Source organism: Rattus norvegicus, chromosome 14 (assembly GCF_036323735.1).
Source record: "Rattus norvegicus strain BN/NHsdMcwi chromosome 14, GRCr8, whole genome shotgun sequence".
Classification (NCBI taxonomy): Eukaryota; Metazoa; Chordata; class Mammalia; order Rodentia; family Muridae; genus Rattus; species Rattus norvegicus.
This window is the reverse complement of record NC_086032.1, coordinates 5,777,409-5,921,587: the sequence shown is the minus strand read 5'-3', so window position 1 is coordinate 5,921,587 and position 144,179 is coordinate 5,777,409. Positions and strand designations below refer to the sequence as shown.

General features: G+C 43.6%; 2 protein-coding genes and 2 long non-coding RNA genes across 6 annotated transcripts; 3 read left to right on the top strand and 1 right to left on the bottom strand.

The window, feature by feature from the left end:
• Positions 1 to 45,248: 45,248 nt before the first annotated feature.
• Positions 45,249 to 51,356, top strand: Dspp (dentin sialophosphoprotein). Its single transcript, NM_012790.3, has 4 exons — positions 45,249 to 45,314; positions 46,154 to 46,240; positions 46,394 to 47,332; positions 48,051 to 51,356. Exons 1-4 carry the CDS (start codon positions 45,258 to 45,260, stop codon positions 49,824 to 49,826), a joined length of 2,859 nt encoding a protein of 952 aa, NP_036922.3. The 5' UTR covers positions 45,249 to 45,257; the 3' UTR covers positions 49,827 to 51,356.
• LOC108352697 (uncharacterized) lies at positions 47,511 to 70,316 on the bottom strand. The gene is made up of 3 exons (XR_001841057.3): positions 69,810 to 70,316; positions 50,101 to 50,278; positions 47,511 to 47,679 (listed from the first exon to the last, which is right to left on the bottom strand). It is a non-coding gene; the product is annotated as an uncharacterized LOC108352697 (long non-coding RNA).
• On the top strand, positions 54,434 to 88,477 carry Dmp1 (dentin matrix acidic phosphoprotein 1). Of its 3 annotated transcripts, XM_063272869.1 has the most exons (9): positions 54,434 to 54,654; positions 65,649 to 65,840; positions 67,423 to 67,597; positions 75,807 to 77,689; positions 81,494 to 81,568; positions 82,037 to 82,084; positions 84,131 to 84,163; positions 84,326 to 84,370; positions 86,000 to 88,477. In XM_063272869.1, exons 5-9 carry the CDS (start codon positions 81,515 to 81,517, stop codon positions 87,332 to 87,334), a joined length of 1,515 nt encoding a protein of 504 aa, XP_063128939.1. In that variant the 5' UTR covers positions 54,434 to 54,654; positions 65,649 to 65,840; positions 67,423 to 67,597; positions 75,807 to 77,689; positions 81,494 to 81,514; the 3' UTR covers positions 87,335 to 88,477. The 3 variants fall into 3 exon arrangements, with proteins under 3 accessions (XP_063128939.1, XP_006250684.1, NP_987089.2); XM_006250622.5 differs by lacking the exons at positions 54,434 to 54,654; positions 65,649 to 65,840; positions 67,423 to 67,597 and having other exon boundaries at positions 74,695 to 77,689; NM_203493.4 differs by lacking the exons at positions 54,434 to 54,654; positions 65,649 to 65,840; positions 67,423 to 67,597; positions 75,807 to 77,689; positions 84,326 to 84,370 and having other exon boundaries at positions 81,504 to 81,568.
• Positions 88,478 to 100,743: 12,266 nt separating this feature from the next.
• On the top strand, positions 100,744 to 102,922 carry LOC120096547 (uncharacterized). Its single transcript, XR_005493056.2, has 3 exons — positions 100,744 to 100,829; positions 101,407 to 101,466; positions 102,808 to 102,922. It is a non-coding gene; the product is annotated as an uncharacterized LOC120096547 (long non-coding RNA).
• Positions 102,923 to 144,179: the final 41,257 nt, after the last annotated feature.

Sequence of the window (144,179 nt, the reverse complement as noted above, 5' to 3'; positions counted from 1 at the left end):
GGTGGAGGTAGATGGAGGGGACAGTTGGCACAAAATTGTCCTCCACAATCCACTCATACCATTGCGCATGTATACACACACATGTGCACATGCACATACACATGCATGCACACACATGTGCACACACAAGTGCACACGCACACACACGACCATGTGTGATATATATATATATATATACACACACACACACACACACATGCATGCACACAAAGGTGCCCACATAAGTGTACATGCACACACACGACCATGTATATATATATATATGTATATATATGTATATATATATACACATACATGCATGCACACACATGTGCACATACATGCTCACACATGCTCACACACATGGAGGATGACTGGCATCCAGCACTGGCCTTTGCATCAGGAGGACAAGAAGGAGCTCATAGGACTCAGGATCTAAAAGATGTAATCTTTCTGAAGTTAACAGCTGCCATCAACTCTCATAGTCTGTCATGGAGAAATCAGTCTGAGGCCGCCACATAGTTTTCCTGTTTTAAAGAGAAGTCAGAATCTACAAGTTCATCTGTTAGACAAGGACAGATCCTCTGTGGGCTGGAGAAGACAGACCTAAGAGCTGGGTTTGGGTCACCATACACTGAATTTTGACCTCCATTCGAGGTTCTCTTCCCTGATCCAGATCTAACCCATGTGTGTCACCTGCTTTTCTCATTTGTGAGACAGGATGCCTGACAAAAGGCACTTGAAGGAAGGAAGGTTCATCTGGGCTGATAGTTGAATGTAGGCTGTCATGACCGGGGAGGTCATGCCAGAGGACTGTAAGGCAGGGTTAGGAACTGGACCCAGGGCTTCACATACACTAAGCCACAGCTTCTTAAATCAAATGTGAGGGTCCCTGAACTTTTGGAGCTGTACGAGGTTTCTGAATGGGGAGGACTAAACATTAGTTCCAAATCAAACATGTAATGAAGGTGGTACATCATCCAGCTTGCTTCACCTTAGCCTTGGCTCTGGAACACGAGAGAAGGTGAGTTCACCCTGCATGCTCTCACCACACACAGCATCAAGAACAAAACCTCAGCTCGGTCTCCAAGCTCAGGTGGTTTTGGACAGCAGAATTTTACCTGTACATGTAGGGCTTCCTGCTCTGGCTTAATTAAGAATAAATAAATAAATAAAAATAAAAATAAAAAAATCTAAGTTTTCCTGCCTTTATTCCTCAGTATGCGAGGGGTCGTTGCTGCTACAGTTGCTGACTTGAGTTTCATTAAAAAATAAAAATCTCATTTAATTAGTGTATAAATTATCTTTAGCACATGGTAAAATATCTGTGTTAGAAATTACTTTCTCTTATGATTTAATATTAAATGTTCGACTAATACAGCCATTTTACTTTTTGCACAGTTTGTGTGTATGTTTGTAGGTTTGTGAGCATACATCCATCTGGTCAACCTCACGTCTTGATCCCCAGGAGCCACCTACCTTGTGTTGAAAGACAAAGCCTCTCACTGAGATCTGGGGCTCACCAGTTTAGGCTAGACTGGCTGGCCATCAAACCCCAGGGATCTTCCTGTCTCTGCCTGGCGCTTTATGTGGGGGAATGAATTCAGGTCTTAATGATTATTGGCAAATACTTTGCTGAATGATCCATCTCCCTATTTCTGAATACCTGTTGTATATACCTGGGGCAGGTAAAATTATCTCATGTTGAAAGCAGCCCTGAGGAAGTTCAAATCCCTGTTAGGGCTCTTCAACACAGCACACCTGCCAATACACTATTTCTATTAAAGAGTTAGGGATACCTGGCACAGAGTAGGGCTACACCCATACCTGTCCTGCACTTGATAGGTTGACTCAGAAGAAGCAGGTCACCCATTGCCCCCTTGGTGTCCCACCGCAGGCTGTGTCCTGTGTCATAGCAGAATGTCATTTTTCCTTTCCCCTGGTTTCCCCCATTCTGTCCTATATCGTGGTCATAGGTATAGGGGACCTCTCTGCCATACTAGGTGTTTTCAAACAGATATTGTTTCTTACAGAATTCTGACTCCCTGCATTGGCAAACACCTAAACCTATCAATTTCTTCTTCCCCTACATGATTCCTTCCTGGAGTCACCAAGACTCTCACACTTCCAGCCAGGTGAGACAGGGAACACAGAGGCCAGGACAATGTTCAGGAACAACCAGGCGCCTTGTGTAGTGACTTTTTCTACCTACTTAGGCCCAATCATGAACTTTTAAAAATATTTTATAACATTAACCGATGAAACTTTTAACACAAAGTCATAACTTCTGGTATAATGTGTTAAATATCACCAAAATTTTAAAAATGATCTGAAATCATAAAAGGGCAAAGAACGCCCAATTCCCCTGCCTCCCGACTTAGGTAAACATACTCACTTTCTCATGTGCCATGTTTGCAAGCAGCCACAAGAGGGGGTTGTGAGACTCTGTCAGCCCTGAGGAATGAGTGCGACGACTGTTGCGTTCTTTCACCAGAGTGAGTTGGAGAAGCCGCACCCTGAACCGAGGGAATGCAGTGCATTAATCACACCTTCTCCAGCTAAGGGTGAGCAGGGTCTGAACTCTCCACACTCACAGAGAATACGGCGGCCTTCCGCTCTTCACTCTCCAGCAAGCCTAATCTTGACTGGAAAATTCATTTACAAAGAGTTTGAAGGACGTGTTGTCCCAGTTCCTCTGTTACTATTTTCTGCTTGCATTGAGCCAAAATCACAGGGAAGATCTACTGTCCTTGGAACCTTAGAGTTCCCCATTCTGAACTTTGACTTGGCATTCCTCAATCCAGAAACTTGTGTGTGTGTGTGTGTGTGTGTGTGTGTGTGTGTGTGTGTGTGTGTGACAAGGCAGGGTGTTTTTAGTGAAGCCTCCTTAGTCCAGGTTGCATCACATGCAGACCGCACCTAGAACCAAATGAAGATACACTTCACACACCACCACCGTCACCACGATGCTCCCTCAGACCCATGGGTGTCATTCATGGCTGTAGGTATGTTGTTCCATGCTGCTCCACGGACCCCTGAGGTGGCCTGGGTTTGCTCTGATGGAGGCTCCGGTCATCATTTCTCCGAAGCATCCGAATCTTGAAAGCCTCTCTCTCTTTCTCTCTCTCTCTCTCTCTCTCTCTCTCTCTCTCTCTCTCTCTCTCTCTCTCATTGGGTATTTTTAATTTACATTTCAAATGTTATCCCCTTTCCCAGTTTCCCCTCTGGAATCCCCCTATCCCATCCTCTCTCCCCCTGCTTCTATGAGGATGCTCCCCCCCCCACTCCCTCCCTCCTGCCTCCCGGCCTCCCCATCTCACACCCCCCCCCCGCCCCACCCCCCCACCTCCGGCCCGCATTAGTTTACTGGTATTTAAAACTACAGCTCTGCCTTCTGTTTCTGTGATTGGCTCAAGCCATCAGCCTCTTTAAAAACCACATCAGGAATGAACAGGAAGCAGGGCCAGGGAGGCAGTACTTTGTGGTCGCTTCCTGGGTCACGAGGCTTTGTGCTGTGAGGTTTGCACGCGCTGGTAAAGGGCTGCGGCAGGTGTGTCTGGGTTTTGGGCCCTCATCTACCCTCTCTGCTCTTGGTATTGAGTTGAATCCAGGCTGTTAATGGATCAGCTCTCAGTGAGCTGATGCCTCTTACCTTCCGGAGGTCAGGAAAGCCCAGAGCCCAGAGCCCAGAGTCCTTACCCACACTGGCAACATAGTTTCTTTTACTAAAGGATGGAAACAGGACCAGAGCAGAACACGTGCTGGAGATGCCAGGTGGGAAGGGACCGGTAGAGTCGCTCATCCATTTCACTTCTGCCCTCCAGGTTTCTTGTAACACGGCAAACACACCAGACGTCTTTGCCGTAGGACTTTCCCTTTGAATTTCATCAGTACTTGGTATGAACTCAACCCTGATTTTTCCATCTTTTTCTTTTGTCTATGAGGCCCCAATAACCCTACAAATCCATGATTTCCTTGAGCCCATGGTTTTTCTTCTCTCACCTCATCTCAAGGGTGAGCGACTTGTGACCTAGAGCCAGCCTGTTTCTGTAATTAAAGGTTTCCTGGAACAAAGCCACACTTCTACTTTTACACCTTGGACACGACTGAGGAGTTGAAAGTCTATTTGGTCCACAAAGTGTAAAATATTTTCCAATCTCCGTTCCTAGTGAATTGCCAGTGCCTTTCTGTTCCATTTTTTTTTGTTTGTTTGTTTGTTTGTTTCACCCATCCTGTGCACTGGGAATCACGTCCATCCATTTATCTACATATTTATTTCTTGAGACAGGGTTTTTGTGTATCCCAGTCTAGCCTCAAACTTATTTTTACTAAAGATTTCTTCAAGGTCAGAGATTTTGTTCATCCATCAGGACTTTACGGGGGTGGCAATGCCGGCCCCTCTTAGGTATCCACTGACCAAATGAACAGCTAGAGTTCCACAACGCTGGAAATCATGGTCACCGCCATGTCAGCTAACACTTTCAGAAGGGGAAGAAAGTGCAGGACAGCAGCACAAGTCCTTGCCCTCACACGTGACTGCTCACGCCCCGCTCTCAGCAGGAAGTTCAGTCACAGATTGGTCTCCGAGCCTTATATACCTGCTTGCCCCTGCCGGACACCTACGTAATCCCAAAATTATCCCCAAAGGAAAGGACTTTCTCACAAAAGTAAACATCTTTTTAGCCGTGAAACCTTTTGCTTTTGTTAGGGAAGGTCTATTTTCATGTTCAGACACAAGGATACCTATTTATACAGTACAGCCAGACAAGACTTAATTATTGAGCCAAATAGGCAGGTGTGTTTCCACACTCTGTCTCTACTTCTCGAAAGACAGGAAGGGATGGCTTACCTATTGTCTAAGGCGGGGGGGAGAGAGAGGGGAGAGCATCCAGTCCCTTAGCACAGTTAGAATTGTCCCATAGAGGTTAGCACTCTTAATCACATTAGCGAGGCCTGATTAACACTAAGTGGCTGCTCGTCTTCGTAAAACGTTTATGTAGTCACTGAGAAGCACTGAAGGTGGAGAGTGTCTTGTCAGAATTCTGAGACTTAGCTTCTACCTTTTCACTAGATTTTATTGCCATTCTAGTTGCAGTTTCGAAAGCTCAGATATGGCACCCTCCACAGAGTTAGTACTTGAAAATTAATTATCATGGATTTATTTTTGTGTCTATGAATGTATAACTGTGGTGTAAGACCAGTCAGAATGGCTAAGATCAAAAACTCCAGCGACAGCAGATGCTGGCGAGGATGTGGAGAAAGAGGAACACTCCTCCATTGTTGGTGGGATTGCAGACTGGTACAACCATTCTGGAAATCAGTCTGGAGGTTCCTCAGAAAATTGGACATTGCACTACCTGAGGACTCAGCTATACCTCTCTTGGGCACATACCCAAAAGATGCCCCAACATATAACAAAGACACATGCTCCACTATGTTCATAGCAGCCTTATTTATAATAGCCAGAAACTGGAAAGTACCCAGATGCCCTTCAACAGAGGAATGGATACAGAAAATGTGGTACATCTACACAATGGAATATTACTCAGCTATCAAAAACAATGACTTTATGAAATTCATAGGCAAATGGATGAAACTGGAAAATATCATCCTGAGTGAGGTAACCCAATCACAGAAAAACACACATGGTGTGCACTCATTGATAAGTGGATATTAGCCCAAATGCTCGAATTACCCTAGATGTACAGGACACATGAAACTCAAGAAGGATGACCAAAATGCGAATGTTTCACTCCTTCTTTAAAAGGGGAACAAGAATACCCTTGGGAGGGAATAGGGAGGCAAAGTTTAGAACAGAGGCTGAAGGAACGCCCATTCAGAGCCTGCCCCACATGTGGCCCACACATATACAGCCACCAAACTAGATGAGATGGATGAAGCAAAGAAGTGCAGGCTGACAGGAACCGGATGTAGATCTCTCCTGAGAGACACAGCCAGAATATGGCAAATACATAGGCGAATGCCAGCAGCAAACCACTGAACTGAGAGCGGGACCCCTGTTGAAGGAATCAGAGAAAGGACTGGAAGAGCTTGAAGGGGCTCGAGACCCTATATGAACAACAATGCCAAGCAACCAGAGCTTCCAGGGACTAAGCCACTACCCAAAGACTATACATGGACTGACTCTAGGCTCCAACCTCATAGGTAGCAATGAATAGCCTAGTAAGGGCACCAGTGGAAGGGGAAGCCCTTGGTCCTGCCAAGACTGAACATCCCCCAGTAAACGTGATTGTTGGGGGGAGGGTGGTAGTGGGGGGAGGATGGGGAGGGGAACACTTATGTAGAAGGGGAGGGGGAGGGGTTAGGGGGATGTTGGCCTGGAAACCGGGAAAGGGAATAACATTTGAAATGTAAATAAGAAATACCCAATTTAATAAAGATGGAGAAAAAAATAAAATGTTTGAATTAATCTCAAAAAAAAACCTACAGTGTATGTGTGTATGTGGGTAAAGTATACACACACACACACACACACACATGCACACACACAGCCACACACACACACACACACACACACACACACACACACACACACACACACACACAGCCAGAGAAAGGTGTCCAGTGTCTTCCCCCATCACCCTTGGCCTGATCACTCTGAGGCAGAGTCTAGCTAACATGAAGCTTGCTGTTTTCAGCTAGATTGGCAGGCAGAAGGCCCCATGGGTCTTTCTGTCTGCGCTGGAGTTACAGGCATGCAGAGCCATAGCCGGTTGCTTATGTGGCTGCTGCCATCTGCACTCGGATCCTCGTGGTGCTTGTGCAGTGAACGCTCTTAACCACCGAGCCAGCTCCTCAGCCCCAGACTGCTGCTTCTGAGATAGAGAACTAAGGCAGTGTGTGTGTGTGTGTGTGTGTGTGTGTGTGTGTGTATACACTACCCCCAGACAGCAGCAGGGTCATCGTGATTATGGAGTCCCAGTGAGGGTGGCTTGTATTTACCAAAATCGGGAGAGATTTCTGGCTGGTTTGACTGGGAAGATCGGCTAGCATCTCTGTGGGTAGAGACGTTCATCGGATTGAGTTTCCCTCACACAGCTCCTGCCCCAGCCTGAAAAGCTTGGCCCCGTGACAGAGCCAGCACCTTCTGTTCCTTGTTCGCTCACTGCCTTGGTGATGTCATCACAGGTAACCCAGGATTCACAGGAAGACACAGTGACCACAGAGCCTTGTGAGACCCTGAAGCACCACTCAGACGGCGGAAGAGTCTCATCCCTGTTTGTCACTCAGAGCTGTGTCTACGAACTGCACAACTGGATTTCTAGGCTGTGCTTGTAAGTGACACACATGGCCCATGTCTCAGAGTGCAAGGCTGCGGGAATCCCACCGTGGCACGCTGGCTCTTCGTGGCCTCCTCTTGGCCATTTTTTTTTTAGAGTACCAGCTTTTCTATACGACTGTGATCACCTGGCATTCTTGGCTTCTTCTTAAAGAATCCCTGTTTTATCCTCTGATTTTTTTACCCCCGGAATTCATTCTATTTGATGTTCTATCAGCTACCTTTTAATTAACCAATTAAAATGACCTATATTTTGCCCCTGTAAGAGTATGATGTATGAATGAGCCCCTGTTTGCAAGTGCATGTATATATGTATACATACGACTGTTACATACACGGAAGCTATAACTTCCAAAGAGTTGGACATTCATCTTATTAGCATGTGTGGTGAACACCATCTCACCCTGGCTCTATCTTGTAGTGCGGTTTTATGCCCTTCCATACAGGAACTAGTGAGTAAGGGGAGGTAAGAAGTTAGGGCAGACTCTTTAGCTGTGGGGAAACCATTTTTGGGGAGACACACTCTGTGTGATGAAAACACTTTATATATCATTGGCCCTCCCTACAAAGTTATTGCTTAAACTGTATGTGCCTCTCAAGGTTGTATAAATGCCCCACACCAACATAACACACACACACACACACACACACACACTCACACACACTCACCCACACACTGACATACACTCACATAATCACACACTCACACACACTGACAGACACACACACAGTCACATACACACTCACACACTGACACATATACATTCAACACACTGATGCACACAAACTGACCCACCTAACATATACACTGACACACACTCACTCACACAGTGACACACACTGACACACACACACAGAGTGACACACTGACACACACCGGCATGCATACTGGCATGCACACTGACACACTGATACACACTGACACACACTGACACACTCACACAAACATACACACACTGACGCATACATATTGACACACTGACACACACACATTCACACATACTTATACACACAAACACTAATATATGCACTGACACACACTAATACGCACACTGACACACACAAACTGACACACATTGATACACACACTGACATACACTAACACACATTCACACATACTTATACACACAAACACTGATATATGCACTGACACACACTAAGACACACACACACACTGACACACACACTGACATATACACATACACTGGTGCACACACACACACACACACACACACACATATTTTCTACTGGCCTAAAGCACACTCTGGTCCAGGATCTTGCTGACCCCATCTTCCTCCATTCCTCGGGTCTCCAGCATTCATTCTTGTGCACATGCTCCTTCCTCACAGGGCCTCAAACCCTTGATGCCCCTCGACTAGGCCCTTTCAACATCTCTGCCCTTTGCCTCATCTCAGCCACATGGCACATGCTTATCAGCCTCCAGCCTTTCCCCCATATTTGTTTTTACTGACATTCCTTCTGATCGCACCATTAAAGCTGCAAGAGACACCCGTGTACGTTCCTTCTCTCCTCACCTCCTCCTTTTTTTAAAATTCTGTTCCTGACTCCACCCCATCTCTTTACATAGCTTCTAACAAACTAGACAATGTAATCATTTGTACTTTGTTGTTTATGTTCTGCCTGGCCCCACTAGAATGTAAACTTCTCAAGATGAGGGATTGTCCTCTGTCTTGTTCCTGATGTCTTAAGAACCTGACCTAGTGCCTAGGTCATCATGAGCATTCAGAATAAAGAAACGAGCTGCTTGAGCTTAAGCAGAGACCGAGACGTGGCATGACAACCATGAAGAGGAAAGCTTGAAATGCCACCAAGCTGGCTCAAAAGCACAGACATGGCAGGAAGAAAGGAAGGCATTGCGATAGTTTGGCTAAGAAACTTCCTGCTTCTCCTTTATTTCTTATTCCTCCACCTCCGTATGCTCTCCCTGTGTGCCCGTACCTGGTTTTATTTTTATAGTCAGACAAAGCTGACAGACTCAGGATATCTCTAGATACAACTTTAAATACCTCTCAGGGCCACATTGAGACAAAAACAACATTTTTTTTTACCAGACAGCGGACAAAGATGACTCACCAGACAGAACCAATGTAGTTCTGCAGCCTACCCCCCACCCCAAAGCCCTCCACCCTCATCCCATGGTTCACGGTGGTTGACTTGTTTTAATTTTATATTGCAGGGTGCTCTTGTTGAATTAGAAGGCAGAATAGAAAGATCGTTAGAAGATGAAACAGAATCTTGCTGGCTTATGCTGTTCCCCTCTGTCTGTAGTACTCTGTGTCTGTATAGGTCTGGGCCTTGGCTCTGTTTTAGGCTGTGGGAAAGGCTTAAGACTGCCTGAGCTAAAAACTGCTCTCTCCCCCTTACTCACTGACTGTTTGACTTAAGGAAAAGTTATTGAATTTTAAAAACCCAATTTCCTGTCTGTAAATGTACCGAAAGGTTGTTATGAGAAAGAAGCAAACTCATTCTCACGGAAAGCCTCTGTGGGAAGGGCTGTAATGACGTGTTCATCCCGTTCAGTTGGCCCAGGGAGACCGCATATACCAAAAGTGTGACCGTATGGCTTCCTTGCTGGACATCTTGGGATAAGACACTTCATTATCCTGTTGTTTGTTTTGTTTTTTGTTTGTTTGTTTTTTGAGGCAGGATCTCATCTTCCTTATTTTTCAGAGGCAAATGGCTTGCTTTGTAGAATTCTTACCAGTCTCTCATAGAATAGCTGAGATTTAAAACTTAGGAGAGACTTGGAGCCTGCAAGTGAGCAAAGAAGGGATCCCCATTATTTTTCTTTTCATCCTGGTAAAATGTGCCATCTTAACACCCCAATATTTTTTTTAAGTGTACAGTGAGTCGTGTTAACAGATTATAGTGTAGAACCCCCAGCAGCCGTGTTCAGGAGTTTTCCCCACATAGTAAGCAGTGACGCCTTCCCACATGCCAGTCCCTGGGGTGTTGACTATTCTATACACCAGAGTGTATCTTCCTGTGTGTGCTGCTTATTTCCTAACTCAGTGTCCTTAAGGTTAATCCAGGTCAGAGCGTTTCTCAGGTTCCCTCTCTTTTTAAGGCTGACTAAGAGTTCCATCGCGTGCATAGACCACATTTTGCTTGTCTGCTCATCTGTGGATGGATCCTCGGGCTGTTACCAAAGTTAAGATGTTGTGAATAATGCCACCATGTACAAATTTTAGGAACTCGTTTTCGATTATTTTGGTTATTTGTCTGGAAATGGAGTAGGTACACTACGCAATGATTCTATCTTAACGTTTCGAGCGGCTATCACTACGTTTGCCACAGTGGCTGTGCCTTTTCACACTCACACCAATGATGCTCAGAGATTCCAGTTCTTCTTAACGCTTGGCATTTCCTGCTTCAAACAAACAAACAAACAAACAAAAAAACAAACAGTACTATTAATGACTGTAACTCAGTAAGGTCAATCATGCCCAACCCCAACTGCAGATGCTACCTTACAGCAGTCATGGCCACTCCCCGATGCATCAATTAGGCAGTACGATTATCAAAAACACCAAGATCATGACGACTGCTTCCTTTTCTTTCGTCAGTTTTTAACTTCCTGTTCATGGCTGCACAATCTTTTATCCTGCCCGAGAGTATTTCCCAGGTTTGGTCGCAGCAAGCTGTGCTTTTATAACCAGCAGACGTCTTTGGAGCTATAGCCATGCCACGCCCTTAAAGGAAACGGGAATACTCACTTCTTTTCCTTAGAGCATGTTGTCTACCATGCAGATGAGGTGGAGGGTGCTGGAGCAGATATTTAAGACCCAGTCATGAAAGGGGCACGAAGTGGACAGCAGGGGCACCTCATTAACCTCGAATTGTCATTCCCAGGACTTCCTACTCAGGATTAAAATAAAGCTCTGCCTTTATTTGTCACTGAACTCAGATCACTTAGCCTATAACGTATGGGATCGAATCAATTCAATAAAGATGTCATTTTAGTCAGCCACGAAAATAAAGGAAGAGAACGTCACACACCCCAAGTGTAGTAAAGGCATTTTCAGGAAGGAACACTACATTCCCAGGCAGATCTCTGGCATCAGTAGCTGCTCAGGCTGGAACTTCTGAGCCCTTCCACTTCTTTGTGCCACAGAGCAGGGTGGCTCCCATGATCAGGAGTGGCTTGCAGCTATACACAAAGCTGTTAGTTGCTGGAGCTCTTTGGAGTTAGAGCTTTGGTACCATTTTTCCCACTGTGATAACTTTATTAAGTATCACTGTGACTATTGGCATATCTGTTCTCAGTTCACAGTGAGATCATGAAGACGTCAAAACATTAAAGACTCTAAAAAGGTTGGAGTGAAAGATACCTGTGTTAAAATGTTAGTAATGTGATCAGACTAGGAAGTGGCATGTGGCCCCCATATTGCTCCTTTATTTTTTTTTTACAGGTGATCTGTCTCTCTGTCTTTGTCTTCCCCCATCCCCTCCCAAACCTCCTCTTCCTTCAGGCTATGAGGCTATGGTAGTGGTTAGTTATTTCCAATTATCAGATGGTACCCAGCTCCATAGGAACGGATCTAAAGCGCCTTGTGCTGGTTTAAAACGCAGTTGATGGATATCAGTACATAGAAGTTGACGGACATAGGTTTGTGTTGTGATTCTATTTCCTAAGGGAAGGGAATTAAAGGTGAGTCTTTTTTTTTCTTCCCAGCAGTCACAGCCCAAGAATGATTTCATCATCTAGACGAAGACTTTGACTCATCCAGGGCTGTCTAAAGAGAAGGGTGCTCTCAGCAGACCAGCTTTGCTTCATAAAGAAAGACTGCTGTGAGAAAACCACACAGCCTACACTTTCCTTGGGTAAACATCCACCCTGCTGTTTGGGTTGCCGAGAAGACCCAGGAAGTCAGAGGAAACAGGTTCCCCCTCTGTGGGCAGCTTTGTACCATATTGTTATACTCGATGTTCTAGCTTAAAGAGCATTGGGAGTTTAGTGTAGTTAATACCAATGTACCCTTTGGTTCTTAGATCAATATATAAACTAGCTTATGAATTGTTCAAGCTGGAATCAGACCACTGACCACTGATCACAGTATAAGACACGAGGGAGTTTCAATTTGAAATATACTATCCCCGAGTTTACATGAATGCTTGTGAACCATGTTTTATAAGTATTGCTTTTAATGCCTATGTGTGCTCATGTATATGCATATTCAGGAGTACGTGTGTGCATGTGTATGCATGCATGTGTTTGTACATGTGCATAAGGACAGCTGGATGATGTCATCAGGAATTCCGTCCATCTTTTTTGAGATAGGGTCTTTTATTGATCTGGACCTGAAGAATTAGGCTAAGCTGGCTGGCCAGGGAGTCACCTGTTTGCATCTCTAGCACTAGGATGGCAGGCACACAGCACCATGTCTGGCTTTGTATGTGACTTCTGGGGTTATGTCTTCAAACTTGCAAGGCACGTGCTTTACTGACTGAACTAGCCCCTCAGCCCAGTTAGCACCAGGGAACAAAGGACTTCTAACAGCAGAGCTGAATGAAGTACAATGTGGGAGACTTGGATTTACAAATACCTTTTGATGCAAGGGATTTTGGAAGAGACATTTTGTTTCCAAGCTTGAAGTTTTTCTCAGAGCTGAAGTCAACATGTATCTCTCATGTAACTCTCCCCACTTCCATTGCTGCACCTGCAACAAGGTTGAGATGGGAATCTCTGTGTTTAGGAGAGAGTCCAGGTTCTCTTGAGGGGAGACTGGTTGCTGCTAGTTGGACCTACCAAGTTGGTGACCAGGAGGAAACTGAGTTCCCTGTCTAACATGACCCAGCATCAAGACGCTTCAGTAGTATCCTGTCACGAACCCAGTGCTCCCCAACCTCACAGACTAACCTTGCATTCCTCTGCATTGTCTTTTGTCTTCCTAGGGCTTCAACTCTCTCTAAACCTTCAGCTGCTGCTCCAGTGTCTCTGACTTTAAGACTGAGAGTTACATCCTACCAAGGGCAGCAGGTCCTACACTTGTGCTCTCTCCCATCAGCCAACTTTCTTCTTGAATATAAGCAACTTCTTGACATCTATGAAGACGATTCTTCCCTTTGCCTATTGGCACACCACTCCATCTCCTTTTATCTAAGCAAAAAAGACTTCATTGGAGGAAAAAAAAACCTCTCAGCTGGAATTCTGCGCTTCTTGCCCCCACAGAATGCTTTATTGTTCTAGACAATATTTGCACTGTAGCCCGCATTGAGTAATTCATATGTCATTCTCCTCCTAATTCCGCCAAGGGCACTGTGAAACTGGACCTTCCATAGCCATTGGGGAAAGTAAGAATGTAATGTTTGTCACTCTGACATAACTCTGTCCTATGATATACACCCCAGTGACATCCAAGGAATTTTGATTTAGTCCACATATGAGTGTTAAATACACTTTACAGTTAAATTGTATTTTTATTAGATTATATTTTTTAAATATTGTATTGTACTATTAAATGTTACATTGTATTTTCTTGCTAAAACACTGGGCAAATAGGAATGATGGTGGAAACCCGCTCAGTCAAAACACTACTGTTAGTGAGAACGCAGAGTCCCGGTCCTCCTGAGTCTTGCTGTGCATCTCTGTGTCATCTGGTGATGTCCCTTGACACTAAAAAGCACCACCTCTGGGGTTGGGGATTTAGCTCAGTGGTAGAGCACTTGCCTAGCAAGCGCAAGGCCTGGGGTTCGGTCCCCAGCTCCAAAAAAAAGAAAAGAAAAGAAAAAAAAAACACCACCCCTAAAAGGGACTCACTGATCCTTTCCTCCCTGAGGGACAGTCTGAGTGACAGTCTGAGGGGTACCCTTCACAGACTGAACTCTGACTCCGGTTGCTTCTGGTCACTGACGCCCTGAAAGAAAACAAAACGTGCAAAACATCTGCATGCCTTTCTACAAGAGCACTTTAAGAGAGAACGTGGAAGAACAACTATAGTGAGATTAATGCAGATTAATAGCCCATGACAAGAAGTTTGACCCATGAGAAGAACCCATGAGGAGCCTAACCATGTGCTTGTCTTCCTCCCTGACCCTGCCTCTCCATAGACTCTGCTGTCATGTGATTCACTTGCCTCATTGAACACAGATGATTCTGTGACTCTGTGCTATGTGGGTGACTTAGATTACTCTTAAGGCACTGTCTGTCGAGACCTAGAAGAGTCTAGTTAGCACATTAAGAATGAGCCGCATTGATAGAATTTGTCAGCATCATAGACGTCTTCCCCATGGGAGAGGGAGAATTCTGGGCCTGGATTTGGAGACAGACTGACAACTGAGGGAATGAGAGAGCTCCTGGGGTGAATGCCACTGTCTGAGCTGTTTGATGTTGGGGTCCACTGATGTCCTAAGGTAGTCATTGTGAGGTGGGGCAGCTGGTTGCTGGCAAGTGTATTTTAAGAGGTAGGGTAGTCAGGAAGGACACTGTGCTGACCCCACAGGTTCCAAGGGACCAAGCTGAAGAATCACATCTGCAGGATTAATAGAATTTACATTTGCATGTTTCCTGCCTTACTGTGGTTGTCAGCAGTGCAGTGTGGTACTTAATGGATTCTACTACTACGCCGTCTGTCTAAGAGGTTCAGTCCCCTCCCTTCTCCTCATATCCACAGTTTGGAAGCTTGTCATCAAGAAGCTTTATCTGTTCTATCAGTATTTGCAGGTAAATATCATTCTCCGTAAGGTGATTCTCAAGTCCTGTGCACTGGGAACCAATTCAGAATTCACATCGTGGAGGGCAGTGAGAGGGGGCAGGGAGAGTGAGACACTTGTTCTCCTGTGCAGCACTTACTGGGGAACTGAGGGCTGGGAGCTGGGGGCTCTCCCAGACCTTCAGCCTCCACCCCAAGCTCTTGCTCTCTGTGTCTTCTGGGGAGGACATAGGGGCAGCTTCAAAACATCCCTTCCCCCTCAACTACAGAGAAGACCTAGTTAGCACCTTTAAAATTATTTAAATGGTTCTCATCTTACACAGGACACACAAATGAAGGAAGATAGTATCTTAATCATAATTACCCCTCTAATGTGTGTTAGCATACTTAAAATACTGAGAATTTTAAATGCTGTCAAAGTACATCAGTGTTTCTGGGTGAGATGCAGTGGTGTCTTGTAAGGTAGTATCTGCTAAGGAAACCAATCGTGTAATTACCATAGAGTATAGCGAGAAAAGTTTTGAGCATTTACCCTGGAGAAATGAAAGCTTATGTTCAAAGAAAAATTGTACAGAAATGGCCCGTCAGCTTTATTGGTAACAACCTGATTCTTTCAAAAAGGGGACTAAAGAAACTGAGGTAAATTTATACAATGTAATATTAGTGAGTTATTTATTTTGATGAAGAGTGATAACATCCAAGGAAAGAGATTATAGTTACTTATTTAAAAATTATAATTATCTATCTATCTATCTATCTATCTATCTATCTATCTATCTATCTATCTATCTACTATCTATCATCTATCTATCTATCATCTATCTATCTATCATCTATCTATCTATGTATCTACTCTCTATCTATCATCTATCTATCTATCTACTATCTACCATCTATCTATCTATCTATCTATCTATCTATCTATCTATCTATCTATCTATCTACAGAATCTTAGTAAGTAACCCAGGCTGGCCTTAAATTCATAGTCCTCTTGTCTCGCTTTCCAAGTCCTGGGATCACAGAGTTCTGTCACCATGACAGGCTTAGTCACAGTGTAGACACGGCATCAGAACAGGTTTCTTTGTTGTGAGATTGCTAACACACAGCCTGCTCCACTGCAAGGGGAGGGAAGTGTTGGGTTTGTCTTAGAAGTCATGTAGAAGCGGCAGTTTGCTCTGGCAGCAGGGACTCTTTTCTCCATGGACCTTGGACATTCTGGGTTGTGCAGGAAATAGGGCTGCATGCTTGCCTAAGTATATTATTACTATCATCAGTGCTATTTCACCTGGACTCTGGAGGAAAAAGAGGTCATCCATGAAATGACATAGTTTATCTCAGCTCTGGATCAGTGCACCACTTTCTCTAAATACCCATGCCTCTTCCTGCTTCCCAGAGACTCCACTCTATTCTGATACTCTGAGCCATTGAATGTGTGTGTGTGTGTGTGTGTGTGTGTGTGTGTTTTTGGGGGGGGGGGTTGTCAGTCACCTGTATAGACACTTTCCTTTTGCAAACACTTTGGTGATGGGATCTGTGTTCATAGACAAGCAGTGTGACCAGCCCCCCTCCCCCTTTACTGCTTCTTAGCCTCTTTACTCAGAGCACAATAGGTCTCCTCTTCCGGTGACTGAGGCCCGAGCCACTGTGGTGTCTAGGCAGGGCCTCTGAGTAATTACAACGTTGAGCTGTGGTCTTCTTTCAGGAAATGCCAAGTACTACTTGCCCTAGTATGTTCCAGCTGACTTTGTTGTCAAGGGACAACAGGAAACAGAAGCCCAATAAGGACATCCGGGAGCAGCTGCTGCTAGTTTGGGACAATGTCAAGGTCAACAGGATTCCTTTGAGCACTTCCACTGCCCTCCATAAATCCTCTGGAAGATCAGCAGCAGGAGAGACATGTGTCTGCACTGCGATGGGGCCCTACCGAGTCCGGCCTGTACTGAGGGCACTGGACTCCTCTACTGACTGTCCTCTGACCCTGGGAGTGTTTCTTCAGCTCCTTTGCGTTACTGTCTTACTGCCAATTCCCCTGGGAAGTTCTTCGGAGAGAGTCTCCGCTTTTATAATTTATTTGAGAGAACAATAGCTCTACTAGCTTCTAGCCACGAATGGATTGCTGAAGCCATAACTCAATATCTAGAATTAAGTGTACCGGTGGCAGATACTCAACTCTTCTCTGAAGTGTTAAATTCTGATGTGTAAGCAGAGTGGGAAGAGAGGAAGACAGGGGGGCAGGCAGGGGGGACAGGATCTTCTCAGGTGTCATCACCAGCTATTTCTCTTGGCATCTCATCCCCTCTTCCTGTGACCAGAGGAATTTTGCTAAAATGTGACAGGAGCCGTAGCCACGGGGCATTAGGCCACCATTAAAAACCTCGAATTAGAGCTCATCCAAATGATTTTTAATAATTTTAATAAAGTAATGTCACATGAGGAAGAGAAAGGGAAGAGCGGGCGTTTGCTGAGCAAAGCATTCGAAGTCAGTTCCTTTCCTCGGCAAGGTGTCTTCAGCAGGCTTGTTAACTAAGTCAGCCTGGGTGGAAGGGAGCCCATGCTTCAGACATTTCCTCGGCCTGGCCCACGGCTACTCTATGGCCTTGCTGTGTGCCACTGAGGGCAAAGGCTGACTGATGTCAACTTTTAAGTCGGTTTGTCTAGCTGGTTGCTTGGCACCCCAGCTTTTCGATGCTTCTCGTGGCTGTTGACCTGTATTCCCAACGCTTCCTTCTTCCTGCTCATTCTCTAACTTCTTATTTCCCAAATGTCATTTTTTCCTTGACAGTGGAAACATTTCTTTTTATGCCAGCGCTCTGCCCTCACCTCAGTTACTGTGTCCCAGAACCTTAGAATGCGGTGTTTGGAGATGGTACCTTTTGCAGACACAGTGTTCCCAATATTTAGAGAAGTACTGGAACACTTTGAATATTGAAGAGGAGAGGACCCAGAAGTATGCTGGGAAGTTGTGTGATAGTAGAGGAAGAGATGAGTCCCCAAGTCAAGGTTCCCAAGAATTGCTGGACAGTCCTGGAATGTCTCCTTCTCAGGCTACAGTGAGAGCCAATCTGCTGCCCTCTCTGTGTCTGCCTTCTAGGCTCCTGGATATTAGGTTAGTACAATCCAGGCCACACACTGTTGGCTATCTATGGGGCAGCTCTTGGAAGTGAATGTGGTCTCTGCCCAGCTGGACAAGAGGCTGCTACTGTCCATGTGTCTGTGCGTATTCCAGACAATGACATTTCCCTTGTCACACAACGTGGATATCAGACATCCACCCAGAGGAGTTGCCCTCAATATTACTCTTAAAGGTTCCCCCCAAACTTTTGTGATAGCAGGCGGCTTTGATATATTTAAAAATAAAACCGACTCTCATTCAAATACCAACCAGGTCAACCCTACTGAGAGGAGGCGAGACTGAGCCGGTTCATCTGTAGACTAATAAGAAAAGTTTATAAAAACAAATGAAGACACAGACAAAAGCCATGGATAGCTGTGATGAGAATTTTTGCTTCTTTAAAAACAATACAGAAATAGGAATGTGCTTTTATTTTAATTCCACATGTGGGGACATGGGGCTGCTTCAGATTGTCCACAGCAGGTAACTATGATTTGCCTCATGCTCTAACAGGGGTGTGATTTTGCCTGCTGCAGATAGTTTCTGCAATTGTGTGGCATTCGGAATTCTGAGAACGTTTTAGAGGGTATGTAAATGCTGGGGCCTGGAGAGGAGGGTTGGTTGTTGTTGCGGTTGGTTGCTGATAGCTGTTGTTGGTCACAGTTTGTTCAGTAGTTGTGTGGAAAGAAAGAAGAAGGAAGAAAGGGAGGAGAGGAGGAGGAGGAGGAGGGAGGAGGAGGAGGGAGGAGGAGGAAGAGGAGGAGGAGGAGGAGGAGGAGGAGGAGGAGGAGGAGGAGGAGGAGGAGGAGGAGGAAAGAAATTAGATATCCTCATGGTGAAGCTTGAACTTGCCCCAAGGAACTTGATGCCCCTCATCGGCAGGAAGTAGCCTAATTACAGTGTCAGTCCCTTTTCTTTTTTAATCTTTCTTCCCTATCCTAGCTAGAGTTAGAGGGTTAAAGGGGTGGAAAAAGAAGGAAGGGTGGAAGAAAGGAGAACCCACAAAGTAGCAAAAGACTAGCCACAGATTGCTGTTTCACAGAAGAGGTAAAACATGGCCAGACAACTTGGAGAGACATTCAGTGTCTCCACTGAAGACAGCAATCAGGAGCACAGTGAAACATTGTTTCAAACCCAACCAAATGTTGCAAATGCCTAGTATGGCCAGCTGCAGAGGCGGCTCAGCACTTAAGAACACCTGTCACCTTTGTAGAGGACCCAGGGTTCAATTCCCAGCAACCACATGGTGCTCCCAGCCATCCATGACTCCAATTTTAGGGGATCCATTGCTCTCTTCTGACCTCCATGGGCTGCATGCACATATATGGCCCACAGACACACATGCAGGCAGATTACTTATACATTTAAAATAAATACATCTAAATATTTAAAGCATCGATTACCATGGAATATTGAAAAGGCTGTAGATTAATAAATTAACTTATACTTCTGGGAGGAAAGAAGGGTCTGGATGTGGAATGGAGAGAGACAGACTTGGCTCTGACAGAAGAGATGAGAATGCTAAGGGGTTACGGAAGTGGTCTGTGGAGACAAGCTTGTGAAAAGTTCCCTTAGTGGGGTGCAGGAGCCCAGGAGCTGAACTGTATCCTGTCCTGAGCTCTGATATAGACAGCTTCTGGCATCCAGAGATCCTACACTAAAACTTCACCCTGAGAATAACACAGTAGACTGCATAAATGCAAACAAACTGTCTGTCCACTCAGTCACAGGGCCATCACACACCTAATTACTGAGCATGTGCCTCGTGAAAGAGCAGTGTCAGAGGTAGGTTGGCAGGAAGAACCTAAAAAGACGGTGTGTGTGGAAATAGAATACAACCCTGAAGACCGGGCAGAAGACCGTGGCTGAAAGTCAAGCCAAGAAGAGACAGAGACAGCCACGCCATGTGGCCACCAGAGTGGCATTCTCCTCCCTTGGTTTGAGTTTGCAGTGGAGAGATGTGGTGTATGCTCAGGGGAGCCTACGCTCCATCTCCACCCTCTTCTGGGACAGAGACATTTGGGGCAGCACACTTTTGCGACTTGGAACAGTGGCAGTGACCTTTGTGGGGATGAGGATGAACAGCTGATTTTCTACACAGCACTATGTGCCCAGGATTCTTGAGACATAGTACATTATATGGGATGGGACAGCCTGGTCTTAGTCATTCCTACTCCTGCACTAACATCATGACCAAGAAGCAAGTTGGGGAGGAAAGGGTTTATTTAGCTTACATTTCCACATGGCTGTTCATCACCAAAGGAAGTCAGGACTGGAACTCAAGCAGGTCAGGAAGCAGGAGCTGATGCAGAGGCCATGGAGGGATGTCACTTACTGGCTTGCTTCCCCTGGCTTGCTCAGCTTGCTCTCTTATAGAACCCAGGACCACCAGCCTGGGTATGGCACTACCCACAAGGGAGAAAATGCCTTACATTCATGAAGGTATCTACTCAACGGAGGCTCCTTTCTGTATGATAACTCCAGCTTGTGTCAAGTTGACACACAAAACCAGCCAGTACGCTCATGAAATAGGCCTTCCTGATAGATGGTCCTGCACAACAGTAAGCTGAGGTACATTCTTTTAAAATTACTTAAAAATTTATTTTTTATACATATATTCATGTGTGTGTAGGGCAGGGAGTGATGTAGATGCCCATGGATGTCAGAGACATTGGAGCTCCCCTGGATCTGATATTGCAGCTGACTGTGAACCAACCAGTGTAGGTGCTGGGGACCAAACTCAGGTCCTGTAATGGCAGTGAGCTCTTTAACTGCTGAGCCACCTCTTCAGCCCTGAGGTATGCTCGGAGCTGTGATACTATTTCTATGGCAGTTCTTGAATATTTGTCTCAAGTGTTTTTCATGTATAACGCCTTAACTTGTGACAGTTTATTTATTAGAATCATGACGGACAAATAGGGTCCGTCATGGCCCTGGTAAGTCCACAGCTGGGCTATCATGCAGACAGCCTCATGAATGCCTAAGACCATGGCTTTCATCTATTCATAAAACCGTCTCCAGTAAATAAACACCAGAACTTTCAACAGAACGGTGTCCTCACCTCATACAAATGTTAATAGTAACAATGAGAGCAGAACCAGCTCCCCGGAGAATACGGACACTCCTCTTGGTCCATCATTGTAATGTTTCTGGTTAAAGTGCTTTGGACTTTCAAGGTCATCCGAATTCATGGTATTCGGGTCATGGGTGCTGGAAGGAAAGATGTTCCACTTAATTTCAGATGCAGCAGGTTCTGGACCAGCCTAGGCTTACTTATAGCGGAATCTAAATGCCACACAGAACACGTCCTTGTGTATTCAGAGGATCCAGGGAACAAAGACTTCCAGGTAGGGACTCAACCACTGTTGGAAGAGTTACCAGACAGCTGAACTCAAGCGTTTGTTCTGGGAAGGAAGAATTCGGGCCCCCGACACTTGTCCCCGAGACAGTCCCTTCTAAACTTTTGTGAACTCTGTTCTCAGCTATTTCCAGAGAAACAATGTATTTTTGGAATCTTAAGCTGCCTTTCCTCTCTCCCTCTAACTATTTTAGTATTTCCAGGATTTAACCCTTCCCCCAACATCATCTCTTGGAGGAGGGCGCTCATGAAGCATACGACTTCTCTATGGGGACATTTTCTCTTCAAGTACCACAACAACCTTAAGGGCATTAGCAAGGAGTCAGTTCACAAGAAACACTATTCATTCTCCTTCCACTCAGAATGGTTTGCCTGGTGTCCTCAGCTTTGACACTTGGAAGCTGCTCGCCACTACAGGGATGCCCAGGGACACCTAGCACGGTACCCAGGGATGCACGTTAACCTATTGTGTTCAATTAAAACAGTGCGCCCTGGGTCACTTAGTCAGTTTGATTCACTGCGAGTGATGGTCTAACCTTGGAATGTCTGTGGCCCCAGATGAGCATCTCTGGCTTCATAGGTGATGGCTCTCAGCATGGATCATGGAACTTTGCAACAGGAGGAGTGCCCTGCTCCCACACAGACATTCAGAATTGGAATACCCAGTGTTACAGGAATACTATCCTTCTGCCAAAGTAGCAGATGGACAAAAATGACTCCTAATGACATTCTGCCATACCCATAGATTGGTGTCTCACTCAGCCTTCCTCCAAGAAATGTCCATTTGCACTGTGTGGGAACTGACACGGAGACACGCGACTGGACAACGTGCAAAGCGTGAGAGACTTTGGATCACTCAGTTTTAAATAGGACGTCTCCACCCAACCCTGTCTGCAGAAGATGAGGCAAAAAGATTGTAAGAGCCAAAGGGGATGAATGACCCCAAGGAGACTGTCTTCCAGACACAATAAGACTGACTCACACGTGAGCTCACAGACTGTGGGAGCATGCACAGGCGGGAGCATGCACAGGGCCTGCACAGCAAGTCGGATGCAGTCCCAGTGCTGAGAGGGGGGAGTGGACACGGGCTCCCATCCCTAAAATGAAGCTATCCCCAGTTGATATCCAGTTGTAAAGAGGAGTCAGTGGTCTCCAGTGGAGCCTCACTGGGTATAGGGCTGACCGCATGACTACTCTGGGTACCGCTGGGTATCCCTGGCAGTAGATGGCTAACACGAAGCAAGCTCCATGATGCTTTTGTGGATGTTTTGTCTCGTATTGTCTTATCTGGGCATTCTTTGTCTTACTGATTGCTTGCCTGTGTATTATAGTTTCTGATGTTATAACTTCTGCTCTGTGTTTTATGGTTTTTTTGTGTGTGTTTCCTCCTCCTCCCCCTCCTCCTCCTTCTCCTCCCCCCTCTTCTTCCTCTTCCTCCTCCACCTCCACCTCCTTCTCCTCCCCCTCCTCTTCTTCCTCTTCCTCCTCCACCTCCTCCTCCTTCTCCTTTGCCCTCCTCCGCTTCCTCTTCCTCCTCCTCCTTCTCCTCCTCTCCTCGTCTTTCCCCCTCCTCCTCTCTTCCTCATCACTCTTTATCTTAGTCCTTGTCCTCGTCGTTTTTGGCCCGTTTGCTTTGTTGAGAAAGAAAGGGTGTGGAGTTGTGGATGGAAATGAGGGGAGGATTTGGGGGAAGAGAAACCGAATTTTCCAAATTCTAATTCTAAAAAACTGTGATATCTATCTATCTATCTATCTATCTATCTATCTATCTATCTATCTGTATAATGAATTTTTTTCATCATAAACATTAAAACAATAATAGAAAAATTGAGAACAAAAATTAAAAATGAAATAAAATCCCTCAACTATAAAACATACAATAATATTTTCTAAGTGACTCTGGGTTCAATGACTCTTCCTTTACATTTATTAAATTGGAACTCCAACTTATGCTAAGTGCCCTTTGGTTTGCCACTGATGATTGACGTTTGCTTTCAATGACTGATAACGGAGATAGCATGCTGTTAGAGATGCCATGTAAGGTTTTCAGGCAGTCGTTGACCTTGTCTGACATGGCTGCTACAGAGTAATACCACAGACTAAGTGACTTACACAGAAACTTCTCTGAAGTTGGTGCTTAGGGTGTGGGCACACCTCTGACCCCTCTTCCTGGCTCACAGGTGCTTCCTCTGGTTGTTGTCTTATGGTCTTCCCTCTGTCCCTCTGTCCTTTGTCGTTCTGTCCCTGCTGTTTGCCATGACCTGCTCTTCTCACAAGGACGACAGTCACGCTGGATCATGCCCTCCTCTCCCAATTCCATTTAAACCCAATTATCTATTTAAAATGTCTCCTTCCCAACGCAGGCCCTGGGGATTAGTGATGCGAGGGTTTGCACATGAGACGTGAAGAGGGACAAGTCAGTCGTGACGTCAGATTTGGAAAAGACATCTGCGATGTCTACAAGGTGCACTTTTCACTGTGTAGCAGTCAACCTTAGCTACTGTGAACCCTTTACATAATTACCTAATTCAGTTGCTGTCCTCGTTGTATCGGCTTATTGCAACATCTGAGATGTCTACAAGGCGCACCTTTCCCCTGTGTAGCAGTCAACCTTAACCACTGTGAACCCTTTACATAATTACCTAATTCAGTTGCTGTCCTCGTTGTATCGGCTTATTGCAACTGTTTCACTGATGTTAAATGAGTAAAAGGAGAAGAAGAGGGGACATTTTTAAATCACTCTTCCTCCTCATCGTTTACGGTTTCAGACATCGTTTACGTGTGTGTCGTGTGTTAGCTGTTCCCATGGGAAATGTGTCCCTGCCTCTCAGAGCACCGCTGCCTTTCCCCTGAGCAGAAAAGGATGGCACCGCTGCCCTCTCAACGTCAGCTTCATTCCAGTTCCTCTCAGTTGTACACGTTTGCTTTCATTTCATATTCGACTAATTTTAACTTGTTCTCGGGTAGCTAATGAAGTCTGAGTAACGAAGAAGCTGAGCTTTGTGTAAGGTAACCCACATATTTGTAAAATTTTATTGTCCTGAAAGTATTCCTGAGCTTCTTGTGAAATGTTGCTATTGGATTTTATTATGCAATTTTCATAAAGACAAAAACAAAATAAAAGATGCCTGATAGTCTAACAAAGTTCTGTATTGTTGAATATTTGCCTGACAGGGGACAACCTGAGTTTTGACACAATATGGAAGAGAATCCGATGCAGCGTGGCATTTTGGATGTCTGATGCCGGGAGCATTTTTTTACAGGGTAAATCTGCCTCCATAATCTTGCACCTTGTTTTCACTTATTACCGCATAGTTACATCATGAATACCACATGAAGAGCTCATTGGTTGAGCTGACTCTGTCCCTGCAACATCACGGTGGGTGGCCAGTGAGATTCGTCACTTGGAACTTGCAGTGCACTTGAGTTAGGATCCTTCTTAAGTGTTCTTGGAGTGATCATTTCATTAAAGCAGATACTTACTGGGTTATATGTTCAAACCTTTTGTATTAAAATGTATGCAAGACCAAGGAGTAATCATATGTGGTATACATATGATATGCATGTTACATATGGCTACAAATACCATCTCTCTCTCACATGCACACCACCACCATCATCATTGTCATCATCTTAAATAGAGTGAGGGGGGAAAACTTCACATGTGGGTTGACTATTTTGTGACAGTCACTGCCCAAGGGGTTTGCAGCCACAGTCCGTGTTCCTTGTTCAGAATCTTTTAGTTATCATTGCTACTTTACAGTTGGAGAAATTCAAGCTCGAGTCAAAGCACAAAATTAACCAGCGGTGGAGTGGGAGTCAAAGTCCTCTGTGCTATCCCAGCTTTCAGGATATCCTCACTTCTACCCTTTGCTCAGAATTAGTATTATACCCCAATCCCCAAACACACCCAGATTTAATTAAGCCTTTGAAAAATGCCCGTACTGTGTGTGATGCTCTGCTATATCCCCCAGTTCTATTTCATTCTTTCAATTCCTATTTTATTGAAAATAGATTTTTTCATGCAAGAAATTTGGACTACAGTGTCCCCTCCTCCAACTCTTTCCAGTTCTTTCCCACCTCTCCTTCCCTCCCTTCATGATCCACACCCTTTCTACCTCTCATTAGAAAACAAACAGGCATCTAAGGAATAATAAGAAAATAATATAACATAAAATAAGATATAGCAAAAACAGATTGCACCATGACTAAACAAACAGAAGAAAAAGAGCCAAAGAAAAAGTGTAAGAAACACATAGAGACACATATGGAAACACATATAGACATAGTAACATATAGACACATGTAGACACACATAAAAACATAGGCACATATGGAAACATATTGACACATATAGAAACACATAAAGACACATATAGAAACATACAGAGTAACTTGTTTCCCCAGTGAGACTCTCTTGGAAAAAGTAATTTTTCATTTGCAAGTGGCTATCCACTGGAGATAGCTTCTGGCTTAGAGTTGGGGCCTGTGTCCACTTCTCTCAACTCTAGGACCTTGTGGTGGTTTGAATATGCTTGGCACAGGCAGTAGCACCATTAGGAAGTATAGTCTTGTTGGAGTAGGTGTGGCCTTGTTGGAGGAAGTGTGTCACTGTGGGAGTGGGCTTTGAGACCCTCCTCTGAGCTGCCTAGGAGACAGTCTCTCCTGGCTGCAGTGATGCAGAGCTCTTAGCCCCTTCTCCAGCACCACGTCTGCCTGGATGCTGAAATGCTTCTGGCCATGATGTTAATGGACTGAACCTCTGAAACTATAAGCCAGCCCCAATTAAATGTCTGTGAGTTCATATGTGTGTCAGGCCTGTGTTTAGATGGCTTTGTTTCCTTGGTGTCCTATCTCCCGTTTGTCTCTTGCAGTCTTCCCACCCCATCTCCTGCAGAATTCCCTGAGCCCTGAGACAGACATTTGATGGAGACATCCCATTGAGGACTGAGTGTTCCAAGGTCTCTCATTCTCTGCATAATGTCCGGCTGTGTATTTGCTGCAGGAGGAAGCTTCTCTGATGATGGCTGGGCAGTGCATTAATCTATAAATGTGGTTCTGTTTTTCTGCCTCACCATGGGGTGTCAGGACATCACCTGCTCAGGGAGGCAAAACACAAAGGAGCTAGGCTACATTCTATTCTCCCTGTTGGGATGTTGGGCTTCTAAGAAAATAGGGGCCCCAACCCCTGTTTTTCTGGATGAGAAGCTTCAGAGGCCAGGGTGGAGTCTGTGATTCTCAAGCTCCTGGGTACCCAGAAGCCACTGGGAACCAGGAAGAGTTGAGAACGGCCCCCAGGCCTGAGATGAGCCTGGAACAGGGGGATTCTGCTTAGCTCAGGGTGAGCACTAGGAATGCAGAGGGGCCTTCTGCAGGAGACTTAGGCTTCCAGGCAGCTAGAGAGAGAGAGAGAGAGAGAGAGAGAGAGAGAGAGAGAGAGAGAGAGAGAGTCCCTGTTTGTCCAAACTGGTTATTCATGGCGGAAACGATACATACAACTTACTCAGGGTGAAATAACTCAGAGATTAAATACCTTTTGCCTGAAGGAATGTCCAGGAAGAGAAGCTTACCCCACCACCTCATTAGCATGGAGATCTCGAGGTTTCTGTGTTATGTCACCAGCTGTCATGGTCCTCTTAGTGGGGTTTCATGGTCACATGCTCCAGAACAGGAATTTGGTCAGGAGCTCGTGAACTCCTGCTGTTCTCAATTAAGAGTTTGAAATTAAGAGTTCAGAATTAAGGTTCTGAATTTTTGCTGCTACCTTACCAGTTCTTCTGTCTGGTGGCATGGTCCACTGCCCCACATAGAAGTATGGCAGGATTAAGAGTCATTTTACTGCTGTGTTCCTTTAGCAGAGCAGTAGTATTTTGTTTCCCCTAGGGTCCTAGGCTAGGTAGTTTCAGGTTCTTGGTCGCCCAGGCGGTTTCTGGTATGGGCTCTATCTTGTGGCATGAGCCTTAAGTCAAATCAGATGTTGGTTCCCCCCTCCCCCTTCCACCAGCATATCCTGCAGGCAGAATGCCATTGTAGAGAGTTTGTATGGCTGGGTTGGTGTTTGCCTTTCTCCTTTGTAGTGTGTAGATAGAGTGACTTGAATACTAACTTGAAGGGATTAGGCATCAGCTTGACTTCTCTATGTTCCATGAGTTGTATAAGTGTTGTCTTTGGCAATAGGGCCTTATCAGTTTGTGGAGAACAGCCAATGACCTTGGAATAGCCTGGGTGTTTGAGATTTCTTATGGAACCCCTTTGCCAACAACTTGATTAGACTTAATCCATTCCTTGAACCAGGAACTTCGTTTGGCAATGAGCAACGTCCAGTTGGGGTGCTGTTACCCCTGTTACTTGGTAAGTACACTTAGTAAACCTCATGTATGTCTATTTTAGGAAGCTTCTGCTGTATTAGATTTCCAAATGACCCCTCAAAATGGCTGCTAGTTTTGGCTAACCCTCTCTGTATCCTCTCTCCTATTTTATTCTTCCCCCTTCCTCCTTGTTTAATACTCCTGTTCCAGACTCTCCCTCTAATCAATCCATAACTATATATTCTATTTCCCCTTCCTTGAGAGATCCCTCCCCCTCCATTATATTCTGAAAAATCCACCGAAATTGATTTTATAGCTTTTTCATGGCTTGTGACTCCGTTTGACAACCTCCGGGATGTTATGTCCCCTTGACTTTGCTGCTTCTGGCTCACTGTGGAGGGAACTGTCTTTTCATTGCTGTCCTCCTTGCTCTGCCAAGACCTCCCATGCCAAATTCAAGGAGACTTTGTCTTGGTTAGCTCTGCTTATTTAAATTTATAATGGCTCAAACAGAAGTCCGTGACCTGATTTCTACCATGGTCTTAAGTCATTCAAGGTCCTCTTCCCCACCCTCTCCCCCTCTTTCTTCCTGACCGCATCCCCAGGAGTGGGGAGATAGACCTGTTAAATCGAAGCCTGTCATTTTCTGAGCTGATGGGTGGTTTGCTGTCTGACAAGACTCTAAGGCCTGGCCTATAAGGGGCGAATGTAGATCTACTGATTTGCATTTGGCTTAAAACCATCTCTGAGTGGGTGTGCTGTGCGGGAGAAGTGGTGGAGTTGGTCTCTGTATCATTTACCCTGGCAGTGCTCCACAAGACAGAGTGAGCCTGAGTGGGCTGCCATTCCTAACTCATTTCCTGGTGGTGTCATGGCATTCCCATAGGGACCATCTGTGTCACCCATCCACGGTCTTCCTTGGGTCGTGGTATATAAGTAGCTCACATTCCTAGCACACAGTGTTCTTACTTTTTGAGCACAGAAATCCCACGGGTCTGTTACGGGTGTTAGCTTTTGCTGGCTGTTGGCACTGATTTAGCCTTGTAGGTTAACGGTGTCACATGCATCCTCTCATTGCATCCGCACAGCAGCCCTGACAATGCTATTGACAGTTTTACCCTGGCTGGCTTACAGGCATCTTTTATTTAGTAGGTTCCTATAAGGGTATGAGAATTAGAGAACAGGAGAAGAAAGGAAGTGGTAGAGATGAAGTTCACAGACAGACAGACCCACATACTCAAACACACACCACACATACACACTCACACACACTCATACACAGACTGCAGACTCACAAATACACTCACACTTTACACACAGACACTCACACACACACGCTTAAACATACTCATATACACACTATACACACTCACATACATTTACATACACCACACACACTTGTACATATTCACACATTACACAAACACAGACACTCACATACACAGTCACACATATACCACACACACATACACACTTGCACATACACTCACACACCACTCACATACATACTTACACACACTTACACACACTTATACACACTCACACTTGCACATACACTTATAACACACTATATACACTCATATATACTTACACACACACACACTCATACATACACCACACACACTCACACAGGTGCACAGTACACAGACATTCAAACACACCACACACACACACACACACACACACACACACACACACACACACACACACACACGAGTTTCAGTGTCCAAGTCATGGTTGCCCTGCTTCTCTCTGTCTTCTCTCTGTCTTAGGATTTGATTGTCTTAGTGCTGTCATCTTCTGTTGTAGCCCAACTTATGACAACTTTACATTGTAGGCTCTTGTCTTTGCCTTTTTCCTTTCAAAAGATGATTGAGGGGGTTGGGGATTTAGCTTAGTGGTAGAGCGCTTGCCAAGCAAGCGCAAGGCCCTGGGTTCGGTCCCCAGCTACGAAAAAAAGAAAAAAGAAAAAAAAAAGATGATTGAGTTTGGGTTTCAGGTCTGAGCTTATCCTGTAATAACAAGATTCAGATTCCGGATAGGAAATACTTCTTTTCTTGCTGGGTACTGGGTCTTAAAATTAGTGCACACACAAACCAACTAGGTTGCATTTTAAAATAAAATTTCCTGGGCATCAGGCATAATGTATTTAATATGTCATCATACTGGTCAAGAACTTGTGACCTTCCTCCTTCAGTCTCCTTCCTGAGTGCCGATATTACAGGTGCGTGACACCATACCTTGCCCTGAAGTCGTATTTTTAACACATTTATATCTAGTGGTTTGAATAAAATAAATCATATCACAAAAAATGCTAACTAAAGGAATTATAAGGCATATGGAAAAGTAGCCCACAGATACAATGTTCACACTCAGGAGACCACTGGAGCAGGAGGATCATAGAAGACACCAGCCTGGGATAGATAATGGAAACTCTGTCTTGAAAAAGAAAGGCAACAGTATGATAACCTTAGGTGAAGAATCAAACAGGGTTGGAAAGCTATTTAAAGATATCCTTGGTCACACTGATGTAATCAAGATACAAGTGCTTTGCTCATGCGTGCTGACCATGTAGGCTTGGAGCTTTTGGGAGGACTTGTTCTCTCAGTTTAGGGCTCCCTCATGTTTCTTTACTTCCTGTGGCATGGGGTTGACAGGTAACTGGGTTCAGAGCAATGGGATTCTAGAATGATTGCTAGAGTTATTACTACAGTCTTTCATGAGCTGTGTCTCACTCTCACTTCTAGGCAGACAATGCCTGGTGCCCATGAAGCGGGAAGACTGTGAAACCAGGTGGAGACAGCCTGGGTGTTTGAACCACTGCCCGGAGGAGAGCTGCTTGGCTTGCACTGAACTGTGACAGGAGCAACAATGCTAAGCCTCTGAAAGCTGAGGGGTTATGACTTTGGTTACAAAGTCTACCCTATGTCCATAAATACAATGTTATGGTTGTGATGGGAACTTCTCCTTTGCTATAGCAGAAGGGATGAATTGTAACTTCAACCCACCTGTAGCCAATGATCTAACAGGATAGAATCTGGGACATCAGGCCCTTGACTCTTTAAACAAATAACCAAGGAGAATTTCCTAATCAAAAGTCTCTTGAAAAGTTTTTAAAATCTGTCTTAAGGAAGACATGTAAGGAATAACTACCTCCCCCAACACACACACTTTTTTTTTTCTAAATCTAGAAAAGTTTTCTGGCTTCACTGCCTCAAGCTGAATTATAAATCAATAGTTTTAATTTCTAGGACTTGAAGTCTCTCGAAAGTCAGGAAGCGGAACAATGTCCATGAACTGAACAATTTGAATATGCACAAGCTTTATGCATTCGATCGGAAAAACAAGGTTGAGAGATAATGAAAACCCTGAGAATCCACAATCCATAGCTGAGATTTATAAAATTTAAGAAGGGAACCACTAAGCTGTCCTCTGTCCTTCCCGTAAACATCAAGCTCTGCCTTTTTTTTTTTTTTTTTTTTTGCCACCATTATTAGAAAGCCTGATTTTCTATGTATAGTGGAATAGATTTTCCCAGGGTTTCCCAACCGCCTGCCACAACCTATTCATGGGTCACAAGCCCAGTGTCAGGAGGGGAAACCATTATGGCCAGAATCCAGGCGATGAAGCAGTCGTTGCCAACGAAAGCCAACACAGCAAGGCTCTCACATCTGGCGAGCATCCTTTCTGGCGTTCAAGCACCCAGCGTTTGTTCTTGCTGTTGAAATAACCATGTTCTGCAGAGCTCATTGGACACTGAGTCATTGCACCAAGAGGAAATACAGTCAGGTTCATGCTAGTTTTTGTTTGGGACAGTCTTCATTAACCAATCAAAACAGCACTTGTTCATGTGCATTTCGGTTTCTCATGAACTGTTGATCCATTAACACTGAACTCGCACCAAAAAACTCCATCACTCACTCAAGTCTGAATGGAGCTCACCTAGTACACCTACTTCTCTGTGATTACAGCATGGCCTTTGTATGTTTTTGAGTCAGTGGATCATACTCCAGCTCTGTGCGTGGGTCCTGCCGGACTCACCAGGTAAGTTCAAATCTCCACACCCACCGACCCACACACTTAAAAAGTGGTACTGAGTAGACACAACAAAGGAACAGCGGGCCCCAACCCCAAAGCTGAAGTACTATTTAGTATGGCCGTGAGTCCCATATTAGGTAAGATAAGTCTTCATGCAGGAGATCTGAGATAAGGCTGTGTTTTTCCTCTTTTAGGGTCATCGGTGTTGGGGGAAACCAGTGTCTGGCTGCTCTGTGCGTAAGCTCGTTCTCAATCAATAGTAAATCATGACATGTACTCTAAACTTTCACTGAGAATGTAGTGAGTATTCCAAACACAGTACCTCTGATAATGGGAGTATTAATGCGTATATGGCATGTCCGTATACGTGTAGTATCAGATTGTGGTATAAAACTCATTTCTTATTGAGGCTTTTGATTGGTGCAGGCTGGGAAAGTACTGGGTTAAGTCCCCAGCCCACTCAGGCTTATAATTTATTTAAAAAGGGAATTTTGAAAGACACTGCTGTAGTGTCTCTATATTTATTCTGGTTTTATAATCATTTTCTTCGTTTAAAAATTCGTTATCTATTACTATTGCCCGCCCCTCTTATGTGTGAGGCTGATAATAAAATATCTTTTCCTGGTTTTGGGAAGAGGATAAAAACAGGTTTTCTAATTGTTGCCTCAGACCTGATTTCATGCTTGTGTTTGGATCACATGCCTTGTTGATACCAGCTGAAAATTCAGCAAGAAAGTGCGATTATTTTCTTTCAATGTCTTTCCTATCAAACATGTCGGAGACTGAGATGTTGCCATAGTTAAAGTCAGAAAGGTTTGTGGCTTTTAGCAAATACGCCCAGTGATGCTTCTCTCTCAGTGACTATAATGGCTGTGTGCGTGTGCAGTGTAGAAATGATGGGGAGTCCCAGGACTCTTAGAGCAAAGACAAGGTGGACTTAACCTTAATCTTGGCCGTTTGCGGAGTCTAGCACTAATTTTGGCCATGTACTTGCTGATTAAATAATGCTTTACAAGGTGTGGTGTAACCAGGCTCATGAGAGTTCCACTATAACCTAGAGTAGCAGCTTACAAGATCCCAAGCGATGCTCACATTGAGGGCAAGACCATCGGCTATCTTCAGCTGTGTCACTGTCATTTCCACAAAGAAAATAAAAGTCACCCAATGAGCACCTAAATGCTGCCTCATATCTGCTGATTGAACCCAGCACCCAGCCACTGTGTTTAGCAAATAAAAACGCCAAATGGCCAGTTAAATGTGGGCGGCTTCTGATTGCCTACACTGATAAACACTGAAGTAAAAGAAAAACATTTCCTGAGATGCAGGTACGTGAAATAAACTACAAACACACACACACACACACACACACACACACACACACACACACACAATACATATACACATGCACATGCACACACTCATACACATACACACACAGATGCATATATTACAAATACTGGGTTAAGCAACTATTCCTTTAGCTCCATTTCCCTAATGATTTGGTTCTTGCATCTACTAGTTTTGCAGAATTCACTCAGAAAATCCGTGGCAGTCACATGTGTATTTAGCTTGCAGTACAGCATGCTTTGAACGGTGTAAGAGCCAATTCTTTTCCCCGTTGAGTACGTGCTAATGAAAACCAGCTCTCAGTTTTAGCATCCACACTGACCAGGCATGTGTACAAGGTCGGCGATTCTAAGGGCCCTGCCGATTTGGTTTGCTGGAGTACATCACGTCACAGTTCACAGCATGGCCTGCTCTCTCGCTCTGCATAACTGTTTCTCTTTGCTTGCTCAATGACTTCAGGGTGTATGCACCAACCAGGGCCTCGTTGTCACTGTTATTTCCAACACGATGGTCTTGGGTGTTTGTAGCATGAAGATAAAAGATCAATCTACCAAGAGCTGAAACAGCTCCACCAGGCATAGCTAGGTGTCTTAGTCAGGGATTCTTCTCCTGCACAAACATCAGGACCAAGAAGCAAGTTGGGGAGGAAAGGGTTTATTCAGCTTACACTTCCACATGGCTGTTCATCACCAAAGGAAGTCAGGACTGGAACTCAAGCAGGTCAGGAAGCAGGAGCTAATGCAGAGGCCATGGAGGGATGTTGCTTACTGGCTTGCTTCCCCTGGCTTGCTCAGCTTGCTCTCTTGTAGAACCCAAGATCACCAGCCCAGGGATGGCACCACCCACATGCACACCCCCCCTCCTTGATCACTAATTGAGAAAATACCTTAGCTGGGTCTCATGGAGGCATTTCCTCAACTGAGGCTCCTTTCTCTGTGTTAACTCCAGCTTGGGTCAAGTTGACACAAAACCAGCCAGTACATTAGGGCAGTAACAGTCCCTGTTGCAAGATAGAAGCTCCTTTCATGAGCCAGTGTGTCCACTAACAATATACTTGGCACTGAAAAAGATTTTTTTCCTCCCTACGTTTTTTTTTGTTTGTTTGTTTTTGTTTTTGTTAAAGGTTTTTGCCATTCTTGTTAAAGACTTGAATGCCTTTGCAGTGATTCTGATCTGGCTATTATAGCCCTGCTCTGAGTTACTCCATAGAAACAAAGGTGGTTTTCCAGGCCACGTCCTGCCCAGAGAGGCTACAGGTCACAATCAGCTTTTGACTATATTCTGAACATTATACAGAAGCAGGATGCTCTGCACGTTGCTAGACGTGTAAAGAATACCACGTGCCCAGGACTATCCGTGAGAAACATGCCGATCAATTCCCTCATTCCTAAAAGTAGAAAGGGTCTTGTCCTATAAATCGATCAGAGTAGATATCATATGAAGACACAGTCACATTAAAAATCACAACAAGAAAACCAGGCCCTAAAACTTACTGAACATTCAGACTGGGAAGGGTGCAACACCTAAGGCCACGAGCATACAGGGAGGGTGTAACAGTCTCAGGCTACGAACGTACAGGAAGTGTGCAAGGCTGTTACCTGGACACCACAAAGAGGGGATGCCTCACACTGCTGTGCGGACAGCTCCACTGCTCTGAAACCTGAATACCTGTTCTTACCTCAAGAGACTGAGCTGCAACTGCTCGGGGTCTTCAGCTTGGCTCTGTTCCCACTGACGTTTCGGCCATTTGAATAGCTGTCCATCAGCCCACCCATTTCCAGCCCTAGCTCTGCTCTTTGCCACTGCAACCTTAAGCATCCTGCACCTCACATGGCTGCTGTGCTTGACCCTGGAGCTCTGCTCGAGGATGACCCTGCAGTTCGAATCAGTAGCCTAGCCTCCAGCAGACCTCCAGCTGGGCTAATTCAAATCTATCAAGCTTTTTTTTTTTGTCGAATTTCCCTTTTATCTACATCAGCTTCCTGCTCCTGCCTTATAGTAAGTCCTCTTTGGAGACCCCTGAGCTCTACTGTGGGTCCTTAAGTCATTTTAATACCATTCTGTAACATTGATTGGATAGAGATTGACTGGACAGATAGGTAGCAACATAGAGGTAGAAGACAGACTTGATAGATGATAGATAGATAGGTAGATGATTGATAGATAGATAGATAGATAGATAGATAGATAGATAGATAGATGATTTTCTGCATGACATGTAATGTATTCTCTGAGAATAAATATCAGCAGTTAATATTTCAATAAAAGAACTTGTGTTTGATTTTCCAGATATCAAGGGAAAACTGAGACTAAGCAAATTTTAAACCCCAGAACCAACATAGCTTGTTAATTTACAGATATTCAATAAATTCGGACGCTGGGAAGACACAAATGTCTGTTTTTGGCAGTTTATTCAAGATGAAAGATCATTCTGATGCATGTAGTGTGGGAGGGAAGGAGTCAGAGACAAGTGAGTCTGCTGAGAAGCTCTGTACTCACTAGGGTGAGTGAAAGACATTAGTTACCCTTTCACCAGTGGTTAGAAATGTGCTCATACAGTCAAATCAAATAAGTCATCAATAAATAAGGACTCCCCTTAGCCAGTGATCCCAAGACAATTTGGGAAAAAGCAAGACTGGTTTGTAAACTTTCTGAATCTGTGCTTTCCAGAGAAACAAAGTGTGTGTGAGTGTGTGTGTGTGAATGTGTATGTGTATGTGAGTGTGTGTAAGAATGTTTGTGAGTGTGAGTGTGTGTAAGAATGTTTGTGAGCATGAGTGTCTGTATGAGTGTATGATGTGGGTGAGAGTGTGTCTCTGTGTGAATGTGTGTATGTGAGTTTGTGAATGTGTGTGTGAGTATGTGTGTGTCTGTAAGTGTTTGTGCATACCTGTGTGTGTACGGACTTAAGGAATTGCCAACCTTCATCATTGAGACCGGAAAGCCCTAAATCTGCAGATGAATGGCATGTTAGAGAGCCAGAGAGGAGCCGATGCTGAATTTTCTAGTGCTAGGCTGTCTGGTGAGGTCTTCTTCCTGGCTAGGGTAGGTCAGACTTTTTTTTTCTATTCATACCTTCAAACTGAAAGTTGAAGTTCAGTAATGCCATGGAAGGAAGTGTACTTTAAATTTGGATTTATGTTTCTTTTTAGCAATTTTTTCTAAAGCCTTAATTTTTGGCTTCTCAATTTTCAAGATTTGAAATGGCGGGGGCGGGGGCATGGATAAACAGTGTAATTATTTTCCTCCAGAAGCTTTATTGAAGGATAAACGAACACAGCAAAGTGTATAAGCTGATATGTCACAACACACAGACACACATACCCCCCAGCGTGCATTCACACATGCACATATGCACACACATACATAAACATACATGCGCACAGATATACATGTGCACACACATTAGCAAAATGAAGAAAATGATGAAACACTTCCTGTGGTTCTTACAATTCTTTTCTCCCCACTATGCTTGACACCAGACAACCACCGATCTACGTTCTGTGACCATCTACAGTGTGAATTTTTAAGATGGCATAATTTTTCAGACGTCTAGGTGAGCCTGAACCTTAGATAGCTCCACTTCTTCTGAGTATGAGAGGCACTTGTAAGAATGGTGATGCATCCTTTCCACATGTCATCATATTACATGGCAAATTCAGCAGATACAATTGAGCTTTAAATTAAAGAATTTATTTAAATTTAATTAAAGAATTAATTTAAAGAATTAATTGGGTGAGTTTCATTTATCCAAACAAACCACAAAATGCACTCCCCCTGTTTCTTCTGAAAAATTGCCTTGGCTTTTGTTATATTCCTTTAAAATTACAGGAATTACAGACAATTATGGAAAAATTTTGTAGTCAGTGTTTGCATATCTTCCTGGATTTTAATCACTGCTGTGTGGAACCTAGAGATAAATTTCAGGAGTCGACTTCACACTAGTAAGTCTTGTAGCTGATGATCATGTTTAGGCAGTCTTTAACGCACCTCAGCAGCATTTAAGTTCTCAGTTTTCTCACTCTATATTTTATCAGTTGGAATTAAAAATGTATTGAAAAGCAGGCAGCGGTGGCCCATTCCCTTAACCCCAACACTCAGGAGGCAGAGGCAAGTGGATCTCTGAATTTGAGGCCAGTCTGGTGTGCAGAGCAAGTTCCAGACAGCCAGGGCTACAGGGAACAATCCTATCTCAAAAAACAAGACAAAATAAAAGAGTATTTAACTTTTTTTGATTACTCATTGTTGCCACATAGCAATAAAATACTGTTTTCCTACAGAATTGCAGCCTGCAACATTTCATTATTGTTACTACATAGGGACTCTTGTAGATTCCACTATGTTTTCCTCATAGTTACTTTGTTGCCTCAGAGAAAAAGGCTGCTTCCCTGTCTTTCCAAGAGTAATCCTTTTTATTTTTCTTCTTGCCTCAGAAGCTGGAGAATTATTATTCAATGCCATTGAATAATATTGACTATTCAGATCCAATAACAGATACCCTTGTCCTGGGGAAAAGGCATCCCTTACTTGAGCATGAAGTGCGATGTTTGTGACCTAGTATTATTTGCTTGATTGTAACTGGCTCTTGCTACATATAAGCCAGGCTGTCCTCGAACTCACAATCTTCCTGTTTAGTCATCTCTGTGTTGGGATTATAGGCATGCATCACCACACTTGGCTTTATTGATTTATTTGAAAATTTCCCCCTGGGCCTGTTTATATAATGTTTTTGTTTTGTTTGTGTTTGCTCATTGAGTGTTCTCTTTTTGTTTACCACAGATTGCATTACTTATTTTCTAAATGTTAAGCTTACATTGCATGCTCAGAATAAGTTAATTTGCCCATTGTGAATTAAATTACTAAAAGTTTGTTTAAAGTTTGACATTTATGATGACATTGGTCACGAGTATTTTCTGGCAATGTCGTGGATCTGTGATGTTGCAGTCTGCAGTCGTAGAATGATTGGATTCTCTCCCTCTCTGTCTCCAGGAACTCTTTATGTAAGTCTGTGTTTGGAATTTTCAGAAGTGTGTTGCGGTTACAACAGGACATTTTCTCTGTGAGAAGCTTTGGGATGTTGAATTCAAGTCCTTTCACAGATATTGGCAGTGTGCAGCACCCATTTTTCTTGAGTGAACTTGGTGTTTCAGACACCAATCTGTTCCTTTTGTTAGCAGGAAGGTGTCTGCAGCCGTCCATCCTAGGCTCTGCCTTGATGCCTATGCCTCTCTCCTCTTGATGTCACTCATCCAAATCTTCTCTTCTTCCCCGAGTCTGTAAAACATCGTCTCCGTTTCCTTCAGCTTTTCAAAACACCATCCTTTGACTTCGTGATTTCCTGTTGAATTAATTCCAATCCTGGGGTTGTTACTTCCTTTCCTTTGCTTTTTCTTTTCTCCTTTCTTAGGCAAATATTGAACATAGGTGTCTTAGTCAACGTTCTTCAGCTGTGAAGCGTCACAACGACCACAGCAACTTCTCTAAAGGAAGACATATAACTGAGGCAGGCTTACAGTTCAGAGTTGAGTCCCTTATCATCATGGTCGGAGGCATTGTGGCATGCAGGCAGGCATGTGCTGGAGAGGTGGCTGAGAGCTCTTTGTACATCTGGAGCCTATGGCATCAGGAAGAGAGAGACACTGGGCCTGGCTTGGACATTTGAAACCTCACAGCCCAGCTCCAGGGACATGCTTCCTTCAACAAGACCACACCTCCTAATGTGGCACTTCTTGTGAGCCTATGGGGGGCCATTTCCAGCCAACAAACTTCCACAACAGGCAATTGTTTCACATCTATTTTTCTCTTCTTTTCTTTTCCTTTCTTTTCTTTTCTTTTCTTTTCTTTCTTTTCTTTCTTTCTTTCTTTCCTTCCTTCCTTCTCCTTCTCCTTCTCCTTCCTCTTCCTCTTCCTCTTCCTCCTTTTCCTCCTCCTCCTTCAAATTATTTTCCAGAATTCCTCTTGTCAAAAGAAAATTCAGGGACAAAGAGAGGAGCAGAAACTGAAAGAAAGGCCACCAGAGACTGCCCCACCTAGGGATCCATTCTGTCTGCAGACACCAAATCCAGACACTATTGCTGATGCTAAGAAGTGCTTACTGACAGGAGCCCGGTATAGCAGTTCCCTGAGAGGCTCTGCCAGAGCTGGACCAATACAGATGCAGATAGATGTACACAGCCAAACATTGGACTGAGCGTGGGGACCCCAATGGAGAAGTCAGGGCAAGGACTGTAGGAGCTGAAGGGGTTTGCAACCCCATAGGAAGAACAACCATATCAACCAACCAGACCTCCCAAAACTCCCAGGGACTAAACGACCAACCACAGAGTACACAGGGAATACCCATGGCACCAGCTGGATATGTAGCAGAGAATTGCTGTATCTGGCATCACTGAGAGGAACCCCTTGGTCATGTGGAGGCTTGATTACCTAGGGTAGGGGAATGCTATGTTGATGAGGCAGGAGTGGGTGGGTGGGGGAGCATCCTCATAGAAGCAGGGGAGCGGGGAGAGGATAGGGGGCTTGTGGAGGGGAAACTGGAAAGGGGGATAACATTTGAAATGTAAATAAATAAAATAACCAATAAAAATGAAAAAAATTATTTATCAGGTATAGTGTTCTGTCTGCATGTATACCTACCTGCAGGTCTGAAGAGGCACCAGGTCTCATTACAGATGGTTGTGGGCTACCACGTGGTTGCTGGGAGTTGAACTCAGGACCTCTGGAAGAACAACCAGTGCTCTTAACCGCTGAGCCATCTCTCCAGCCCCTATTTTTTTTTAAGCACAGTTATTTAGCACTCTAAATGTCTTGCTTTATTGACATCACAAAAATTGCTATGTAATGCTTTTTTTCATTCAATTCAATGCTTTTTGAGTTTTTTTTTAAAAAAAGATTTATGTACGTGATAGCTGTCTTCAGACACACCAGAAGAGAGCATCAGACCCCCATTACAGATGGTTGTGAGTCACCATGTATTTGCTGGGAGTTAAACTCAGGACCTCTGGAAGAACAACCAGTGATCTTAGCCGCTGAGCCATCTCTCCAGCCCTTGAGATTTTCTTTCCGTGAATTCTTTCCCCATTGTTTACTTAGAAGAATGCTACTTAGTTTCCAAGTACTTCCTTTTCCCCCCATTGGTTTCTAATTGAGTTGGATTCTGCTCAACAAAAGACTTTATACAACTTAACTTCTTTTATATTTACGAAGATTAATCAGTCTCAGCACTAGAAAGGCAGAATCAGGTAGGACTTTGTGAATTCCAGGCCAGCCTGATCTACATAGTGAATTCCAGGACAGGCAGAGCTATGCAAAGAGACCTTATGTCAAAATACAAAAAATTAAGTGTAAGCAGATTTAATTTTGAGCCTAAGTGTTAGTTTCAGTGAAGATCTGCATACTCTTAGCAACTGCTTCTTTGTCATTCGGAAGTGCTCTGTGCTAATACAGCCACCAGAGCTTCTGTTTAGACCCTGAAGATCTGCTTGACTCTCCATCAGCTCTAGAAGGAGAGCAGCTGAAATCTGCTACTACAATCAAGGTAGGAAAAGTAAGGCAACTCACTCCGGTCACTACCCTCTACTGGGGTCCTGTCTGCATGAGCCAAGGTGTTATCCAGGTAGTGACTTGGGCATGTGACCAGGCCCTTTAAGATGCTCAAAGAACCAAGAATGACACTGTGTTAATAAAAGCAAAGTGTTTACTATGGAAATGCAGCCTTGAGGAAACTCCCATTTCTATCAACTTAGACCCTGTCTAATCACCTGCTTTCCCCACGCACATGATGGATATGCGTTTAATTATCTCTGTTATGAAGTTCTCGAGATACTGTTGTTGGACAGTGGCTTAATAATTCTGATCTTGTGTGTTTTGCATCCTTCAATAGTATGACATAAAAACACGGGCACATCCCTAAACTGGTAAACAGGAGACTCCAACTGCCTAAGGTGGAGCTCATAACCCAGGAGAATGGCCTGGGGATTATCAGGTACATCAGGGCTCAAGGGAATGAAGAGTTCAGGCGCGTGCACCTTTTCCTTTCTGGAAATACATGCTATTTTTCTATTTTGCACTCTATAGTTTACACACATAGTGGAGCAAACACTAAAAGCTGTGTCTGCAGTGTGCGTATGTGTTTGCATGTGTTATGCATAGATACCTTACACCGTGTTTCACCTTTGGAACAGCTCCTTTTAAATTTAGTTTGCATTAAATTAATAGATTTTCCTTTAAAGGAACTTTATGTCAGTGTTTAGATCAGACAGGTTTCCTGAAGTTACTGTTTATAGATTCCTTTAAAGATCCCTTAGGCAATGTCAAGACTGTTGCTTCGGACAGCAGCTTGAATTACAGCGCATCAACTTTAATGGGTACCTCAGGAATGATAGGGGTCTGAAATAGCCAGCCAGTCCTATTTACTAGAGAAACCTAGAGTTTTCTTAGATTGCCGACCTTTGCAAGACGAGAAATGCAGGGTGACAGAGTCTAAGTGGCTCTTTTCAGATATATCACACTGATTATCTATATTTAAGATGCAAAACAGTCTTGCAGGAGCTATTTAATTAAGTGAAAGTAGGTCTAGTCCTTTTGGAACCAAATGTCTCAGTGAGCCAACATACCAGGGAGCGAGGGAGTGGGGCGTTATTACAGATTCAGAGGCACTGTGACTTTCAAAACCCCCACATCAGGGATCCTAAACAGTGATTGGTTGAGAAAATTATCAAACTGAATTTAAATTTCAGCAGGTACAAAATTGTCACGCAAAAGCCCAGGACAGTGTGGCCCTCTCAGCCTGGAAAGAGAGATAAGGAAATCTGGATTTTCAAAGTCCCCTTGAAGGCTTTGAAGGTAAGATGGACTCCCTCTTGGCCAGGAAGCCAGCTGCCTCCTGTGGAGAGAACCTCCAGCCACAGAGAGGAGAGTGACTTGGGTTAAAGTTTTCTGACTTTTAACTCTTCACGTCTGCAGTATATATTAAAGATAATGTGTGATTCGGGAAGGGATGCTAAGACGTCCGATAAGGTGAGGCTTCACGGGGGAGTAGGACTGATTTTTGCCACAGTGTAAATTGTTGAGATGCTATCGCTTATAAGAAAATAAACAAAGCTAAGGTGAAATAAACATTCTTAACTGTATTCATTTAAAAACCAGCACCTGGAGTGTTTTATGTATAGTTCCCTATAGTTCTATTATTATTTTTTTTTCAGGAAAATACATTTAAGAGCTTTACACCTAGTCAAAGGCATTTTCCAGCCGTATCCTTGGAAAGTTGGGAGCACTGGGATTCAACAAACAAGAGTCACACGCTGTCCTCCTCTTAGAGAAAGGGATGACGCAGTGTCCAAACACCAGATCTTCCTGGGTTTGGGGATTTGATTTAGCCACTGCTCTTCATGGTTTCAAGACTGCCTAATGCTCACAATTGAAGCTCTGGAGGGAGAAGGATTGTGGTTCTTTCCAGGGCTCAGCATCTGGCTGCCCTTAGCCTTCAGGATCTAATCAGTGAATCTCCATTTAAACTTAGTGTCTCGACTCAGAATAAACTTAAGGTCTGGGAAAGTGATTTTCTGACATTTGAAGCGAAGGTTCTAAAAGTAGACGCTCAAACAATTTTATGCAGAATACGCACAGATCTGATTTCTGTCACACTGATCTTTTTCTGCTTCAAACTTCATAATAGGTTCAGGAAAACAAAGACACATTACCACATGTTGGCAAAAATTCAGGTGGAAATTTGACAATTATGTGGTCACTTTGAATGGTTTTGAAAAAAAGATTTAGATAACTCCTGTTTTAAATGTCTTTAAAATATTTTTATTCATTCCTTGAGAAATTTGTGCGGAATGTTCTGATTGTATTCGTCCCTCCCCCAGCTCTCCCCAGATCCACCTCTCTTCTTTACTCACACAACTTTGTGCTCTTACAAGAACCATGCAGACCACTTTGTGCTCCCCAAATGTTCTCAGACGTGCGGCCATCTGCTAGGTTCTGGTTAACTAACCAGGGGCTACACTCTTAGAGGACATTGCCTGCCTGCCTTCCTTCCTTCCTTCCTTCCTTCCTTCCTTCCTTCCTTCCTTCCTTCCTTCCTTCCCTTCTTCCCTCCCTCTCTCCCCCTCCTCCTTCTCCTTCTTTCTCCTCCTCCTCCTCCTCCTCCTTCTTCTTCCTCTCTCTCTCTCTCTCTCTCTCTCTCTCTCTCTCTCTCTCTCTCTCTCTCTCTCTCTCTCTCCTTTCTTTCTTTCCCAGAACCAATTGCCAATTGCTCCTCCACTGGGGTAGAATGTTACTGTCAAAGTACTGTGAAGATAGCCTAGGTGGCAAAAGCCTACTTCAGTCATTCCAACAGGGCCCGGCAAGTAGGCCGTGCATTTCCCTGTCTTCTTAGCAATGTATTCACTCTAACTCGCTCATCATACATCTCGTCTAGCGTGTGACAATTAATGGGACAATTTAAAGGCGGCTCCTCAATCGTAATGCATTGGCCTTTTCCACCGGGGTCCTTGACATGGCCGACCTGTTTTGCCAACAGTATCACATACAGCAGTGCTGGAGTGGAAATGTGTGTGGGTGGGCGGTGGTGGCCAGGAAGCCTCAGATGTCAGACTTCCGTTTAGAAACGCGATGTTTGTATTGATGGACTTCGTTGCAACGTGATGGATATATTGATGGACTTTATTGCAGATTCCTTTCCAGGACCGGGGTCCCCAGGTCATGCTGGGTTTGGACTTGCTGAACTCTGAATAAACTTGGCTCGGTAGACAGATGGCCCCACCCCCAACCCCTGTCCCTAGGGCTCTTTCTCAAGGCACCTCATTTCAGTCTGTAGAATAACGGAGGGAACCCCAGCCTTTCTTAGCTTTCTCTCCACAGCTATAAGGGCGAAGCGTCTTTGACAGAGATCCTGGAATTGTGTTCTCACTCCTGTTGTGTAATAAGCCTTAATATATGCTCACTGATGTCTTTAACCTATTTCCCTATTAACCTCGAATTTTAATCAAGGCCGTTTTATGACACGCAAGGTTGTAACCACTAAATCTTGTGGAAGGTCACAAAATAGGATAAAACATTCCTTTCTACGGTAAAACACCATGACACAAATAAATTAGCTTTTGAAAAATAGGAACCTGCGTTTTCGATTCACATAGATTTTTATGGTTTTACAGGCTCTATTCCAATGTATGAGATATATATGCATCTGACTCTGTGAATTTGCATTGCAAAGGGGTGAAAGATTTCACTCTTGAAGCCCCCTCACTCAGCCCGAGACTGCAAAGGATTTAGTAAGGGCGGGGTGTCGTTTGTACCCAGAAATGCTTGATCAGCAGTCACCTCTGTAGGGTGATGTTTTTGCTCAGAAGACACTGATAATCAAGACGCTGGCTGGGTTCCAGGACCTGATGCCAGTGAGGAGGAACATGGGGGTAGCTAGGCACTTCAAAACAGTGGTGTGCTGCCAGCGAGTGGAGGGAGAAGAGCGCGGGGTGCACAAGCTGCCGCTGTGTGAAGAGGGGAGCTAACGATGCCTTTAGAAAGCTTCTCAGGGGCGAGTCTTCTGCCAACCCCTGCGATATTCTGAGCCACAGTTATTATTCCAGACTGAGGAAACAAAAGCCCAATAAAGCTATCGAAAGTGCCCAAGCTCAGAGAGCAGATAGTGGGGGAAGAATTTGAATTCAGGGATCTGAAATCCTGTGGTCTTCCTCCTACCCTAAGCTCCCTTAGCTCACAGATTTCTTCCTCTTACAGTGCTTAAAGCCAACCCTATAGACCAGGTGGGGAGTTACAAGTGCTTTATCATTTAAATCTGCTCTAGTTAACGTTACTTAAAGTTAACCCAGGAGAGATGCTAGCTACCCTCATGGATAACAAGCAAAGGGCCAGAGCCACTGTGGCCGCCTACTCTGGGACTCTGTACCTCCGCCGCTGTTGCTCTCACCAGCAGAAAAAGTCAGAAGCCATGCTCGCGCTGAGCATGCTGGGGTTTATTCTGGAACCTGAGAAGTCTTCCCACGTTAGTGCTTTTTCCTTGTCCTAGAAAAGGGCCAATATAAGACTAAAACACTGGATTACGGTGGCTACCAACTTTCATTTAATGGACCGTTTTGTGGAATTCTTTGTTCTAAACAGACGCTGATTATTATTCATAATGAAAACGAAGATAATTATATATATTTGCATTTGGGCAACCGCATGGGCCATTCCGGTAAGGACGTCTTCCCAATCAAGCCTTCTGACTGCTGCATCTTTCAACCTAATGTTGAAATGTACATATCTGCTTATTCTATTACAGAAAAGTTGAGAATAAACACTTATTGGAAATCTTCAATTGGCATTAAATCTATTATGTGATATATGGGGTCTCGATCAAAGGCAAACGCAGGAACCAGTGCATACTCCCTCTCTTCCCAATAAAACATCCTAATGAGAGGATGACCCACTTTTTAAAAAAAAAGTTTAATCAAATTAATTCAATGCCCCAAAGTCATGAGGCACGGCTGCTTCGTTCCACATGAATTTCACTGTAATGTCCACACAGCGTACACTGGGAAAAACTGAGGAAAGAACAGGAAGGCAAAGTTAGACTCCTCAATGTGTTTCATGTGTGTTATTTGTATGTTCACTGTGGAAAATCTGGAGCATTAAAACAAGTACAAATGCAGAAATATTAAGAAATTCGATCCATTTGTGATTTTATCAGCCAGCCTCCATGCCTAGCATTTTCATAGGATGTCACATAACTGGATGCTGCATTGTTCCTGTAGTTAAAATTTTTGTAGGCACTCTGAGCTTGCCCTTGCAGGGTCAGAAGTATCAATGACAGGGGGCTGTTTCTCCAGCAGCCCACACTCATTGCTTTAGGGGTTTGGGGCTGATTGATAATATGATAAAAACCCTCATTTGCTCAGCTTGAAATCCCACATAAGTACCCTGACAGGTTCCTTTTCTTCTCCATGTGACCAGACTGTGATCTGACCTTCATATTACATTTTTCTCCTTCCAATAACAAGAACCCGTGTAATATCCATGTTTCAACCTCTGCAGGTTCCTCAGTTAGTGCCGCTGGAGAGAGACATTGTTGAAAAATCTGCCGACGTACCCTTTCTAGCACATCCAGGAACCGCAGCACAGGTAAACGATAGAAATACGAATGTTCCTGTTGTTTTCCATTTTCAAGACACTTTTACGGTCTATGAGTTCCTCTGAAATTTCCACCCATTGTTTCTGTTGGCCTTATTCAAAAATGGTGGCCACAACTGACTTTCAATTGTGCCTCTTTTTCAGAATGAGTTGCATATCAACAAGGCCACTAACGACAGCGACAGCGACGATTCCCCAAAGGGCAGTGAGCTAGGAAGGCAGGTACACTCTAATGGGGGTTACGAAAGAGACAGGAATGGCTCCGAGTCGATAGCCGTAGGAGGGAAGAGTTCTCCTACTCAGCCCATTTTAGCAAACGCACAGGGGAACAGTGCTAAAGAACGCGAAGACGTAGAAACATACGGTCACGATGGGATACACGCAGGAGAGAACAGCACAGCAAACGGCATCAGGGGCCAATTAGGCATCGCTGAAAATGCCGAGGAAGCAAAGGAGAGTAAGGTACACGAGCAGCCTCATCAGGATACAAAAACTGGCCTTGCCAGTGACACGAGCCAGAATGGAGACGCCACCCTTGTCCAGGAAAATGAGCCTCAGGTAGCCGGAAGCAAGAATAGCACAAACCATGAGGTTGGAACACACGGGAGTGGAGTTGCTGCACAGGAAACGACGCCGCAGAGAGAAGGGGAGGGGAGTGAGAACCAGGGGGCTGAGGTGACACCAAGCATTGGGGAAGGTGCTGGTTTGGATAATACTGAAGGGAGTCCTAGCGGGAACGGGATAGAGGAGGATGAAGACACGGGTTCTGGTGATGGTGTGGGTGCAGACGCAGGAGATGGAAGGGAGAGTCACGATGGCACGGAGGGCCACGAGGGCCAGTCTAGTGGGGGAAACAATGACAACAGAGGTCAGGGTTCAGTTAGTACTGAAGACGATGACTCTAAAGAACAAGAAGGCTCCCCAAATGGACGTGGTGGGGACAACACCTCCAGCAGTGAGGAAACCGGTATTGAAGAAGGCGATGGTACCCAAACAACACAGGACAACCAGAATCTCAGTCCCACAGAGGGTGGGATTATCAGCCAGGCAGAAGCATGTCCTTCTGGGCAGAGCCAAAATCAGGTAAGTTTAGATGGCAACTTACATCCTTCCTTCCACACTCTGGTGGCTGTAGCAAAAACTCCAGACAAACACAAGATAAAACCCCAAACAGGCATAAAAGTCCACACTAAGCATCTGGGTTCCATTTTAGCTACCTTGAGTGTCTTATTGAAAAGGCTGGAGTCCTTATAGACTTTGATATAGGACAAAATTTTTAAAAGATTTTTATTTTATGTATATGAGTACACTGTAGCTGTCTTCAGACACACCAGGAGAGGGCATCGGATCCCATTACAGTTGACTGTGAGCTACTAGGTGGTTGCTGGGACTTGAACTCAGGACCTCTGAGTCACCTCTCCAATACGTCTCTGAAATAGGAAAAATTTAAAAAATTCAGAAATTTCTGCAAAATTAGTCAGAATGCTAGAAGTCAGGCTGAATAATGATTCAATGATGTTTTTGTGAGACATTTTATTAGTATTACATTCATTACACAGAGTGATGAGCTTCACTATGACACTTTCATTATCACGCACCTGTTGGTTCAAGTCTCTACGAGGTAGAAACCTGGGTGGTTTATTGGAGGATTCAAACCCTTTTACAGAGCTCACTCACATTCGAGTGCTAGATCAGAAGGCTGTCATCAACCACTACACTGACAGCCCAGAATCTCCTCCCACCACGGAGTTTTGCAGCAAATATTGACTAATTATCCATTCTTATTTTTATTGTTCCACAGGGATTAGAAACCGAAGGTTCCAGCACGGGCAACAAAAGTAGTATTACCAAAGAATCTGGGAAGCTCAGTGGAAGTAAAGACAGCAACGGACACCATGGAATGGAGCTGGACAAAAGGAATAGCCCAAAGCAAGGGGCTGCCGAGAAGTCAGACACCCATAATAACATGGGACACAGCAGGATAGGCAGCAGCAGCAATAGTGACGGGCATGACAGTTATGATTTTGACGATGAGTCCATGCAAGGAGACGATCCCAACAGCAGTGACGAGTCTAACGGAAGTGACGGAAGTGATGATGCTAACTCCGAAAGCGCCAATGAGAATGGCAACCATGGAGATGCTTCTTACACCTCTGATGAATCAAGCGATAATGGCGGCGACAGTGACTCATATGCTGGAGAGGATGACAGCAGTGATGACACATCTGATACCGATGACAGTGACAGTAACGGTGATGATGACAGTGAGAGTGAGGACAAGGACGAATCAGACAACAGTAACCACGACAATGACAGTGACAGTGAGAGCAAATCAGACAGCAGCGACAGTGACAGTGACAGCAGTGACAGCAGTGACAGCAGTGACAGCAGTGACAGCAGTGACAGTAGCGACAGCAGCGAAAGCAGTGACAGTAGCGACAGTAGCGACAGCAGCGACAGCAGTGACAGCAGTGACAGCAGTGACAGCAGTGACAGTAGCGACAGCAGCGACAGTGACAGCAATGACAGCAGTGACAGTAGTGACAGCAGTGACAGCAGTGACAGTAGTGACAGCAGTGAAAGCAGTGACAGTAGCGACAGCAGTGACAGCAGTGACAGCAGCGAAAGTAGCGAAAGCAGTGAAAGCAGTGACAGTAGTGACAGCAGTGACAGTAGCGACAGCAGTGACAGTAGTGAGAGCAGCGAAAGCAGTGACAGCAGTGACAGTAGCGACAGCAGCGACAGTGACAGCAGTGACAGCAGTGACAGTAGTGACAGCAGTGACAGCAGTGATAGCAGCGACAGTAGTGATAGCAGTGACAGCAGTGACAGCAGTGACAGCAGCGACAGTGACAGCAGCGACAGTGACAGCAGTGACAGTAGTGACAGCAGTGACAGTAGTGACAGCAGTGACAGCAGCGACAGTAGTGACAGTAGTGACAGCAGCAACAGTGACAGTAGCGACAGCAGTGACAGTAGCGACAGCAGTGACAGTAGTGACAGCAGTGACAGCAGTGACAGCAGTGACAGTAGCGACAGCAGTGACAGTAGTGACAGCAGTGACAGCAGCGACAGCAGTGATAGCAGTGACAGCAGTGACAGCAGTGACAGCAGTGACAGTAGTGACAGCAGTGACAGCAGTGACAGCAGTGATAGCAGTGACAGCAGTGACAGTAGCGACAGCAGCGATAGCAACAGCAGTGACAGCAGTGACAGCAGTGACAGTAGTGACAGCAGCGACAGCAGTGACAGTAGTGACAGTAGTGACAGCAGTGACAGTAGTGACAGCAGTGACAGCAGCAACAGCAGTGACAGCAGTGACAGCAGCGATGGTGACAGCAGTGACGGTGACAGCAGCGATAGTGACAGCAGTGATAGTGACAGTAGTAACAGCAGTGATAGTGACAGCAGTGACAGTAGTGACAGCAGCAGCAGTGACAGCAGCGATAGTGATAGTGACAGCAAGGACAGCACTTCTGACAGCAGTGATGACGACAGCAAGTCTGGTAATGGCAACAGTGACAGCGACAGTGACAGCGAAGGCAGTGACAGTAACCACTCAACCAGTGATGATTAGAGCAGAGAACCCCTTGAGATCCTCTGTGTGACCTCTGGTGAGTGATAGGAAGGCAGTGAAGGTTCCTAACTCAATGACAAGAGGAGAGACGAAAAGATTGTGTGAAACCCACGGAGCTCCCAGGGAATGGAGCCGAGCTCCAGCTCCCTCAGAGAGAATCTGGGTGCTCCACCTTTGGTACACATGTGTTAGAATATATTCATGTTCAGAAGATACTTTTAAAAAGGATAAATCTAAACATAATACTTAAACAGGAACTGAAGTAATCACTTACCCTGACACATAGCTTCGATTTGAATGGCGGGTGCTTTAGAGAGCAGAGCAGGCAACATCACAACCTTCTGCAGCCTCCTCCCTCAGTGCTCCAGGCCCCAGAGAGCTAGTCTTCATGTTGTGCAGTGAGCAACGCTGTTCTGTGACACTCTACTCATCTACTCTGTCATTTACTAATTCTGGGGAAAAATACATTTAAGACATGAGCAAAACACTGCAGCAACTACTGGTGCTGGGATAATCTTTGTGATGATAAAATAGCTATAATTTATGAAAATTCTGAAGAATGAATGAGAAAAGAGCTCGAGGATGGCCCGGACGAGATCTGACACATGCTGTTAAGTTTCTGTATAGGATGGAAATGTACTAAGCCCCCAACCCCTGCATTTTGAAGTGTCTCGCTTCCAGCAACGGCTCTCGAATCTTAAATAAATGAGCAACACGGATGGATGATTTCGGGAGTTTGGGATCATATTCTGAGCTCTCCACATACCACTGTGTTATTAGTTTTCTTCAAATCAGTTTCACAGGTCAAATAGGCTCACAGTTTAATCAAGAATTGTAAGGCTGTGCAGGAGAAGAGAGGGACCCTCTTTGGGCTCTAGGGCTCTTCTGAAAGCAAGAGAGGCGGTGAGAACAAACCACACCAAGACAGGAGGTGTGAACTGAGATTGTCGCAAGAAAACCTTAACCCCCAAGCCTTAAGAATATTTTTGAAGATTTAAGGTTTTCCCTTTGTCATTTCCCTATTTTCTCACGTCGGCGGTTATGCCAGATTTGGGTTAAAACGAAACCATCAACGACATTATAACGATAGTTGTCTCTCTTCTCACTTCAGGCTTATTTTACTCAGAGTTTCAGAAGAGATTCCTTTCCCCTGGGTGCTCACCTCCCATTCTGAGGGTTTCTGAGTTAAGGAATATTGCTGAGGCTTTCACACGCTGCTACCTGTAAACGCATCTGTAACCCCCGACACTGTAAAGCGCCAGGTTTCTGCACTGCCACAGGTGCGACCTGACCCCAGACCACTCACCAGAAAGCGATGGTTCAGGCTCTGCCTTCTCTTAGGTGGCAAACTCTCCTTCGTTTGCTTCAACTTGTGAAGCACCTGCCTGTAGCAACCCCCCCCCCCATCACACCCACTCATCAAAGTTGTGATCACCAAACCCTGGGTGGAAAACTCATTGTAAACTGTATGTGAAATCTAAAGGAAGAGATAATGAACTTCAGTATTATAATAAACATCTATTTATACAATTGCTCACTGGGAAAGGTCTTCGTTCATAGTGTGCAAACACTTGCGCCCCTTCCCCCCACGTTGTAAAATCTGGTGTCTTATTAAAATCAGTATTAGTGAACACAAAATACCAACTTCAGATACTATTTAAAAAACAGCATACACGTACATAACACTAAACCTTTGCCATCTAACCCACGATTTCTTTTCCCTAGAAGCAATCCCTCTTACTAATGCTTCACTGACTTTCCAGAAATGTTGTTTGACTGTGTTCACCTTTAAAAAGTCTGAGGTGTTGTACCACACCCGATGCACTCACCTTACATTCCAATTTAGCCATATGCCTTGGATATTGGCTCATAGCACATAGATCAACCTTGTTACTTTGTAGTTCTTCTCACTTCATGAACCAATATGAGATATTTATCCTGCGCTCATGTTATCATCTAGATAATAGCCCGAGTCAGTGTCATGGTCACTGTTTTAATTCTGTGAAGAGACACCATGACCACGGCAACTCTTATACAGGAAAGCATTTATTTAGGGCTCGTTTACAGGTTCAGATGTTTAGTCATGGTGGGGAGCATGGCAGCATGCAGGTAGGCATGGTCCTGGAGAAGTAGCTGAAAGTTCTACATCTGGATCTATAGACAGAGGAAAAGAAACTACCGTGTTGGGGTTGGTCTGGTGCTGCTCTGTATTCAATACTGGCCCCTGAGATCTGGTTGCCCCTGAACCTCACATATACCACGTGATGCTATGCAAACCTTGCTCCCCACGTTAATTGGTCAAAGAAAGGCTAACTTCTGAGATTGGGCAGTAGAGAGAGAAAGGTGAGAGATTTGAGGATCAAATCAAATGAGGGGTCTCAGGAGAGACCAGAGAAGGAGGAGAGAAGGAGGTGACAAAGAGGAGGAAGCTGCCATGAGGGGAGATGGACCATAAACACATGGCCAGGAGAAAGAGCCAGTAACAGGGACATATGGCTGGGATGTCAGTTACAATAGCTCAAAAGCTGCCCAATCTAGGCTTACAGCTTGTAAATAAAATACCAGGACTGTGTGTGTTTTATATGGGTTAGCTAGAATATATAATTCCTTTTCTAAACTGGCACCCAACATGGGACAATTAGAATCCAAGCTTACAGCCTGAGAAGGCCCTTGTGAAAGGAGGGGGTGGGTCGTCAGGCTAGCTGGACAAGATGCCTGGTCTCTTAGAAAAGAATGAAAGCAGACCAAAGGCTCAGGCACACTAGAGAGAATTAGGTCTGAAGCTTTGGTGAAGACCTGAAGTCCCATGCAGAAGCATGCGGCCAGCAGAAGACTGAAACCTGGACTTGAGCTGAGGGGCTGAAGCTGGCCCAATGAGCCCACAGACACACAGCAGTTTGTAAAGGAACATTTCTTCCTAACTTCAATAAGACTAAAAGGACCCAAACTTCTGAACTGGTAAGGTGTTACGTTTAAAATTGATAAATTGATGTCCTTAAGGAACGAGTTAGAGATTAAATGGAAAAATATTTTCCAGGTTAAAAATGGAAAGCAGGAAAGCAGAAGGCACTTGGATTTTGTAGAGTTTCATTTTAGTTGTCATGGAGCTAGTTACAATATGTTCACTAATGATCCCAGTTTTATGTCCCCTCCCTAAGAATGTTCAAAATAAAACGGACTTACATAAGGAGAGAACTGAGAGGTGGGATGCTAAATTACAAGCAATACAAATAGAGAAAGAAAAAAGGCCCTTCCCAATAGAAAAAGGGCCAGACGGAACTCAGAGTTCTCTGGCTGTGAGATATTTGTCAGCTCTTTCTGCCCAGGGCTCACCGATACAATGTTGCATCACCTAAATTCCAAGGACTAACGGTCAAGGTTTTGCTGCTACAGCATGCTATAACACAACTGACCCGGGAAACGTAGAATTTTCGTGTTTCTTTGTTTGCTTTTTGTTTGAATGTTCTCGTTTTTACCTAATAATGGGAAATAGAATATTTTTATTGTTTGGCCTTGCTAAAACATGGGAGGGATTTGAAGATTTTAAGTAAATTCAGAATGTCACTACAGTTCAGATTTGTTACAGTGATTTGGAATTGAGGTGACATATTTAAGCAGGGTAGTAGAGGTGCACACCTTTAATCCCAGCATACAAGTGACAGAGATGGCAGATATCTGTAAATTCTGGACTAGCATGACCTTTAAATGTAGTCAGGGTGGACCATGCTGATAAGATAAAGCCACTTGCAAACACCAAAAATGACATTTTTTCCATAAAGAAAAGGGTTTTGCTTAATAATAAACAATAATGTCCTTAATGATCTAAAAGGTAAATACTTACCAATCTTAAATTTATAGAAAGAAAAGGGGAAAATAGATATATTTGTTCACGTAAGGTATATCTATAATTTCAATTTGAGATAATGCTTTTTCTATTGCCAAAAGGCATTTTGCCCTAGGAAATGTATATTCTACTAGTCAATGTAAGGACCCAGAGTTAGGGTTGAGGCAGGGTTATTTTGCTTTTATCCAACAGGAAAAGAGAAATTATTGGAAATATGATTTGACCAGGGAAGACGCCCCCTGAAGATCTGGGCTATAGACAGGGGAGACTGGCAGGATCAACAAGACAAGTAATGTGTATGCTGATCCCTCTGTGGGAACAGCTCTGCATATATATATGTATATATGTATATATAGTATAATATATGCATATACAATATATGTAAATATAATGTCAATAATTTTATTGACAAAATCTTCAAAATTTATCATGCTATTCTCTCAAATGGCATAGATAAAATTTTATATAGAAGTTTGGTTAGAGTCCAAACTAGTTTAAGAAAGATGTCTTTCACCTGCTTGAAGAAAGAACAAAAATCTTCATTAACTGAGCTGTGCACCTTGAATAACCCATACATCGTTTGTACACAACGTTATATTACTTGTGAGAACTTACATGCTCACTTAAAATGACGACCAAGGCAACAACCCTAACAAGATCTGCCCTTGGGGATGCTGGGATGCCTGTTCCTGCCTCAGACTGCCTTGATGGTGTTTTCTTGGGAGACTTGCTTCCAGAACGGCTTCAGGGAAGGCTGATGACCCCAGATGACCTCAGTGTGTCCAGCCTTGCAGATAGATCCAGCCAGGACGTCAATTAAGCCCTGTACTTTCCTTTCCCACAGAAACTGGACAGCAATGATACAGCTAGCTCTCCCAGGGTGTGGCCAACATCCTGATTTTCTCAGAGTCCCCAAAAAGTGCTGACATCCCTAAACAGAAGAAAGCCTTAAGAGAACATGTTACCCCATCCCGAAGAGGTCAGGTATGTGACTTTTAGTTATTCTATTGGGTGATGGATTCTTGTTATAAAGAGGTTGGTTGCAAGTTTTTAAATGGTCCTGATCAGGGAAGAAATGAGGTATAGGAAGTTAGACTCAGGGATTGTTCCTTTTCCATTTTTCTGTCCTTCTTTCTTATGTAGGAGGAGAAGGATTGAAAACAAAAGGGGGGGAATCAAGGAAAATATAAAAGAATAGTAAATTATTAAATTTACTCTTAAATCCCAAGATCCACTGCTAGCCAAAAATCTTACATTGGTATAAATCTTTGTATATTGATACAAAATTGAGGCTATATTTTGTTACATTGGTGTGGATCTTTGAATATTAATACATATTAAAATTATATTTTGTTATATTGCTATAGGCCTTTACATATTGCTGCAAATTTTGGGGTACCCATATAGGGATTGGACATATGCAACTTGTTTAGAGATGTAACGTAAAGTTCTAGTCCCCTTTAAGGCTGGTGTTATAAATGGTTTAGGATAACTAAGAAAAATTACAAGTTGATTAGACAGTCAAATTCATGATCATATTAGATACCAGACTAGTTTATTACAATAAAATGCTTCTAGCTAAAAAACAAGTTAAATAGATGGTCTTTCAAAACCTCAGAGACCCGCAGAATATGAATTTTAAAATGATCTTTTTTATTAATTTAAGGCTTTTTTTTTACATTGAAATGTGTCAGCTCCTGGCAGCACCCCATTTGACCTGGAAAAAGATAGTGAACACTGAAGGACCTCTACCTGGAGATAGATTCTGTAGGAGGTCAGCTGTGAGTGAGAGTCAGGGCAGAAAGCAGGTGGATGCAAGGGCAGAGGGGGAGGAATCCGACATGGGGCACCCTTTAGTTTTGTTTCACGAGAGACTGGACAGAGAAGAAGCACATCTCGGTATGACTCGACCTATTATAATGATCTGTCTCTCTCGCAGGCTTTATTCATGCACAAAATCATTTCCTCAAAAACTTGAATCGCCGATTGCATAATTTCCGTGGCTACAGTCTTCCTTGATTACATAGGCAGGTAAAAGAAAACTAAAAATTAGCATTGTGATAAAATCAGTTTTCTTTTAACTCACTGTCTTTTCCCTTAAGATGGGTGTCTCAAAGCCTTGTGGTTACAGGAATGTTAGACAGGACTCTATTTAAGTTTGACTAAGTTAATAAATCGGAAGTTATTTCCTACTACCCATTGTGTCAAGCTTATCCTGTGTTGTTTTATTAACAGGAATATTTAATCTTCTGTGGAAACTCAATCTCTCAGCCCTGTGTTTAGTTCTTCCCCTTTCTCCTACGATTTTCTTTTATATTTGATATATGACCACCATCCATTCCTTTGAGTTTTAAAGTAGTTTGTGGCCCCTTGGGCTGCATATAAGCATTGCTCACACAAGGGCAATATTTTTTTTTTCTACAGTATCAGAAAAAGTCCTTGTTTGACAAGCCTGGTTAGGAAGCCAGGCATTTCATAAACACTGTTTCTGTGTCGTACACCCTTGTTTCACTATGATCCATATCTTTATTACAATCCTGTCAAGGACAGAAGAACACGAGGATTCCTATAACAGCTGGCTCTGTCTTCAGGAGGCCACCAAGAGCTTTCATTAATCGTGTAATCCAAATCTTGCCCTCTCAATACTAGTTCCGTGTTTCTGAGGCTGCGCATCCATATAAAGAGTGACACGAAAACCTAAGGACTCAGTTATGGTTTTTCAGCTCCTGAAAATTTCCCAAGTTTTTATTCTTTAATGTTTTTTCCCCTCAAATATTGTGCCTCATGTTTATTAAAACTACTTAAGTAATAGGTTCTATGGAAGACTCAATTTCTTGGGTAGCTGACTCTCCCAGGGAACTACCATTAACTTTATTCTTAACACCAGTTTTTAGAAGAATTTTTACATTATCCCAGCCCCAGCCATCCGCAAGGGGCCCTTAGCAGCAAGGAATTCAAATATTAACATGTCAGAAACGCAAGCAAAAGTAGCATAGCAAATTTCCACCAAGAACAGTAATGGGCCAGTTCAGGTTGTCTCATCACTGGAACCCTGTCATACAGCGCTTGTAAGATGCTTGGCATAGCCAGGCTCCTATTTTGGTAAGCTTGTCTCCGAGAGAATGCCCTACTTTCACCTGCAGACAGAATGCTGCTGCTGCTGCTTCTCTCTCTCTGTCTCTCTGTCTTTCTCTCTGTCTCTGTCTCTGTCTGTCTCTGTGTCTGTCTGTGTCTGTCTGTCTGTCTCTGTCTGTCTCTGTCTCTCTGTCTCTCTCTTTCTCTCATTAATTGGATTTTTTAAATTTGTATTTCCCGGTTTCCCATCCATAAACCCCCCTATCCCATCCCCCCTCCTGCTTCTATGAGGGTGCCCCCCCCCCGATTCCCCTCACCTCTTCCTGCCTCCCCGCGCTGACATTCCCCTATACTGGGGCACCGAGTCTTGGCAGGACCAAGGGCTTTTCCTCCCATTGATGCCCAACAAGGCCATCCTCTGCTACATATGCAGCTGGAGCCATGGCTCTGTCCATGTGTACTCTTTGGGTAGTGGTTTAGTCCTTGGGAGCTCTGGTTGGTTGGTATTGTTGTTCTTATGGGGTTGCAAACCCTTTCAGCTCCTTCAATCCTTTCTCTAACTCCTCCAATGGGGAACCTCAGTTCTCAGTTCAATGGTTGGCTACGAGCATCCACCTCTGTATTTGTCATGCTCTGGCAGAGCCTCTCAGAAGACAGCTATATCAGGCTCCTGTCAGCATGCAGTTCTTGGCTTCATCAATATTGTCAAGGTTTGATGGCTGTATATATATGGGCTGAATCCCCAGGTGGGATAGTCTCTGGATGGCCTTTCCTTCAATCTCTGCTCCAAACTTTGTCTTTATATTTCCTCCTATGAATATTTTTTGTCCCCCCTTCTAAGAAGGACTGAAGCATCTGCACTTTGGTTGCCTTTCTTCTTGAGCTTTATGTGTTCTGTGGATTGTATCTTGGGTTATTTGAACTTTTGGACTAATATCCACTTATCAGTGAGTGCATATCATGTGTCTTCTTTGTGATTGGGTTACCTCACTCAGGATGACATTTTCTAGTTTCATCCCTGTGCCTATGAATTTCATGAAATCATTGTTTTTAATAGCTGAGTAGTACTCCATTGTATAAATGTACCACATTTTCTGTATCCATTCCTCTGTTGAGGGACATCTGAGTTTTTTCCAGCTTCTGGCTATTATAAATCAGGCTGCTATGAACATAGTGGAGCATGTGTCCTTGTTGTATGTTGGAGCATCTTTTGGGTATATGCCTAGAAGTGGTATAGTTGGGTCCTCAGATAGTGCTATGTCCAGTTTTTTTGAGGAACCTCCAGACTGATTTCCAGAGTGGTTGTACCAGTTTGCAATCCCACCAACAATGGAGGAGTGTTTCCCTTTCTTCACATCCTTGCCAGCATCTGCTGTCGCCTGAGTTTTTGATCTTAGCCATTCTGACTGATGTGAGTTGGAATCTCAGGGTTGTTGTGATTTGCATTTCCCCAATGACTAAGGATGTTGAGCATTTCTTTAGGTGCTTCTCAGCCATTCGATATTCCTCAGCTGAGAATTCTTTGTTTAGCTCTGTACCCCATTTTTAATAGGGTTATTTGACTCTCTGGAGTCTAACTTCTTGAGTTCTTTGCATATGTTGGATACTAGCCCTCTACCAGATATAGGATTGGTAAAGATCTTTTTCCAATCTGTTGGTTGACGTTTTTGTCCTATTGACAGTGTCCTTTGCCTTATGGAAGCTTTGCAGTTTTATGAAGTCCCATTTGTCAATTCTTGATCTTAGAGCATAAACTATTGGTGTTCTGTTCAGGAAATTTTCCCCATGGCCCATATTTTCGAGGCTCTTCCCCATTTTTTCTTCTATTAGATTCGTGTATCTGGTTTTATGTGGAGGTTTTGATCCACTTGGACTTGAGTTTTGTACAGGGTGATAAGAATGGATTAATTTGCATTCTTTTACATGCTGACTGCCAGTTAAACAGCATTATTTGTTGAAAATGCTATCTTTTTTCCACTAGATGGTTTTAGCTCCTTTGTCAAGTGACCATAGGTGTCATTTTTGGGTCTTCAATTCTATTCCACTGATCTACCTGCCTGTCTCTGTACCAATACCATACGGTTTTTTTTTTTTTTTAGATCACTATTGCTCTGTAATAGTGATCTAAAAATAGTAATACAGCTTGAGGTCTGTGATGGTGATTCCCCCAGAAGTTCTCTTAGGGTTGAGGATATTTTTTGCTATCCTGGGTTTTTTGTTATTTGAAATGAATTTGCAAATTGCTCTTTCTAACTATATGAAGACTTGAGTTGGAATTTTGATGGGGATTGCATTGAATCTGTAGATTGCTTTTGGGAAGATGGCCATTTTCATACTATTAATCCTGCCAATCCATGGGCATGGGAGATCTTCCCATCTTCTGAGATCTTCTTCAATTTCTTTCTTCAGAGACTTGAAATTCTTGTCAAACAGATCTTTCACTTTGCTTGGTTAGAGTCACACCAAGGTACTTTATATTATTTGTGACTATTGTGAAGGGTGTCATTTCCCTAATTTCTTTCTCAGCTTCTTTCTCTTTTGTGTAGAGGAAGGCTACTGATTTATTTGAGTTAATTTTATACCCAGCCACTTTGTTGAAGTTGCTTATCTGGCTTAGTAGCTCTCTGGTGGAATTTTGGGGTCACTTAAGTACACTACCATATAGTCTGTAAATAGTGATATTTTGACTTCTTCCTTTCCAATTTGTATCCCTTTGATTTCCTCTTGTTGTCTGATTGCTCTGGCTAGGACTTCCAGTACTATATTGAATAGGTAAGGAGAGAGTGGGCAGGCTTGTCTAGTCCCTGATTTTACTGGGATTACATTGTTTCTCTCCATTTAGTTTGATGTTGGCTATTGGTTTGCTGTATATTGGTTTTACTATGTTTAGGTATGGGCCTTGAATTCCTGATCTTTTCAAAACTTTTAACACAAAGTGGTATTCAATTTTGTCAAATGCTTTCTCAGCATCTAATGAAATGATCATGTGTTTTTTTTTTTGAGTTTGTTTATGTAGTGGATTACGTTGATGAATTTCCATATATAGAACCATCCCTGAAGCCTACTTGATCATGATGGATGATCTTTTGATGTGGTCTTGGATTCCATTTGTGAGAATTTTATTGAGTATTTTTGCATTGATATGTGTAAGGGAAATTGGTCTGAAGTTTTCTTTTTTTGTTGGGTCTTTGTGTGATTTAGGTATAAGCCTAATTGTGGCTTCAGTGAAGAAATTGGATCGTGTTCCTTCTGTTTCTATCTTGTGGAATAGTTTGGACAGTATTGGTATTAGGTCTTCTACGAAGGTCTGATAGAATTTGGCACTAAATTCATCTGGTCCTGGGCTTTTTGTTGTTGTTGTTGTTGAGAGACTTTTTAAAAAGATTTATTCATTTATTATATATAAGTGCACTGTAGCTGTCTTCAGATACACCAGAAGAGGGCATCGGATCTCTTTATAGATGGTTGTGAGCCACCATATGGTTGCTGGGAACTGAACTCAGGACCTCTGGAAGAGCAGTCAGTGCTCTTAACCGCTGAGCCATCTCTCCAGCCCTGTTGAGAGACTTTTAATGACTGCTTTTATTTCTTTAGGAATCATGGGACTGTTTAGATGGTTTATCTGATCCTGATTTAAATTTGGTACCTAGAATCTGTCTAGAAAATTGTCCAGAAACCAGAAGGATCCTTTCCCATACCGCTCCTCAGTTGCTGTGTCCAGAGGGCTCCTGGCAGATTCATCTTAGGCCAGGAATGTGAGCAGAAGTGGTGGTCTCCTCTGTGCTCTCAGGATTGTCAGCCCTTCTGAGAGTCCTGCTTACTCCCCCCAGGGGATCTGTGTGCAGAGAGCTGTGGGACCAGGTCAGCTCTGGCTGCAGGTGGAAACTTGAAGCCAGAATGATCTTCAAAATGGAGAAAATTTGGATGCAGGCAAAGTTGACTGCCAAGCTCTGCCAAGACAGGGTAAGAAGTCCTCAATAATTCCTGCTTCACACAAGGTCTGTCAGATATTCTGGGCCAGAAAGCTCAAGATAGATGTTCCAATGTTATAGCGAATTTTGGGGACTGTCCAGTCTGCCAGCTGCCTGTCAATTCTACAGTTTTGGAAGCTGCTTTCCTACACTGTACAAACTTGGGTAACTATTCCTCCCCAAGTCTCTGATAGGGTTAAAGGTCAAATAGTAATAGTCTCACAGTGAGACAAAAGTTACAACGAATCTAGGAAAGTGTTTTAGGGTTCAAGGAGGTGTTTTAAGGTTGGTAAATGAAGGCCAAAGGGTGAAATGGTGTTTTATGAAGGTTGGAGGAAATTGTAAATGGTTGTTTTAAGGTTGGCAATTGCAAATTATGAAAGTTTAATGCTTAAGATGGCAATGGAAAAAAGTGGTATAAATACAGAACTCTGAACTCACCAAGATACAGTAGATAAAAATATTGTCTCCAAAGTAGCCAAATACAAATTGACTAGCTATTGTGAATGTAATTATTGCACTGTTGATTTCAAGATTATTCTTACTGGATATAGTTCATTACTTTAAGGGAAAGAGCCTTTTTTATTTAGAAAAAGGGGGAGAATGTTGGGGTTGGTACAATACTGCTATGTAATCAAAGGCTAAATACTGGCCCCCAAGATCTGGTCGCTTCCAATGAGCAGATCCTTACATATACCAAGTGATGCTGTGTAAGCCTTGCCTTCCAAGTTATTGGTCAATAAGAGGCTGAAGTCTGAAATTGGAAAGTAGAGAGAGAAAGATGGGAGACTTGAGGATCAAACTGAATGAGAGTATCTCAGGAGAGACCAGAGGAGGTGGTGAGGAGGAGGTGATGAAGAACAGAGGAGGCCGCCATGAGAGGAGATGGACCATGAAGCACATGGCCGGGGGAAACAGGAAGTAAACAAGGGACATATGACAGGGACGTAGGTTATAATAGCTCAAATCCTGCCTAAATGAGGCTTGCAGATTTTAAATAAAACACCAGGATTGTGTATCTTTTATATGGGGTAGCTAGAATATATAATTCCTTTATATCACTGGGCTTGGAGTGTCACCTCCAGTGACATACTTCCTCCAACAAGGCCACACCTCCTAATCCTTCTCAAGTAGTGCTATTTCCTGATGACTAAATATTAGTGTATTAGTGGATGAGGTGAGGGCATTCTTTTTTTTTTTTTTTTTTTTTTTATTTATTATATATAAGTACACTGTAGCTGTCTTCAGATACACCAGAAGAGGGCATCAGATCTCTTTACAGATGGTTGTGAGCCACCATGTGGTTGCTGGGAATTGAACTCATGACCTCTGGAAGAGCAGTCGGGTGCTCTTAACCACTGAGCCATCTCTCCAGCCCAGGGGGAGGGCATTCTTATCCAAACCACCACAATCAGACACACATCTAGCCAGGTCTCAGAAAGCTTTCTCCCTAAAGAGTATTTGTATGAGGTTAGATGCTTAGGACCTAGAATTATACTAGAACTCATGAAGGAAGACTATGACCTTAATTTTTTTATATACACATATCTTCATTTTGAATTTCAGGGCAAAAATGGAAGAGACACAATTAAAAATGTCTCAAGATTCAGTCCTTTGAATAACAGAAAACTATCATTAGGGAAAACCTTTCTTTACTTTCCAGAGTACAGATTAATAAGGAATTTCACCATACTGTTCATGAGGGCAATGCTCTTCAGGTTTTATTTCTAATAACAGGTATCTGTGTGTATCTCTGTTAGGGTATTCACATGTTCACGCAGGTGTCCATAGAGACCAGAAGAGGGTGTCAGATCTCTTGGAACTGGAGTGAAGCTATTTGTAAGCTACCTGATGTGGATGCTGGAAATTGAACTTAGGACCTTTATTAGAGCAGTGCATATTCTTAATTGCTGAGTCATCTCTCCAGACCCTGAGAGTAGTGTTTCCTAAATCCCATGTTGCTAATCGACTAGTCATTTATTATAATTACATCAATTTAATGAGTTACAGAAATGCTTAAGGTGAAAGAGTAAGGGGAAATCATAACACAATGTGTTGTGAAACTATATACACATACATATTGTCTTAGTTAGGGTTTTACTGCTCTGAACAGTTACCATGACCGATGCAAGTCTTATGAAGGACAACATTTAATTGGAGCTGACTTACAGGTTCAGAGGTTCAGTCCATTATCATCAAGGCAGGAATATAACAGCATCCAGACAGGCCTGGTGCAGGAGGAGCTGAGACTTCTACATCTGCACCTGAAGGCTCCTAGCAGAATACTGGCTTCCAGGAAGCTAGGATGAGGGTCGTAAAGCCCCACAGTGACACACTTACTCCAACAGGGCCACACTCTCTAATACTGCTACTCCTTGGGCTGAGCATATACAAACCATCACATACATACACACACACACACACACACACACACACACACACACTCATCAAAGTGCAAATATGCTAGAGATGTGTGCAAAGTCTTTATAACTATTGGTTGCAGCTAGGAAAAGTAGAGAACCATTGGTTTAGGAAGGCGTTATTGCCCTGGTAGTTTGATGCTGATTTTTACTATTCACTTTTCTCCTGACAAAACTCTAACTTTCTTGCCCAATTTTGAAGATGGATATTTAAAAGAGAGCACAAGGATGCTGGGGATGTAGCCGAGTAGGTGAAAGCATTCATGAGGCTACCATTTGGTCCCTAGCACCTCAAACAACCTCAAACCGGATAGAGTCCCACCCTTGTCATCTCAGCACTCTGGAGACAGAACTGGAAGTTCCAGGTTCTCAACAACACAGTGAACACAGTGTGGATAGCATAGTATCCTCAAGACTCTAAGGAGGGAAGGGGGCAGGAGGGGAAGGAGAGAGTGAAAGCTAGAGGGAGAGAGATGGGGCAGAAGAAATGGAGAGAGAGAAGGGGGAGGGATTGAGGAGGGAGGGATAGGAAAGGGAGAAAAGGAGAGAGGGGGAGGAGGGAGAGAGAGGGAGAGCGAAGGATGGAGGGAGGGAGGAGGAGAAAGAGATTGAGAGAGTGTGGAGGAATGGGGAAAGAGGGAGAAAAATGGGAGCAGAGAGAGAGAGAGAGGGAGAGAGGTGGGAAGTCAGGGAGAAAGGTGGAGGGAGGGGGAGTCATAGACAGAGATAGAATCAGAGTCAGGCAGAGAGACAGAGAAACAGAGAGTCAGAGAAATGGACACATTCCCTGGATTTACTGATATCGTGAAGAAAGGGCCAAAGTTAACATTGAGTCTCCTTTATATTCTCTGAAAATCGTTGGGAAATTAAGCTATCGTCTCAGTTGCATACACAGGCTGCTCCCTGTAAGACCAAAGAGAGAAGTCATAAAACAGTCTCTCATAGGTTGTCCTCCAACTAGACCTCTTAATTCCTTAAATACCCGATCAGAACACCAGTTAGGAAACAGCAAGGGTCTTCTGTTGTGGTAGTTGATACTTTTATTTCAAAGCCTCTTTCTCACACAGCAGGATAGCATTTAGAAAATCATGCTCCATCGTATAAATACGTTTACAATTATTAACCAGACTGGAATTTCCCAGAAGTCAACTCGCCGTACGGCCTGTCATGGAAGTTTTGAAAAGCCACGAGACCAAAATAACCAGGAACAATTTTTTCCTCTCCCTAAAAGGAGCAGGCACAGAATAGATTTGAACAGTCACGGAGGAAAGCACCATCGCAGACCGGTTGGTCTCCCAGGGATCTGTTCTCGGCTACTTGGGAGCAAATCCTCCAGGGAAGGAAATGAATCAGCTACACAATGTTCCCTCAGGCAGGGTTCTAAGCTTCTAATGCCAGAAGAGGGGAGGGAGGGAGAGGAGCAGGCAGTGTCCGAGCGCAGTCACACACCTGGCCCCTGGTTCGAAGTCTAAATGCTTTTCCTCCGAACGCTTTCCGTGAGGTTACACAGTCCTGGCTCCGCCAGAAAGTCTGGATTGACAGCCCGCCTCGTCATGGTTATGCTTCCCTCATTTCCAAGGCTAGTATTTTGGACTTGGCTGCTGGCTTTTCCCTGTCCTCACCTTAGATGGGTGGCCCTTCAAATTGCTGTAGACAGTGGAGAGAAAGCCCTTGACCTTAGTCGAACTGATTCCCTGTGGGAGTCCGCGACCACTCTGCTTTCCTATGCGCTGGCGGTCTGCTAGCAACCGGAAGGTCTGAGCTCCGAATTTTCGGTACCTTCCTCGTACCCACTAATACTGTCTCCACGTGGGAGAGTCAGTCTGACCTACCCGTGACAGACGTGCGGCAGTCTCAGACAATCACTTAGGTGTGGCACCAAGGCACACTGATTTTGGTCCAAATTCTTGATTGTAGAAATTAGATTCTTTTGTTCCTAAGAGAAAACCCCCACCTTGAGTGACTTAACCCTCCCAGCCTTCTTATCTTGCTGTAGCAAATGGAATTATAAATTTCTCTTCCCACCCAGCCTGGAGAGAACTGTTTTTTTTTTTTTAAGACTTAATTAATTAATTATATGTGAATACATTGTCATTCTCTTCATGTACACCAGAAGAGGGCATCAGATCCCATTACAGATGGTTGTGAACCACCATGTGGTTGGTGGGAATTGAACTCAGGACCTCTGGAAGAGCAGTCAGTGCTCTTAACCACTGAGCCATCCCTTCAGCCTGAGAACTTCTTGTCTGACAGGATAGAGTTTATCATCCCAGTGAATGAAGCCGAGCGACTGGGAGTGGGGGGTGGGAGTGTCTCAGCAAAGGAAAATACTGAGAGATGGTCGAACTCAGAAGGAAGCAGAGGTTACGTATTTAAAGGAAGCAGTGTGTGAGAGGTTCTGAGTAAAGCAGGAGTGTGTGGCAAAGAGACCAGCCATCAAACTCAGGCTGTGAAGCCCTTTATTCCTACCGACTTTAATTGCAATTATTTCCCTGGTAATATTCAATTTTAGGGAAGTCAGCGTCTGTGACCAATAAAGCAGAAGTCATTCAAAGATGGGTGTTGTCATGAACCTTCACAGCCTCAGCGTGCTCCAGAGATATGGCACCTCCCAGGAAGTCTGCCATTGACTTACATGCCAAGGTTCCGGTCTGGTAAATGGAGGCACACCCTTACTTCCGTGGTCTCCGATAGCTTCCTGGAGGTGCGCTTTGCTTAAACTCACGATCGATATTTATTTATTTATTTATTTATTTATTTATTTATTTATTTATGGTAGTTTTTTGTTTTTTGTGTTTGTTTCTGATGCTCACTGTTCTACTAGTTTTTTTTTTAATTTTTTTATTTGCATTTGAAATGTTATTCCCTTTCCTGGTTTCCCATCTATAAACCCCCATCCCATCCCCCATCCCCCTTCTTCTATAAGGGTGTTCCCCCATCCACCCACCCCTCCCCGCCTCCCCACCCTGACATTCCTCTACACTGGGGCATTGAGCCTTGGCAGGACCAAGGGCTTCTCCTCCCGTTGGTGCCCAACAAGGCCATCCTCTGCTACATATGCAGCTGAAGCCATGGGTCTGTCCATGTGTAAACTTTGGAAGGTGGTTTAGTCCCTGGGAGCTCTGGTTGGTTGGTATTGTTGTCTTTGGGGTTGCAAACCCCTTCAGCACCTTTAATCCTTTCTCTGACTCTTCCAATGGGTATCTCATTCTCAGTTTAATGGTTGGCTGCTAGTATTTGTCACGCTCTAGCAGAGCCTCTCAGGAGACAGCTATATGAGGCTCCTGTCAGCAAGCACTTCATGGCACCAGCAATCTTATCTAGGTTTGGTGGCTCTATGTATATGGGCTGGATCCCAGGTGGGGCAGACTCTGAATGGCTGTTCCTTCAGTCTCTGCTCCAAACTTTGTCTCCATATTTCCTCCTAGGAATATTTTTGTTCTCCCTTCTAAGAAGGACTGAAGCATCTGCATTTTGGTCATCCTTCTTGAGCTTCAAGTGGTCTGTGGATTGTATCTTGGGTAATTTGAGTTTTTGGGGCTAATATGCACTTATCAGTGAGTGCATATCATGTGTGTTCTTTTGTGCCTGGGTTACCTCACTCAGGATGATATTTTCTAGTTCCATCCATTTGCCTAAGAATTTCATTAAGTCGTTGTTTTTAATAGCTGAGTAGTAACTATAACCCCATCCCTACCACCGTCCCTAGGATGCTGGGTCACTCCCTCCTTTTCCTATTTTTGCTGATGACTATACCCCTACCCACACTGCTACCTTATCCAAGACCTTGTCTTTTGCCCGTATATTCCAATATTCCAGGCTCAGCTTCAGTTGTAGCTTCTCTACACCCCACCCCTGCCCTGCCCCATGCCTGCCCCCTGCGGACAGGGAGGCTGACTACAATCTTCATTGTTCTCTCTCCATCTGTTAGAGTCCCACCATAAATGATCAGGGCCTTGAGTCTAATCATTACCAGCTTTATACAGGATGGTAGAATTCAATTCTCCGGCAATAATTTTGTAGGTCTTTCTCTCTTTCTTTCTTTCTTTCTTTCTTTCTTTCTTTCTTTCTCTCTCTCTCTCTCTCTCTCTCTTTCTTTCTTTCTTCCTTCCTTTCTCTCTCTCTCTTCCTTTCTTTTCTTTCCTCTTCTTCTAAATTTGGGTGTTAGTTTTGACAGTTTTCTCTTTAGCTTTTTATCGTGCCTAAAGGATGGTTAAAATAATTGTTTGTTCATTTGTTTTTTTATCTTTCAATAAAATGGAGTCTTTCCTTGTCATTATCTGCAGGTGGAGGGCAGAACACGGTTTTCAAAATTGTAAAAGGAGAATGTAGTCATTTTGTTCAGCCAAGGAATCTCGTCCCAGTCTCTTTCCATTTTGACTAGACCCACGACAAACAAAATAGGGGGAAAAAATCCTACATTTTGGAAGGGCATGAGTGATCCAATCCTGGTTTCATCAGGTAAGGGAACCGCACCTCAGCAGTATTCCAGGTTTGTGTGCAGACAGTTTTAAACATATGTTAAATTACTTTGCTTTTGATGCCATTGCTTCATATGATGTCAGAGGTGTTTTTGAAGGACACATGGCCCTCAGTATAAGTGGCTATGTCTTTGGCAGTATCATCACCATGTCTAAGCTTTTAGAGCTCTTGAAATAATGTTATAATCGGACAGGGATGTACATGAACAGGCTGTATGTCCCTCAGCTGCAAACCTAAAGTTCTTTAAAAATTGAAATTCTATGACATGGTGTTTCAAGGGAAAATTTCACATCACAAACTTTTGTTTTACACACAAAACTAAGATTACTTTTGGGATATGTATATAAGGTACAATAAAGTATAAGTGGTTAGCCGCCAATCTCATCCCAAAGGTATCTTATTAAATACAATGCATTGTTCAAACTAAGGGATGACAAATTGATGTCGTAAGTCATTAAGTTTGGGATGCTGAGAGATAACCGTGCTTCTGCTGATTTTTTTGCTAATTGCTGCTGGGATGGGAGTGAGGGTGAGGATTTTAGAGATATAGGTTCTGGAAGCGAAGACTTTATAAATAGGAGTCCAGAGACTCCTATAATGTGTTTCTCCATTATGTAAAGACAACAGCCAATAATCTATAGCCTGGAAGAGGGCCCTCCTCAGACAACAGTGCTGTAGTGCCCAGATTTTCAGTGCTGAGCTTCCAGATCTGTGAGAAACCAATCTCTGTTGTATAAGCTACTCAGTCTATTATACTTTAATATAACAACCAAGGTTACTAGGATGGTTGGTCTGTCCAAAGCAATAAATACATGGAACACTTGGATCCGTTCTCCCCTTTCAATACCCAAAGTATCCCGAGGTCTGTGTGCTGTCATGGATGGCTACATCTTGTTATGATGAGCAGTTTATGTCTCTGCTTAACTTACCAATGAACAGACTACTTGGGTTTGTATTTCCACCATGGTGCCTGGAAACCAATCTGATCAATAAACATGGGCTACACGTGAATGAAGGCAGACAGTAGTTTTATGAGTTGTGAGCACAGATTTGAAGTGGAGCATTTAAAAGGGATGGGGGTTGCTGAGGCGACCAGTAGGCCGTTTCCAATATGGTGAGCCTCTGGTTAGAAGCAGAATCCACTGAGGGGTGAATGGCCAGCTAACATCTTGTACTCCTCATGCCTTGGTTGTTCTATTCATAACTTAAAAAACAAAAATGTCACCTAATATGTTGTAAAGTAATAACACAATCTGCGACAAACCTATTTGTTAAAATTTGCAAGGAATGTGTGACCTTTTTACAAAGAGCCCATAGGAGTGGGTCTGTCTTAGAAATGGACACACACCTAGGGAAGGGAAAGAAGGTGGGAGAGGAGACTCAAATACGGAGACCACGAGCATTCAGGGAAAAGGAAATTAGAGTAGGTTACTGGGAACAGGATTAGGGACTATATAAAATGAGTATGTTATTAGGTTACAATTCAAAGTTATGTATATAATTTTAGGTTCTAAGGAAATGAACCTAGCAGATATACAGAGATTGCATTGCCAAGAAAAGGAAAAGAAGTATTTTTTTGGCCTTGAGAATGCATGAGAACTTTGAAAAGATAATATAAATATGTGTGGTATGTGTGTGTTGTGTGTTGTGTGTGTGTGTGTTGTATGTGTATGTGTGTGTGATGTATGTGGTGTGGTGTGTGTGTGTGTTGTGTGTTGCATGTGTGTGTGATGTATGTGGTGTGGTGTGTGTGTGGTGTGTGTTGTATGTGTGTGTGTGTGGTGTGTGTGGTATATATGGTATGTGTGGTGTGTGTGGTATATATGGTGTGTGTGTGTATGTGTGTGGTGTGGTGTGTGTGGTGTGGTGTGTGTGGTGTATGTATGGTGTGTGTATGTGTGTGGTGTATATGGTGTACATGTGGTATATATATATTATACATATATATAATGTGTGTGTGCGTGTGTGTGTGTATGTATTTAAGGAAGGCAGCTCTAATTTAATTCACACAGACTCTCACACACAGAGATCAAACTAAGGATGACTAAGGACATAGTGATATCCATGGAAGTTGTGCGTGTGAATAAAGTGTGTGCTGTCTATACGTAATAATTACTGTTGACAGAGAAGAACTTGATAGTTATGCTTCCACTCATCCAGCTCAGTTACTCCACAGCAGCAAGCTACTCACCTGACGTAGCAGCGGGGTGAGGTAGAAACCCATCTTACCATCCCGTTTCTTACATTCGTCTGGCAAGCTGATGGTGCGGTTGATGAATATTTTTCATCGATATAAACTAGACTTATGGGAATATAGATATGTGCCTAATCTGTTTTCAAAATGACAAACTTTCATTAAAAGATAAATATAATTTGTTCTTAACAAAAGTTACATGGAAAAGGGTGAATAATTGAGATAGCACACCCCACAGAACTTGTGCGCAAACCAGCACCTGACACCCAATGGATTCTGAGGTGCTGCGATCAGCTTGTCCCTCTGTCTGTCTGCACCTCTCTGTTGTTGCCAGCATACACACTCAGGCTTAGATAGCTCTTCGCCTGGTTGATCTCACTCTTAAAACCCACTGATCAGCACAGAGAGGGGCAGGAGCCTCAAACCAGAATGTGGAAAGCTCTAGTGATCTGGTCTCGGCCCCATTTAAGGTTGCTATGGAAACACGTGGCTGGAATGGAAGCAACATCATTCATTTGTATTCTAGCAGCAATTTTACCAAGATCAGAACATTCTGAGGTCTCCAGGTTGGAAAAGAATCAATTTTTTGTGCTGGATTGAAGCTCAACTTTTTCAAATAACCAGGTTATGGCATCGTAAATTCTAGAATAGATTCTAGGTGGCTGTAATTTTCAAATGTTTAAAAAGAAAAATTGGAAAAGTTTTTATATACTCCCAAGGGTCAAAACCACCACCACCACAACAGCAAAGATCAATTTAAGTACAGTACGGAGAAAAGGGAGGGTTTCAGACGCTGAGATTTACGCCCCCACGCTATTGTGGGAGTGTCTTGCCGGGTAGCTCAGCGGTCAAGGTCTACAGTTGAGCATGATTGTTGGTGGCTTTCTCCCTAATAGCTCTCTTGTCGCCTTCTGACTGAGGACACCAGCCAGTGCAGAAGGCCTTTCCAGCTCTGGTCCAGTTTGGTTTCTCAGCAACATAATATTTTCATTAACATAGACTACCCTTTACCTCTAACTTGGTTAAGTTCAGACAGGAATGGCAGGTGCTTCGGTCTTCTATGCATCTGCAAGTCTTTAGAGGAATTAGCTGGCTGCACATCTTTACCCTAAGGTGACCAGTAACTCTCCATTTTATTTTTGTAAGGGCATTATAGATTCAAAGGTTGGCTTGTGTGCCAGCTTTCGGAAGCCTATCGAAGTTGCCTATTGCAATAGTCGCCAGATTATGAATTTTCTTCAGTCTTGAGATCAAGAGTCTCAAAAACACATTGGTCAAAAGAAAGGGAACGATTGGGGTTGGGGATTTAGCTCAGTGGTAGAGTGCTTGCCTAGGAAGCGTAAGGCCCTGGGTTCGGTCCCCAGCTCCGAAAAAAAAGAACCAAAAAAAAAAAAAGGGAACGATTCAAAATAACTAAATCTCTTTATCCTGCATTATATACAGAACAGTTTTGAGGTAACAATAATGTCATGGTCACTGGTATAATTAAGAATAGTCCAAATTACTTTTGTGTAAATATTCTTCATTTCCACCTTCTATGCTGTAAAGTAGGAAAAGTTTGTTTTAGTCAACTTATTTTACTCACTGAATTTTATTCCTCTAGGGGTGTATCTTGTACAACACCCTGTCTTTACATTTTCAGAGAGCTCTAAGCCTATAATAATAATTTTTAAAAGGCCTTGAATCTTTAACCTATTCTCCTGGCCAGTCAGAGTTTGTCAATTGTCTCTGTTTGCCCCACATCAGTTACACCGTTTGAACTTGCTCGAGGGCAGATACCCCAAGCAGATTCCTGGAGTAACCAGCTCTGTGCTTGTCTGTGCTTAATGATCTCCAGGGCACAAGGAAGACTTCCAAACAGTGGCCAGGTAAAGTTAAGTTTAGGATTTCCTAAAAAGGCTCAGATATAGTTTTCTCAGGAAAGGGATAGAATTAATCGCAATACAGAAAGTCTCCAAGATTGCAACACACAGAGACCAAAACCCGAACGTTAGAGAGAAAAGGACAGTGACTCCAGCAATCAGCTCCCCTTTGCTGGAACTGTGTCCGGCAGCTGTGCTGGCTTCATGACTCTCACTGTTTCCAGTGTATGGCTGCACCAGAGGGTGAAGGCCAAATAATACTGGTCTATGTAAAGGTCATAACAGTAAAATGATCACTAATGACGATCTTCTTTACTCATATATTATATAATATATACATATGTACACATATTACCTATATAAAAATATATACATCTATACATATATTACTTGTGTGTGTGTCTTCTTACCCTATAGATCCTTTGGGTATGTATATATTATGGCTTCCAGTTTATTGTTTTTATGGGATTCCTGAGTGTGCAAATGAATGGGTATTGCATCTGTATCTGATTCTTGTGTTTTTCCCTTTTTAGGCCCTTTCCCCCCTATTTGCTTGTTTTGTCCTATTCCAATGCATTACTTTTAGTTTAATTTAATTTTCTTGTATGCACTAGAAGTATGTTTAATTTTTAATGAGAGACAGAAAGGGGGTGGATCTGGATGGGAGAGGGGGCGGGGAGGAACTGGGGGTAGTAGAGGGAGGATAATGGTAACAGGGTATGGAAAAATCTATTTTCAATAAAAGCATGAAGAAGAAGAAGAAGAAGAAGAAGAAGAAGAAGAAGAAGAAGAAGAAGAAGAAGAAGAAGAAGAAGAAGAAGAAGAAGAGGAAAAAGGCGACGAGGAGGAGGAAGGGGGAGGAGGAGGAGGAAGAGGAGGAGGAAGAAGAAAGAAGGAAAAAAGAAAGAAAGAAAGAAAGAAAGAAAGAAAGAAAGAAAGAAGGAAATTTCACGAAGCTTGCAGTGCAAGTCCAGTAATCTTTCGATCAGGGAGGCAGAGACAGGATACATTTTCCAAGTCCAAGCAAGCCTGTGAGATGATGTACAGAAAACAAAATTAACAAGGAAGAAAAAGATGTTGTTGTACAGCCCCTGTGGGGAAATAAAGGCAGGAGGGCCAGGAAGCCCAACGTCATCCTCTGCTTCTATTAAGTTGATATCTAGCCTTGGGTACAGGTGACCTCCTTGGGGAAACAAAAGAGCCTGGTCAGCAAACAGGGAAGGCTTTCAGCAGAAGTGGTACAGCAGACAACAATAGGCTATGGGTATTTCTGAATCCACAGCCCGGGCTTCCTGTAGAACCAGAAAGGCCACCCCCCACAGGGCCGGGTAGGTGACTTCTGCCTCTGTCTGCATTGATCCCTCAGTCAGCTGGAGGAAGTGGTTCCAGAGTTTTTCTTTGCCATTAAAATCCAGTGACTTTGTTAGCTCCCGTGGACTGGGGAGATAACTCTGTATCAACTGTGTAAGTGTGAGGACAATTTGTACCTGCCTAATCCGTGTACGAAGAAGCCAGACATAGAGGTTCATGCTTTCAAACTCTGTGCTACGGAAGTGGAAACCGGAGTAGGCCTGCTTCATGGCCCATGGTCTGTGAAAGGTGTGTGTAAGGTGTGTGTGTGTGTGTGTGTGTGTGTGTGTGTGCGCGTGCATATGCATGTCCCAGCACTCATGGACAGGTCAGAGGACAACTTTGTGAAGTCACTTTCCCCTTTCTACCTTTGTGTGGGTTCCAGGACTGGGACTCAGGTTAACAGGCTTGTGTGACTGGGCCCTGAAGTGGAAATTGTGGCTTCTCTGGAAAGTCATTTGTGTCAGATAGTGTTTCACTAAGGCAGACACATGAAGGCATGTTTTGCTGAAGCTGACACAGGTGAGAGGATGCTTTGCTAAAGCAACCATGTGAAAGGGTGGGTAAGGAAGGATTGATTCTTCGCTAAGTGACAGGCATGTATTGGTTCACCTTACACTGTGTTACTGAGCTCTGTTTGTCATGACTCTATGGAGAGACTGGCACCAACGAGCTTCTGGTGGTGTTCTGGTGGCTTCTTGCTACTTTCACAGACTTAGGCTGATTGGTAATATGTCTACTGTCACTTATTAAAACTCTCGGGTTCCTATTATCTAATCATGTGTGTGTGTGTGTGTGCGTGTGTGTGTGTGTGTGCATGCGTATGTTTGTGCATATGTTTGTGTGCATGTGTATATGTGTGTGTGTATTCATGTATGTGCACATGGGTGTATGTGTATGCGTGTAAGCACGTGTGCATGTGTGTGCATGTGCGTGTGTGTGTTTGTGTGTGTACACATGTACATGCACAGATGTAGTCATTTGTGTGGAGGTCAGAGGTTGACTTAGGGTATTTTTCTTTATCAATTTCCATTTATTTATTTATTTATTTATTAATGTCTATGTGTGAATAGACATGTGTATGGGTGTACAAATAGTTGATGTTGGGTGTCTTCTGTCTTACTTTACTTATTTTGCTTGTTTCTTTCTCTCTTTCTTTCACTCTTTTTCTCTTCCTTTCTTTCTTTCTTCCTTCCTTCCTTCCTTTCTCTTTCTTTCTTTCTTTCTTTCTTTCTTTCTTTCTTTCTTTCTTTCTTTCTTTCTTCCTTTCTGTGAGGTATGTTTTCCAGGATCTTGCTTGTTCAACTAGGCTGGCTGGCTAGCAAGCCCCTAGCACCTGCTTCCTTCTCTCCCTCCTCAGTGTTAGAATTACAAATGAGCACCGCCATGCTTGGCTTTAATTTGGATTCTAAGGATTTTACCCCCTAAGCCAACTCTCCACTGTGGCCACCTTAAGTTTTGAAAGCTTTCTTTAGTAAACCCAGAACTCAGTTTCAGCTAAACTGACTTACTGATGAGACCCAGGATCCTCCTGTCTCTGCCTTTCAATGCAGAGATCACAGGTGTGTACCACATCTGCCCGTGTACGGGTGTTGAGGATCAAACGTAGGCCTGATATTTGCACATGAAGCAACTTGCGTACGGAGCCATTTACCTGTCTCTGTCCCATTGTCTTTTAAACCCCTTTCCACTTTTTATTTCTTTCATGTGTAAAGCATTTTCTTACTTTTTTCTATTTCTTTAAGGGATTTTTATAAATTTCCCCTTCTTGCTTTCATTCTAGATGTCTTAATTTCCAAAATATTTTTTCTTATTTTAGATATTTTCTTGATTCTTGTCACTTCGTTTCTAGGTAATTCAAACTTTAACTTCCTCTCATATGTGTGTTGAGGTTTGGACTGTCGATATATATTGTAGTGCTAAATCCTGGCCCCAGTTGCCTCCAGGGATGAGGTGATTCCCACATAGACCCAAGTGATGCTATGTAACCTTGTCCCCCAAGTTATCTCTGATTGGTGAATAAAGGTGCCTATACCCTATATCGGGGCAGAAGAGAGATAGGCAGAGTTTTGGTTCCTGGGCTTGGGGTCTGAGGCAGAGACCAAATGGAGAGAAGAGAAGATGGTAGAGAGAGAAGACACCATGGGGTAGGCGAATCATGAAAACATGGTCATGAGGGCTGGCCAATTGGACTTAAGAGCAGCCCAGATGAAACATGGCTACTCACATCTCAACGTTATTTATTGGCAGGGAAGTAGACATAATAGCACAGAGGGTAGATATTTGCCCAGCTCTAGTGCTCGAAGGCTTATTATAAATATAAAGGTCTTGTGTCTTTTATCTTGGAACTGAATGGTCAAAGGCAGGGTAGAAGCCCCCGACTGAAATTAAATATTTACTACAACAGTTGTGTTAGTTTATTTGTTAATTTAAAAATAGAGAATTATAGTAGTTTCCTCCTTAACCAGGTCATTTTAGCATCCTTTCCTTGTCCATCAGTTATAGGTTGCATCTATGGAGTTTAGCCTTAACCATATGTTTCTATTTTTCATGCTATGACAGTTTTGTATAAGAACATAATGAATTTTAGTCATTTTCTTTCTATTATTTGCGCTCATGGCCATCAGATGGCGCAGTGTTGCACACCCCTCACTGACGTGAGCCGAGGCAGTTTGTCCTCACTCAGTTTGTATCTTGTGAGAATAGCTTGTCCTGCCATGTTACAACACCTCAAAACCCGCGTCCTCATTTCCTGTTCTCTGCCTTCGGCTCTGACCTTCAGATCCTGAGGTAGGGTCTGAGTTCTCTTCTGAATCTGGGGTAGCTAGCTCTCTGACTGATGCGATGGATGGAAAGTGGAGAAAATGATATTCCGGGTAGCTCTTAGGGTCCTGCCATCATGTTGTGAGAATACCAAGCTACTCCACCAGGTGACAGCCAGAACCCAGTGACAGTTTCAGCTGAGCTCCCAGGCAACCATCTTGTGAAGGAGGACCCTGGAAGTCTACACAGTCAAATCTCCAGATGACGCTAACAGGTGGTGAACAGCATGTTGCTTTAAAGTTACAAAGTACAAACTACAAAGTATCGGCTGATGTTTTGACGAAGCAAAGGAGGATAAAACACCCGACTTCCTTTCAGCTGGTATCTCATTTTTACTTTGCTTGTGTGTGGGAATTTGAAGAGTCTAAGACAATGTCCTCCTCCCAACCCTTCCCAGAATCCACTCTCTCCTGAGATTATAAGGTTGATCTAGGATAGACCTCAGGCAGGGCCACGGAGCCACCAGGGGGTGTAATTCAGAACCAGAACAGCACGTATGCCATTTAGAGCTTCTCCCCATGAATGTTGGCCCTCTGACCAAACTCTGTATGAAAATAGACTCCTCCTCTTCATATCCTGCCCTGCCGCCCAAGTTTAAGCTCACGCTGTATAAATCTAATAATTTACATATTTGAAAATGTTTTCCAGGTTGTTGTATCTAAAAAAGTAAGTGAGTCATGCAAGCATTTCAGTCAAGGTAATTGTACACCTCAATCTATCCAGTCATACAAAAATATATTTACTCAGGACTTATGATGACCCAAGCATTGTCCCTGACATTAGGGGCATTGTGGTACTGTGTGTACTTCACTTATCAAAACAAGCATCCTTACCCTTGGGGAAATTAAAGCCTGGTGCTGTATATTATATCATTTAAGCGTTTATTTAGCGGTATGCGATTGTTACTTGAGTGTGCTCTTGAACACGTGCCAAACCCACTTCCAGAACCCTCAGCCAACTTTGGTACACTCCTCAGAAAGACTCCAGCTAACAGCGTTTTCATTTCATTTCATTGCTGGTGATGGAGTAGACGCTCTTGGCAATACTTCTCTGGATAAAATCCACCTAATCAGCATTCCTCTAATCCAGTTCTGATTTCAAAATTCACTAAAATGTGCTAAGTAGTTTCAGGGGATAGTGGAGCATTAATTTTTGTTGTTAAAATTAAAAGTTACCGAAGGGAGGTATTTTTCTATTCACGTGGAATCGTGGGAATGGCACTTGTTTAGATCAGTGTTTTTGTGTGTAGATGGGGGAGGGGTGTTGAGTAGAGACTGTTAAAAGTTTAAAGAGGAAGAGATGAAATTCAAGGCCATATTCTCAAGACTAACAGCTTAGGAAAACCTAGAGTTCTAGTAGCTTCCCTCATGTACCGCCTGGAAATAAGCTCCAACAGGAAGTTCTCTACCCACCTCTGACTCGCCTTTCCCATCCCTGGGTCTTCTGGGATCTGTTAGTGGGCGGGAGACACGGTCATTGTTTATAATGCTCACAAGCCTGCATGGACGCGAATGACATATATTTAGAAAGCAAAATAAAGCTTTAGGAAGATCTTCAATTTAATGGAAACTAGTCTAGTCATTTGAGAACCACAAGAGCTTTTTAGAGAAGGCCCACTTCTGCCAGCTGGAGGAAGTGTGGGTGTATGGGGTCCCGGTGACACCTGTGATGTCAGCCACCCCAAGCCTGAGGCTCATTGGCTCTGAGGAGCTGCAGCAGAGTTTAAATTCTGCACTGTCAGACTTCTGAGCAGCAGCTGGAGAGTGGCTTCTCTGAGAGCCCTCTGGGAGAACCTGACGGAGCTTTTGACCCAGTCGGAAGAGACCTTGGGAGCCAGAGAAGGTAAGGCCTTTCCATCATTTCATTCTTAAAATGACCTTTGCTTTGGTGTTTAAAAATGTGAACTATGAACACGATACAAGGCATTGATTTCCAGAGGAGGAAGGGGAGAGCTAAGCTTGAGTAAAACCAATTCTTATTTTTGTTTTTGGGGTCACTGTCACAGTAGAAAATGACACTGATATTAAAATGACATGTTAAGTCAAAGGAGCCAGATGCTTTCCTGGCGATGCCAAATTACTTTGAGAGAGAACATTTATTAAACAGGAGGCTGATGGGAAAGTCCCCTTGGAGTTTAGCTTTCATTAATAAAACACAGCGTTTATCTGTAGGTTTCTTAGAGGCGGAGATGCAAAAGGCTCTAAATCAGTGTAGCAAGTGTTTCAAAACGCAGTCAGGTAAATTGAACACCACTCGGCCTAGTTCACTTGGAGAACATGGTGGCCTCTATGAGTTGTGTATGCAACTGAAAGGCGGTCATGATGGTGTGTATTTGGGTAGCTGGATATTCACATTAGCACAATGCTTTGTATGCAGATAGACCCCAATAAACCCTGAGTGGGATTGCCTCTTAGGTAGGACACACACACACACACACACACACACACACACACTTTAGGTAGAAAATGCAAACATACACACATACCACACACACACACACACACACACACACACACACAGACACACCATATACCACCGTCTACACATACCACACACCACACACACACCACATATCACACACATATACCATACACACATATATATTAGGTAAGACACACACACTCACATTAGGTAGGAAACACATACATACACACACACCACATATCACACACACACACATGCACACACACACACACCATACACATACCACATACACATATATACACACCACATCTCACACACACACACACACACACCGTACACATACCACACACATACCACATACACACATACACATACCACATCACACATACACACACACCATACACATACCACACATATACCACATGCACACATACACATGCCACATCGCACACTCACACACACACACATACACACACACACACCTACATAGGTAGGAGACACATATATACACACACATACACATGCTCCCATCAGATATGACTTTACATCACTCCATGGCAGTGGTCAGGCCATGTATCCTCTGATGTTCAGAAGATGCTGCAGGGAGAAGGTGAGCTCTCCTCTTCAAGAGCAAAGGCCCCTGCTTTCCTCAGGCTTCTGGTTGACTGACTTTCTTATGCCCTGCCTTTTTTTTTTTTTTGTTAACCCTGTTGATTAAACACATGTGAACAAAGAATTTTCTAAAGATTCTGTAGTCTGTTTACTGTTCACCAAATGGAGATGTGGACCAGGGTGTCTCAGATGTTTATAGGTTTCCACAACCTGTATTTGGAGCACTTTGTGATGGTCCCACTATGGAGGAAGGCGTATAATACTGGGTTGATAGCAATTGTCCTAGACACACTCACAATTACTGGAAAGATTGGAAAACTTTATTTGTTCATTTAGTTCCCTGAATTCTAATCGAGTTTATATTCTGACCAAATTGCACTTTATTTTCAAAGAGTAGTGGCGAGGACATTAAAGCAGGGTCTGATTAGCTGATTGTGTGATAACCTTACTACCGCTTATTATCTTCTAAGGTAGATACCGATGTCAGCACCCAGAACAGACCCTAGCGTATTAGCCATTCAAGTGACTAGTAAATATAGTGTTCATTAGTATTCTCAAGGTTAGCAATAAGAAGAAAATAAATCTAAATTATTTTCCGAGTGTTTAAAAAAAGAGCCTATGGCTCTTTGATTTCCTGTGAAATTAGACATTGGATATTAGTTATTAGATAATAGAGAAATTAAACAAAATGCAAGAGAACTCAGGAATCACTGGTGTTTTCTGGGATATTTTGCAGAGTTATGAAGTTACAACTCTATTCAAACTGAGACGTCAGGAAATTGTAAAATGCAGGAAATCTATACAAGTTTCCTTTTGCCAGTGAAACCAAAGTGACTGATGTGTGGTTATTTTGAGAAAACTGCATCTGGGAAGTTTTTTTTAAAAACCTTTTGAAAAGAATGAATCTAAGAACTTAAAGAAATGTCTTGACTGTAAGAAGCAACGCGTGTTGAATTAGATTTCTTTTTGGTACAGCTGCACATCTTTTAATAAGTTCTTCCCAGTTGATACTAGGGGAAGAACGTAAGAATAAATCAGTATATTATGAAAACTATTGTAGCATTCCAAATTCCAATAAAGAAAATACGTTTAAAGATTCCCAAGTGGTGCTGATAGATAGCTCTTGTTGTAAACCTATGGCTTAAGTGCATTTTCACCGTCCGACATGCATTTATATATAAACAAGGAAACCGATGAGTATGGAGTCTGAAATGAACTTGCAGAATTTCTTAAAACACATGGAGTTCAATCAAGGATGCCTGTTTGAGCATCTGTGAGGCTTTACTATGGCAAGAAAATGATTTCCCTTCAGATCATTTTGATAGCTTTATTTTACATCAGCATTGGGTAGGTCTATGCTGAGATAAAGATCTAATTATTTTTGAAGCCACTGGCTCACAAAGTTTGGAATGAAACAACCTTCCAGAGTAGTGCAGCTTGATGTGACCTGTTTCTCTTGGTGTGACTTACAAGTGTTTTCCAAACCCCTAATCTTCTCTGGGTCCTCCGGTGCCGTGAATGACACCTGAGAGAATTTAGTGCAATCATGTATAATGTATGACTGAAGGCAGGACAGTAGGCATTTAAAGCTTTCAGAGGCTGTAATATGAAGCCTGCCACAGCACGTGGCTTGAAGATCAAAACGAAAAAGTGCAAAACCAAGTTATTTTTGTCTAGACTTTATTATACAGCTATAAGAATGACTGAAGACACACCACACCATACCACACACACACACACACACACACACACACACACACACACACACACACACGGAGGGGGTTAGTTTTAGGAGAACAAAATGTTGAGTTGCTCTGCAATACTGGCCATGATGTGTCTGTTCTCTTTTCTTTACCTTTCTTTTACGTCTGATGAGTTGGTGAAGAGATACCCGTAGGCCTCCTCTTTGAGATTTTGTTTCTCGGGAGTCAGGTTTCCAAGTTGAACTTTTGGACAGCTTTATGGAGTGTAATTTACAGAGCACTTTCCTATGCGAAGCACTCAGTAGAGTGGTTTTTGCACACCCATGGGTGCATGTATTTTGCACACTCACAGGTGTGAACAACATTTACCACAATCCCTAAGAGGACACCTTCATCACCTTCAAAAGACATCTGCACCTCCACCCTCACTTCTCAGCTCCCTGCCACTCCACAAGCCCTGAGAACTACAAACCTGCTTCCTGTCTCTTAAAGATTTGCACATCCTGGACAACTTATATCAATGGAACCGTACAACTGTGGTCTTCTATACCTGGCTTCTTTTTTTTTTTTTGTCTTTTCTTTTTTTCGGAGCTGGGGACTGAACCCAGGGCCTTGCGCTTGCTAGGCAAGTGCTCTAACACTGAGCCAAATCCCCAACCCCTATACCTGGCTTCTTTTAACCTGTATAATGCCACCAAGGCTCTCTACCTTGTGCACGCACGTATGGGCGCTTTGTTCTATTTTTATGGCTGAGTGCTATTACATACTACAGATGTGGACGGTACTCTTCGCCCTTTCACTCACATGTTCAGATGAACACATTTATGTTTTCTTTATTAAACACATAAAAATGAAAGCAGTCCGATTACTGTATCATAAAGTGAAACACCTATGGCTCTCATTACAGGTGGAGGAATCGCATCCCAATATGAAGACTGTTATCCTCCTTACGTTCCTCTGGGGGCTGTCCTGTGCTCTCCCTGTGAGTATAACGAAAGAGATGATGTCCCTCTTAAACCTCAGATACCGTCATCTTAATGACTATGGACCGGGTGTGTCTGTCCGTTTCAATAAGAGAATAATAGTCTCTTGCTTAGGAAGCTGTTTCCTTTGAACACAGCCAAGTTATTTCTTACTCTCTTCACCTCTGTTCACACAGCTACAATTCTCTTCTTCTTCATTGTAGCAATGTCTTCAAAGTGTCACCCCCAAGTTGCAAAAACCAGCATTAATTAGGACTCTGTTAGAAATATATATTCTTGAACCCTACCTCAGGCCCGCTGCCCAGATTCTCTAGGAATGGACACAGAAAGCTGAGTTGTTGCAAGGCTGCCCGTTGATCTTATTGTAGGATAAAGGTCGACTCTCATGCCCCCCAGTATGTGGGCTGTTGATAAGTGCTGCCTTCAGAAGCTCCCTGTGGGTTTATCATGTATGTTCTGTTTTCTAGGTCGCCAGATACCAAAATACTGAATCTGAAAGCTCCGAAGAGAGGACGGTGGGTAGAAATAAGACCTTCTGAAACATTTTAATTTTAGTATGTGATTAATATAACCTAGTAGGCACAATGGCAAATCATGAGTGGTGATAACTTAAGAGCATATAAATGCCTGAGCTGTAGGTAGTACGAACTATGATTTTTAGTTTATAGAAAATAATGCTTCAATTCCTACATGGTGTAGTTTGATGAGGAACCCTTCCTGGTTTTGTTCTTGCACTGATGAGTACTATGGTACAGGGGGATGACTAACAATGACCCAGCTGTTCTTGAGAGACCAGAATTTGAAGTCTGTGTAAACAAGAGGTGTCTATTAGGCAAGGATACATAATAGGGTACCTGCCAGGTGACAAGAGAAGAAGGATATGAAAAGATATGAGTGTCCTTGTCATGATGGTGCTGTTTGCTGAGTGCTGAACTCTTGGTTACTCCATAGCAACCAACTGCCAGTCATTCAAGGATCACCGCCAGATAGAGTTCTGAGTATTTTGTATGTATTCCATTTCTCATTTTCTATCAACACAATAGATTAGGCATATTTGATTCCTTTACTCAACAGAAATAAAGGCACAGAGATTAATGTAGTCTGTCCAGGGTATATGCTTGATAAATATTAGGGGCTGACTTTGAAATGTTAGGATGCTGTGGCTGAAAGGTAAAAATGTAGATTTTTACACAGTATAATGGATCCCTTTCAGAATGGAGCCAGGGCCAGACAGTCTTCAATTCTCAAGACTAGAGCTGGAAGTCAAGGTTAAGCCATGATGCCGTGTCCACCATCTTGTTTCCCGTTGGCTTTTCTATATGGTGCAGTGTTGGCCCATTTCTCTTGGTACTTACCAAACAAAGTCAGGAGCTGAGAATTGGGTCCTGCCCTGCCTTAGGTGACAATAGACCTTACAGGATATTGTCCTTTTGTCCTTGGGCTGGCTAATTTAAAAGCATTCACTGCAGACCGCGCTCATTTAAACAGAGATTTAGAGACACATCTTGCTCTCAAGCCTATCAAGTTATAAGAAAAACGCCAACATTTCCTGTCTTCCAACTGTTAAAATTCCAAGCGATGGCTGGCTGGAGTAGGTTTCCATTGTGTTTACTTGCTGTATCTTGGAGCAAAGACAGATGGTTGCAGCCCCTTTCTCTGAGATACCTCAGGCTAGCACCATTGACAGGCAGGTGGATGTCTTGCCAGTAGCAACTGTTCTCCTTTCTATTTAGTGAACTGAGCATGTCATGTCAGGCGCTATCTTGTTTAAGAAGAATGGAGATGGTGGGGAAGGGGGACAGGGCAGGATTTGCTCAGCGATTATGAGCAAATGCTCATAATTATCCTCACCATAGGACTAAGGAAAGTGAAAGAAATCACAATTATGATTGTAGTGGTTGCGTTTAACATCCACCTTTGATGTCTGCATCCCCTGCCGACTCCACAAAGGGTTTAATTCCTTTCTTGATTCAACTTTGTCTATCCTGGAGATTTTTATGGTGGAAATACCAAAAATGGATTATTTCTTTGATTTATATCACACTGAACAATACCAATGATATTCGCACGCCATCGGCTGAATCCATTCTCACAGCCACCTTGGATCATCACACAGCATGTGGTACTTAGTGTGTGAATAAGAAACTGGCGGTCAGTGGAAGCGAGTGGCCCACCCTTTCATATAGAAGCAGCCATTCCAGAATACCTAAGCCTTAAGGGTTTCATGGACATAGGACTGTCATTGCTAACACCAAAGGGCTGTTTTTAAGGTCAAAACTGGAAAGGAATGAGTTAGGTGAGACTTAACTCTGGATTCTGAGCCCCAGCGTTATATTTTCCTTTGGTTATAGGAGCAGCTAATGTCAGAGCACACACACACACACACACACACACACACACACACACACACGGTAAAGTGTTAGAAATATAGTAATCATCAGTGCCTACTTCAACATATTTCAGATTATTTTACCTTGGAAGTCACCTGAAGTTATTCTACACATTTTCAGTGACATAACTTACCCCCGAAGAATAACTCTCTTTCCTTCCTTCTACAACAGGGCAATTTGGCTCAGTCACCGCCACCGCCCATGGTAAGTATCGCATTTATTTTTGTCAAAAATGCCTCACGAGGTGACTTTAGTATTCTCACCACCCTGAAAGTAGTAAATATGAATGTTGAGTGAGTGGTGCATATCATGTTTTTCCTTGGGAATGGCAAGAAGGAAGACAAACATTTTTCTTTTCCCTTTCAGAACAGTGAGTCATCAGAAGAAAGTAAAGTTAGCCCAGAGGGACAGGTAATTAGACATGCTTCCTCAGCTTCTCCCACTGCTTAGGGACTGGAGGGAAGTGATGGGAGATTAAATTACTTGGCGGCAGTTCTAAATATAATATTTTCTAACCATTGGTTATGCAGGATAAACAGTCCCATAAAATAAAAAGGGAAAAGCGAGTAAAGAAAATTCAAATGTGGACGTCCTATTCATTCCAGTTTTATCATCTGAGACATTGTGTCCTGAAATGTCCCTCCTAGCTATAAAAAAAGACAAAACAAGGGGAAAAAAACCACACACACACACACGCATACACACACACAGATGTGTAATAACTTTACTAAAAACAGTCCTATCATCGTCCTAAGAGATAAGAAAAGAAGAAAGCTAATATATTTTATTTAAAAGTATCTTTGTATGTATGGTCTGGTGTGTGTGTGTGTGTGTGTGTGTGTGTGTGTGTATGTGTGTGTGTATGTGTGTGTGTGATGAGTGACATGTGATATGTGTGTATGTGTATATCATGTGTGATGTGTGTGGTGTGTGTGTGATATATGATGTGTGTGATATGTGTGGTATGTATGTTATATGTGTAATGTGTGTGATGTGTGATATGTGTGTATATGTGTGTGCTGTGTGCTTGATGTGTGATGTATGTGGTGTGTGTGGTGTGTTTGTGTGTGTGTGTGATATGTGATGTGTATGTATGTGTGTGATGCGTATGTATGTGTGTGATGTGTATGGTGTGTGTGTGTGATATGTGTGGTATGTGTATGTGTGTGATGTGTGTGTATGTGTGTGATATGTGTGGTATGTATGTTATATGTGTAATGTGTGTGATGTGTGATGTGTATGTATATGTGTGTGAGGTGTGCTTGATGTGTGATGTATGTGATGTATGTGGTGTGTGTGCTGTGTGTGTGTGTGTGTGTGTGTGTGTTGTATATTGGGGGGGGTCAAAGCCAGGGTCTCATACTTGCCACCTGAGATCTCTATTCCTGAGTAACCTCCCTGGCTCTGTCCTACCGTTATGCCCAGACAGTCCTGTGGGGACCCCAGAAAAGGCAGGCATGTGGTTCTTTCTGAAATGTAGACTTACTTTGCATCCTAACAGGGCCAGACCTGGGAGATGAGTCATTAGCCTACCTATTCTTACTAACTAATACTCATTGGAGAAGATCGTAGAACTTTAAACCGTAGCATTTGGGGAAATGACGGCTTAGGGGACAGTGTGATGTACTGACTCCGCTTTCATTTCTCAAGTCCGGATAGAACTGCTGCTTGAGAACAGTGTGATCTATGCATATCAATGCTTAGCGAGGCTGGGTCTGATGGCTCGTATGTGTAATTCCAGCACTCAAGTGGTTGAGGCCAGAGGAAGTCCAACCTGGGCTACATAGTAAGTTTAAGGTCAGCCTGAACTACAGGATAAGACACTGTCTCAAATAAAATAGAAAACATTAAAAGAGTAGAATAAAATAATAAAGAAGAAACAACTCACTTGAGTTTCAACCTTTTTTTTTTCTTCTCATTTAAGTTCTGGTAGAGAGTTAGGAACACAGGGAGAAAAAGCAGAAAGAGCTGGTATCATTCTAGATAGCTTCCTCTGCTTCGAGCCTTGGCACTGACCATAGCTGTTTACCCTGGCTTCAGGCAAATAGTGACCACACGGACAGCAGTGAGTCTGGAGAGGAGCTGGGCTCCGACAGAAGCCAGTATAGACCGGCTGGTGGTCTCTCTAAGAGTGCCGGGATGGACGCCGATAAGGAGGAGGATGAAGACGACAGTGGAGATGACACCTTTGGAGACGAAGACAATGGCCCAGGCCCGGAAGAAAGACAGTGGGGAGGACCCTCCAGACTGGACAGTGACGAGGACTCGGCAGACACCACACAGTCCAGTGAAGACAGCACGTCTCAAGAAAACAGTGCCCAAGATACCCCCAGTGACAGCAAGGACCACCACAGTGATGAGGCAGACAGCCGGCCTGAGGCAGGAGACTCCACTCAGGACAGTGAGAGTGAGGAATATCGGGTAGGAGGTGGCAGCGAGGGGGAGAGTAGCCACGGGGACGGCTCTGAGTTCGATGATGAGGGGATGCAGAGCGATGATCCCGGGAGCACCAGGAGCGATCGAGGCCATACCCGAATGAGCAGCGCTGGTATCAGGTCGGAAGAATCTAAAGGGGATCACGAGCCCACGAGCACTCAGGATTCAGATGACAGCCAGGATGTGGAATTTTCAAGCAGGAAATCCTTCAGAAGGTCCCGGGTCTCTGAGGAAGACGACAGAGGCGAGCTCGCTGACAGCAACAGCAGGGAAACCCAGAGCGACTCCACAGAGGATTTCCGCTCCAAGGAGGAAAGCAGGAGCGAGACTCAAGAGGACACAGCCGAGACCCAGTCCCAGGAAGATAGCCCAGAGGGACAAGACCCCAGCAGTGAGTCCAGCGAAGAGGCTGGTGAGCCATCCCAGGAAAGCAGCAGCGAGTCTCAGGAAGGGGTGGCCAGTGAGTCCAGGGGTGACAACCCAGATAACACAAGCCAGACAGGAGACCAAAGAGACAGTGAGTCCAGTGAGGAGGACAGACTGAACACGTTCTCCAGCTCAGAAAGTCAGTCCACCGAGGAGCAAGGTGACAGCGAGTCTAATGAGAGCCTCAGCCTCTCAGAGGAGAGTCAGGAGTCGGCCCAGGATGAGGACAGTTCCAGCCAGGAAGGCCTCCAGTCTCAGAGTGCATCAAGGGAGAGCAGGAGTCAGGAGAGCCAGTCTGAGCAGGACAGCCGTTCTGAGGAAAACAGGGACAGTGACTCTCAGGACAGTAGCCGATCCAAAGAAGAGAGCAACTCGACGGGGAGCACTTCCAGCAGCGAGGAGGACAACCACCCCAAAAACATTGAAGCTGACAATAGGAAACTAATAGTTGATGCTTACCACAACAAACCTATTGGGGACCAAGATGACAATGATTGCCAAGATGGCTACTAGCATTAGCTTGTCTAAGAAATGGCTCTCACAGGACGGAGTCTTGGGGGCCCCAAGAGTAGAGTTCACTACAAGTATAATTTATTGATGTTTTGGTCAGAAGTAAAACGGCTGGCGGGGGGGTGTTGTTTTGTTTGTTTGGCTTTTTTTTTTTAAATTTTGTTTTTTGTTTGTTTGTTTGTTTTTTTCTATGAGGAATTGTTGGACATGACACTCTTTTCTAGAGTGTCTCCCACTCCTTAGAGGCTTGTATGTGGGATGACGTCAGAGCACGCCCAGTGAGGAATCATGCGCATAGCAGCTTCACAGATGCCGTAGCCCCTGGCTCACCAACCTGACAGTTACTGAGATTCTGTTACATACCCGTCACAGCACTGGGGTGGGGTGGCTGCTTCAGGCTCAGTCTTGCTCCTGAGGAGCTTGCCCCAAGCAGACACTCAAATGTAACACATTAAACAGATACACACAATGGAGCCCCTGTAGCAGTGAGTTTGGGTTACAAGGCTTTGGCTCCCGGAGGGTAAGAAATTACTTCAACCAGCCCCTGCCACGGCTGAGGTGTGACCAGACAGGGAATGGGAGCGAGACAGGGAATGACCAGCTTCGCTTTGGAGAATCAGAGGTTCCACACGTAGCAAAGCCTGGAGATGGAGGGTCACATAGGCTTTCTCCATTGAAGACAATATAAATCTATTTATTCTTGAGATAAACAGTATTACACCTTATGCAATTAAATATTTAGTATGGAAAGGCATTCTCAAACGAGACGGCACAATGGGATAACTTGGATAACATTTTTTTTCCCCAATTAATTTGCCCTATTGAGTGCTTTTGTGGGCCTTCTGTAAACATTGCCTCAATGATGACAAGGAGGAGGAGGAAAATTTGGTGGGGAGATGGGAGAAAAAATAATTGAAAAAAGATGTATAGCTTTATTTTTTCCAGATTATTTATGTGCAGTGCAAGCACCATCCCTGAGTCCTTTCCATGTGTTGCACATAGCAGAATTCTGTACATAGAGCCTGGCCGCTTTGTTGTCGTTTCTTCTACTTTTATTACTTTCCTTTTCCTTTTGTCAAGTGCCATTGAAGTGTTACCTCATGAAAAATATTTGTTTTGTAATAAAGATAATAATTCCCAGAGAAATTGTGTGTTTATTTATTACAGCACCTTTAATTATCTGGATACATTCACGGTAGACAATTCTTTCTTTGAAACTTTTCAAGTAACTTTGTTTCTTGCTTTATTAAGATAAAAGTATTTTTTTAATTAATAAAAGTTCCTTTGTAATTAAGGCAGTAGCGTTTTGAAACTGTAGGCTGAAGAGGGCTGGAGAGATCATTTACTGATTAAGAGCTCATCCTGCTCATACAAACAGCCTGAGTTTGGTTCCCAGCACTCACCCCTGGCGACTCACAGATGCCCGTAACTCCATGTTCAGGACGTTCTGTGCCTCTCACCCCCAGGTGCATTTGCACTCATGTGCACACACCCCACCCACATAACTAAAAATAAAAACATATGTGCTCATGATAGTTTGTTAAATATACCTGTTATAGACAAGGAGGAGAGACTGGAGTAAATTATTAGCTTTGATGAGACCTCAGGAAAAACTTGTGATGTTTGAAATTGGTATTTGTTCTTCATATTCTGTCAAAGGCTCGTGTGCATATTCTAGAAGGCATGGGAAAGCAAAACCCTTCAGCTTTTGTTTCTGAGGGAAACTATTTTACCTCAGCACTTCTGTCTTACTAGCGTGTTTACCTTCAGATGCACACTACAGCACAGGTCAATTTCCCTACCAAGTATCCCTTACGTATCCCTACTGTTAGAGAATCCAGAGTTTGGTCTGATCCCCTTTATTCTTACTTCTCAAGGTCAAAACTATGTCCCCTTGAGGATTGTATCTGTGTGTGTGTTTGTGTTTGTTTGTTTGTGTATGTGTGTGTGTACATATATGAACATGTTTGCTCATTTAAACATGCATACATATTCTCTAATCCTTCCCTTTGAGATGCTAATTTGGTAGGTCTAGAGCAGGACCTGGAATTACTCTGCTATAGCCCAGCATACGTGTTCTGGGGTCTTTGTAGCAATTGCAGGGTTCCTGCAAACTCACAGCTCCTTCAATGATAACTGTCCTACCTTCGGGTCTCTTAGGAGCCCAAGGCATAGGTGACTTGTTCTCGCTACTCAATATCCCTCTGATCCTAAGTGGCTGGACAGGATGCATGTCTGACACCAGGCAGCCTGTCTATAGTGGCCTGCAGCCTCTCGGAAGTCAGAGGTAAGACGTTCTCTGAATGTAATGATGCTATCAGGTCTAAGTAGACCTTTCCTTCCAGGGGACCTGGATATATACAAAAATGAAGAAGTCCAAAAGGGGTCAGAACAAAACCAGGAAGGGATACACAGAGAAGCAGAAATAGAGGTGTTGTGGGTTGCCTTAGTACTACTTGTATTCTGATGTTCATTCTGCTTCCTCAAGAGGGGCTGCCCGCCCCCTCCACAAGCAGTCCATCACATACTTAGGTGACCTTTGTGACCCTTCTCCCCATTTTAACTGTCAGTAAAGGCCAGAGGCTGTGATTGGGCAGTGAAGGGGAAAGGTGGGACTGAGGGTTTGAGAGTGGGGACAGGTAGAGAAAGAGAAGAGGAGGAGTTCAGGAGAGAGGACGGAGGACTTGATGTACCCGAACCACGTGGCCAGGAGAAGCCACAAGTAGCAAGGGGTCTCGTAGCTGGGTAATAAGTTAGTGTAGTGTCAGATCTGCCCAATCTAAGCATGAAGCTTACAATTGTAATAATTGGATTGGATTGTGGGTTTTTGATATGGGTTTATTCGGGTTGGAAATGACAGCAACAGACAGGGGTACACATACCCCATTAATATAAATCATAAAGGAAAAGCATTGCACTCCCAATGAGTAGGGAAATGGCATCCTTCTGGTTGCACACGTGAACTACCTGTCTCCTGTTGCCTGCCAGGCTTCCTTAGATTCTTCTCAAGTTCCACTTCCCTCCTCACCACACATTTATAATCGATTTTGATTTATAGTGATGAGATGACTGAAAGGCCATGAAATCATTAATAACTTTGAACTTATGTAAGGTGACACCCACGTGACCCATGGGGACCCTTAAGATGGACTGAAGCACCAGGTTTCCTTTCTGGCTTGAAATGGCTCTAGAACGTTACGATTACCTCTACTGTCTCGGAGCTTGCTTTTCTAATTTCATCAGGGCGAAATCTCTCCTTCTTCCTCCTACTCTTTCTTTAAACAGTGATGCAGTCGAGTTCGCCTTGGTGGGAGGCAACCTGTTCTCATTGTTGACTTACGCATCTAGGAGGAGATCTTAAAGTTTCATCCCTTGACGAATACCTCACAGTAACTACAGCCGGAGCCCCCAGTGAGGTAGGCACCTCTTCGTAGCTATCAGATAAAAACACACTGCTGATCTCTCGATCCCATTATTTATAGCCCAAGGAATTCTGTTGGCAGCCCCCTCACCCCCAATAAATATCAGTGACTCAACCTGTGCTCTCACATCCCATCTGCAAGATGAGATAAAAATATACTTTTTTATATTGTCAAGGGATTCTAAAATTTATCCTCATGCAAAGACTGTTGTCCAAATCCTGACAACTGGGAAATTGTTGATACATGTGAGAGCAGAAAAACCTGTGGATTTCCATTAGATTCTCAAAAACAAACAAACAAACAAACAAAAAACCCATGAGTGCTTTACTGGAATCCATTCAGTGGAATAAAACAATAACATTGGAAATCTAAAGATCTGTAGAGCTGTTTAGACGGTGTCCTGTTGAACTGTCGTGCTTAGGGAGGACCCAAGTCAGTGCTGAGGGACAGATCTGGGAGTCTTGCATGGTTCGTATGCTAGAACAGGAAGCACTTGCTCTGTGTAATAGATCAAACTACCCCAAAGATGCCATCTTGATCAAATGGTGATAAAACTTAAAAGACACATAACCACTATTTTAAAAATAAAAATTCAGACAACATAGCTTCTTCTTTTTTTTTTTTTACAGTCCAAGTATAGATTGAGGTTGGATTAGACGGGAGACTGATTCTGGGTCAGATGGAGATGTCTCAGGACTGACAGTCTGCTCATCCACATAGGTTGGTCTGATGCTGCTTGTATTGTAATGCTAAATATTGGCCCCTAAGGTCTGTTGTCCCCAGAGACAAGAGAGTCCACACATGGACCCAAATGACACTCTGTGGCCTTGCCCCCAAAGTTATTCCTATTGGTGATAAAGATATATAATATATATATATATATAATGTGTGTCATATGCATACAATTTTAACATGTATTTATGTATATTAATTAACATATGAGTATATAATATGTATAGTCAGAGAGCATATGAATGTAATTATAGTTACATAATATTCTGGGTTTTCTTAGTTTTTTGTTTTTTTTTTAATTTAATTTTTTTTTTACTTATTCACTTTACATTCTGCTCACTGTCCCCTCTCTGTCCCCTCCTCCCACAATCTTTCATCCATCCCCTCCTATCCCCTTCTCCTCTGAGTGGCTAGGGACCCCCCTGGGTATTGCTCTCACCCTGGCACATCAAGTCTCTGCTGGGGTGGGCACCACTTCTTCTGGTACTGAGACCAGATGAGGCGGCTGAGCTTAAAAAGAAATTCCATATACAGCCAACAGCTTTTGGCATAGCCCCTGTTCCAGTTGTTTGGGACCCACATCTGAAGGCCCAACGAAATCTCCTACGTGAGCAGGGAGGCGTAGGTCCAGCCCACCCATGTATATTCCTTGGCTGTTGGTTAAAACTGTGAGAACCCCAAGAGTCCAGGTTGGTTGATTCTCTTGGTCTTCCTGTGGAGTTCCTCTCCCCTGAGAGGCCCACAACGCTTCCTCCTATTCTTCCCCAAGAGTCCCCAAGCTCCAGCAACTGTTTGTCTGTGGGTGTCTGTATCTGTCTGAGTCAGGTGCTGGGTGAAACTCCTTGGAGGACAATGTGCTCCTGTCAGCAAGCACAACAGCCTCTCATTAATAGTGTTAGGGATTGGTGCTTGCCCATGGAATGGTTCTCACGTTGGACCAGTTGTTGGCCATTTTCTGAGTCTCTCCTCCATTCCCAACACATGCATTCCTTGTCGAGAGGATACATTTTGGGTTGGCATTATGGAGGATGGGTTGGTCTCTCCATTGCACCACTGGGGTTCCTGTCTGGCTACAGAAGATATCTTATTCAGGTTCAATATCCCCAATGTAGTGAGTCACGGCTAAGGTCACCCACATTGGTTCTTGATAGCTTCAAGTATCCTAGGTTTCTCTCTCTCCTCACCCCTGTCAGTTGCAGTTCCCTAGTCATTTTCATGGCCATCTGCCTATTTCTCCTGTCCTTCTCCATACCTGATCCTGAGTCCCCCATTTATCTTCCCATCTCCTCTCCATTCCAAGCCCCCGCCCCTTCCGGCTGCCTCTTATGACTATTTTACCCCCCCCCCCCCATAAGTGAGATTCAGGCATCCATGCTTGGGCCCACTTTCACATTTAGCTTTTTTTGGGGTCTGTAGAATATATCATGGTACCTAAATTACATAGCTAGTGTTTCCTGATAAGTGAGTACAATACCATGCATGTCCTGTGGGGACCAGGTCACCTCACTCAGGATCATATTCTCAAGTTCCGTCCATTGGCCTGCAAAATTCACGATGTCTTTATTTTTCATAGCCGAATGATACTCCACTGTGTAGATGTAACACATTTTCTTTATCTATTCTTCAGTCAAGGGGTCTGTGGGTTGTTTCCAGTTTCTAGCTGTTATGAATAAAGCTGCTATGAATACAGTGGAGCATGTGTCTTTGTGGGATGTTGGAGCATCATGTAGGTATATGCCCAGGGGTGACATAGGTGGGTCTTTAAGTAGAGCTATTCCCAGTTTTCTGAGAAGCTGCCAATTTGATTTCCAGAGTGGTTGTACAAGTTTGCACTCCCACCAGCAATGGAGGAGCGTTCCCCTTGCTCCACGCCTTGCCAGCCTGTGCTGTCTCTCGAGTATTTGATCTTACCCATTCTGACTGGTGTCTGACTGATGGAAACTCAGAGTTGTTTTTGATTTGCATTTCCCTGATGACTAAGGACTTTGAACATTTGTCTAAGTGTTTCTCAGCCGTTCAAGATTCCTCTGTTGAGAATTCTGTTTAGCTCTGTACACCCCATTTTTAAAATCGGGTTATTTAGGCACATAATATTCTGTTTCTTAACTCAGATACTGAGACTCCATTTACTGGATGAAGAAAGAATTGTTTATCAGGCTTTAAAATTATTGATTCTTACTAGCTTTTAATTTTATGTATTTGTTATGTATTTTTAATATTACTCATATAAAATTAATTTTAGACCAAATTATCAACATAGCATAAATACACAAAATTTAGTTAAAAATCTGTGAAATGTTGGTCTTTGGAAATGTGGGCGGTACAGAGACTGCTCAGCATGTAATTCCCCGTAGGAAGTTACACCATTTCGTGACCTGATACCACTGGGTAAATTAATACATCTAGAACTGAAATTATCAGTCAGTACTTTAAGCTGAGATCTGGATAACTCACAAGGAGCCTGAAGATCTTGCTGTCAGGAGTGAATGCAGGGGGCGGGGGAAGGTGAGGACTCTTAACAATGGCGGTTCCTGGACCTCCCGGCCTGGTGCACCCGAGGGGCTTTTTAAAACTGCCTCTTCTGGTTTCATTCAAAAAGTTCTGATTTCATCAGCCTGGGGTTAGTTTTGGGTTTGATGGAGGTAATTGTAAGGTGCAGCCACTGTAGAGAGCTTGTCCTATCATATGATGGTCAATTCTAGAACCTTTTGACTGTTCTTGGGCTTCTGTAGGGTGAAGGGGAAACGGTAAGCAGGACTCTAACCCCAGCTCATTTGATGGATTGGACTCCACCCCTCCGCCTCAGGCTTGCTGGATTCCGCTGACAGGGAGTTAGCAGGTGCATCATTTGGGTCCCTGGCGCCACATGCAGCTCATTGGCTCGCAGATGGTAACAATTAAGACGCAACCAGTCATTAGAAGAAAATGCAAGGATGTTTTGCGTCTTGAAAAACCGCCCATCTGAGCGTTAGTTGCAGTAGCTGCTGCCCGAGTTCTCTCTGCAGTTTTTCTCTCTGCATTGGCTTCCTTGTCAGGATAAGCCACGATTTAAATAATAAAAGGTCTCCCTCTGCCTTTGTACCGCGGCTCAAGAGACTGAACACCTCACTTTCAGAGAATCATCTTCAGACTGGAGCACGCATGATCAGGAAGCTCGGCTCGCTCCCCTTTTTAATACAGATCAGAACTATTATTTTAAGCAACTGAATATACTTGGAGCAACTGCTCTGAGGCCTCTCTCTTGAGTAAACCAGTCTGGCCTGGAGACCTGCTGGAAGTTAGTTCCCGTGGGGAAGGAGGCCAGGGGAGCACAGGAGAAGCTGAACAATTCTTGCTATCCTTTTATCATTGCACCCTCGTGCCTTTCCTGCTGTGGGCTGCGCTTTGCCTCCGTACTAAGCAGGCTTGTATTTTCTGTGCTTTCAAAAGGCAATAATAGTACAAGTAAGGGCATACAGTTTTTCCTCAGAAGGTCACTCTGGTTCTCAAAGGACTATTTTCCTATCTCTATCCATGTAAGGCAGAAGGGCTGTGAATCTCTGACCCCAGCCTTATCAAGGGGAAGGCTTGAAGGAGACAAATGACCTGGAAGGATGAGAAAGCTCTAGAACTACAGAGAACGAAAAGAGTTGTGAGGGCAGAGGGAGGCACAAAAGAGATGCTTTGTCCCCCCCCTCCGCCCCCCCAAAACGGGATTCCATTTGGGTTGATAATTTGTCTTTTGAAGGGGAATAAACCGAAAAACTATTTCCACCATTTTCTAGAAACCGTGTGTGCGAACAGGTAAGAGAGTTTCCCTCTGGGAATTGAGCGTGCTTACTTTGCATTTCAAACATGGGAATAATCAGAGAGCCGCGGAGGGAAATGGCGCACTCACTGTGGTGCAGAAGGTTCCCGATGTCAGCAGACTCAGTTTGGCCTCTTGGCCATGCTCTGAAAACATGGGCATTTTCCACAGTCGCAGCCAGAGCCGTTTTTATGTTTTTATCCATATACATGTCTTCTGGTGTTTTATAGTTTCCACATGCCCACAAATCACCCAAGTTATCTTTGCATCTTTCTCCTTTTTCCTAAACAATGTTAGTGGTGAAGCTGCAAACATCTTTGTGCTAAGATCGTTTTGCTCTTAGCCATCCTTAGAGGCACGGCTCTGAATTAACAAGCAAGAGGAGCATCCCTGGACCAAAGTCTGTCAGGATACCTTACAGTGATTTTTCCAGCCCGTCTGGGTGGAGAAGCAATCCCACAGGATCTGTCTATTCCGCGCAATGCGGGTTTTACTACGCTAGGTTGCTTGACTCAGTGCTGGTACCATGTGAGATAAAAAACGCAACCCACTCAAAGACGACAACAGTTCCAAGATTGCAGCCTTTCCAGTGTAGAGTTGCAATTTGACAATATCATTATGATTTAAAAGATGAACGTTATCATTACACACAATTGGAACCAACCTCCCTCCCTCCCTCCCTCTCCCAGGCTTGCTTCAAGTTCACTGTGCAGCTCAGGATGGCCTCCAGCTCTTGACCATTCTCAGAATCCCAAGTAGTGGGATTACCTATGTACACAGCCATACCCAAATCTATATTTCTTTTAAAAAAAAATAGGGTTCTTTCATAAATCTTCAAATCCCGAAACTAACATTTGAATGAAAAAATGGTCCAGTGGTGTAATTTCTACACTTTCCAGAAGATGGCAGCATTGCCTTCCGTTATAGGCTCTCAATGCCTCCGCATTCCGCGTCCCTCCCTCCGCCAGGATCACAAGATCCAGAGCACTGGAGGTTCTTACACCGGAAGGTCCTGGTCCTTTATCTCCCACCAACCTTTCCTTTTTAATGTTAAAACAGCCCGATAGAGGACCTGTGCATGCTGATCACAGTTTCTGATGTTTCAGGAAGACACCATTTACCTCTGACTCTCACAACCTTTCTGCCTCTTCTACTGTACGAAACAAAAATCAATAAAAGACAAGTTAAACAAACAAACACCCCACATTACCTCAGCTTTTCAAGTGCCCGCTTTATTGTTGAAAAAGCTTCCACCCCTTAAAGCGAAGGTCAAGTGTTTTCATCCTCTGAGTCCTTTACCTGCCTGTGAGTAGATGAGGGGTTAGAACACACCGGCCCTACATTTGCCAATCGGATGCTGCCGCACTGACTGTCTGGGGATTACGGTCACTCTGTTCTCAACTGTCTCTTGAGAGCAGAAGATAAAGTTCACATGGAAAAGATGCCCTTGCCAGAAGGAAAGGATAGTGTTTTTCATCGAGGGGTGCGTGTAGGGGCCGAGGGAAATAGGAGGAAACGTCACTGATATTTTTATTGTCACTTCTCTACCTGGGTAACTCTGGCTCCCTTGCCTTGTTCTGTCTCCTTGAACTTTCTTCTCTGTGCAATTCAGGATTTGTGTCCAACTCCATACCTCGGGTCTTCCCTCCCCTGCAAGGTTCTCAGGGCTGGCTGAAAATCCCAAGCAGAGATAAAGTTTTGCTTCCCTCGCCGAGGCGCACGACATAGAAACAGGAAGCAAGAAGCACAATTAGACGGTTCCCATGAGGTGTTGTTAGTCTGGACTATTTAAATGATGGGAAGAGTTACAAACGGAAATTATCGTAAGGAAACATGAATGAAATTCAAGAGGCCCAAGGAGGAGATGACACTGACGCTCGGTCTTCTGCTCTCGTCTTTTCCTCTTCCTCTTCTCCTCTTCCTCTTCCTCTTCCTCAGCCACAGGTGTTTTCTACGTTTGTTGACACGTATGGAGAAAAGCCTGGCTACCCACACCCAGACCCATTTCCACCACCACAGATGATTTTTTTTTTTGGTTCTTTTTTTCGGAGCTGGGGACCGAACCCAGGGCCTTGCGCTTCCTAGGCAAGCGCTCTACCACTGAGCTAAATCCCCAACCCCGATGATTTTTTTTTTGGTTAAGTCTAGGGAAAGATTTTGCCTCGCCTAACTTGGACCAGTGTTATCAGTGGGACAAGATCCCGTCACTTAAAATGGATCTATTGAGCACGTGCTTAGAGGCAGGCAGTTTCCAGATGTGAGGTGGGGAGCATAGACCCAAGAATGCGTCTAATGCACATTGGGACCTAGACAGAAGTCACAGTGTGTGATGTCATTATGACATGGTGACATGGTGTGGCAGTGATATGGTGTATGGTGTCATGGTGACATGGTATCATGGTGTCATGGTAACATGCTGTCACGAGGACATGTTGTCATAGTGCCAATGGTGCCATGATGATACGTGTTTCAGTGATTTGATGGCATAGTATCATGGTGTCATGGTGTCATGGTGACATGGACATGGTTACATGGTGACATGGTGACATGGTGTCATGGTTTCACGGTGTCAGGTGACATGGTGTCATTGTGACATGGTGTCATGGTGACATGGTATTATGGTGACACGGTGACATGGTGTCATGGTGACACGGTGTCATGGTGACATGATGACATGGTATAATGATGACACGGTGACATAGTGTCATTGTGACATGGTGTCATGGTGACATGGTATTATGGTGACACGGTGACATGGTGTCATGGTGACATCATGACATGGTATCATGGTGTCATGACGATATGTGTCCCAGTGATTTGATGGCATGGTGATATGGAGGAAATAAATAAAAGGACGCATAGGTAAGATATATTTGAAAGACATAATTGCTGGAATGGGAAGGACTAGACAAAAGGTGAAGGACTAACCAGGCCACACCCTGCAGATACCACAACCAAAACTAGAAAAGTTTACACTTGGGATATGGGAAGAAGTTCTGTGACTTGGTGATGCTGATCATTTTAAACTGGTCCAAAAAGTCTACTTAGATTTCTGTGGCAGATCATAACATATTTTGGTAAGATTTAAATTTACTTTTTACAACCTCTAATTGAAAACTTAGAGGATTGCCTTACGCAGTTGGATCTTGTGATTTAGCAGAACGACGACACTGAACTGGACTTTTTTCCTCTCTCTTCGATTGCTTCTATGTAGAGTATTTTAGGACATGTTATTTGGAGTTGAATAAGCAGTTAGGGTGCTCATCTTTGGGGAAGGACGATTCTCAATGCCCTCCCCTCCAGAAGTTTTTTAATGGTTTGTAGCTCTTCATCTAGGGGTTAAAAATCTACTAACTCCATGTTCTATTCCACTGGGAAGGAACTGAACTACCTCGGACCCAATTCTGAAGCATAATTTGCAATGTTGTAATCTAAAAAATTAAATTATGCAGAAAGGAGCCTTGGTTGGTCTGGGGCAATGGTAACTCACTGCTGAACCCTTAAGTAAGCACCAGTCTTCTACTGCCCCCTGAACCTGAGCAAGGCTTGCCCTCCCTACATCTCCACTCTCACTGTTCAAAGCTCTTCTTGGTGACCTCAGTTGTGTCAGCAGGGTTAGGATGTTTCCTCGGCTGCCCCAGCACAGTAGTGGGCACTACAGTCAGCTAACAGTCCAGGCAGGATCTGCGTCCCTGCCGTGTCCATTCGAGGCCACCGTCAGCTTCCTCACAGGTGGGCCTCTTCATGGGCTACCAAGAGAGGACCCAGAGGATGGAAAAAGAGTCTTTATGATCTAACCTCAGGAGTGGCAGACATTTCCTCTCTTTAGCTGTCTAAATGTGTACCATGTGAGTGCTTAGTGCCCCAGAGGTGAGGAGAGACAGACAGATTGCCGAAACTGGAGGTATGGATAGCTTTCAGCTGGGGCATGGGTGTTGGGAGCCAAATCCTGGTCCTCTGCAAGAGTAACAAGTGTTCTTAACCACAAGGTTGTCTCTGCAGCCCCACAGAACAGTGTTTTTTAGTGGGTATATTTGGGGACAGTTGTATGTCATGGTGGTCACCACTCTCTACTACAGACAATGTTGTGGAGGTCATGACCTCTTTTTGCCTCTCTTAGGTTGGTCCACAGAGAAGTTTTTCTGAGCTCTCATTACCAGGAAGGGCTGTGTCTCACAAGAAACTGATTTATTCTACACTCACACGCCCTGAGAATTACAGATAATGTTTCTCTCTTTCCTCACCTAACACGGGGTTTAAACACATGCCTGCGGCCAGCTTGGTGTGTGAGTAGTAACTTGGATGTGCTATGCCCCGGGTGTACTGATACTCTAACTGTCCCCTTGACCTGACTTTATTTTCTTGTCCTTATTTCCCCTTGACTCAGGTTTTCTCATCTGTTTAGCTTCTCCGAGTATATGTGTTTTTGCAAGCTGCCTTGGACCCTTTATAGCAAAAGAGCTACATTTCTCAGAAGCTCTCACAAGACACACAGTTCCAGTCAAACTGCTGTGACACTAAGCATCCTGGTGGCGAATCCCAGCACACGTTAAGGACACTCTGCGTCACAACCTTGGATAGCCCTTTACATCTCACAGAAGCTCACCATTGCCACTGTGAGACACTTCCCAGCTGCCTGCTCTAGCTTTCGGATTGCAGTGATTTTACAGAAGAGTCCCAGCAAAGATTCCCTACACTGGATGCATTCTTCTAGCTCCCATCAACCCCAAGGCTAAGAATGTCAACAGAGACCTTCTGAAACTTAGAGCAGCATCCACTGCTTTGCTAGACCACGCCTGCCTGCGTCCTGACCAATTCATTGGGTAAATGCCTTGATGAACTCTTGTGTTCTATAAGTATAATAAGATCATGAAATCATTTTCACATTAGAGAATGTTAATCAGGACATTATAATAGGACATTATAACATTAGAGACTGTTACTATGGACCACCTAAATTTTTGTTCACAGGCTAAGATCACTTGAATTTGGCTCAGAAAAACAAAACAAAACAAAACAAAATAAAAAACAAAAACCAAAATCGTCTTATTTCCTTTGGGGTAAAAGCTGTGTTTTGTATCAATAATTCTGGATCTCACTTTGGGTCCCACTTTTACCACAGAAGCCATTTGAGTGAGCACCAGGTTTCAAGGGACCTCTGTGGGCAGCTGAATGGATTCTTTCTGGAGCCCACATTGCTCCTTCGGTTTGGGGAGGGTCTGTTGGTTTTCTGTGAGCTGGTTGTGGGATATCCTTTTGTTTGTAGGAGTGGTGGATCAGAGCGCTTTCCTGGGTTTGTTTTTCAAACATTTGTCTTTTGGCATTCAGTCTTTCCTCCAGTGTCCTAACTCTGCATCTTTTCCGAGGTCTTTCCCACTTCCTGTGAACTTGTCCCCCCTTCTTTGGAAATTCCATGAGTGTTTGATCATAAAGGCACAGAAGGTTAGAGGCACATGTTCCTTCCAGCCCATCCGAGTGGTGATTTAAATAATACAGATTCGTTTCCTGTTTGATAGATGACTGTGCTGAGGCACATTGCCAGTGACCTATATGCCAGGTGATTAGTGACCTGTCTGCCAGGAGCCTCCTGGTCTGGAGGGGGTTGAAAGGAGACAGAGTAGGACTCTGGTGTGGCTTTAAAGACTGACAGTCTCTGGATGTTCTAGCTCTCTATCTGTACTGACATGTTGATAATAACTTCTAAAAAGTCCTAAGAACTCTCTTGCTCATTCTGAGGGTTGAAAGATGCTGGTTTAGGCAATTAACACCTGTAGCCTATATACAACAGGGGCGAGGTGTGTATGTGTGTGTGTGTGTGTGTGTGTGTTAAGTAATGTAGCCTTTGTTCTACCTCTCCAGGAATTGTGTGGCTCTAATTTTCAGCCTGCTGGTTGAAGTCACAGGAAGAAAGGGGGACACTTTGAAAAGTGAATTTAGCATTTATTTTTTTTTCTTTTTTTTTTTTCTTTCGGAGCTGGGGACTGAACCCAGGGCCTTGTGCTTGCTAGGCAAGCGCTCTACCACTGAGCTAAGTCCCCAACCCCTAGCATTTATTTTTAAGTGGTAAAAAGTTTCCTATGAAAGCTCTTTAAGAAAAAGGGGGAAGCTGGAATGATGATCTCTTTTATCCTCAGCCCTCATACATCTTTCAGAATACGTGATCCCGTGGTAAAAAGTTTGTCACAAGTCTACATGTAAGTCAAATTATAAATCAAATAAGAAGTTTACAACAGAGAATGTTTACATGCATATCCATTAGGAGTAATTATTTGACTAAACGTCCATCACCTGGCTCAGCTCCACAGGTTCACGGATGGTTAAAAACCATAGCTAAGTGAACTTTCGTATAGATAAACCCAATCAATACTTTACCTTCTGTCTAGCACCTATAATAAATAAATCCTCACTTCCCTTTTATGACCTTCAGCTAATGGTTTTACAGTCTTTTGGAATGTGATCTGCGTATTAGAAAGTCTGCTTACCAGGTAGAAACAATTAACTGGTGATACAAGGGAGACTGGCAAAGTTCCCATTGCAGTTTTGACTGTCAGAAAAGACCTAAGAATGTGTGGGCTAATACCTAAGTATTACTATATATTTAACAAGAATAGGAAAAGCCTACTAATAGCAGGGATCTTTCCTAAAATGATTTTCTCCTGAACCTTGCCTATCAGAGAAAAATCTATAGCAGATTATTTATCAATCCAAAGCAGACTCATCTCGGGAAGATCACCTGCTGGTTATTAGCTGGTTGGCTCTTGACGCCTATCCTCTAGTAATGCCTGTCGCCACAGTCAGAGAGGTCAAACACCTATCCTTTGGTAATTCCTGTCACACACAGCAGAAGAGGCTGAGATAGAAGGTCAAACAGCAACCCACAGAGCAAAGGAAGTTCCTACTTCATAGGTCTCTGAGAATCACAGCTTAGTGAAGGCACTGGGCAGAATGCAGAGCTATAAGAAGGAGATCAACAGAAATAACCCCTTAAACGAAAAGGTAACAAGTTATCGCAAACACTCCAAGCATTAATAAAACATTCCATAGGATACAAGTAACTATGGACACCAGAAAAAAAGAAGGCATTGTGGTTAAGGAGCGTGACCCAGGGGCTGGAGAGATGGCTCTGAGGTTAAGAGCACTGACTGCTCTTCAGAGGTCCTGAGTTCAATTCCCAGCAACCACATGGTGGCTCACAACCATCTATAATGGGATCTGATGCCCTCTTCTGCTATGTCTGAAGACAGCTACAGTGTATTCAGATAAATAAAATAAATTAAAAAAAACCAAAATATTTCAAAAAGGAGAGTGACCCAGAGCGTGCTTGCTCAGTGAGATCGGCTGCTCCCCCATCGGCTACCGTAGTTCCCTCATTATCTTTACTGTAGACACAATACTTCATGTGTGTCACACATAGTGTGCTATGTCATGCCCAGAGGATGAAAGTGAATCACAACTGGATCATAATAGCTGCTAGCGCCAACAAGTCTTGGCGACTTCCTGCTTGGCTGTACCAATGTTTTTGCTTTTTTTTACAGACTGCTGCCCTGCCTACGTTTGCCAAGTTTCTCTTGAGCTTCTTCACCTCATGACTTTTACTGTGATCTTCATATTGTTAAATTGGAGGAACTTGCATATAAAATATGTTTAGCATGTAGTGCATCTCTGTCTTTTCAAAAAGCTGTCACAAGAATTTTTATGTCAGTCAGTCTTAAAGCGAGCTATTGAGAGATCACGGACTCTCTTGGGACAAGTCTAGATAGTTTGTACTTGTGTGTGGACTTTATTAACAGGTACAGGTCTCATGAGGGTGGCATCGCCTGTAGATTTCGGAAGGTTTGACTCCAGAATCTCACATCTGTGACATCTGCCTCTTTTAACCTATGAGCCCGTATTTTTAATTCCTTCTTTAATATATCTGAGTAGTATCTTCATAGTTTTTAGATAAGACATCTTCATATTTTTGTTTAGCTTTACTGCTAAGTGGTTTTTTGTTTTTTTGTTTTTTGTTTTTTGGTTTTTTTTTTTTTTTGGTTCTTTTTTTCGGAGCTGGGGACTGAACCCAGGGCCTTGCACTTCCTAGGCAAGCGCTCTACCACTGAGCTAAATCCCCAACCCCCTCCTAAGTGTTTTTTGTTTCTAATGTTGGTATTTTGGACTTGTCTTTGTAATCTGTAGATGTTTTTTCCTTTACCAGTCTATCGTGAGACTTGTCCAGTAGATTAACTGCTGTTTCCATCTATTTTTCCCTCTGTCTCCCTTTTCTTTGTTTTTCTTTTTTTTTTCTTTTTTTTTTTTTTTTTTTTGGTTCTTTTTTTCGGAGCTGGGGACTGAACCCAGGGCCCTGCGCTTCCTAGGTAAGCGCTCTACCACTGAGCTAAATCCCCAGCCCCTTCTTTGTTTTTCTAAGTTGATCACTAGTCTTTGTTATATTCACCCTCACCTCAGTTTAATTTGCTTCTGTTTTCTTGTTCAATGTACAAGCCATTAATTTAATTTTAATTGTCATCTCACAGTCTCCTACTCCCTGCATAAAAAGTGTAGAGATTTGGCCAAGTTGGGTGTCCGTATTCATAGTCATTCACTGCAAGAAGAAGCTTCTTTTCTGAGGATGGAGATGGGCAGCAATCCTTGGTAAAAGGACAAGTCAGTAGAAGTTGGTTCAATACTGACTCAATTAGCAGCAGTGTTAGTAGAGTAACAGCAGTATGTGCTTTAGGGCCATGACCTGTCTAGAAATAGGTTCTTGGCCCTAGTAATAGTCACTGGTATGTGGAGTGGTCCTTAAATCCAACCAGGAAGTGGTGTACCAGAGGGCATCACTGTTATACCAGAGGGCATGTCTTGCAGGCTACAGGGGTCTCAGCTTGGTAAGGCTGCCTGTTCCCTTTCTTCTCCTGTCACTATGAACAACGGCCAGTTGGTATGAACCTGTGTTACCGCTGCGTGTCCCATGATTCAACTGCTTTACGTCCTCAACAGAAGCGTCTTATCGTCAAGTTCTGGAGCGTAACCAAGAGTCAGGCAAGCTGTTGATTTTAAACCCTTTCACACGAGCATGCAGAGCCCTGAGTTTCACTGTGATTACTACATTGGCTGTTTCTTAGAACGTTTTCTAAAATTCCTTATTTGATTCTTGTATGATTTAGGACATATCATAAATGATCGAGAACCTACAGATGCAAAGGCTTCTTTTTGATATATTTTATTTATTCCCCTGTGTTCTTGACCAGATACTTTATTGTATTTCAGTCCTTAAATTTAATTGAACCTAAAAAAAAAAAAAGAAAAACCTCCACATGTGGTTTGCATTCTACAGACGGTGACTAGATTAGGCTGGTCAGTAGTGTGCCCACTTCCACACCCTGACATGTTTTCCCTTTACAGTTTTAACAGAACAGGGGAAGACTGTTCTGCTACCCAACTGGAGTGATAGATTTGCCCACCTCCTCGGGTTTCTGCTGGTTACTGCTGCATCTACTTTGAAGCTCTCTTACAGTGTGAATACTTTTAAACATGGCTGCACTTTCTAGAAGCACAACTCTTTGCCTCTGGTAACATTTCTTTTCGCTGAAGTGGCTACTTTGGCGTTAACAGCATTCTCTTCTTACAGCTCCTGTATGGTAATGAGTTTTATCATCTCCCCCTGCCCCATCCCCTCGGCTACAGCCTGCCTGTGCCTTTATACTCAGAGGCAATTTATTGAAAATGACCTGTCGGTCTTTTGGTTGGCTGCTCAGAGCTTTCATACTTTATGCACTTATTCAGATAGTTAGTTACTTCATTTCTGAACTGACCAATCCAGCCCATTCTGTCTTCCATCGCTTTCCACATTTTAAGTGTAAGTGTTCTTCTCCTCCTTTGACTGACACTACTGTTTTGCCTATTAGCAATTTCTGTAGAGGATACAATATACCTTCTTAAGACACCATCGTGTTCTACTTCATACACGATGTGGAATATTTCTATAGTCCCTCTCCTCTTCTTTCTGTGTCTGCTACCATACAGTGCAAATTCCACAACGTGCTTTATTATTTATGGATCAAACACTTATTCTTTCGGTTTTGAACATTCATATAATGACTCTGGCCATTTGAAGCCCCACCCCATTACCTTCGTTCAGCCCGTCTTGTTGAAGCCCTTCCTCCACACAAGCCCCCTCCTACTTCTAAGTCTTTTGAGTGTGTGCTTCCCGCCGAGGTTAGAGTTACCACGGTGAGCACGCACAGGAGGATATCCCTGGAGCATGGCTACACATCAGTGTCTACACCCTTGAAGACAGCAGGCTACTGAATTTGAAGGAATTACGTAAGTAGAAAAATGAATCACACACTTTATTTCACGCCTATTTGAGTGTCCACTTGCTATAATTAATTTTTAACTTGAAGAGATTTATTTAACCCTTCTTGGTGTGCCGGTCATCATATTAATCATGTGGAAATACCTTTACCTTTATTTATAAAGGGAAAATTCATTTCTTATAATTCTGATTTAATGGTGCAGTGAGGCCTAGTGGCACAGGCCTATAATTCCAGCTACTTGGAAGTTGAGAGACCAGGCCCAAGTCCAGGGTAAGAAAATGAGGCCATGTCTGAACCAGGGATTGTGAAGGGCCTGAGCATGTGGTTTTGTTTGGAAGTCTGCTAGAGCGTGCAGAACCCTGGGTTCAATTTTCATTATTTATTCCCCCACACAAAAAAGCTCATTTCTGGGCATTTTAAAGCTACTATGTTATTGTTTTCTGGCTTGCATTGTTCCTGATGAGAATTCTGTGGTTTTTCTGTTGCTACTTTGTTGTATGCAATGCGTCCCTTTCTTCTGGTCCTTTGAAGTTTTTATTTTTAACCTGGGGTAGAGCAGCTGTGCTGGGATCCACCCAGATGTGGTTCTCACCATTTTTTTTTTTTTTTTGGTGTGGCCCATTTCTCCACTGTGGTCCGGATCAGATGTTGGGATTTTCAAAGCCAAGTTTCACATGTCCTTTTTTTCTCCTCGTGAGGCAACAAGTGAGTGTGCTTGGGGGGCATTCGTTTATCTGATGCTGGGCGATGCTCTCTCTGTGTCGTTAATTTTTATTGTTCTTGGGGATTCTTTTTTAGAATATGAATTATTTCAGCTCATTATTTATTCTTCTGCCAGGATGTCTCTTCTCTATCTGGGACTTCTGGTCTACACATGTTGGGAGATTTCCTGACGCCCCACAGGCTGTCCAAGCTCTGCTCCCTTGTTTTCTGGGCCTTTTTTGCTGGATTTTTGTTCTGTTCGGTCAGTTTCTATTTATTTAGCTTCATCAAGATCTTCCATTTTTGCTCTATCCAAAATGCTATTGAGCCTCGATCGGCATCCCTCAGTTCCAGATGCCGTGCTTCTTAGTGATCTAGTTCTCTTCTGCTTTTTATTTGTTTGCTGAAATTCTCCGTCTATGCATTCACCTCTGGCTTTAAATCCCTGGACATGGGCTTTGCCGGAGTAATTGCCATGTGCATCTTCTGTTTCTATTGCTTATTTTATTCCTGGTTTGTCTAAACAGACAGAAGATACAGACACACAGACATAGACACAGACAGACACACAGACATACACAGAGACATACACGCAGACACAGACCCACACAGATATAGACACAGGCACAGACACATACTTACACACACACACACACACACACACACACACACACACATTACAATGCTACATTGCTGAGATTCTGTGTTTGTTTTCTGTCAAAACTGTTGGACTTTGTTCTGACAGAGAGTTAATTTATTGACAGCTCAGCTGAGGTTTGGTTTCCGGTTTTGTTAGCGTAAGTGTACAGAATTCTATATACCAGGGTTAGAATTGCCCTATTCCCAAATCAGGACTTCTCTGGGGCCCCAACTCTGGGTTGTTCTTACTCTACGAGCTATTTGTACCCTCTGCTGCTTCAGCTTAGGCACAGTTCTGAAACAGCTATTGCTCTCTGGACCTCTCAAAGTTTCCACACAAACATTCATGCAGGTCCCTTGCGCTCCTTCTCCACAAGTTGCCTTGGATCTGGCTACATGAGATACACATCTCTGCTGCTCCAAAGCTCCATTCTCTGCTTCATATGGCCAGCAAGCCTGCCACTTAGGTTTCTGGACCTGGGTGTTACGTCCTGTCAGTAAACAAGATTAACTATGCTAGTGGGCTCTGCTCTCTCTCTGTCTCTCAAGGACCACCTAGAGCTGCGAGTTGACCAGGGCCTGGAAACACTTGCTTTGCCCATTTTGTTCAACTTTAAAAGTAATTAACTCAGGAAGAAAAATCTAATGTTCACTCCTTTCATCATGGTCAGAGTGTGAAGCCGGGATTTCTTATTTGGTAAATGCTTTGGAAGACATTAGGTATTTGGTGATTGGCCTGTAACTTCTAATCAGAAAGCATATTTATTTGGTGGCTTACTTTTCCAAGCTTTTTACTAAACACTCGATATATATTTTATATTTTAATCTTGCAAATAAACTGCTAAAGTATGGCCGTTTCTTTAATTTCCATTATCTAAAGGAGGAAAACAAAATTTAAGTGTATCCAATCCCTGCCAGGAACTCATATCAGATAAATTTGGTAGGACAAGGACTCAGATAATCAGCTCCAGAGTCACAGACTTGAGGAACCATGCTACGGGCTGGAGAGGTGGGTGTAAGGGTAAAAGCCTACACTGCCTTGCAGAGGACCTCAGTTCTTGGCAACCACACAGCATGGCTAACAGGCACCTGTAACTCCAGCTCCACAGAACTGACACTTCTGGCTTCTGTGGGCACTCACACTCATGTGCACATACCCACACAGAGACCTGCACATGCATACGTAAGTAAAAGTAGAGATAAAAACAAACTATGACAGATTGATTATTCTGCACCTCAGAGAACTGCTTGTGCAATGAGTGTGTCCCTTCAATGGAATATGGTTTATTCATTTTCCACAATGAAAAATACAGCCACATGGATGGTCTTTGAAAGCCTTCTAGATGTAATGGCCCTGGAAGAGTCTTATTCTACCCAAGGGTAGGGAAGCAACATGTATCTTCTGGTTACTTTTAGAGATAAGATACCTTGATTCCTTAAGCTGGGGTAGGAAAGAAGGACGATCGTAGGTCCGTTTGTCCAAAAGAACACTCCTGCCTCTTTACATTAGCAGGGTCATCTGTTAGAGCAGTTTTGGGTTTACAGCACTGTCGAGTAGGAAATCAGAAAATTTTTACATATCCCTTTCACCCAATTCATGTGGCCTCCTCTGCCTTCACCATGACAGCTCCAAGGTGGTGCGTGTACTGCAGTTGGTGAGCCTTGATTGAAACACACCATTACCAGTCAGATCCATAGACTACATTAGGGTTCATGCGCTGTGTGCAGTTCCTATGAATTTTGAGAAACATATACCATGCTCACCACAACAGTATGAGCAAAGCAAACAAAACCAAGGACCACTGTGTCTGAGTTTGTCACGGATTCATGTTTTTCCTTTACAGCAAGAGCATCATGGGAAACTGATTATTGAATAAAATAGTCACACTGACAGTGGGATTTTTAATTAAGGCTATTTGAAGAAGGCTAAAGGAGTTTTATGGGAACAAGTTAAATATTGACCAGGTTCTAAGTGAGGGAGGCTATTGTTAGTAACATGTTCTCTGGCTTCCAGTAACGTTCCCACTTATGAAAGGCAGGAAGCTAACAGACAATAGTTTTTCCTTTTCTTCACTGTTCAGCCCAGTACTTTCTTGTTCTGTGATGCTATTTTAAGCACCTTCCCTGAGATTCGCGCTCCTTTTATTGTCCTTCCTGATAATGTTACTAGCCTCAAACTTCCATATAGAAACCTTAGAATTGGGGTTGGGGATTTGGCTCAGTGGTAGAGCGCTTGCCTAGCAAGTGCAAGGCCCTGGGTTCGGTCCCCAGCTCCGAAAAAAAGAATAGGAAAAAAAAAAGAAACCTTAGAATTAATTATGTTTCCTTTTACTCCTCTCCTTTCCTCTCTTCCTCCCCTTCTCCTCTTCATCTTCCTTCCCCTGTATGTCTCTCTCATCCTCTTCGAGATAAAGTCATGCTTTAAGCTGGCCCTGAACTCACAGGCATCCTCCTGACTCGGCCTCTCAAGTGCTAAGTTTGGAGGCATGATCTACCATTTCCAGCTCTCGTCCTTCACAAATGATTGCTAAGCAAGACCTGTAGGATTGGTCTCCAGTCAGCCTCTTATTTTCCTCTCATTTTCAGTGGCCTCACTTCAAGCCATCAAATACCGTCAAGGCCAGACAGTCAGCCATTTTTTTCTACCAGCGACCTTTTCCATTATGGTTCATCCTCCAAACTAATGTTAGTAGAAAGCAGTAAGAACATGATGAATGCTGATATGGCATTCCACATAAATTCCTTGCCCATATGGACTGCTAATGCCAAATTTCTAGAGGACTCAGGCCATTATTTTTGGGCTTGTTTTCTTCTGAATTATCATCATGTACACCACCTGAAGAGCTCTGCATCCTTACGTTTTGGGTACCTTATTGGGTTCTTATATCAACCTCCCTACTCACCCTTATCCCTTCCAACACACCAACAGAAAGGTTAGAGAGGAAAAGAGGCATAGATCTCTTTAGGAATACATCCTGCTGATAGGGACATTCAGTTCCATGGGGCAAGTTCAATCTTCATTGTCAGGATCTCTCCAGTTCATTCTCATCTCTTTGATCATGATCGCTTGACAAACCACAGTAACGGGAACCATCACATCAAGGGGGAGCAGCTGCTTCCCCAGCTTCTTGGGGCTCTGGCATTTTTATACCTTCTTAAGCATCCCCAGAATTCCACATGGAAACCGTCTTCAGCTGGAAGAATCACGCCCTTGCCAGAGCATGAGACAAATCACTGTCAGCTGCTGTGTGCAGTCTGAAGCAGCCCCACACCCCACTCCTGGGACTAAAACAAAAACATATTCACATAACATAACTGTTTTTTTTTTTTAAGAATCAGAATCCTTACTACATTTACCTTCCTTCCCACCACTCTCTAACCTGTTGGAAGGTACAACTCTGGAAGGGAAGGAAACACCCTTTCCCTCTACAGCATAAGGTATAAGTCCCACATATTGACTCTCAAATCCACCCCTGAATCTACAGGAGACTCTGGGAATCAAAATCTATAGAACTATAGTACCGTAGAACAATCATTCTAAGACTAAAAGAATAAGCAATGAGAAACATTACCAAATACAAATATTTTTCTACCATAACAGTCTGCTGCTAATGGATACCTGAGTTTTCAGACTTTTTAAAAATGTAAATTAGATGTAAATCATTCATCTTGTTGGGCTGGTAGAAAATTCAACTGTACTCACTCTTAGCTGCAACTTTCCTGACAGGACTGTGAGACGTTTCTAGGGCTTACACGTGACTAATGTCTGGAGAGCTTGCTTGATGCCCCACTGAGCCTCACTTCTCTTCACACATCATGGTGGTCAAAGCTGGAGCCCCCATGGTGGGGTCTCACATCTTAGGGCAGAAGTCCTACTTTGTCTGATGTGGATCCTTTTGAGCTTCCAGCCTCGCTCCGGTTCTTAATCCTGGAGGGAAATTCTTTTGCTCTGGGATATAGAATTCTCCCTTTCTCTGCCATTTTCTACAAAACGCCGGCACAAGATCTGTCTTTTCACTGGATCCCTTTGAAAACAAAAGCCATGACGGCAAAGCCGTGCTTCACAGCATCCTTGCGTGAATGGATGATGTGAACCATTTACCTTCACGAATGAGCAAGGGACAAAGAGAGTAGTGACTGAGGATACAAGGAGAGAATGGGACTTCTTAAGAGCAACGTTGGGCCACGTTGTTGAGCTGACTGTAATTTCCCACAGTTTCCCACCCATGGTCCTAATGCCTTGACATCCCAACACACAGCCTGCACCTCCTTCTCCAATATCATGGCTTGTCAGAGGGAGAACATGCTCTTTGGAATCTGGGTTCCATGAATGCATTTACAGCCCCCTTGTACATCAGATAGAGGCTTCCTTGTACCTCAAAGCATGTTTGTTTATGGCTTTAATTTTTTATTCTTTTTGGTTGATACCTCTTGCTTTGCCCATTTTAAAATGTTTTATCATAAAAACTCATTTGCAGGCTTCAAAGTGTGTTCGTGAGTCTATTTTATATTGCTAGCTTTCCCAACTACACCAAGCTTCTCAGAGGACCTCTGTGAGCCTGCACTGTGCTCATGTATAATGGGGGATCTCAGAAATAGATCCCACTTTAGGACTCCATTTTACTCTGGTCTAAACTTCCCTGAGAATGTCTCTTCCAGCCCTGGATCGTCATCTGGCAAGGACAAGATGGTGTCTCATTCTCAGACTCAGTCTTGTCTAACAATGCACGTGACCTGCTAAAAGGTGATATTTACACCCTAGATAAGGGCTCACTCGTGGCTCCAAGTGATGGCTTGTGGGTGCACACCTCCAGCTTCTGCCAGTGTCTTCTCATGACCCCCTCTTCTCCATTCCATCTCTGATGGTGGGGATTCCCACTGGACCGAGAACCCACCAAGGCGATGTAGGATCATTTGTATCTCAAGAAGGGAGAGAACCTTTGCCATCGTATACATTTGACAAAGGATTCATACCTAGGCTATACAGAGAACTAAAAACAAACAAACAAAACAAAATAAAACAACCACAACCACAACCACCACCACCACCACCACCACCACAACAAAACCAGAAAGCAAAACAGGGTGGAAGAAATCAAGGAAATAAATGACCTAATTAATAAGTAGGCAATGGGGTTTAAACAGAGTTCATCCTCATTGGCAATTAGGGAAGGCAAATTAAAGGAAATTCTCTCTCACCGCCTTCAGAATGGCAAAGATCATCAAAACGATTGGCAACAAATGCTGGTGAGGTTGCAGAGAAAGGGGAAGCATCATCCACTGTGGGTGGGGATGGAAATCAGTATGGAAAAATCCCTAAAACTCTACAGCTCCATACGGCCCCGTGGCACATGCCCAAGGGACTGGACATCCTACTCCTCAGACCCTTGCCCAGCCGTGCTCACTGCTGCTCTAGTCACAGTGGCCAGGAGGTAGAAATGGCCTAAGTGTTTCATACCTGAAAAGGTCAGCGAATGAAAAATGAGTGCCTGCAAAGCCAGAAAGGCAAGAACATTGTAACCTCTTTATTGCCTTCTCCTTTTTGAAAACTTACTTGCAGCTAACCCTTCATGCCTGTGGCCCTGTGCATAATAGCAGGGCTCTATTGTGCTAGACAATGGTGGCTCAAAATAAAAGCCATTAAATCAGGAGACACACTCAAGATCTCTAGGCTATATGGCTTTCTTTTCAGACATGACTACTACCTTTAAAAGACTGATTTATTATTACACACACACACACACACACACACACACACACACCCCACATGGGTGTTTTGTCTGCTTGTATGTATAGGTACCACACACATGCTTGGTATCTGTGAAGGTCAGAAGAGAGCATCAAAACCCCTGGAACTAAAGGTACAGCTAACTGTGGATTGCCATGTAGGTACTGGGAACTGAACCCAGGTCCTCTACAAGAGCAGCAAATGCTCTCAAGTACTGAGCCATCTCTCCAGCCTATGACTGTTATTTTTTTCCAGGTAAACAAATCCATTCACATCCGGCTTCCTTTCTTTCTCCTGGAGTGGAGCATATATGGAGAGGCAACACACACAGAACAATACCCACATGGCTTCTCTCTGTGAAGACCCTCGCTCTGGGTCCCTTAAGTGAAGTCCACCTTAAGAGTCAGAGGTGGTGTGGGTCAGCGGCCTCCTGTTGTGTAGAGTTATATCTGTATATTTGCACAAGCAGGACAGGTCGGGAAGTCACAGACAGGGAAAATGTAATAAAAAGGGCCAGATTCATTTTCTTTTTGGTTTCAATATAGTAATTTTCTTCTTTCCCCTTTCAATATGACCAAAAGATTTAATTTGAGCCATGCCACAGGAATGTGGTTTCCAGGAGGAAAAAATGTTCAAATATCCACCTCTCTGCCCCTCACTTTAAGAAGAATAATGTCCTATAGTGTGTACAAAAATACTTTTGAGACATACTTTTCTTTCCCTGACATTCGCCTCCTTTGTTATGTAATAAAATAAATAAAGATATATTTAAATTGGAGTATTTCTTCCAAAAGAGAACTGTAAGCAAACTACAATTATTCTTTTGATTTTTTTTTCTTTTGGAAAAATAGAGCCACTAAATTTTGTTATGAAAAGAATAAATTTAATATGTCTATATCTTTTTGCCAAATCCAATATTTTATTTTTCAATATAATTTCCCCTGAAATATTTTCTGAACTTTTCTGAGAAACTCACACTCTTTACAAATAGCAAATTTAAAACAGGAGCTCCTAACTCCAGGCGTTCCTCTGTAGAACTGGGACCAGCTGGGCTGATGAACTCTTGGTCTTCCCTAGTGAGGCCACAGGCTGGAGAAAGGAACTATCCAAGACAGCCATAGGCACATTCCTCCGTTATGACCTGAGCTTGGCTGAAAGGCCTCCATATTACTCCCCTCTTTCCTTTTATGCCTCTGCATTTGTGTGGACTCTTACAATAGTCCCTGGCGTGTTTCCTTTATGAATCCAAGATTCACAACTGGAATGCTCTCACTTCTTTTCCCGCTGCCCTGGAAGATTGCACTAACGGGGAACCAATTCTTGTTCTTTTGTTTAGCACCTCCCACGCCCCCCCACCCCCCGCTAAGATTTGGTGTCAAATACAAGGTCTTAGAAATTGTATAAGACACAAAAAACAATGCATCTTTTTGCCATTCTCATCTTAATTCATGAGATGGGGATGTCCTAGTTCATGAGCTACCCACGAGAGGCTGACCGTCCTCCCCTGGGAGGCTGCTCCTTGCGTCTGTATTTTCCTTCCAGCACAATGTGACTGCTGTCTCTGGTTGGTAGCTGTCATCTGTGCTGCTCTATACCCCCAGCTATGTGCAGGGAGTAGGGGTGGGAGTGGGATGGGGTAGGGGGAAGGGAACTGGAGTCCCTGGCTGCCCAGGGCTGTCTGAATTAGGCCTGGGGCCATTATACTGCCTTTTGATGCTCCTGGGAAGGAAGCTCGCACAGGTCTGTTCTTTCCCTGGCCTTCGATGGCCAGTTTCTACTATATTCCCAGGGGAGGACATTCCTGCTACATAGAACATTTTGTTCTTCTCCAGGAGGATCCCGCTGAAACCGAAAAAATAAATCTAAGTGGTTTCACTGACCGTATCCAGCTGTGTTAGCATGAGCTGCAGTGATTCTTACTAGCCCTTTGGTTCACAAGCACGCAGTAATCATTAGCTGCTGTCAGCGCCGTTATTCTCATGGGCGTTTCTACAAGGCGTTCTTCTTCCCTTTCTATCCCTGGGCCCTGCGCATGCTCTGTAAGGTCTCCATCTTTCTGCATCAATCGGAGACTCGCTTCGGTGCGCTGAGAGCTTCTGACCTGGTGGATGTGGTTCATAAACCTACCAGGAGTTCAAGTTACAGCCATAGCAGGTAACAGTGGCACCGTTTTACTAAACTCCATTCACCTTTCAAGAACTTTCTGCGTATTATTTACTCAACCTGCAGCACCGCCCGGTTGGGTAGGCATTGTGTGGTCCCCCAGTTCTTTACCGTCTAAACTTCCTCTCTAATCTTCCAGTTCACAAGTATACTTCAGTCACTCCGCCTTTCAAAGGCCCACTTTCCTCTGATTTTGTGCAGTTCAGCACCCATTACAATTATTTTGAGTCATTACTATGACGTTTAGTGCCAGCTCATTCATTCATTCATTCATCCACCCATCCATTCATTCATTCAACTACTATCTTGAATGGGAACTGAAAATCAAATGCAGAGTTAAGCATATGGAAATGCATCAACAATAAACTCTTAGAAATACCTTAAATCCATTTTGGTAGGGCAAGTAAGTGTGGCACTGTGTTGGGTAAGAGAAGCTGCTTCAGAAACTATTGAAGCTAGACAAAGGAGGGCGGGTGAGAGAGGAAAGGATTCCACTTCAGCAGAGCAGAGGTTTGGAAGGATTGAGAGGAAGCGTGTTCTGGCCATTGGCCAGTGCTAGACAGAGCATACAGCTTGGGGAGCACACCGTCAAGGCACAGCAATCAGTTGTCCTGACTGCACTGTGGGGTACGCACTGTGGGATTGGAACATAGTGGTGAAGGTCCTTACGTAGCATGTACTTCTACCGCTGGGTGGAAGGAAGATCCCTAGAAAGTCTTAAGTTGATGACAACTGAGCCAGCTTTGGCATGTAGCCTCTTAATTAAGATAAAGCCTACTGAAGTTTAAAATTAGGTTTCTGATCCCTTTATCATTTGTTCAAACTCAGAGCGAGTGAGGACACTAGGGTGAACGACCACGTGACTGATAACAAGCAAAGCGTACGCACAAAAGCCTGTTCCTGTCATGCTAATTACGCGGCTTTGGGTTTATTGGTGTTGGAACCTTTTTTGAATTGGAATTTCCAATGTTCTAATTAGGTGACTTATAAGTTAGTAAAATAGGCATTTGTCTCAGTGCAAGTCCACCGGTGCAGGTAATGGTAATATTATAGGAGGTAATGTAACCAATCAGCTTGGGGAGGTTTTTTGTTTTTTGGTTTTTTTTTTTTTTATTTCTTATTTTCTTTTCTTTCCTTTGTTTTCTATCTGAAAAGGGAAGGGAAAGGAAAATCTACTCCAGGCCTGGCAGTTCTAGGCCCTTGAATGCCCACCATATAGGGGTCAGATCGGAGGCCCAGACAGTCAGTTCGAAGCCCTGAGTGCCAGATGCCTGTCTTAAATGAGTGGTCTGTTGCTGTGAAGAAATGCTAGAACCTTAGCAATTCTTATGGAGGAAAGCGTTTAATCGGGGGCTTGCTTGGTTTCACGGTTCATCATATGGCGGGAGCACGGCAGCATGCAGACAGACGAGGAATTGGAGAAGCTGAGAGTCCTATATCTGGATCCACAGGCTGCAGGAAGAAAGAGCCTCCGGACCTGGCTTGAGCCTCAAACATGGCTACCGCTACTTTAACAAGGCCACACCTCCCGATCCCTCTCAAACAGCACCACACTCCTTAATGACCATGGAATCTACATCACACGCACCCTCTATTAGGCTCAAGGACCATCACTGAAAACACGGCAGGCCCAAAGATGGCCAGGATGAGAGGTCGGAAAGGCCCAAACTGAAACAGCAACGTCGGGACATGACCCACTTCACCACCTGCATCCAGTGAGAGGCCCAGGCTTGTGAGGGTAGGGGCAGCACAGATGTGGAGGCTAATACGACCAGAGTAGATTGTATGCTTGGCGATGAGCACCTTCACGGTCTAAGCCATCTCAGCAGCCCTGAACTTTCAGTTGTGTGCTATGCATTTTAAACAGTGGTGTTTACAAAAACAGTTCCCCAACTCTTACCAAACACGTGGGACATCCCTTCTTAAAAAGTCTTCTTACTTCTTTAAAGGTACAGTGCAGTCTTCTTATACACACACTTTTAATGTTGTGAAAAGAGTTACTGGCTACAAAGGACACCTTCACGAAGCCAAACCCATAAAGCTGGTGGTTTGGAAAAGGACAGAAAGGCTCGGAAAACCAACAGTCCACTTTCCGAACTCAGGGCAGGAATGGCTGGACATGCATGTAGGCTCTTCAAAGGCAAGAAAACAAACAAACGTCGAAAAGCCACTACTGTTTCCTCTGAGGATTCCCTCCCAAGGCCAGGACTGAGGCTCTGAAAGAGAGGGATTTAGCTATTAATCTCCACAAACCTGTCTGTTCCTAGATGGTGCTGATGTTTAAGTGAGAAGGATCCCTTAATTGTAGACTCTGTTGAGAAGCGAATGGTATTAAGGGCATTTCATTGGTCTGTGGTCCTTGGTTCACTGTGTCCAGTCAGCAAAACGGTCCCAGCTGCTGATCTCCGACTGGCAGGCCAAATTCTGGCCAAAACGCTCACCACACTGTGGATGGACGGAGCTGGCATGCATACAACTTCACTGTCCCTTCCTGGAGTAAATTCCCATTACTGGTCAGATGCGAAATGTACTGGGACTTCTGCCCAGAGAATACTTCAGGAGTGACAAGTAATTAGAGACAGGCTGGGGACAATTATTTATAACTGGGGACACTTCCACATTGAAGACTCCACCATCTTCTCAGGAGGGGCTGACCAGAGCGCCCAGCTATGCTTTGTTTGCCAGCAAGACTCACCAGGCTATGCCCTCTGCCAACATACTTTGAAAAAGAGGGGATAACATATTTGTTTTAAAAACGTCATTAGTTATTTCTTGTTTCCTTTGATTTGTCCAACTATTCCTGTTGCTTGTACAGGCCAGTCCTGTGTGGACAGTTTTCTATACTTAACAGCTTGTTTGGTCGTTCTTTTGGAAAAATAGTTACACGGTGTCCAGTGCAGATATTAGCATTGGCCATAGCCAGTTACATAGCAGCACAGGGCCCCGAGAGGTTTGTTTGAGCTTGTTTGAGCTGACCCCATTGCATGAAAGGCTGTTTAGTCTTCCCTGAGCTCAGGAAGGACCATAGTTAGGAAATGAGTCAACATCCCGCAGCATCCCACAATGGACCAGGCTGAGACGCTCTATTTTCTTTCTTGTATGTGGTACCGTCTATAGTGTCTCCCTTCTTTCTAAATCTGCTCTTCCCAGATGGAGTTGGTCTAGAAGTTGTTTGTGCTCAGTGGTTTTTGGGGGGGGGGACTTAAGAATAGCAAGGACCAGAACATTATTATTATTTTCAGCTCGCTTTCAAAAAAAAAATGCCATGCACGGTATGCATTTGCCTGTATGAAGTAAGAATGGTAGCTCCTGGTAGAGCAACACTGTGGAAGATTTGGGAAAACAAGTCAGACTTGGGGACTGATTCGTACACGTCAAGGAGACAGGAAGGAGTAATAAAGCAGCAGCCATACGGCACTTGGGCTGTCATGAGCTCCTATCTAGATGGCACAAGTTCATGATGTTCACTGTTTCACTAACATGGCCCTGATTTGCTATCGCTGTAAGGAGCTGAGGGACGTCTTCATGCAATGCAGCTAGACTATCCTGCACCTCAGTTTGGATTCCACTCTACTTCACTTAGAGAAGAGCAAAGAACCGGAAGGAAGATCACATTGCCATATCAAGAACTGACACAGCCACAGAGCAATCTCTGCAAAGTTTTCACAGTGCGGCATGAGCTCTTTTAAGATATATTCATTTATTTTTATGCACCGGGGTAGTGTGTGTGTGTGTCAGCAGTGCTGTCGCTGTGAAGGACTGCGTTCACCCGTGTGACTCACTTCTTCTTTGTCCTCTGTGAATTGAGCAGATTTTCATAGAGTGTTCAGAAATAAAGGAGGCTAGAGAGAAGCATGGGATTAACCTAAAGCTGAAGGAACATCTTCACCCACGGTAACCCGATCTTACAAATTTTGAAGATGTCTATAGCCTGAACAAGAAAATTAAGTTTATTTTTCTTATTTATGAAACCAAATGCATAGAAATTATCTGCACACCAGTCAATTCTTCCACTACCAATCCTAGATATAACTGAACACCCTAAAATTTAACTGCGTTTTTCAGAGTGAAAGTTAACCCCACATGTTAAGGGCCAGTTTCATAGGAACCTTTGCCCCATCGCAGATGAAATCATAAAATAGTGGGACCCCAAGTTCTCCCTAAATTCTGCCTGATTGGAGTACAAACCGTTGCAAACACAATCCTGTCCTTAGACCATGGTGATTTACTAGGAAACCCCTTAGAACATGGAAAATATGTCTTAGCTACTTTCCCATTTCTGTGAAAATAAAAAAATACCACAACCAAGGCAAGTTCTAGAAAGAATAGAGTCTGTCACTGCCAGGAGCCATCTAGGAGAGGCTAAAAGCTAGCAGGTGATCTTCCTGCTAGGCAGAAAGGCAAGGCTAAAGGACAATATTTTAGGAAACATTCTTGCTATTAATATGATTTTCTTGTTATTATTAAATATATATAACAATTACTAGGTATTAGTCTACCTTTGGGGCAGGTTGATAAAGATGCACTGTCTTGTAGTGATGCTATATCCACCTATATATTTGTCTAAATAGATGATTTCTTAATTCTTAATGATGATCCTATAACAATACTTAAGCCCCTTATAATAGCTCTGCTATTTAAACCTTCCCTGAGATGAAAACTGCAATCAGAACTCTGCCAGTCTTCACATGTCACCAGCTAATTGCTTCTGAGATAGAGAGCAGGCATCTACAACTTAGAACACATTCCTTAGAGATGTAAAACCATTAACCAAAGGTCATAAAAGAGAACTAATGATTCATTGTGGGTGCAAGGACAGAAGATATAATATTGACGTGGTTTATCTACACAAAACTTCAATGATAACTTAGTCACAAAAATTATGGTTTTTAGCTTTCCATGAACCTGTGAAGCTAGTGACAGATAATGAATGTCTAACTAGATAACTAGTCTTAATGGAAACACATGTAAACATCTCTGCTGTAGACTTCTTATTTGACTTATGGTTTGAACTTATGTTTGAACTTCCACTGAACTTTGGTAAAACATTGATGTTTGGATAAACTGTGTGATCTAGTCTCCTAGAAAAGGTGCAAGAACTAGGGACAATTACATTAGAGCTGAAGGAGAGAGTAAGATCAGGAGGAGGAAGGAGAAAGACAACAGAGAGGAGTAACTTGGAAATTTAGGAGCAATTTAGAAACTAGGAGAACATATAGTCTGATAGGTTTTCCTCCTTTTACTTTTCCTTAGAAACAAAGATTAGAATTCTTTTTTAAAGTTTCTCCTTTTTTCCCCCTCTGTAGGAGCAGATTTTCCCTAGTTGACAAGGAGTTAAATAAACTCTCAGCCTTATAGCCCAGTGCAAAGGAACTGCCTTCTAGCCTTCTAGCCTTTTCTCTGTGGAGAAAAAAAACAAAAGACCTCATTACTTAATTCCTCCCTCCCCCCCTACACACACTGTTAAGCAAAAAGTGCCAATAGGTCCAGAGGCCTGCAGCTTTTCATCTCAGAGTAACGTAATAGCAACCCTAATCTCTCCACAAGACCAACTCTTATCCTGGCCAGTGCTCTTTCCCCTAGCCACCTTCAAGAGAGAACCACATCACCATCATGGAGGGGAGACACAGGAGTATGCACCAGTCAGTGTGGTGGAAATAGCTGGGACTCGCATCTCAAACAGCAAACAGGAAACAGAGTGAACTGAGGCTGAACATAGTCTTTCAGCTCTCAAAACTCACTCTTTCCACCACCAAGGCAGCCTCGCCAAACAGGCTTGCCAAATGGGGAGCAAGTATCCCACTGTCAGAGAATATGGACGACATCTCATTCAAACCACCACAGTCACTATGTCTAATTTATTCCTAAGGATTTCTTAAAGGCTGTAAATACAAAGCTGGATACACTGGCGAAGCTCAGAAGACTCCTAACCCCACGACCTTCTGTCCCTATAGTGTCTGGGGTGTGCCACTGTGTCCACTGTTTTTCTTGTTGCTGTGATAAAAACAAACAAACAAACAACAACTACAACAACAAAACAAAAAAAAAAACCTGACAAAAACTCTTAAAGGGTTTATTTTTTTGCTCCCAGTTTGGGCATTAAAATTTTTAATTTGCTTTAATTATTTATTTAATTGTTTGGGCAAGGGGTAGGCACATCCATGGCAGGCTTCCCGGAGGTCAGAGGACAACTTGCAGATATTGGCCCTCTTCTTCCACCATGTGGGGTTTGGGGAGCAAACCCACATGTAAGGCACCCCCTGCCTAACGAGTGCTCTCACTGGTCCAACAATTTTGAGATACAGTCTGTATAGGAGGAAACCGAAGGCAGCAGGAGCACAGGTCATAACTGTGTTCATAGTTGGAGAGCAGAAGAGCAATGAACCCAACAGAGACAGTTTTGGCACAGAGAAGCTAACCTAATCTAGGTAATTCTTCAGAGGTGTGTTCAATGTCTTATATTCTAGGTGATTCTAGACCCTGTCAAGTTGCGGAATAGCGTGAACTGTCATTGCTACCCTGCTGAGATGTTAATCCCTTCTTGCCCCTCAACCTCAAAGTTCTCTATAGCACATCACCTGGGACCTTCATGGAGGTTCCAAGAGGTAAGCAGGACTGATTAAATCATTACTATCGCCACTTGGCTCTGCCCAGGTCTTCTCTTCTCCCTAGACTTTTGGGTATATGGTTGAATTTTCTGACCCCCGTGGCACATGACTGCTTCTTCCAACAACCAGCCACTGGCCCCCAAGCATCATCTCAGTGTTACAAGCTCAGGTATGTTTAAAAGGGAATTATGATGACTAACAAAGAATTCTCCTCTTATTACACTGTGTAAGAAATTCCAAAAGTTTTAGAAGCTCTGTGCAAAGAATGGAGGTGGGGGCACCACAACCACATTTCATGTTATGGCACAGCCATGAAAGTCAAAGAAAGACTGGGCATGGCTCCAAGTCAAAGATGTCTAAGTGACACAAAAGCTCTTTCTCACAAGACATTATTGTGACAGCTTGGAGGCTAGAGACCAATTGCAATGATGTGTCGATGTAGCTTGCTAATTTGGGTGTCATGTGTGGGTACAGGACAGTGTTCTTATGATGGGATTCAGTAAGCACTGATGCACTTATGGGCGATGTGTGCTACTACGGGAGTCTAAAGAGTGTAGAGTAGTTAACGGCTTTGAAAATGGCATCCTAAGTATTTACTGAGAGGACCACTTATCACTCTCAGTCTGACACCAGGGTTCTGTGGATCTTGAGTAGGAATTAAGGAGGTAAATCTGCTCAGCTGTCACATCATAGGGGTCAAAGAGCATCTATAGCAGGTGGCCACCTGGCACCTAGAGCATTGCTGAACGGAGGTGATGGATTTCTGTGATGGAAATCTTCCATGTGTCTTACAGGACAATAATTAATTTTATTATAGCTTAGGCTTCTCCTCTAAGCCACTATTTTCCAATAAAATAAACATAGCTTACAGGTGCCTATTATAATAGCTACTACCTCTTTTATTTACAGATGTTGCCTGTCTATGCAATTATATATTCCTCTTAGTCACCGAGGTTTATAACTACTTGGGAAATGGAAGGCACTTTTTGTCTTCAGACATTCAAATCCAAGGACTAAGCAGAGCCCATTTTATGCTATACGAACAGTGTTGTGTGCCACTTGAGGCTGTGAGAAATGAATGTTATGAAGTTTTCTTTGGAATGTTAGAGTTGACAGTTTCAAACACTCTGGAGCCCCGGCCCCCACAGTCAGTCTGTAGGACAGGCTGGAATGCCTGTTTTCATTGTGCCTCCTGGTGGATAATGGTTGATAGGATTGGCAGACCGGTCCCTTGTGATGCTGAGGACAGATGCGACTTGCCATTTTTGTTCCATGACCTCCTAGAGATGAAGGCTGTATGACAGCTAAATTAGATTTGAGCATGCTAAATGGTTTCCCTTTGAAAATAATATAGTGATATTTAGAACATTATTATCTCCAATCATTTCTCTTGCCTCTGGCCCTCATTAGCTGAGCATGCATGAAACACTGGAGAATTGTCAGAGTTATGATGTTACAGTTTTCACCTCTGTCTTTAGGAAGCCTCACCTAGCTCCATTGTTTCAATTGTTGCCACTAATAAGACCTCAGCTCTCTGAAAGTCAGATTTCTTTATCCCTGTCCAGTTGGGTTTCTACATCTCCATGTTCCATGGACACAACCTGCCATCCCTTCTCTGAGTGCCTACCCTTTTGTTTGTTTTCTCCCTCTCACCCAACAGCACTGTCACATGCTCAGCTACTCAGACCTGACATAGAAATCATTAGCTTATTCTTCCATAAAAAGCCATCTCTGTAGTCTAATCAAAGCCAAGTTCCATCTCATCTTTCAAACTGATCATATCTTAATCTTGATTCTGCAGTGCTTAGCCTCTCATTTCCAGAAGTGACAAAAGGCGACTAATATGCCTTAGAATCCTCTTTAGAATATTGTATGTTTAATATATTCTTCTGCAAGCATTCTATTTCTGAAAAATAGCCATCGAGATTATCAATGTGTAGCATTATCAAGTGTAACTATTGAGAGGAGTGGTTTAGACAGTAACCAGAGTGTTGGCTGCATCCCCACAACTGAAGCTGGAGACGAAAGACACTAATACTTAATAATGGTGACCCTGTGGGTTTATCTTATGAGAAATCTAGCTGCTCATAATTTTGGTTATAGCTACAAACATAATGCAGAACAAGGGAGGCTTCTCTGTGGGTGCAGTGAGGGAACACTCAGGCTTTCTCAGAAGCCTTAGAGGTTGATGTACTTCCAAAGGTATCATTTTATGAGAACATCTGTTTTCCTTAGCTTTCTGTTGTTCTTTCCCTAGTGAATCTTGTGGCTAGTAGATTATTGACTTGTTTCTTTGTCATTGTGGTAGCTGGACTGAGTTCTACCCACTGTATGATACAGCTCACGGGGTCCATTGGGCAACTAAAATCTTGCCTGTAAAGAGTCATTAGCTGTTGTGTGCCGGTGGATTGGACCAGTCTGCAACAAGGGACTTTCTAATCTAATTGTGGCAGCGATTTCTAAACTGTATGTATGTATGTATGTATGTATGTATGTATGTATGTATGTATACATATGTATATTATATATTTAAAACAAATTAAAATATACTATATTCACGTCTCAATGAACTTGACTTTCCAAAGCTCCCTGGGGGGTAAATTGGCCTTTGTGGGTTGACCACTTACTTAGGCAGTAGCCAATGGCCAGGAGAGGAAGAAACTGGACTGGACAGGTCAGATGTAAGGCTGAAGGAGTTGCAGTGCTCCTGGGATTGGATAGGGTCAGTGGGCAGCAAACAGGATCCAGTCACAAGGTCAGAGGTTGAGAAATGACTTTTAATTCTAATAGATTGGTAGGGATGGGAAAAGAGAAGAAAAGAAAAGAAGTTCCTATCTTATTCTCCTTCTCATCTTTTCAGATACAGATGTCCACTCCACCCCAACCATTTTTGTTTCTCATCTATTTGTGAATTTCAATCTAGTGACAGTGCTTCTCTGCAACTGAGGGGTACAAGGATGGCAGGAGACACACTTTTGGTGTTCTGCTTGATTGCCCTGATAATGCACTTGTTCAATCATCTACAGATCATTTATTAATCACCTCAGCAAGCCATGTGCTGTTTTCATGCTCAGCGTATACCCTAATCTAGGACCTAGAACAATCACGATAAGCAATGGATGAATGGATGGATGGATGAATGGATGAATGAATGATTGAATAGGCTCATGAAAGAAAATTTTAGATGTTGAAAAGAGCTACTATGTATTGACTCTGCTCTTCCCAAATCCATATGTTACAAGTCCAAACTCTAGGACTTCAGAATACTGTTTGAAATTAGGTCATTTTGATGTAATTTCCAAGATGAGCTTATTCAAATGGACCATATTCAGTATGATCTATTTTCTTACGGAAAAGAGAAACTTGAACACAGAGACAAACATAACCGTAGAGGGAACACTAGGAGGACAAGGCAAAGATCAGAGTGATGTGTCTACAAGCCAAAGAACATGAGAGGCTGCCATAATCACCAGAAGCTAAGAAAGGGGCTTGAGAGAAGTTCCCCATTCTTCGCAGAGCCAGCCCTGTTCATCTAGAAGTGGAAAATGATCCGTTTCTGTTGCTGAAGCCACTTTATCCTGTTTTTCTGCACTAGCCTAAGAAAACCAAGCCCAGGCGTTGAAAAGAGAATAACAGAGAGCAGGGTGGTCAGTGCAACTTACTAGGAGCCTGGCTTATCTCAGTCACTTCATAGGGAGACCAAGAAGTGTAACCATTCCTATCACCTACTGAGAAAATGGATTTTTGGTCCTTCTTTCTTTATATCAGTCTTTCACAGGTGTGTCTAAAGTATCTCATGTGAATTTTATTGCATGATTTATTTCTTTTGTCACCTTCCCACCAGATCAGAGTCATTTAGAAAGGACCATCCTATCCTAGGTCTTCATTTCTACCACAAAGCCTCAAAGCATGCTTATTAATGAATAGATATTGCACACAAATCCATTAAGAATTTGACATATATACTTTGTCTATAATGAATATGTAATTTGATATAGATGGAAAATATAATCCATCTTGAAACAGTGACCTTCTAAGCAACTCATTGGAAAGCAAGACTTTCTGAGTCTATGGGGGACAGCGGGAAGAGCTCACTTTGTGTGAACATTGTGCCTGACAACATTGCCCCCACACATCTCACCTTTTACAAGTTTAAATGCACTGACATGTGTAATAAATGGTATCTAACACTGGGTGGACCCTCAAAGGTGTTAACTACTTTATTGCTGTTCATTAATTGCTCTTCCAAAGTCCTTCAGGGATTCCGTGGCTGTCTAGTCTGTACCCTGGTCACTTGGGGTTTTTCCTCAGTACTCATTGAGTTAACGTTCTCATGGGAAAGAGGATAAATCAATTTCAGAATAAATAAAAACAGCAGTTATGATCATTGCTATGATGAGCAGATTCTGGTGTTTTCGGATGGCAGGTAGGGGATTTCACTGGTTAAGGACTTGAAGTTTTAGATGTGAGAAATGATTGGATCCTAGGGACATGAAGAGATAAGTAGATTGGTCGCTTCAGTACCAAGAGGCGATAGGGTCTTGTTAAGGAGGGGAAAGAGGTGCCTTAGGTGAAGCTGGTGATAGCCTCAAGGTGAAGCTGAGTTCACACCAGCAAACAGCTAACACAGTTCACACCAGGAGCTCGGTAACAGTGTCGTCTCTCTGATAATCATTTGTGTGAACCGTTGTGGGTGGGTGGTGTTCAACATCGTATTCAGGGTTTTATTATGAATATCTCTCAGGTTGCAGAGTGGAAATGACGCAGGTGGACCTCACCTGCAGATGATAACTTGAGAGAGGTACGATGGTAACTTGGGCTCAAATAGTCATGGTAGAAATGGAGATAATTGATGAACTAAAGGTCTACCAAGGACCAGGCACAGGCTGCTTGCTTATGTCACAGCTAAGAAGAGTCTCATTTTCCTGATAAACCGATGCCCTGAAGTGATGGTTCAGGATACACTGTATGCCTCGAGACATCCAAGTTTCTCAAGTACTTGGAGGCATCTGAGTGAAGTGTGCGTTGGTCAGTTGGGAATGTGGGTTCATGGTGCAGGAATGAGTCATGTAAACACAAGTGATCAAGGCTCCCATTGTCTGAGGGAAAGATGTGAGGGCAAGGGCATTGTGGTCTGATAGTCTCTCCACCCCTGTTATGCAAAGCCAGCCCTTGGGAAACACATGGATCAACTGGCTTAATGTATCATCATTTCTTCCTTTTCAGCAATTTCTATTTTGAGTCCCCATCCACTGCATGGCTCAAACCTAACCACAGTCAGAGACTTAGAAATTTCTTTAGCAGTTGTCTTAGCTGGGGCAGTGATTGGGACTGGGTTCTTTGGTGTGGAGACATGGGGCTTTCTCTGTGGTTTGTCTATACAGTCATCTACTCTTATAGGGTTACAGCGAGATGTCCATGTCTTGCTTGTGAGACCCTTCTTTTCCAACTTCCTTACAGTTTGGGAGAGATTCTTCTGCTTCTCTAGCTCTTCGATCTGAGCTACCCCACCAGGACGGTGGGACTGTGAGAAATAAGTGGTTCAAGCCCTTGGCTCCCAGCACTTTCAATCTCTAAAGTCTCCTTACTTTAAAGAAACAGGGTTTCTCCTTTGGTCTGTCCAAGGCCTCTTGAGATTCATGTCCTCTCCCAGGGGCTCTACCAATGCAAGGTGTGGGACAAGGCTCAGCTGTGATTCTCTGGTACAATCCCCAGTGACACAAAGTTGGAGGAATAGTCTAATATGCCTATGTCTCTACCAGGGCCAGTCTTGTTTTCCCCAGGGCTTTGGCTTTTGAAAACATTAGAAGCAGGAAGCACACTGCCTTCCATCTTCTATTTCATGTGATCTTTCACCCCAAGAAACACTTCCTAAAGAGCCTCCCTCACTCCTCAAACTTAGGAAATAGCACGAAAGGGAAGACTGATGTTTGAAAAGTACCCCTCCAGCCCCCACCCCACAGGACACAGCCAGGAGAGGATGTTATTGAAGAATCAGGGACAACTCTTCCAGATCAAGACTTTTTACTCATGAACCCTTGTCCCTAAAGCTTTTCATGTATAGTATGGATAATATAGGGCTGTAAAATAGGTATACAAATAAAACATCAACTAGTAAGAAATGATAAAGAAATTCATTTTAAAGGAATCCTTTGATATGCACACAATTTTAATATGCACTAAAGACAAGAGTGCATGTTCATGCTGCTAAAGTACATGTACCTGTTTGTTTTGGTAACAGAATTAAATCTCAGCCAAATATTTGATAGTGCATGATTCTCCAAACCGATTGAAATTTTTATTCTGAAATCATCAAGGCTGAGAACATTCACCAGCTTTCAGAAAGATGTAGAACAAAATGGCAAAATGGCACAAGTATGTTCAGGAACTGCTGGAAATTCTGTATTCATCCCAAGCCAAAACTCACTCAATAAGTAATTCTTTGAGACAGGGTCTGTCTGTGAAGTCCTGGCTGTCCTGGAACTCCATATGTAGACCAAGTTGGCCTCAAACTCACAGACACCCTCCTGCTTCTGCCTGGGTTAAAGTTATGTGCCTCGAAGCCTAGTTCCATTTAATAATTTTTAAATGAACGTTTAAAACCAGGGGTTTTTGAAATCAAAGATATATCAATTTGATATTTGCTGAGGAATGGCAGTTAGAAAATATCGAGGTTCTGTTTCAGTCATCGAATCGTGTCTTGCTAAGCAAGAAAACTCAGCCATAAAAGTGCTGAGGTTTATACAACGCAGTCCAGAACCAGAGACGCTGTTCCAGGCACCATCATCTGGTGCTGCACAGCGTGATGTCAGACAGCGTGAAGTGTTCCCACTGTGTTCAGAGCTAAGGCTGTACATGCAGTGACAAAGCGTGACATAGGCTGCTCTGTCAGAAACACCTGGGGTTTGTCACTCACCTGATTTTAGATTAATTTCTTTAGACCTCTTTCACTCTCACCAGATTCTGGGGGACCCCTACATTACCTTACACAAACCCACATTCAGTTGCATAGATGTACAATTAATTGTTTGGCCAGAGGAACTACTGTATATACCTAATATGCATTCTATCAGTCTACAATTTTTTAAAAAATGGTTTATTTATTTTATGTATATAAGCACACTATTGCTGTCTTCAGACACACCAGAAGAGGGCATCAGATCCCATCACAGATGGCTGTGAGCCACCATGTGGTTGCTGGGAATTGAACTCAGGACCCCTGGAAGAGCAGCCAGTGCTCTTAACCACTGAGCCATCTCTCCAGTCCACCGGTCCATAAAGTTTAATTGAGATTAAAGTCCATCCAGTTCATTGTAAGTCCTTCTAGGTCCTTCCTAACTGAGTTTAGTTGGAGCCAAAATTACAAAATTCCCTGAAATCAGTGATGCTGGAGTCATTACTCCTTTCTCTGTAAGTTCGATAAAAATACAGCCATGCTTCACAACACAGGCCGCTCAGATCCAGGACTGCTTTCAACATTCACTTGGAAAGTGAGCTTCGAAGGTAACACGACAGAATTAAATAAGCACAACGATGCCTAATTACTGCATCGATGAACAAATAATAGCTATCCCAAGAGTTAGGAGGAGAAAGGGCCACACTGGATTTTCATTTTATTAAGAAATGCTTTTCTCCCTACTCTAATGAAACACATGATAAAGTTGCCCATTAAGGATGTGGTCTACATTTACATAGGCCTATACAAGAAGACTACACCCACCTTTCTCAGGCCATGGGAGCACACCCAGCCACAGCTTTGGTTTTAGATGGTATCCTTCATGCTCTGAGTTTTAGAAAGCTGGTGTGAGAGGTTGTTAGCAAGGCACAGCTGGAGGGCAGACGTCTCGGCTGATCTCGTTGGTGCAACAGAAACACAAGGTTCTTCAGAAAAGAGGTCAAGAGAGCAGTGAAAGCCTCAAGTACACTCTGATGTACACACTAGGCTCTGTCTTGATTTCGTGACAATGTTTTGAAAATTGACCACACTGCCCATTACCCCGCATGCGACTAACTTGGTTTTCCAATATTACCACATGCTAGTACAACAAAAATGAATTTACTTCAATAGAACTGGGCACGGGAGGCACGCAATAACGTTTTTATTATAGTATGTGTTACCTTTTCTTCTGAGACGAAGAAATCTAAGAGAAGCAGATGGGAACAGATGTTCTGATAGCCTATTGATTTTCTTCACAGAGCTGGTAGGAGGCTCTGACTGAGTAGCTCTAATTCCATAACTTTGTGTAAGAACTCAATATAGGATGAATAAATTTCCAAATTTCTCGGACAGCCAATTGAATAAAAGAAAAACCCCTTGTCTCATTAATTTGAGTCTATATATGTGCACTGATTAATACATTTACATTTTTCAAATGCCTTTGGCTGGTTTTCCCTACTTAAGAAGAACCTGTAATGTGGCTGTGGTTCTAACTTGTAGGCCGATGTAGGCGTTGTTCTATCCTTCATCAGCCAGGGCCACAGTGACTTCAGAACAGTTAACTCCAGCCTCAAAACCCAGTATCCAACCTCGAAACAGAAGTTGCATGTTGTCTAAGGTCAGAGGTATGCCCACCTCTTCATTTCAAGGCTTGAATTGTTTATTCTTACATTTTCTGTTTAAGACTATTTTATGGAGGAGTATGAGGACATTGCAGCCTCCCAGACCCCACCAGGGGGGAACAGGCAGTGTTTTAATTACATTTAAGCCTGAAAGAAGTTCACCACGAAGGAAAAGATAACATTAATCTTGTGGTGTTCCATGGAAAAGGAACTGTGGGCTATTCAAACCTTCTTTTAAATTTCTGGCCAGCCACAGAGCCAGCCATGGTAAACCGATAGAATGCACGTGTCTCAGTTTGCCAAGTAAAGACAGATGTTGCCTGTGAAGATGTGAAGACTCGAAGCCGCTTACTCCTCGGTGCCTTTTTTTTTTCCCCCCGGAGCTGGGGACCAAACCCAGGGCCTTGCGCTTGCTAGGCAAGCGCTCTACCACTGAGCTAAATCCCCAACCCCGCTCGGTGCCTTTTTTAAATCTCTAGTAATGGCAGCTCACGAAGCTACCAACAAACCTGCTTTCCTCTGAGCAGACTGCAGTTTATGCAGAGTGCATCCCGGGGGGATACAGCCGGAAGATTTCATTCTTTTTACATTAGCATCAAAGTAAGCATCTCCCCTTTTGTATCCCATTAAAAACACCAACAGAACAAGGTAAATGGAAAACAGAATTACAATGAATAGCGAGGGACAAAACCAATCAGCAGAAAGACCCGGTTATTCTGGATAAGAAGAAAGCGTTACACTTTCAAAAGCTGATATGTATTCACTTAGAGACAGAAGCAACACTGTTTCAGTGTGCAAGGATGCTGGAGGCAGGAGTGGGCTATGGTTGCCAGCTTGACTGGAGAGTCAGAATTAATATCGGTGAGTGAAGTGTCCTGGGTACAGGTCGGCGGTGTTTCCTGGAAGAACTGGAGCTGAGGACCGTACCTGTATGGTGGGGAGATGAAAGGGAAGGCTATGGTTTGGGTCACAAACATCTCTCTGGGGTTAATGGCCTTGTTACCAGACTGTTACCACTGTTGGAAGGCGTCAGAACCATTAAGACCTAGTGGGGGAGAGACAGGTCCCTGGCATGGGGCCTTGGAAGGGATTCTCTCTCTCTCTCTCTCTCTCTCTCTCTCTCTCTCTCTCCCTCCCTCCCTCCCTCCCTCCCTCCCTCCCCGCCTCTTCCTGGCTGCCATGAGGTGAACAGTCTTCTTTCATGAGCTCTCATGACACATCTTACTGTTTTGTCACACACCCGAGTGGCAGGAAGTCCCTGAAAACTATCAGCCAAGGTAAATACTCTTAGGTTGTTTGTCTTGACACTTGACAACCGCCTGGGAAAGCGTGGATGATGGAATCCTCAGATTACAAAGATAATCTCCAAGAATCTCAAACAAAGCCCTCGCTTTTCCATAAACTTACTTCAGGGAGTTCGTTTAGAAAGCTAGTACACAAAAGCCTTTAGTAATGAATAACGCAGTTCTAACCAAAAAAGAAATGCGAAAACATTACAATGCACAATCCTAAGTGTTGTTATGAGACAGGTAACAATTTTAGTAAACATTTGTGTCACAGACTTAAACAAATATAGTAAAGCAATTGTCTTTCTGAAACAAGATACAAAAGCACGTGATCTCTGGTTACTGTGTCACAGCCACCCTTCTTGATTCTTCCTCAAGAGATCTCACTCTGCCTCTGCAGTCTGGTCCACTCCCTATCTGGCTCCCACAGGTCATTCTCTCTGCCCTGGCCACTGTCTCTGAGGTCCTGCCTCTGCACCATTAACTGACCCCTTCAGCACTGGCTCCGTCCCCTCAAGAAACTCCCAAGCCACCTCAGCTGCTATCCCATCAAGGGATTCCAGCCTCCTGGGCTTAAAACTCATACCAAAAGATAACCGACACGGTAAATCCACGTACACCTAGATCCCATTGCAAAAACACAATGTGATCAAACAAGCAAATGTGTATCCCTCCTTCAGTAACCAAAGCTTGGAGGTCTAGGCTAATGAGAACAATGGAGTCTAAAAGGACAGTGGCATTTTGGCACTGGTCCTCCAAGGTCAGCCATGGCATCCCTCTCATGTCATGTCCTCTTGATTTGAAGGCCATGGAGTCTGGAGACTGGACTCTATGTGCTTCACATTCTGTAGGCTGGACAGCTGATGGAGAGGGAGAGATTCTCTTTGATCCAAAGGAAGTGCATGGTCAGTAAGACCCATCGCTGCTGATGGCACAAGTCATAGACAAAATCCTAAAGGTGCCATGGCTTCTCCTATGCTCCCTAGAAAAACCACAGAGGAATATCAGCTTTGCCTACTACATGGTCTTAAACACCCAAAAAGGAAAGTGTAAAAAAAGAGCGATGGGGCTGCGACCCAGGAAACCAGCTTTAGCAGGTTTAAAGAGAGGAATCTGTCAGATTCCTAGACATTTCTAGCTGGGTTCTCTTGTCAAGGATTAAGCCCGATTTCCCAGAAGGGCTCTAAAGTAAGAAAAGAGAGATGCATGCCAGCAGTAACAGAGGGCTCACATGTTCTCTTCAAAAGATACAAAGGCCAATTAAGTCCTAGTGCCCACCAAGCCAAGCCTCATGCATACACGCCACACCTCCTTAAATGGCTCATTTGTGTTTCTTTCTTTTAGATTCAACAAGAACAGCAAAAATATCAACACGGGGCTGGGGATTTAGCTCAGTGGTAGAGCGATTGCCTAGCAAGCACAAGGCCCTGGGTTCTGTCCCCAGCTCCGAAAAAAAGAAAAAAATATATATATATCAACATATCTCGCCCAGACTGGATCCAAGGAGAGATCACCCCTGTCAATGACTCTGTCACTTCCCAGTCAACAAAACTGGTGGATAATCTACCAGCAGGCTGCTGTGGCCCTCTATGGTTGGTTTAATTAGCTTTGCTCCTTTTGGTCCTTCTTAGTTTATAATTGATGTCCTCAAAATGCCAACACTGAACATCAATAACTCCATCCAAGGAATGTCAACATTCAGTCATGCTGAAGACTTCCTCCTCCTGAGAACTGCTGGGTCTCCCAACAAACCGATGCATCCCGCACCTCTTTAGAGGTGATCTTGGGGAAAAATCCATTCTGACCTTTCCTCAGTATCCCAATCCAGTTCCAAATCAGCCAAGAGATGTTGACACCATGTACTGGCTGGTTTTTTTCTGTCAACTTGATACAAGCTGGAGTAATCACAGAGAAAGGAACCTCCCTTGAGGAAATGCCTCCATGAGATCCAGCTGTAGAGCATTTTCTCAATTAGTGATTGATGAGGGAGGTCTTATTGTGAGTGGTGCCATTCCTGGGCTGGCAGTCCTGGGTTCTATAAGAGAGCAAGCCAGGGGAAGCAAGTCAGTAAATAACATCCCTCCATGGCCTCTGCATTAGCTCCTGCCTCCAGGTTCCTGTCCTGTGTGAGTTCCTGTCCTGATTTTCATTGGTGATGAGCAGCAATGTGGAAGTGAAAGCTGAATAAACCCTTTCCTCTCCAACTTGCTTCTTGGTCATAATGTATTATGCAGGAACAGATACCCTGACTAAGAGTCACCCTGTGCCCCAAATAACTTGGTTCCAAATCCTTGAGGAAGAAGTGTTCTGATAAAAACAAATATGGAAATTACTTTTGTAAAACTGTTGTTAGAAGGAAAATAGAAGGCGCCATTGTTAAATGTGATGGCCAAACCTATGAGATAAAAAGCAGAGTTCTCAAAATTACATTTAAAAGGCTTTATAGTTAGTTAATTCTTTGTTACATTTGACCCAGAATGTATTAAACCAATTGACCTTATCAGTCACAAAATAATTACTCGAGAGGGGAATGTCCTACAGCAACAGCATGCAAACAGGGAAGGGGTGGGTGTATGTGTGCTGTACTGAGAACTTGCCAGTGCTGCTAGAGCTCCCCGAGAAGTGGCTTGCACTCCCCATCGTAGACCCACACAGGGCTGTCTCAAAGCAGCCTCCCAAGAGCTCTGTGTGGGGGTGGGATGCTGCCTTCTCCCACCATTCTTCTGACTTTGTGACATCAAAAGAACTGAAAGCATATCAAATATTTCGTGCCTGACAGCAGCTAGAAGGTGACCCATAGTCAACAGAGGTCACTATTGTTTATTCCCTGATAGGAAAGCAGTGGGAATGAGGAGCAACAAGTTCAGCTGTAGAAAGAGCAGCCGAGAGCTCCACCTGATGCCTCAACTTCCAAGTCAGTTTGTAAGTCCCCCTTTGGGCATTACTGTCTTGGTGCTCTTCTTAACTTGGAAGCCTTTTGTGCTCTTCCCAGGACTCTCATGACTGACAACTCAGCCTTAATGGGGCTTCCTGGGTGGATCTCTGCTGAAGGACTTGAGCTCCCGGTTTGAAGATGTTGGTGCAGCAGAACCAGCTTCATTCTCTTGAAGCAGGCCATATTTTCAGCATCTCATGACCTTAACATTTTTTAGTTTTTGCTTTTCTAAGATAACCGAAACTACCAAAAGAAAATAGAAAAGCATTGGGTGGTCCCTGCAGCCCTGACCTCAGTGGTGGTCTGAAGACCTGGGTGTCTACTCCATGAGAAATAAACACACCCGGTCATTGTTGACACTAATTGTGTCCTTCACTTGTATCTTCTCAGAAGGGAAGCCAAGAAAGAAATTACCGTGAGGGACAAGTTCCTTTTCATCCCCGGGGGTGGCCTTTGCAGGCAGCGCTAAAGTCAGTTCCAGGGTGGTGTGGGCTGTGCTCATGGCCAGGGCCTGTGCTATTCATAGTGTGTGGAGAAGAGACACAAGATGCTCGTCTGGGGGTATCGAGCGTCCAAAGCTTGGCAGCAGCCAGTGTGGGGGAAGGGGTTGGAAGTTAAGAGGATGCAGACCAGGAAACAACACACACGACAGGTAAGGGGAGACTCAAAGGCGGTAGTCGGACATGTCTTCGTTTCACAAAATGATCTGTGCTGTGTTGTTATGACTTAGTTATTATATACAATCATGTTTACAGATTATTAATTTTTCAGTTATGTCGCCTGATCACAGTTTGATGACCAGTGGGATGGAGCTGGTGGCTCTCAAACAGGGCAAGCCTGAGTTAGACTTACCAGACTCCTTTACTTTCAAATTCTCTGCAATCAACTTCTCAAGGAGCTGAGATTCCAAATGTACAAGTCCCTCATTCTTAGCTTTGAAATCCTTGGTAGGGAAAAGACGAGGGCTTACAAGCCTGTTCTACATTGGGCCTCGTCAGTCCTGAAGCCAGTTCTGCAGGTACTGCACACATCATGTGCACAGATCTCTTATTTCCCAGCTTCTTATACAAAAGAGAGAGACCTGCTGTCTATTAAAACGCTCTTGGAAAATATACTCTCAATCATGAAAAATTACATTTTATTTAATAATAAAGGCATAGTTACAAAATGTCTGCAAATTAAAAATGTCACAAATTAGCTGGTACCATGAATATAGAGACCGGATAGACTAAATTGAACTATTAGCCAAACAAAGAAAATGGACTACAATAGGATTCCAGTTCAGGGCTCTGTTATACTTCTTTCAGACTAAACAGCAATAGCCTGGCAAGCATAGAAGAATGGAATACTCCAGCAGGAGGAATTCATGTTCTTCTATATGTCTTAGGAGCATTTAAAAGATCAACTCTGTAAACTTCGCACAAAAATAAAAAAAAAAGGAATTGTAAGAATTTTTAGCTCAATTTCTATTTATTTATTTATTTATTTATTTATTTATTTAGAACTCGGGTTGGGCTCAAACTCATTATCCTGCCAAAGATGACTTGAACTTCTGGTTCTCCTATCTCTACCTTGTGGAATTGTCATTGTGCTTGGCTTTTGCAGTACTAGGAATTGAACTCAGGACTTTATGTGTGCTATTAGCATTCTATGAGCTGAGCTGTGCGTGCCCTCAGCTTGTTTAATTACTAACTCTTAAAAACACCTGTTTTATTTTTCAAAGTTTATAGCAGTTACAACGTGCTTTTATTTTAGGAAATACTTTTTTCTTTAAGGTTTGGTGTTAGTGTTAGGATGTCTTCAGTCTTCAAGAACGAGCTGGAGAATATTCCCAGCTTCTGTGACTTGATAGATTTTAAATAAAATTGACTTTTTCTGCTCTTTGATATCTACAGTTTGTCTTAGAACATATTCAAATGCACCCCTACAGGGGTGTAGGAGGCCCCACCACTTTCTGGGGAGAGTCTGTCATCAGCAGAAGTGACTGGAGAAGGAGGAGTCGTTTTCTCCAGTGCTGTGGCCACTGGTAAATCGCCCTTGTTCCAGTAAATGTTCTTCCAGCCATGCAAGCAATTTTAGCAAGAATCAGTGAGTCAGGAAGCAAAAATGGATGTAGGGGGAAGATTTGGGACAAGAGTCTGCAGAAGTGGAGGAGGGGTGAGAGAGGGTCACAGGGCTGACATTGACCATGTGTGGACTTTTAATATAACAATATAATAAAGTTAGAAATAATAAAAGAGGTTCCTCCTACGATCCCAGGCATATGGTTTTGAAAGATGTATTCAGAAGATTCGAGAGCCTTAGAGGAAATTAGATCAAGGATACCATTAAAAAGGACCTCTCTAAAAGCACACACCAAAAAAAAAAAAACTACCAAAATATACCAAATCAAACCCAAATCAAGATACTTATGAAACAAGAAATCAGGGAATCACAAATACCAAACAGAACCAAAATATGCATGTGCAATTTTTTTTAAGAAAAAAATCAATAGCATAGCTAATCTGTTCAGAGAATTAGTGATGGGCAAGAAGGAGAAAAGATCAGCCATGATATCACTGAGAATCAGCCATGGATAGTCAGGTTAAAGCTATAGTAACCTAAAGGTTTTATTTTGAGGTTGTAATATAATTATAACATTTCCCCCTGAATCTACCCATCTAGCCATACCATCTCTCCTTCAAATTCATGGCCTCTTTTTTCATTAACTGTTACTGTACACACACATACACACACACACACACACACACACACACACACACAAAATCTTAACCCAGTAATATATATACTAATTATAGTCTTAACATATACTTATAATTATAACCATATAAGTATATAAGCATATAACCATATAAGTATACTTATGCAATTATAAGTATCGTGTTACTTATATGTATGTTTTCGGGGTTTACTGTTTGACCCGGGAAAACTATTTGGTGTGCTCTTCCCTGGGGAAGATCACTGTTCCTCCTCCCAGCTTTCTTCAGTTGCCTGTAGTTACTTTTGTGAGGTTGAGCCCTATGGACTTTCCTCTGTTCCGTTTGGCACGTTTATTGGTATCCCCCTTGCTCAGCTCACATTTGGGCGGTATCGTTGGTGGGACTTTATGCATATAACTTCTGATGTTACTAGGAAACACAATCTCACAGCAAACTTCCTGATCTCGCAATGGCTCTTGCAATCTTGTGCCTCTACTTCCGAAATGTTCCCTGAGCCTTAGCGGTGGGGTGACCAGTATCCCTTGGGACTGTACTCCTCAATTCTGAATTTTGATTGGTTGTGGTTTTTCTGCAGTGTTTTCTGCCTGTTGCAAAGAGAAGTTTCCTTGATGAGGGGTGAAGGTTACCACTACACCATTGGGGCTATTTTAGTGGGGCCTGAAGAATCAGCTGTGATTAACAAGAGACTGGGCCATTGACAAGAAACCTTCACTTTACTGGGACTGTTGATGTCAGTCAGCTGTAGCTAAGAAATTCATGGTGATTAAGAAGAAAGTGATTGAGGTGAAACTTCTGGGAAGTGTTTTCTCATGGGGCAGCATAGAGAAGCTGTGGTCCAGAGGTGGCCATGGTTGTAGCTTGAGCAGGCAACCAAACTTGGACTTGAGTGATAGTCACCCAGGTTGTGCTGGCTTTGAAGGCATGAAGAGGTCACAGGGAACATCTGAGGCTTGGCTGTGAGAGTCCAGGAGAGGCCAACTGTCAAGGAGCAGCCAGAGTAGCAGTTGATTACCCAGGACGAAAGGATCCCACAGAAAGTTGAGCTTGACACCATAAAGAGAGCCCAGGAGAGGCTATTGGTGAAAGTCCAGGCCAGTCACATCAAGGGATCCCAATATTTTGGAGATGCAAGTATCATGGAATGGCCGCCAAGAATGGTAGCCACAGAGGAGTGGAGCTAGCCAGAACCCCAAAGACAGACTGTGCATCTTGCAGAGTGCAGAACTGGAAAAGTGACCCAGGCCCTTTGGGGGAGCCCAGAAAATCGTGAGTGAATCCCAGACATGGGACACTGAGTTATATACACATTTGGCTTTGCTTTGTTAAGATTGTGACTGTCCCGGTTCTTCTCTCTTGATATATGAAAAGTGTTTAATTTATTTTCGATTCAGAGGAGCCCACAGCTGAAAGACTTGGGAATTAAAAAAAAAAAGACTTTGGACTTTAAAAGACACTAAATATTTTAAAGAGACCTTGAGACATTTAACATCTGGAATGTCTAGATTGAAATGTTGATAGACACGTGTGGTTTCCAGGATGAATAAAAAGAAAGGATTATGGCTTAGCAGTGGTATATTTGTGGGTCAAGCTGGAGAGTTTTAAGTCAGCTTGACACAGGCTAGAGTCATCTGAAAGAAGGAATCCTCAATTGGGAAATGCCTGCATAGGACCCAGCTATAGGCAAACTTGTACAATATTTTCATAATTACTGATTGGTGTAGAAGGCCTTGGTCATTGTGGGCGATGCCATCCTGAGCCGTCGGTCCCGGGTTCTATAAGAAAGCAGACTGAGCAAGCCATGAGGAGCAGGCCAGTAACTAGACCTCCTTCAAGGTCTCTGCATCAGCTCCTGCCTCCAGGTTCCTGTCCTGCTTGAGTTCCTGCCCTGTCTTTCTTTGATGATGAACTAAGATGTAGAAGTGCCAGTAAAATAAACCCTTTCCTCTCCACGTTGCTTTGGTCACGGAGCTTTGTCACAGGGATAGAAACCCTGACTAAGACAGCCTGCATGGGTTTATGGGCACCGTATGTATGCAGGTTCCCATGGAGACCGGAAGAGAATGTTAGATCTCCTGGAACTGGAGTTAGGCTGTTGTGAGCCAGGATCCAAAGCTGAGTCCTCTGTGAAAGCAGTGATTGCTCTTAAGCACTGAGTTTGATTCCCAGCCCCCACACCATACGGCTCACAACCCCAGGGGATCTCGCACCTCTGACCTCTGTGGGCGGCTTGCATTCATGTGCACATACCCCGCCCCGCCCCACATATACATAATTAAAATAATAAGCGTTACCCTATACCGACTGACGTGCCCTTTCTAAAGTAAGGAAAAGCTAACCATTTGAAGTGATATGGAGCAAGCATTGTGAAACAGGCTATTAGGTGCTGCACACGTTTTGTAATAGTTCCCGTCGGGGAAACATGCAAAGTGTACCGGTGGTAAATAAAAGTCTGTATGTGGTTCTAGGAGTGTACAGAAGTGAAATGGAAAGGTGTCCCCTATTTATGAATGAGATAGGAGGAGTGGATTGCAGAGAGCAGGTTAGGGGTGTAAAAAGAGGGAAAAAAAGAACAAAAAAGATGCTTAAAATGATAGACACAGGGCTGGGGATTTAGCTCAGTGGTAGAGCGCTTGCCTAGGAAGCGCAAGGCCCTGGGTTCGGTCCCCAGCTTCGAAAAAAAGAACCAAAAAAAAAATGATAGAACAGTCCCCCCAACAACCCCCCCGTTGAGGGATGGGGCCACCCACCCATCCCAAAAATTTTAACCCAGAATTGTTCCCATCTAAAGGAAATGCAGAGACAAAAGTGGAGCAGAGGCTGCCCCACCTAGGGATCCATCCCATTCGCAGACACCAAACCCAGACACTATTGCTGATGCCAAGACGCGCTTGCTGACGGAAGCCTCACAAATACAGAGGCAGATGCTTTCAGTCAACCATTGGAATGGGCTCAGGGTCCCCAATGGAGGAATTAGAGAAAGGACTGAAGGAGCTGAAGGGGTTTGCAATCCCCATAAGAACAATATCAACCAAGTGGACCCCCCTCCCACCAGAGCTCCCAGGGACTAAACCACCAAGCAAAAAGTACTCATGGAGTGACCATGAGTGCTCCATGCCACATATGTAGCAGAGGATGGCCTTATCTGGCATCAATGGGAGGGGAGGCCCTTGGTCCTGTGGAGGTTTGATGCCCCAGTATAGGGGGATGCTAGAGCAGTGAGGCAGGAGTGGGTGGGTGGGCACCTTCACAGAGGCAGGGGGAGGGGGGATGAGATGGGGGGTTTGTGAAACTAGGAAGGGGAACAACATTTGAAATGCAAATAAATAAAATAGCCAACAAAGATAATAAATAAATATTTAAAAAGAGAACCCAGAAAAAAATTACTGTGTACGTTATGTGTTAATGTAAAGCTGTTCTTCAGCAAGCAAAGGTTAAAGGGAAAAGGGAGGTCAGACCCACTGTCCATGTGTATCAACTCCAAGCGAAGTTCCACGGAGACGATGGAGGCACAGAGCCCTGGGAAATGTTATCCCCTTTCCCAGAGAAACCTGCTATCCCATCTCCCCTCCCCATGCTTCTATGAGGATGCTCCCCCACCCACCAGCCCACCCCCTCCCACCTCCCCGCCCTGACATTCCCCTACACTGGGGCATCGAGCCTTGACAAGACCAAGGGCCTCTCCTCCCACTGATGCCCGACAAGGCCATCCTCTGCTACATATGCAGCTGGAGCCACAGGTCCAGGGATTTTATTTTTACTTCTTTATTTTAATTTTTTTTTTTTTTGGTTCTTTTTTTCGGAGCTGGGGACGGAACCCAGGGCCTTGCGTTTCCTAGGTAAGCGCTCTACCACTGAGCTAAATCCCCAGCCCCATTTCTTTATTTTTAAAATCATGTGTACGAATGTGTGCACCTAAGTTCAGGTGCCCGTGGAGGCTGGCAGAGGAGGTCATGTGCCCTAGAACTTGAGTGACAGGCAGCGGGGGATTGTATATGGTAAACGTTTATGGTATATACTGTGAAGTTTGCCTCAATAATAATAATAAAAAAGCATGTTCAGGCATTGGTGACACATGTCTTTAATAACTCAGGAGGCAAAGGCAGGTGGATCTCTGAGAGTTTGAGGCCAGCCTGGTCTACAAAGAGAAACCCTGTCTTGAAAAACCAAAAGGAAATGTACAAAAAAAGCACAAAAATGTTATAAAGGAATGTATCCTGGGTGACATGTTCTCATGCTTGATGAGCTCTCTACAGCTCTTGGAGGTCATCTGTGCACAGCACTGTGAGGTCATCTTTCCACAGCACTGTAGGTCACCTCCCAACAGCACTATGAAGTCCTCTCTGCACAGCACTGTGAGGTCATTCATCTCTCTTGCACTGGGAGGTCACCTGTGGTGGCATTGTAGATTAACCTTTAAGAACAATCCTCAGTGACACTCCAAAAGCATTAGCCGACATTCATGGGCACGAGTGCTCCATGACTAAAGTTCACACGTTGAACTTTGCGATGCTAACATATTTAGTTGGTAGGTTTCTCAATAGTAGAGAATATTTTGTCCATTTGGCATGGGGGGGATACAATTTCTTACTAATCTTCTGGGAATATATACTTCTCACTAATCTCTGAAAAACTTCCCATCCCTGAGCACAGACTCATTTGGTTCACAGGTTCTAGATGCTGTTCTAACTCAGATCTCAGCCACCTTTGAACGTCGGAATGCATCCATCCACGCAGAGAAATCTCCTCTGGCTGAACAGTGATCTATTTGTGCTTTAGGCTGCCATTTCCCAAACATTCGTGCATCTAATTCACCATATTTCAAAATTATACCGTTAGGGAAAATTAGACTATGTTAAAACTCCAGGTACTGGGAGACACTGTCAGTCGAGAAGCAGGAATCCAAGATGGCGATGCATCCAACTGTGGAAGCAGTGATACCTCTGTCCCACAACCCTTTGCCTGCCCTGCACTGGAAACACTGTGGCCTGTTAGATTCCAAAACATAGTGGCGGATTAAGTAATTCACCTTGAAGACACCCTGTAGTCCAAAGTCTTTGCTGAGTTCCTTTCTCTGGGCTTTTGCATTAAGATCCTGGCCTTGGACTTTGTCACCAAATGTTGTGAAGACACAGAGGTCATTTACAGTTCTCTTCTCTTCCTTCTGCTGCTTAGACTCCAGGGGTTGCAGTGTAACAGCTTTTGGGACACCTGAGTCTTCTCACTCACTAGCATAGGTGGTGACCTACTAATCAGAAAAGTGAGTACAGAGCGTGCCCTTTCTCTGTCTCTCTCTGTCTCTCTCTCTGTCTCTCTCTCTGTCTCTCTCTCTGTCTCTCTCTCTGTCTCTCTGTCTCTCTTTGTCTCTCTCTCTCTCTCTCTCTCTCTCTCTCTCTCTCTCTCTCTGTAATAGAAAAAGATCACAACCACTGTCATGAATATTTCTCAAAATGATTAGATTTCTATAGCACTAAAAAATTCCCCCCGCCTCGAACAGAAGCTTTACTTAGTTATGGCCAAATTAACGTTTTCCATCTATAGATTCCCAAGTTATCTTTTTATTTCCTATCATAGCTGATCTTTCTATCTGAAAACTCTTTCCTACCAACTAGATTGAGTTTCAGTGCCCTTAGTTGATTTCTTAAAGCAATAGCCGGCCAAAAATGTACAGTGGCTTCCGGAATGGGCCTCTCTGCACTGGCCATCTCTTGGATGCCTAAACCAACTGGATATTACTTCTTCCCACCATTTAACCTACCTAAGAGAAAGCCACCCACTCCCTGACAGACAACATGGCTGGCTTTATGATACTTCCCTGGCATCCCTTTCTACACCACTGTCTCCATAACCGGTGATTTCCCTGGAAAATGTTTGGCTATGCACCACCGATTTAGTGCAATTACTCAGCAGGAAAATACATAACTAGAGTAAACGATGTTAGGGACAATCAATAATGTACCTTTCGCTAACCTAATATCTCTAATTCGGTCCTGGTGTTTCTCATTTTTCCTTTCTTCTCCTATCTTTTGTCGAGATGAGTTCTCATTATGTGGTTTATGTCTCCGACTCCATAGTTTAGGCTAACCCCGAGCTGGGAAAAATCCCCCTGCCTCACTCTACTGAGCCCCAAGACTATAGGCAGATGCCAGTGTACCTGAAGTCTTAGTGTGGTTCTGATTCCATTATTCTGAACCCTTCTTTCTACACTTACAGTGACCCGACTTCTGTTTGTTTTTGCCACATTTACTCACCATTCTCCTAGTCCTATAACCAGTTTTATTGTTTTACTTCTCCCTCCCTGTCACTGGGTCTTTAGATGACTCTGAACTGTGGGAAACAGTTTCAGGTTTCCTTACTCTATTGGAGTCAAACTTAGAATCATGGGAAAATCCCAACTGAGATTAAGACTGAGAAACAAAGAACCTTGCAGAGGCAGTTAAGTTACAGAGAAGAAACCAAGCAGGCATGGTGAGAGACATCACAAGAAGAGAGAGAGCAGCCGCTTCTCACATGCCAGTTACATTTATGGTACTGATCATCATTCTACCTCAGTTTCTTTAGAGGATTTCCTCCTGGAAGCCAATGATTCTAATCAGGCTTGGTAGCACCCATCTGCAACCACAGAATTTAGGAGGCTGAGGCAAGAGATGGGTGGATTCAAGGCCAGACAGGGATGTACAGCAAGACCCTGCCTTAGGAAAGAACAGAGAATGAAAACTAAGGAATACCCTTGAAATCTGGCCTGTTCTTCAGATAGTTCGGTTTCCATACCTGGTAAGAACTGGCCATGCTCCAGGTCGCCTTGCTGGACACAACGGTTTCCCCCAGACAGCACGTTCTTGAAGAGCTTATACATGTGAGTTGTGATGTCACTGCCTCGGTGTAGGACTGTTTGAACACGTGTTTCCCGTGTGTACGCTCTCATTGATCACGACGTCCAGGTTGCTTTTCTTTATTGCACAGACCTAGAACTCTGTGATTGTATGCATAGTGAATGGTCTCTAGATAGTAGCGAATAAAAAAAAAAAGAAGCAAAAGCTGATACCTTATTAATCTTCAGAACGGACACGAGAAGAGTAAAATATTCTGGTGCCTTTACATAGTAGAATAAGTCACAGAGGTTCAGAAGCACACACGAGAGAGACAGTGATGGCTGCTCCTCCGGTCACGACCCTTGGCTAACCAGAATGGTCTCTGACACTTCAAATTCCTCCTGGGTTTCCACTTCTGACCTCTCACTGGCATCTTCCAGGGCACCAAAATAGGACCAAA

What these genes read in the sequence shown, in the direction of transcription:
- Dspp (NM_012790.3), top strand. Translation starts at nt 45,258, where the DNA reads ATGAAAACGAAGATAATTATATATATTTGCATTTGGGCAACCGCATGG. An exon ending in CAACCGCATGGGCCATTCCG is followed by an intron (nt 45,315 to 46,153) that starts GTAAGGACGTCT and finishes CAACCTCTGCAG; the next exon opens with GTTCCTCAGTTAGTGCCGCT. An exon ending in CTGGGCAGAGCCAAAATCAG is followed by an intron (nt 47,333 to 48,050) that starts GTAAGTTTAGAT and finishes ATTGTTCCACAG; the next exon opens with GGATTAGAAACCGAAGGTTC.
- Dmp1 (XM_063272869.1), top strand. Translation starts at nt 81,515, where the DNA reads ATGAAGACTGTTATCCTCCTTACGTTCCTCTGGGGGCTGTCCTGTGCT. An exon ending in AAAGCTCCGAAGAGAGGACG is followed by an intron (nt 82,085 to 84,130) that starts GTGGGTAGAAAT and finishes CTTCTACAACAG; the next exon opens with GGCAATTTGGCTCAGTCACC. An exon ending in AAGTTAGCCCAGAGGGACAG is followed by an intron (nt 84,371 to 85,999) that starts GTAATTAGACAT and finishes CCCTGGCTTCAG; the next exon opens with GCAAATAGTGACCACACGGA.